At 46.7% G+C, this 144179-nt stretch overlaps 4 protein-coding genes across 13 annotated transcripts; 3 read left to right on the top strand and 1 right to left on the bottom strand.

Annotated features, from left to right (window-relative positions):
- The first annotated feature begins 16824 nt into the window (after positions 1-16824).
- On the top strand, positions 16825-44493 carry GCKR (glucokinase regulator). The gene is made up of 20 exons (XM_040426919.1): positions 16825-16894; positions 22927-23007; positions 23111-23266; positions 25024-25092; positions 25192-25260; positions 25881-25954; positions 26072-26138; positions 26818-26871; positions 27412-27506; positions 27839-27944; positions 28282-28397; positions 28564-28662; positions 34888-34985; positions 38867-38943; positions 39658-39754; positions 39906-40003; positions 40350-40433; positions 42335-42484; positions 42569-42697; positions 44219-44493. Exons 2-20 carry the CDS (start codon positions 22948-22950, stop codon positions 44384-44386), a joined length of 1866 nt encoding a protein of 621 aa, XP_040282853.1. The 5' UTR covers positions 16825-16894; positions 22927-22947; the 3' UTR covers positions 44387-44493.
- Positions 44494-70411: 25918 nt separating this feature from the next.
- Positions 70412-111209, top strand: LOC120999889 (tyrosine-protein kinase SRK2-like). Of its 10 annotated transcripts, XR_005778670.1 has the most exons (12): positions 70412-71069; positions 92033-92148; positions 93786-93949; positions 94453-94618; positions 96552-96716; positions 98934-98989; positions 99105-99258; positions 104255-104386; positions 108342-108945; positions 109006-109045; positions 109146-110005; positions 110038-110607. XR_005778670.1 is itself a non-coding variant. In XM_040430939.1 (9 exons), the coding sequence occupies exons 1-9, from the start codon at positions 70420-70422 to the stop codon at positions 108539-108541; spliced, it is 1803 nt and encodes a 600-aa protein (XP_040286873.1). In that variant the 5' UTR covers positions 70412-70419; the 3' UTR covers positions 108542-110607. The 10 variants fall into 10 exon arrangements, 1 of the variants encoding a protein (XP_040286873.1); XR_005778671.1 differs by adding an exon at positions 111106-111209 and having other exon boundaries at positions 108342-110005; positions 110038-110149; XR_005778667.1 differs by lacking the exon at positions 109006-109045 and having other exon boundaries at positions 108342-109005; positions 109046-110005.
- A 5904-nt stretch (positions 111210-117113) lies between these two features.
- CCDC166 (coiled-coil domain containing 166) lies at positions 117114-126574 on the top strand. Its single transcript, XM_040430938.1, has 2 exons — positions 117114-117228; positions 124559-126574. Exon 2 carries the CDS (start codon positions 124559-124561, stop codon positions 125423-125425), a length of 867 nt encoding a protein of 288 aa, XP_040286872.1. The 5' UTR covers positions 117114-117228; the 3' UTR covers positions 125426-126574.
- Positions 126575-126658: 84 nt separating this feature from the next.
- LOC120997742 (probable G-protein coupled receptor 139) lies at positions 126659-143762 on the bottom strand. The gene is made up of 2 exons (XM_040428008.1): positions 143632-143762; positions 126659-127653 (listed from the first exon to the last, which is right to left on the bottom strand). The coding sequence occupies exons 1-2, from the start codon at positions 143702-143704 to the stop codon at positions 126659-126661; spliced, it is 1068 nt and encodes a 355-aa protein (XP_040283942.1). The 5' UTR covers positions 143705-143762.
- Positions 143763-144179: the final 417 nt, after the last annotated feature.

Below are 144179 nucleotides of genomic sequence, written 5' to 3'. Positions count from 1 at the left end.
GAGAGGTGAGTGCCATACAACACACTATACCTACTGGCTCTCATCCTCCTATCAAGGAGAGGTACAGACCTTTACCGCCTACTTCATATCAGACTGTAAAGGAAATGATCCAAGAGATGAAAGACTCTAATGTAATCCGGGACAGCCGTAGTCCGTGGGCTGCACCCCTGGTCCTTGTAAAGAAGAAGGACGGTGGTATCCGTTTCTGTGTGGATTATAGGAAAATTAATCAAATAACCCACAAAGATGCATACCCACTGCCCCGCATTGAGGAGTCACTAACTGCTCTGGGCTCCTCTGCCTATTTCTCCACATTGGACTTGACCAGTGGCTACTGGCAAGTACCCATGGCCCCTGCAGATAGGGAAAAGACTGCCTTCACTACTCCCATGGGCCTGTTCGAATTCAATTGTATGCCGTTCGGGCTATGTAATGCCCCAGGAACTTTCCAGAGACTAATGGAGCGGTGTTTGGGTCACAAAAACTTCGAAACAGTGCTGCTGTATCTAGATGACGTCATTGTGTACTCAAAAACATATGAGGACCATCTGAAACATTTGGCAGAAGTATTTGAAATCCTTATCAAATATGGCTTGAAGGTAAAGCCATCCAAGTGTCACCTGCTCAAACCTGCAGTAAGATACCTGGGGCATATAGTAAGCGGAGAGGGAGTGCAACCTGACCCTGATAAATTAGCAGCTGTCCGTAATTGGCCGGTTCCTACTACTGTCAAAGAGGTGAGGAGTTTCCTGGGTTTTGCCGGCTACTATAGACGTTTTATCCCCCATTTTGCTCAAATAGCTGATCCTATCCAGGAGCTCTTGAGGGGGCAACCCAAAAAGAGTCCTAGAACTCCTGTGCCCATTGAGTGGAATGAGAAAAGAGAGATAGCGTTCCAATTGCTAAAAAAGAAACTGACCGAGCCTCCAGTGTTAGGTTATCCAGATTATAGCAAGCCCTTCCATCTCTATACTGATGCTAGCAAGCGAGGCCTGGGAGCTGTGTTAGCCCAGATCCGAGAGGGAAAAGAGAGAGTGATAGCATATGCAAGCCGCTCCCTGAAAGGAGCTGAGAAAAATGACCAGAATTATAGTTCCTTCAAACTAGAGTTCCTGGCATTAGTGTGGGCGGTGACAGAAAAATTCAAGGATTATCTAGCCGCCACCCCGTTCATTGCATTCACTGACAATAACCCTCTGGCACATCTAAATACAGCTAGATTGGGGGCCTTGGAGCAGAGATGGGCCTCTCGCCTTGCCAACTATAATTTCTCTGTAAAGTATCGTGCTGGACGTACTAATGATAACGCTGATGCTTTATCCAGGCTTCCCACAGAGACAGCTCCTGATGATGTGCGAGATGCTTGGGAAGATGTAGAGATGCCGGCTTTCTATAACAAAGTTGCTCAACAGGATCAGGCTCGAGCTACCAATAACAGAGCTGCAGTTCCTTCACCCTCCAGTAGGCCTGAACCTAAAGAAGAAAGGTGGGTGAAACTACAGTCTGAAAGTAGAGTGCTGGGTGAGTTGTTGGACTTCATTACTAGTGGCAGAGCCCCTGAGAGGATCCGGCGTAAGAGTGCAGATCCTGAGCTCATCAAACTGTGGAGACAGCGCCATCAACTCTTCATACAAAAGGGCCTATTGCTACGGAGAAGCCTAGACCCAGTGTCCAACGAGAGAGTGCACCAGATTCTCATACCCCGACGAGATGCAGGTATGGTGTTGGAGATGTACCACAATCAATCCGGTCACTTTGGGGTCCAAAAGACTGAAGCTACTATCCGCCAGCGGTTTTACTGGGTAGGCATGAGAGAAGACATGGAGAAGTGGTGTCGAGAGTGTGTAGCCTGTGCCTTCAAACGAAGTGAGCACCACGATCAGAGGGCACCACTAAGACCCATTGTAAGTACCCGTCCTCTTAAACTTGTCGCCATCGACCATGTAAAACTGGAGCCTAGTCGCTCAGGGTATGCTTATGCCATGACTATTATTGACCATTTCACAAAGTTTGTTGTAGCAGTGCCTGTGAGAGACCAGACAGCCAAGACTACAGCCGAAATGTTTTGGAAGCACTTCCTCCTGCCCTATGGATGTCCAGAAAAGATCCTCACCGATCAAGGACCTGCTTTTGAGTCCCATCTGTTCCATGAACTGTGCCGCTTACACAACTGTAAGAAGATCCGGACAACGGCCTACCATCCTCAAGGTAACGGATTATGTGAAAAAATCAATCAGACCTTGATAGAGATGCTGGGGGGCCGTGCCTCCTGAGAGCCGAGGAGATTGGCCCAGTCTGTTGCCACAGCTCATGTTCACATACAATCATACCATACATTGTTCCACCGGGTATACCCCTTTTTACTTGATGTTTGGGCGCCAAGGGACATTGCCTGCTGATCATTCATTGGACATACATGTACCTGATTGCATTAACCCATTACCTAACACCGACTGGGTTGCTGAGCACCAAAGGCGATTGGATGCAGCCAAAGCCATTGTTCAGGAACGTATGGACTTTGCTAGAGACCGGCAGCAGAGAGACTATGATCAGGCAGCCCATGCAGAACCCTTGACCATAGGGGCCGTGGTATGGTTAAAGAATAACCGTCGTACCAGCAAATTGGACAGTAAGTGGGAGCGAAGTCCTTATGTTGTCACTGCAATCCCAAATGTTGGAACTCACACTTATGAGATCACCCGGGAAGACAAGGGATCCCAAATTGTACACCGAAACCGGTTGAAACTCTGCCTGACACCAGAACCTAGTGCCGAGAGTTCTGGATCAGAATATCCTGTGTCAGAGTCAGCCATACAGCCTGAGGATCCTATGCAGGCTGTTAGTAATCTGAGGTATGATGCTGATCCCATGCATTGGCTTCTGACACCTTGGTTGAACTTGCTGGTGCCTGCTCCGGCACCTACTGTAGCTTCACCTCCAGCAGAGCCGGTTCAAGATGCTCCGGATCCAGTTCCCCCTCTCATGGATATTGTTGTTCCAGTTGTTCCTGTTGTTCCAGTTGTTCCTGACCAAGGTCTCACGGATGGAGACCCTCCTGTTGCTCCTCTCTCGTCTACCTCGTTGCTAAGGGGGGAGGAGACCCCTGTACTGAGAAGGTCTACCCGGATGACCAGGGGACGCCCGCCAGTCCGTTTAGGAGACTTTGATTATTCTGGTGGTGTCTCCTCCCAAACCGTTGCTACTGGGAATACCTTGTTGGACATTTGTGCGCAAGAATGGACTCCCCCACGTGAGCCCTTGCCTGTGCTACACCCACAGGAAACCCCTGGGTAGTTCCGTTATTATGCTGTCATTTTATTGTGCAACTTCATACTAAGGAAATGTGCCCACCGCATGAGAGCCTCTGTGATTTACTAAAAAAATAACCTGGGTACGGACTCATGTTTGTTCTTTGAGCCTCCAAGAACTTTTATACTGTTATTATACTGTTCTATCATGGACTTATTTATTGTCATGGACTATCCTGGTTCTAATGTTACGCTGTGCCAGGTCAGCGCCCCCGTTCCATTCATTATCCTGAGAGAAGAGAACGACGCCCCTTGTCACTGCCCTGCACCTTTGCCAATTGGACCTGATGTAAATGTAAATGCAGATTAATTACATGTATGTATGCCTGCATGTCTCTATTTTCTATTTCAGGTAGAGATTCCAGTTGGGAGACCCATGATGGAGTACGAGGTCGTACTCAGCTTAAAGCAGTGGGGTATGTAGTGTACGGGGACTGTAATACCCGTCACTACCAAAGTGTCACTTGGTGTGCTGTCGTCCCTCCTAATTATGGAGAAGTTGGTATCTGTCAGTTTTATAAAATGTCATGTAATGTATGTATTTTCCTGATACTGAAACTTGCATGTACAGGCCTGCTAGGGGTGTTATTTCAGCTTCTAGTCCTTAGAGGGAGCTAGGGAGCCCTAGTTTATATAAGGCCCAGACAAGGAAGTAAAAGTCAGTCTAGACCAGAGCTCAGAAGTTTCTAGAGCCTGAGGAAGCTGGGAGATACAGAGGCAAAGATCAGGAAAGCCAGAGGTACTCAGAAAGACAGAGGAGGTACTTATAAAAGCTATAGCCAAGGATATAAAGCCAGAAATAGGTTAATGGGCCTTGGTGAAGAATTGCTATATTCCAGGATCAGACAGAATTAGAGTGCAAGCTCCTGTGCTGCAAGTCCTGTGTTCAACACTCTGTAATTACCCTGCTGTAACTGAATTGCCTGCATCGACCGAATTGCAAAATCGACTGTATGCTGAGGAACTGCATTTCCATTATTGTCTCTGCTTGGAAAAACTACTAAAGTTGGAGTTCTGTTTTAATCCTACGTTTCCTCAATTTATTCCTGCATCCGCAAACGGCGTGCCACCGTTTACTTGGCACTGGCGTCACGAACTATTTCTACCTATACCTGCCCTTGCAGAGAGTCAGCTGTACCAGGTTAGTGTATATTGCACTACATCACCCAGAAACACCTAGTACACACAACTTGAGTACGCTGCAAATAGACCACCGAGCCTGCTCCAGCTCTGCCTCTCTACCTTCCTATCTAACTGCACGGCGGCCCGTGCAAGACTTTACCGCTGCGCCGGAGTTGGGAACACGCTGTCCCCTGTAACCCTACGATGAATGGCCGCGTGAGGAGCCGCATGTAGCTCCCTTGCCGATCATTCCGGTGCGGTGGTGCTCCCCCTCACCTTGGGGAACCGAAACACCGCCGGCCGGACTACGTGGACATGGCTGCTAGATGAGGCAGCATACTCACCTTTGACCGCAGACTCGTGAGCCAGGAACGCCGCCGTCACCTGCCTCCACGTGTGGTAGGTAGAAACGAGACGTTCATTGAGGGAGGGGCGTATGCCGATTATAAAGGCGGCTACACCCCTCCCACTGGGTAACACTGACATGGAAAAGGATCTAGGAATTTTAATAAAGAGCAAACTAAGCTGCAAAAACCAGTGTCAGGCAGCTGCTGCCAAGGCCAGTAAGATAATGGGTTGCATCAAAAGGGGCATAGATGCCCGTGATGAGAACATATTCCTACTACTTTACAAATCATTAGTCAGACCACACATGGAGTACTGTGTACAGTTCTGGGCTCCTGTGAACAAGGCAGACATAGCAGAGCTGGAGAGAGTTCAGAGGAGGGCAACTAAAGTAATAACGGGAATGTGGCAACTACAGTACCCTGAAAGATTATCAGCATTAGGATTATTCACTTTAGAAAAAAGACGACTGAGGGGAGATCTAATTACTATGTATAAATATATCAGGGGTCAGTACAGAGATCTCTCCCATCATCTATTTATCCCCAGGACTGTGACTGTGACGAGGGGACATCCTCTGCGTCTGGAGGAAAGAAGGTTTGTACACAAACACAGAAGAGGATTCTTTACGGTAAGAGCAGTGAGACTATGGAGCTCTCTGCCTGAGGAGGTGGTGATGGGGAGTACAATAAAGGAATTCAAGAGGGGCCTGGATGTATTTCTGGAGTGTAATAATATTACAGGCTATAGCTACTAGAGAGGGGTCGGGGATCCAGGGAGTTATTCTGATGCCTGATTGGAGTCGGGAAGGAATTTTTTATTCCCCTAAAGTGAGGAAAATTGGCTTCTACCTCACAGTTTTTGTTTTTTTTGCCTTCCTTTGGATCAACTTGCAGGATAACAGGCCGAACTGGATGGACAGATGTCTTTTTTCGGCCTTATGTACTATGTTACTATGTAGAACACTGTGCCTTTCAGTAACACGCATAGGTAGTGTGCTGTGATAGTGAAACAATACTGTAAGTCATGTGACACAGTATTGTGTCTGGCAAGGCAGGTATTTTCCTCCCAGCATGTGCAGCTGGGCTAGTTTCCAGCCAGGTGAGGTCAAATACCGGACCGGAGTTTAACCTCTTGGGGACACATGACGTACTGGTACGTCATGATGTCCCGGTACTTAAGGACACATGACGTACCGGTACGTCATGTGAAATTCCGATCACTGCCGCGCGGCGGGCGGTGATCGGAACTGGGTGCCTGCTGAAATCAATCAGCAGGTACCCTGGGACAATGTGCGCGGGGGTCCTCTGTGAATTCAGACCTGCTGTTTGCGGCGTTTACAGGTCGTTCCGGCAGGGATCGGCTGTGCCATCGGGTCCCCGTGCTGCTGTAATGGGGACCCGATGGCATGGAAGGCAGAGCGATGCCTTCCTGAGGCATCGGCACTGCCTTCCGGTGGAGAGCCTGTGAGATCCAGCCCCCTGGATCTCACAGGCCGGAAGCTGTATGAGTAATACACACTGTGAACAACGTAAAAATAAAATAAAAAAATGGCATTTTTTGTCACCTTACATCACACAAAGTGTAATAGCAAGCGATCAAAAAGTCATATACACCCCAAAATAGTGCCAATCAAACCTTCATCTCATCCCGCAAAAAATGAGATCCTACCTAAGATAATCGCCAAAAAAATGAAAAAACTATGACTCTCAGAATATGGAGAAACTAAAACATGATTTTTGTTTTGTTTCAAAAATGATGATATTGTCGGGGGCGAGCGTCATGACATGACGATGCATGGGCGTGCCGCGCCAAAAATCTGTGTTACATTCTGGGAAAGGTGTGAAGATAGGGGGGCACTGGAGAGTCAAGGGTGACAAGACAAGGGTGAGGAGCACCTGGAGCACACCTGTACATAGACAACTCCAGAGGTAAAGTTCATAGAAAGAAAGTTCTGTCCACACAGAAAGGAGGTCGGTGACAGAAGGATCGGCATCCAAAATTGAGAATTGAGCTCAAGAAGAGCGAGTGCTGAAGAGCTTCACTAAGTGATTTAGACAGTTACTAAAAATTCCTTATAAAGTTCTACCATGTTATGGGTCCATTCACACATCCGGCACACCGGCAAAGTGCATTCCACATTTTGCGGACCGCACATTGCCGGCACTAATAGAATATGCCTATTCTAGTCCGCAATTGCGGACAAGAATAGGACATGGTGAATTGTTTTCGGGAACTGAATTGCGGATCCGGAAATGTGGGTGCGCAATTCCGTATCCGGGCAGCACATTGTGCTGCCCCATAGAAATAAATGGGTCCGCAATTCCGTTCCACTAAATGAGGACGTGTGAATGGACCCTTAAACCTGGTGAGAAAGAAGGGGAATAACAAAGATGTCACAGCTGTTCAGAGTGAATTACATGACGCTTCTGAAGAAGACCAAGGAATTCCTGGAATGCAAGTCAAAATCTGTGTCCAGGAAAGATGTGTCACCACAAGTTGTCAGAGGTGATAGATCTTGTACGTGAACATCATTGGAAAATAGGATAAAATTCGATTGAAGGACTGCACATCATCCACATCCAGTTCTATCATAGACTTTATGTGAGTCAAATTTAAGATAAATAAGTGAAATTACAGAATCAAGACCATGACGAGACCAGAGGAAGATGATGAAGAGAGGAAGATGCCTAATAAGATAGTAGATTAGTTCTTAAATCTCTTCCATTGGTATTCAATCACAGCTTACCAGATGTTCAGCAAATATTATTATTGTGTTGTCAAATAAATAATTGATGGTCAATTAATTAATTTATAAAGAAGAATGAAGAGTCCAAGATAAGGGTAAAATTTGATGTTGTGGGTTTTCGAAAAGATTTATCTCACCCTCACGAGGGGGAAATGTTAAGTAGTATGTGATATAATATTAATTGGTATTTAATATAAAGTATGTATTACACTACACAGTGACACCATCTATAGTGATACACAAGGGTGATGGGAGGTCTGTATGAGGACGTCAAGACCTAGATTTGAAGTCTCCATATATGACAATGTATAAGCCCATACATTAGTAAAGACACGCCAAAGGGGTGGGGTGGCAGGAGCAGTACCAGCTCCATCAGCAGCAGCCTGAGTCATAGTGAAGAAACTACTCACCAGCAGCAGCAGGTAGACCTGGAGCAGGACCTGGAGCAGCAGGTGGTGGCATACTTGGACAGCACCCTGCCACCCCACATTTAAGATCCGCTGGACTACTGGGCTGCAAAAGGAGCTGTGCAGATCAGTACAGAAGGGCAGGAGCTGTGCAGATCAGTACAGAAGGACAGGAGCTGTGCAGATCAGTACAGAAGGACAGGAGCTGTGCAGATCAGTACAGAAGGGCAGGAGCTGTGCAGATCAGTACAGAAGGACAGGAGCTGTGCAGAACAGCACAGAAGGGCAGGAGCTGTGCAGATCAGTACAGAAGGACAGGAGCTGTGCAGATCAGCACAGAAGGACAGGAGCTGTGCAGATCAGTACAGAAGGACAGGAGCTGTGCAGATCAGTACAGAAGGGCAGGAGCTGTGCAGATCAGTACAGAAGGACAGGAGCTGTGCAGATCAGTACAGAAGGACAGGAGCTGTGCAGATCAGTACAGAAGGGCAGGAGCTGTGCAGATCAGTACAGAAGGGCAGGAGCTGTGCAGATCAGCACAGAAGGACAGGAGCTGTGCAGATCAGCACAGAAGGACAGGAGCTGTGCAGATCAGCACAGAAGGACAGGAGCTGTGCAGATCAGCACAGAAGGACAGGAGCTGTGCAGATCAGCACAGAAGGGCAGGAGCTGTGCAGATCCGTACAGAAGGGCAGGAGCTGTGCAGATCAGTACAGAAGGGCAGGAGCTGTGCAGATCAGTACAGAAGGACAGGAGCTGTGCAGATCAGCACAGAAGGGCAGGGGCTGTGCAGATCAGCACAGAAGGGCAGGAGCTGTGCAGATCAGTACAGAAGGACAGGAGCTGTGCAGATCAGTACAGAAGGACAGGAGCTGTGCAGAACAGTACAGAAGGGCAGGAGCTGTGCAGATCAGTACAGAAGGACAGGAGCTGTGCAGATCAGTACAGAAGGACAGGAGCTGTGCAGATCAGTACAGAAGGACAGGAGCTGTGCAGATCAGCACAGAAGGTCAGGAGCTGTGCAGATCAGCACAGAAGGACAGGAGCTGTGCAGATCAGTACAGAAGGACAGGAGCTGTGCAGATCAGTACAGAAGGACAGGAGCTGTGCAGCTCAGTACAGAAGGACAGGAGCTGTGCAGATCAGTACAGAAGGACAGGAGCTGTGCAGATCAGTACAGAAGGTCAGGAGCTGTGCAGATCAGTACAGAAGGACAGGAGCTGTGCAGATCAGCACAGAAGGGCAGGAGCTGTGCAGATCAGCACAGAAGGACAGGAGCTGTGCAGATCAGCACAGAAGGACAGGAGCTGTGCAGATCAGTACAGAAGGGCAGGAGCTGTGCAGAACAGTACAGAAGGACAGGAGCTGTGCAGATCAGGGCAGAAGGGCAGGAGCTGTGCAGATCAGTACAGAAGGGCAGGAGCTGTGCAGATCAGTACAGAAGGACAGGAGCTGTGCAGATCAGTACAGAAGGACAGGAGCTGTGCAGATCAGTACAGAAGGACAGGAGCTGTGCAGATCAGTACAGAAGGGCAGGAGCTGTGCAGATCAGTACAGAAGGGCAGGAGCTGTGCAGAACAGTACAGAAGGGCAGGAGCTGTGCAGATCAGTACAGAAGGGCAGGAGCTGTGCAGATCAGTACAGAAGGACAGGAGCTGTGCAGAACAGCACAGAAGGGCAGGAGCTGTGCACAATGTAGTACAGAAGGACAGGAGCTGTGCAGATCAGTACAGAAGGACAGGAGCTGTGCAGATCAGTACAGAAGGACAGGAGCTGTGCAGATCAGTACAGAAGGACAGGAGCTGTGCAGATCAGTACAGAAGGGCAGGAGCTGTGCAGATCAGTACAGAAGGGCAGGAGCTGTGCAGATCAGTACAGAAGGGCAGGAGCTGTGCAGATCAGTACAGAAGGACAGGAGCTGTGCAGATCAGCACAGAAGGGCAGGAGCTGTGCAGATCAGTACAGAAGGACAGGAGCTGTGCAGATCAGTACAGAAGGGCAGGAGCTGTGCAGATCAGCACAGAAGGGCAGGAGCTGTGCAGATCAGTACAGAAGGACAGGAGCTGTGCAGATCAGTACAGAAGGGCAGGAGCTGTGCAGATCAGTACAGAAGGGCAGGAGCTGTGCAGATCAGTACAGAAGGACAGGAGCTGTGCAGATCAGTACAGAAGGACAGGAGCTGTGCAGATCAGTACAGAAGGGCAGGAGCTGTGCAGATCAGTACAGAAGGACAGGAGCTGTGCAGATCAGTACAGAAGGGCAGGAGCTGTGCAGATCAGTACAGAAGGGCAGGAGCTGTGCAGATCAGTACAGAAGGGCAGGAGCTGTGCAGATCAGTACAGAAGGGCAGGAGCTGTGCAGATCAGCACAGAAGGGCAGGAGCTGTGCAGATCAGTACAGAAGGGCAGGAGCTGTGCAGATCAGCACAGAAGGGCAGGAGCTGTGCAGAACAGTACAGAAGGGCAGGAGCTGTGCAGATCAGCACAGAAGGGCAGGAGCTGTGCAGATTAGTACAGAAGGGCAGGAGCTGTGCAGATCAGCACAGAAGGACAGGAGCTGTGCAGATCAGCACAGAAGGGCAGGAGCTGTGCAGATCAGCACAGAAGGACAGGAACTGTGCAGATCAGCACAGAAGGGCAGGAGCTGTGCAGATCAGCACAGAAGGACAGGAGCTGTGCAGATCAGTACAGAAGGACAGGAGCTGTGCAGATCAGTACAGAAGGACAGGAGCTGTGCAGATCAGTACAGAAGGGCAGGAGCTGTGCAGATCAGTACAGAAGGACAGGAGCTGTGCAGAACAGTACAGAAGGACAGGAGCTGTGCAGAACAGTACAGAAGGACAGGAGCTGTGCAGAACAGCACAGAAGGGCAGGAGCTGTGCAGATCAGTACAGAAGGACAGGAGCTGTGCAGATCAGTACAGAAGGACAGGAGCTGTGCAGATCAGTACAGAAGGGCAGGAGCTGTGCAGATCAGTACAGAAGGACAGGAGCTGTGCAGATCAGTACAGAAGGGCAGGAGCTGTGCAGAACAGCACAGAAGGGCAGGAGCTGTGCAGATCAGTACAGAAGGACAGGAGCTGTGCAGAACAGCACAGAAGGGCAGGAGCTGTGCAGATCAGCACAGAAGGACAGGAGCTGTGCAGATCAGTACAGAAGGGCAGGAGCTGTGCAGAATAATACAGAAGGACAGGAGCTGTGCAGATCAGCACAGAAGGGCAGGAGCTGTGCAGATCAGTACAGAAGGACAGGAGCTGTGCAGATCAGTACAGAAGGACAGGAGCTGTGCAGATCAGCACAGAAGGGCAGGAGCTGTGCAGATCAGTACAGAAGGACAGGAGCTGTGCAGATCAGCACAGAAGGACAGGAGCTGTGCAGATCAGTACAGAAGGGCAGGAGCTGTGCAGAATAATACAGAAGGACAGGAGCTGTGCAGATCAGTACAGAAGGGCAGGAGCTGTGCAGATCAGCACAGAAGGGCAGGAGCTGTGCAGATCAGTACAGAAGGACAGGAGCTGTGCAGATCAGTACAGAAGGACAGGAGCTGTGCAGATCAGTACAGAAGGACAGGAGCTGTGCAGATCAGTACAGAAGGGCAGGAGCTGTGCAGATCAGTACAGAAGGGCAGGAGCTGTGCAGATCAGTACAGAAGGGCAGGAGCTGTGCAGATCAGTACAGAAGGGCAGGAGCTGTGCAGATCAGTACAGAAGGACAGGAGCTGTGCAGATCAGCACAGAAGGGCAGGAGCTGTGCAGATCAGTACAGAAGGACAGGAGCTGTGCAGATCAGTACAGAAGGGCAGGAGCTGTGCAGATCAGCACAGAAGGGCAGGAGCTGTGCAGATCAGTACAGAAGGACAGGAGCTGTGCAGATCAGTACAGAAGGGCAGGAGCTGTGCAGATCAGTACAGAAGGGCAGGAGCTGTGCAGATCAGTACAGAAGGACAGGAGCTGTGCAGATCAGTACAGAAGGACAGGAGCTGTGCAGATCAGTACAGAAGGGCAGGAGCTGTGCAGATCAGTACAGAAGGACAGGAGCTGTGCAGATCAGTACAGAAGGGCAGGAGCTGTGCAGATCAGTACAGAAGGGCAGGAGCTGTGCAGATCAGTACAGAAGGGCAGGAGCTGTGCAGATCAGTACAGAAGGGCAGGAGCTGTGCAGATCAGCACAGAAGGGCAGGAGCTGTGCAGATCAGTACAGAAGGGCAGGAGCTGTGCAGATCAGCACAGAAGGGCAGGAGCTGTGCAGAACAGTACAGAAGGGCAGGAGCTGTGCAGATCAGCACAGAAGGGCAGGAGCTGTGCAGATTAGTACAGAAGGGCAGGAGCTGTGCAGATCAGCACAGAAGGGCAGGAGCTGTGCAGATCAGCACAGAAGGACAGGAGCTGTGCAGATCAGCACAGAAGGGCAGGAGCTGTGCAGATCAGCACAGAAGGACAGGAACTGTGCAGATCAGCACAGAAGGGCAGGAGCTGTGCAGATCAGCACAGAAGGACAGGAGCTGTGCAGATCAGTACAGAAGGACAGGAGCTGTGCAGATCAGTACAGAAGGACAGGAGCTGTGCAGATCAGTACAGAAGGGCAGGAGCTGTGCAGATCAGTACAGAAGGACAGGAGCTGTGCAGAACAGTACAGAAGGACAGGAGCTGTGCAGAACAGTACAGAAGGACAGGAGCTGTGCAGAACAGCACAGAAGGGCAGGAGCTGTGCAGAACAGTACAGAAGGACAGGAGCTGTGCAGATCAGTACAGAAGGACAGGAGCTGTGCAGATCAGTACAGAAGGGCAGGAGCTGTGCAGATCAGTACAGAAGGACAGGAGCTGTGCAGATCAGTACAGAAGGGCAGGAGCTGTGCAGAACAGCACAGAAGGGCAGGAGCTGTGCAGATCAGTACAGAAGGACAGGAGCTGTGCAGAACAGCACAGAAGGGCAGGAGCTGTGCAGATCAGCACAGAAGGACAGGAGCTGTGCAGATCAGTACAGAAGGGCAGGAGCTGTGCAGAATAATACAGAAGGACAGGAGCTGTGCAGATCAGCACAGAAGGGCAGGAGCTGTGCAGATCAGTACAGAAGGACAGGAGCTGTGCAGATCAGTACAGAAGGACAGGAGCTGTGCAGATCAGCACAGAAGGGCAGGAGCTGTGCAGATCAGTACAGAAGGACAGGAGCTGTGCAGATCAGCACAGAAGGACAGGAGCTGTGCAGATCAGTACAGAAGGGCAGGAGCTGTGCAGAATAATACAGAAGGACAGGAGCTGTGCAGATCAGTACAGAAGGGCAGGAGCTGTGCAGATCAGCACAGAAGGGCAGGAGCTGTGCAGATCAGTACAGAAGGACAGGAGCTGTGCAGATCAGTACAGAAGGACAGGAGCTGTGCAGATCAGTACAGAAGGACAGGAGCTGTGCAGATCAGTACAGAAGGGCAGGAGCTGTGCAGATCAGTACAGAAGGACAGGAGCTGTGCAGATCAGTACAGAAGGGCAGGAGCTGTGCAGAACAGTACAGAAGGATAGGAGCTGTGCAGATCAGTACAGAAGGGCAGGAGCTGTGCAGAATAATACAGAAGGACAGGAGCTGTGCAGAATAATACAGAAGGGCAGGAGCTGTGCAGATCAGTACAGAAGGGCAGGAGCTGTGCAGATCAGTACAGAAGGACAGGAGCTGTGCAGATCAGTACAGAAGGGCAGGAGCTGTGCAGATCAGTACAGAAGGGCAGGAGCTGTGCAGATCAGCACAGAAGGACAGGAGCTGTGCAGATCAGCACAGAAGGACAGGAGCTGTGCAGATCAGTACAGAAGGGCAGGAGCTGTGCAGAACAGTACAGAAGGATAGGAGCTGTGCAGATCAGTACAGAAGGGCAGGAGCTGTGCAGAATAATACAGAAGGACAGGAGCTGTGCAGAATAATACAGAAGGGCAGGAGCTGTGCAGATCAGTACAGAAGGGCAGGAGCTGTGCAGATCAGTACAGAAGGACAGGAGCTGTGCAGATCAGTACAGAAGGGCAGGAGCTGTGCAGATCAGTACAGAAGGTCAGGAGCTGTGCAGATCAGCACAGAAGGACAGGAGCTGTGCAGATCAGCACAGAAGGACAGGAGCTGTGCAGATCAGTACAGAAGGACAGGAGCTGTGCAGATCAGTACAGAAGGACAGGAGCTGTGCAGATCAGTACAGAAGGACAGGAGCTGTGCAGATCAGTACAGAAGGGCAGGAGCTGTGCAGAACAGCACAGAAGGGCAGGAGCTGTGCAGATCAGCACAGAAGGGCAGGAGCTGTGCAGAACAGTACAGAAGGGCAGGAGCTGTGCAGATCAGCACAGAAGGGCAGGAGCTGTGCAGAACAGCACAGAAGGACAGGAGCTGTGCAGATCAGTACAGAAGGGCAGGAGCTGTGCAGATCAGCACAGAAGGGCAGGAGCTGTGCAGAATGCAGTAGTGCTGTCACAGTCATGCTGTTCATGTCCCTGGAGCGATGGCCGTGTTTGCAGGTCACATTTTTTTTGAGTTAGTATCTTATAGCAGAAAATATCTAACAATAATGGAGTCTGCTGATGGACACAAAACAGTGACCCCTCCCCCCACCCCACCTAAAATGCTGCACCATTATATGAAGGGGGGGCTGATATCTGATATTGGAGGGAATGTCAGCTGTAAATATTAGGTTGTCCTGTATTCACAGTTTCTCCAGACTTCAGTGACGTATGAGACAGAAATAACAGCAGATCTGCAGCCAGGTCCAGGGTCACAGGGACTCGTTGTGTCATGTGGATGACGCTGGAGGAAAGGTCATTGTCCTCGTGCAGCAGGAAAATAAGCGCATTCTGCTGAGCGACCGCTAGAGGGCAGTGACACACCCAGACTGCGATAGAGTGTCGGGACAGGCAGTCACCCACTGAGTCACGTATCTGTGTCATACATGACCCCTGATGGTACCGTCCGTCTGCATCACACATAAACCCTTTTAGGATATGAGAGGACCAACCAGTTTAGGTTTATTAATGACAGAAGACGTCCTAAATATGCAGCCACCTTCCTGACATCATGGAGCTCTCTACTGTGTGCGAATGGAGATGGAACCAGGTGAGAGGTGAGGCCACCATACGCCGGATTGAGGCGTGAGGCACCTGAGATCAGATCCTCCACATGAATAGGAGGCGGTGACCATCAGATGTATGAATGTCCTGCTTCTCAAAAAGTATTCACACCCCGGGACTTGCTCTGTTGTATAGCAGGATCCCCACAGACACGAATCCGAAAATAAATCTCAAAATCTGGTGGTCGCACCCGTTTGACCAAATATATATATAAATTAACGCTCCTCTTCTTCCCACAAAGCATTGGCGGCACAAGCTCCACAAGGAGAGACGCTACCGGGAGAGTTACAAAGAAAATAAATGTAAACAATTGTGAAAAAAAAATATAAAAAAACACATAAAACTTCAGAAAACATTTCCATGATGGAGATGTGCCTGACAACCGTACAATTCGCAGCACTTACAGAAAATTCACCATTTCCGCCAGTGTTGCGCGAATCAAAGTGGACTTCGATACGAATTTCAGGAAAAATTGGATTCATGGCATCTGAGGGGTTCAATGATGGGTGGGAGGCGCCATTCCCCGTCATTGTGCCCGCTATATACAAAGAAATGCGCTTGGTGACTTAAGTAATTTGCCGCGAAGCGAATTTCCTTGTGAAATCCGGCGAAGCAGCCGAATCACATTTTCCATAACTTCGCTCTAATTTGCCTTAATTCTCTAATTCCCGCCATGGCACAGTTACCAAACTCCACCAAAAAGTGGACGTAACAAAACTGCCACAGACGAAGCAACGGCCGTCCTAGAGCCCACAGCGTAGCACCCGCCGTATGTCACAAACCTCCATCAGGCGGTTACCGGCTACACGCATACTTACCGGCTACAGGTGGTTACCGGCTACACGCATACTTACCGGCTACAGGCAGTTACCGGCTACACGCATACTTACCGGCTACAGGCAGTTACCGGCTACACGCATACTTACCGGCTACAGGCGGTTACCGGCTACACGCATACTTACCGGCTACCGGCGGTTACCAGCTACACGCATACTTACCGGCTACAGGTGGTTACCGGCTACACGCATACTTACCGGCTACCGGCGGTTACCGGCTACACGCATACTTACCGGCTACCGGCGGTTACCGGCTACACGCATACTTACCGGCTACAGGCGGTTACCGGCTACACGCATACTTACCGGCTACAGGTGGTTACCGGCTACAGGCGGTTACCGGCTACACGCATACTTACCGGCTACAGGCGGTTACCGGCTACACGCATACTTACCGGCTACCGGCGGTTACCGGCTACACGCATACTTACCGGCTACAGGCGGTTACCGGCTACACGCATACTTACCGGCTACAGGCGGTTACCGGCTACACGCATACTTACCGGCTACAGGTGGTTACCGGCTACAGGCGGTTACCGGCTACACGCATACTTACCGGCTACAGGCGGTTACCGGCTACACGCATACTTACCGGCTACACGCATACTTTTGGACCACCCTATACAGTGTATGGCACGGTATAGATACCACGCGGTAGAGCATTATTTCGGCAGTGTTATATGGGCGCTATATGTTAGTGTTATTTGCATGCTGTATGGCGATATTTTTTTGCCGCGGTGCAGGGAAATCTTATATCTGCGTCTTTTTCAATTTTGAGAACTGTCTATAGAAGCAACCAAAAAAGAACCTGGTTCTGGTGGGGAATGAATGGTACATACACCGTGTGCCGTAGAGTGAGGAGGGGTGCACCACGTTCTGTCCTGTCCAGGAGGAGTTGTTTTTCACTCAGGACGCTTGAAGTTTAACCAAAAAGTTTAATCATTAAAATGCTGATCTGATAAGAAGAGAAAAACAAGACTTTGTGGGACTTCAGCCGAGACTGAGACCTGACAGAGCAAAGGACGGGCAGCACCTTGTGTGAGTATCTCCTCGACAGGCAGGACTCCACCGGACTCCAGGGGCAGCTATATGAATGAATTAATGACTGAGTGTGTGTTCTCTTGGTGGAAGGGTGATAACCTGGATTACTGGGTGCATGTTCTCTAGGAGAAAGAGGTAATATCCTGGATTACTGGGTGCATGTTCTCTTGGTGTAAGGGGTGATATCCTGAATTACTGGGTGCATGTTCTCTAGGAGGAAGGGGTAACATCCTGGATTACTGGGTGCATATTCTCTTGGTGGAAGGGGTAACATCCTGGATTACTGGTTGTATGTTCTCCTGGTAGAAGGGGTGACATCCTGGATTACTGGGTGCATATTCTCTTGGTGGAAGGGGTAAACTCCTGGATTACTGGGTGTATGTTCTCTAGGAGGAAGGGGTGATATCCTGGATTACTGGTTGTATGTTCTCCTGGTGGAAGGGGTGACATCCTGGATTACTGGGTGCATGTACTCTTGGAGAAAGGATGGATCATGGATTAATGGGTGCATGTTCTCTTGGAGGTAGGAATTATATCCTGGATTAATGGGGTGTATGTTCTCTAGGAGAAAGGGGTGACATCCTGGATTACTGGGTGCATGTTCTTTTGGAGAAAGGATGGATCCTGGATTACTGGGTGCATGTTCTCTTGGTGGAAGGGGTGATACCCTGGATTACTGGTTGTATGTTCTCCTGGTGGAAGGGGTGATATCCTGGATTACTGGGTCCATGTACTCTTGGAGAAAGGATGGATCATGGATTAATGGGTGCATGATCTCTTGGAGGTAGGAATTATATCCTGGATTAATGGGGTGTATGTTCTCTTGGTGGAAGGGGTGATATCCTGGATTACTGGGTGCATGTTCTCTAGGAGAAAGGGCTGATATCCTGGATTACTGGGTGCATGTTCTCTAGGAGAAAGGGGTGACATCCTGGATTACTGGGGTGCATGTTCTCTAGGAGAAAAGGGTAATATCCTGGATTACTGGGGTGCATTTTCTCTAGGAGGAAGTGGTAACATCCTGGATTACTGGATGCATATTCTCTTGGTGGAAGGGGTAACATCCTGGATTACTGGTTGTATGTTCTCCTGGTAGAAGGGGTGACATCCTGGATTACTGGGTGCATATTCTCTTGGTGGAAGGGGTAACATCCTGGATTACTGGTTGTATGTTCTCCTGGTAGAAGGGGTGACATCCTGGATTACTGGGTGCATATTCTCTTGGTGGAAGGGGTAACATCCTGGATTACTGGGTGTATGTTCTCTAGGAGGAAGGGGTGATATCCTGGATTACTGGTTGTATGTTCTCCTGGTGGAAGGGGTGATATCCTGGATTACTGGGTGCATGTACTCTTGGAGAAAGGATGGATCATGGATTAATGGGTGCATGTTCTCTTGGAGGTAGGAATTATATCCTGGATTAATGGGGTGTATGTTCTCTAGGAGAAAGGGGTGACATCCTGGATTACTGGGTGCATGTTCTTTTGGAGAAAGGATGGATCCTGGATTACTGGGTGCATGTTCTCTTAGTGGAAGGGGTGATATCCTGGATTACTGGGTGCATGTTCTCTAGGAGAAAGGGGTGATATCCTGGATTACTGGGTGCATGTTCTCTAGGAGAAAGGGGTGATATCCTGGATTACTGGGTGCATGTTCTCTAGGAGAAAGGGCTGATATCCTGGATTACAGGGGTGCATGTTCTCTAGGAGAAAGGGGTGACATCCTGGATTACTGGGGTGCATGTTCTCTAGGAGAAAAGGGTAATATCCTGGATTACTGGGGTGCATTTTCTCTAGGAGAAAGGGGTAATATCCTGGATTACTGGGTGTATGTTCTCTAGAAGGAAGGGGTAACATCCTGGATTACTGGGTGCATATTCTCTTGGTGGAAGGGGTAACATCCTGGATTACTGGTTGTATGTTCTCCTGGTAGAAGGGGTGACATCCTGGATTACTGGGTGCATATTCTCTTGGTGGAAGGGGTAACATCCTGGATTACTGGGTGTATGTTCTCTAGGAGGAAGGGGTGATATCCTGGATTACTGGTTGTATGTTCTCCTGGTGGAAGGGGTGATATCCTGGATTACTGGGTGTATGTTCTCTAGGAGGAAGGGGTGATATCCTGGATTACTGGTTGTATGTTCTCCTGGTGGAAGGGGTGATATCCTGGATTACTGGGTGCATGTACTCTTGCAGAAAGGATGGATCATGGATTAATGGGTGCATGTTCTCTTGGAGGTAGGAATTATATCCTGGATTAATGGGGTGTATGTTCTCTAGGAGAAAGGGGTGACATCCTGGATTACTGGGTGCATGTTCTTTTGGAGAAAGGATGGATCCTGGATTACTGGGTGCATGTTCTCTTGGTGAAAGGGGTGATATCCTGGATTACTGGGTGCATGTTCTCTAGGAGAAAGGTCTGATATCCTGGATTACTGGGTGCATGTTCTCTAGGAGAAAGGGGTGATATCCTGGATTACTGGGTGCATGTTCTCTAGGAGAAAGGGGTGATATCCTGGATTACAGGGGTGCATGTTCTCTAGGAGAAAGGGGTGACATCATGGATTACTGGGGTGCATGTTCTCTAGGAGAAAAGGGTAATATCCTGGATTACTGGGGTGCATGTTCTCTAGGAGAAAGGGGTAATATCCTGGATTACTGGGTGTATGTTCTCTAGGAGGAAGGGGTAACATCCTGGATTACTGGGTGTATGTTCTCTAGGAGGAAGGGGTAACATCCTGGATTACTGGGTGCATATTCTCTTGGTGGAAGGGGTAACATCCTGGATTACTTGTTGTATGTTCTCCTGGTAGAAGGGGTGACATCCTGGATTACTGGGTGCATATTCTCTTGGTGGAAGGGGTAACATCCTGGATTACTGGGTGTATGTTCTCTAGGAGGAAGGGGTGATATCCTGGATTACTGGTTGTATGTTCTCCTGGTGGAAGGGGTGATATCCTGGATTACTGGGTGCATGTACTCTTGGAGAAAGGATGGATGGATTAATGGGTGCATGTTCTCTTGGAGGTAGGAATTATATCCTGGATTAATGGGGTGTATGTTCTCTAGGAGAAAGGGGTGACATCCTGGATTACTGGGTGCATGTTCTTTTGGAGAAAGGATGGATCCTGGATTACTGGGTGCATGTTCTCTAGGAGAAAGGGGTGATATCCTGGATTACTGGGTGCATGTTCTCTAGGAGAAAGGGGTGATATCCTGGATTACTGGGTGCATGTTCTCTAGGAGAAAGGGCTGATATCCTGGATTACTGGGGTGCATGTTCTCTAGGAGAAAGGGGTGACATCCTGGATTACTGGGGTGCATGTTTTCTAGGAGAAAAGGGTAATATCCTGGATTACTGGGGTGCATTTTCTCTAGGAGAAAGGGGTAATATCCTGGATTACTGGGTGCATGTTCTCTAGGAGAAAGGGGTAATATCCTGGATTACTGGGTGTATGTTCTCTAGGAGGAAGGGGTAACATCCTGGATTACTGGGTGCATATTCTCTTGGTGGAAGGGGTAACATCCTGGATTACTGGTTGTATGTTCTCCTGGTAGAAGGGGTGACATCCTGGATTACTGGGTGCATATTCTCTTGGTGGAAGGGGTAAACTCCTGGATTACTGGGTGTATGTTCTCTAGGAGGAAGGGGTGATATCCTGGATTACTGGGTGCATGTACTCTTGGAGAAAGGATGGATCATGGATTAATGGGTGCATGTTCTCTTGGAGGTAGGAATTATATCCTGGATTAATGGGGTGTATGTTCTCTAGGAGAAAGGGGTGACATCCTGGATTACTGGGTGCATATTCTTTTGGAGAAAGGATGGATCCTGTATTACTGGGTGCATGTTCTCTTGGAGGAAGGGGTGATATCTTGGATTACTGGGGTACATGTTCTCTTGGAGTAGGGGGTGGCATCCTGGATTATTGGTGGACATGTTCTCTTGGAGAAAGGATGGATCCTGGATTACATGTTCTCTTGGAGGTAGGGGTGATATCTTGGATTACTGAGGTACATGTTTTCTTAGAGCAAGGCGTGATATCCTAGATTACTGGGGAGTATGTTCTCTTGGAGTAGGGGGTGGCATCCTGGATTATTGGTGGACATGTTCTCTTGGAGAAAGGATGGATCCTGGATTACATGTTCTCTTGGAGGTAGGGGTAATATCCTGGATAAATAGGGTACATGTTCTCTTGGAGGAAGGGGTGATATCATGGATTACTGGGGTACATGTTCTCTTGGAGGAAGGGGTGATATCCTGGATTACTGGGTGCATTCGCTTTTACGGAGCGTGGCCCCGATCTTCCGCAGCAATTGCGTACAATAATAGGCATTTCTATGGGGGTGCCGGCCGGGTGTATTGCGGATCCGCAATGCACTGCGGATGTCTGAATGGAGCCTTAGAGGAAGGGGTGATATCCTGGATTACTGGGTGTATGTTCTCTTAGAGGAAGAGGTGATATTCTGGATTACTGGGGTACATGTTCTCTTGGAGGAAGGGGTGACATCCTGGATTATTGGGGCACATGTACTCTTGGAGAAAGGATGGATCCTGGATTACTGGGTGCATGTTCACATGGAGGAAGGGGTGATATCCTGGATTACTGGGGTACATGTTCTCTTGTAGGAAGAGGTGATATCCTGGATTACTGGGTATATGTTCTCATGGAGGAAGGGATGACATCCTCCTGGATTACTGGGGTACATGTTGTCTTGGAGGAAGGGGTAATATTCTGGATTAATGGGTGCATGTTCTCTTGGTGGAAGGGGTGATATCCTGGATTACAGGGGTACATGTTCTCTTGGAGAAAGGATGGATCCTGGATTACTGGGTACATGTTCTCTTGGAGGAAGGGATGACATCCTGGATTACTGGGGTGCATGTTCTCTTGGAGGAAGGGATGACATCCTGGATTACTGGGGTGCATGTTCTCTTGGAGGAAGGGGTGATATCCTGGATTACTGGGGTACATGTTCTCTTGGAGGAAGGGATGATATCCTGGATTACTGGGGTACATGTTCTCTTGGAGGAAGGGGTGATATCCTGGATTACTGGGGTGCATGTTCTCTTGGAGGAAGGGATGATATCCTGGATTACTGGGGTACATGTTTCGTTGGAGGAAGGGGTGATATCCAGGATTACTGGGGTGCATGTTCTCTTGGAGGAAGGGATGACATCCTGGATTACTGGGGTACATGTTCTCTTGGAGGAAGGGATGATATCCTGGATTACTGGGGTGCATGTTCTCTTGGAGGGAGGGGTGATATCATGGATTACTGGGGTGCATGTTCTCTTGGAGGAAGGGATGATATCCTGGATTACTGGGGTACATGTTTCGTTGGAGGAAGGGGTGATATCCAGGATTACTGGGGTGCTTGTTCTCTTGGAGGAAGGGGTGATATCTTGGATTACCGAGGTACGTGTTCTTTTAGAGGAAGAGTAATATCCTGGATTACTGGGGTACATGTTCATCTGAATGGAACGTGAAGGGTAATATCCTGGATTTGTGAAGTACATGTTTTCTTGGAGTAAGGGTTAATATCCTAAATTGCTGAGAGTTATTTTGTCTTGCGAGTGCAAATACCACTCCACACTCCATGGACCATATTAGGAGACCATGTCCCCACTACCTGGCACAGTGGATACCTTACATAATTGACTCATTTGGACAGAATTTTCCTTCTTCTGATATCTTGTCTGCTTCTTCTAGTTTCCCATAGGTAGCTCTGTATAGTGATATAATACAAACAATGAGGGATGATGGAGGCTTCAGGAGAGGACAGTCTGCTCTGGGATGCTGTAACCGGTTCTTGGGGAAGGGGGATGTTAGGACAATAGTGGCTGTGAACAGCTGGGGTTGGAGACAGTTCTGTTTCTTCATTTTGGAAATTGTTTTCCCTGATAATTAAGGATTTCTGGTGGGGAAGGGGGGGGACATGATTTGGTTCAGACTATAATCATTATTAGTAAAGAATCTTCTAAGCTCCAGATTTTCTGTAACCCTGTTGCTTGGGTAATTTTTACAGAGACCCCATCAAATCACAGCCATGAGAGGGACCCGCAAATACAGGCACATCATTGACACTCCAGACCCTGGGAAATGGGAGGTAAATATATGAGCTGGAAAAATGTATATCATGTGCTATAAAGAAATCTGCAAGGAGGGAGGAGCTCATAGATGACATGTCTCCTGGTCATATTTCTATCTAGCTGGCTGGCTACGAGGAATCTCTGCCCATCAGTGAAAAGTCCAATCCTATTACCAGAGAAATGGACAAAGCTGACCCAAGCACACTGGTCCAGTTCCTCCGAGACTGCGATGCTGAGATCTTCCAGGAGGAAGATGAAACCATCATTAACTACCAGGTGGATACTGGGAAAGTAAAAGCATGAGATGAGGCCAAGAGAGGGAACTAAGGGACATAATAGATGGGAGACCAAAGGGATAAAAGATGAAAGAAGAATCAGGGGATAAGGCCTTAGAGAGAGAGAGAACCATTGTCATGAGAGATCGGGGGACCAAAGGGATGAGAGAAGAGTCAGGGTAGGAGGCCTTAGAGAAAGAACCATGGTCATGGGAGATGCTGGGACCAAAGAGAGGAGAATCACGGAATGAGGAGACAGAACCATGGTCATGAGAGATGGGGGGTCCAAAGAAATGAGATGAAAATTGGAGGGATAAGGCCTTTAAAGAGAGAACCATGGTCATGAGAGATGGAGGTACCTAACGGATGAGAGAAGAATCAGGTGAGGAGGCCTTAGAGAGAGAAGCATGGTTATGAGACATGGACAGACCAAAGGGATGCAGGATTAAAGAAGAATCAGGGGATGAGGCTTTAGAGAGAGAACAATTGCCATGATAGATGAGGGGACGAAAGGAATTAGAGAAGAATCAGGGGAGGAGGACTTTAGAGAGAGAAGCAAGATCATGAGAGATGGAAAGACCAATGGGATGAGAGATGAGAGGAGAATCAGAGGATGAGGCCTTAGAGAGAGAAGCGTGGTCATGAGAGATGAAGAAACCAAAGGGATGAGAGAAGAATCAGGGTAGAAGCCTTAGGTAGAGAAGCATGGTCATGAGAAATGCAGATACCAAAGGGATGAGGAGAATCAGGGGATGAGGCCTTTAGAGAGAGAAGCATGGTAATTAAAGATGTAAGGACCAAAGGGATGAAGGATGAGAGGGGAATCATGGGATGAGGTCTTAAAGAGAGATCTATGGCCATGAGAGATGGGGGGGGACCAATGGGATGAGAGGAGAATAAGAGGACAAGACCTTTATAAAGGAAACCATTGTCATGAGAGATAGGGGGACCAAAGGGATGAGAGGAAAATCAGGGCATGAGGCTGAGAGTGAATCATGGTCATGAGATGAGAATCAGGGGATGAGGCCTTTAGAGAGAGAGAACCATGGTCATGGGAGATAGGGGGTCAAAGAGAGGGATGAGAGGAGAATCAGGGGCTGAAGCCGAGAGAAATAAACATGGGCATGAGAGACGAGGGTTTCAAAGGGATGAGAAGAAAATCAGGGGCTGAGGCTGAGAGAGAACCATGGACAACAGATGGGGAGGCCAAGAGGATTAGGAATAAGAGGAGAACCAGGGTGAGATAGAGACAGCACTATTCACATAAGAGATGGGGAGTTCTAGTGGGTGAGGGAAGAGAGAAGAACTAAAGGATGAGGTAAAAGGGAGTACCAAGGGCATGAAAGATGGAATGGACAAGATGATGGGGGACGAGAAAAGAACCAGGAGGTCAGGGATGGGAGAGCATGCAAGTGGAGCACCAGGGGTGAAGAAACAGAGTTGAGAGAGAAGAAACAGGGTAAGGTGAAGCCCAAGAGAATTTCACAAAGGTGATGATGAATGACAAAGTAGAGAGGAGATAGGATAGGGAGAGGTAACATTGGGAAATGTATTTCTTCTGAGTAATGACACAGGAGATAAGAAAACCAGGAGACACACAAGATAAATATGTGCCTTGCTTCTGTTAGAAGCATAAGATAATTGTTTTAGTTAGTCGGAAAGATTTTACTCTTATAGAGATAAGTTGATCTAATAATCTACTGCGGCTACCACATATTTACCATATTGGAAGATTGACATTAACCCTGTGTTCCCCAGAGACTATACAGCGAGTCCATCCTGAAGACAGTGGCAGACATTGCTAAGAAGGTGCAGCAGATCATAGAGGTAATAATGGCTGGATAGAAGATGTCTTGTACATAGTATATACTGCTGTCCCAAGGGAAGTGATAGGGTCTGATAAGTCTCCTGTCCTACATCTTGCAGAATCCAGAAGACGGCCTCATAGTTCTTAGTGGATGCGGCACGTCTGGGCGGTTGGCGTTACTGCTAGCGGTGAGTCCCTGTCTTCTCATTCACCATCACATGTGGTGGACACCATGGCTCTTCATATCTAGTCATGCACACTGGTAGCCATGCCATTCTTCCCCGGGGAATCAGCTCAGTTCTCTGCCTGCATTTAGAGATGCTTGCTGGTGCCCCCCATGACACTTCCCCACCTGCTCCCATTGCCAACACCAAACAGTAGAGGTGGATGTCTCATTTAGCAACATTGTCTTTGGCCATGTACCAGTAATGTACTGGTATTTCCAGCACTGACAGAGCTTCCAGTTTCCATCTGAGCACCACGGTCCCATACAGGTTTCCTCTATGGCTTACCCTGGTGGTGGCAAGTTCTGGAGGGATTCTTATGGGTCTCTGTTCTCAATGGAGACACGCAACCTCAAATCTCAAGTACCATACATGATGGTGAAGATCATTGAGTCAATTATATTTAGGAGTTTTGGAGAAAATACAGGAGCATAGGGCACATACATATAGAAGACAAGATACAGACATTGTCCCTGGTCAGATATATGGTGGAACACTGACCAGTGAGCCCCCCCAATATCCTCTTATTCTTCATTCTTTACTGTCTTCTGGTCTCAGATGACTCCTTTTATCTGATTCTGCAGAATTCCTTCAACCGCCTGATGAAAGGACTCCACCAGATCCCGTGTTATACCTACATAATAGCAGGAGGGGACAGGTGGGTGCAGTTATACATCGATTTCCAGTCCTATCAGATAGGAAGGACGCGCTGACGTGGAATTCATTGTTTGTTCTGGCAGAGGTGAGACTTTTCAGTAACTTATTGTATCTGCAGATCTGTTGTGACAGCGCAGGAAGCACCTGAGGACAACCCTGCCCATGGACAGGAGGAACTGCAGAGAGTAAGTGACCACCAGGCTGCCAAATCCAGCAGCTGGGTATCATGTATAATGTGCAGGGTATTCATGGACCATCACCGACCTGCAGCTAGGGTGTTTAAGGTGGACATGCAGATCATTGGTCATTGAGACTTGGGTCACCTGCAGTTGGCAGTAGATTACCTACCACGGTCACTGTCAATGCTGCCCGTCTTGGCTTGGACAGTACAGAAGCATTATTAACTGTTTCACTACTGGTGAAAAATGTGATAATCTTGTGTTTTTGCAGCAGGCTGTAAGATTAGGTGGGTCTTTGAGTTGCTTTTTGGACTGACATCTAGTGGCCACAAACTGCAATATTTAATCATAATGAAACACTAATAGTGGTCATAAGTGTGAGACACGTGGAAACAGCATCCACGTGACACACGCGATCAGTCTGTCACCCTGTGCATTATATCACATCATACATAAGGGGAAGAAACATCAAATACCAGAGCAGTGAGGCTTGTTATAAATGACTTCAGGTCTTACTCCATCCTCATCCTGCGCGCTACCTCATATCATCACCCATTGTCCTCATGTCCTTTCCTCTACCTCTGCATCCTCTTGACCCTTGGTCTTGCTCAGTTTTCTGGTTTACATCCCGCTTGCCCCCCGTTGTTGCTTCCATCTCATCCTCCGAACATTCATGTGTTTCCAGGTGTGTGAAGGAAAGAAGAAGGTCGTGTTTATCGGGATCTCCTGCAGTCTGTCTGTGAGTATTCAGCCATCTCCATCCTCACGTTTAATGATGAATTACATCTCTGACCAGATCCAGATCCAGACCTGAGCGATGAATTCTAGGAATTATGGGGGTGCTCCTCCCAACATTCCCTCTGTTTACTGGATGCTCAGCGATGTTGAATAGGTTTGGTCATGGTTAATGTTGAACCCAACTCTTGAGTGAGCGGTTTATAGATGTAATGTTGAGCTGGTTTTTCCCTTCACTCAGAGTAAAAGTTCAGTTTACTACCCCACTTCTGTATCTAAGTACCCTGGCCAAAGCATTGCAGCTTGTTGTTACCCCCTGACAACCAGCGCACTTGGCCTCTGGCTATCACCAGCTACCCCATGATGTTGAGACCAATCGTACACCCTACGTGTCCACTATGGCTGACAGAAGAGTCCAAAAACAGGAGTCTTCCATTCTCCTGGAGTCCACCTAATAGCTGCTTTGAGGTGGTAGTTCTCATTATCTGGTGACCTGATGTGAGCTCTTGATGATCACTTCTTAGTCATGTCTGTATCTCTACAGGCTCCGTTCATCGCAGGTCAGCTGGACTTTTGCATGAAGAACCTGGATGTGTTCCTGCCAGTCCTTGTAGGGTTTAATCCAGTCTCCATGGCCAGGTGGGTGAAATGACAAGAATCAGGTGGGCGAAGTGACTAGTCTCAAGGGGATGAAGTGACCAGAGTCAAGTGGGTGCACTGGCCATTATCAAGCGGTGAAGTGACCAGGATTATGTGATTGAAGTGGCCAGGGTGAGGTGGCTGGGTCACATGGTTGCAGTGGCCAGGGTCAATTAGGTGACGTGAGCAGGGTTGGGTGAAACCACTCTTAGGTGGGTTTGTGACCAAGGTTGAGTTGGGTAAAGTGAATGGGCATAGTTTGGCTGAAGTGACCAGAGTCAAGTGGCCGCAGAAGATTTTTTTTGGTTCTCATCAGTAATATTACTACCCAGGAATGACAAGATTGAAGGCTGGAACTCCACATTCAGGCAGGTGGCAGAGCAGATGCAGAACCTCCAGGATTCCCAGAGGGCATTCATACTGAACCCGGCAGTGGGGGTAAGTGCACACAACCTACAGACTTTCACCTCCCAGTCTTCTGGTTCACGTCTGTCCATGCAGATGTGGCAGTCCACATTCTGTCCACAATGCCAGGGTCCACATAACAGCCTGATATCTGCAAGCCATCAGTGGTTCTCTTATTATAATACTCTCTCCTTGGCCTCTCCTTGGCTTTTACGTCAAGAAAATCCATATTGGACACCATAAAGTCTAGAAATATAGAGTAAATAGAGTAAATTTCATGATGCTAGCACTGTGTTTAGTGGCTCCAGCTAAATAAAATGTTGTCAGTCTCAAAACATACACTCATGAATTTCTTCTCTCTGTGTCTCAGCCTGAAGGTCTCTGTGGTTCCTCGCGCATGAAGGGTGGAAGTGCAACCAAGATCCTTCTGGAAACCCTGTTTCTGGTGTCGCACAAGGCCAGCTCTAAAGTAGAGGTGACAGAGAAGTGAGTGAGGGGAGTGCTCTTTCTGTATCGTGAGTGAGGCCTCCTGGATTGGTACAAGTGACTGTGCCCCAAAGTGATGTCACTTTACACAGCCAAATGTCAAGCTATTAGAGAGTAATGTCTACCAGCCTTCTAGAACGCCACAGCATCTTCTGTCTATGTGCAGGTGTCTGCTGGAAATTCTCAGGACGTACGAGAGAGCACACAAGGTGACCTACTCCCAAAGCAAGAAGATTGCTGCACTTGTCAAGCAATCAGCTACAAGGTAATGAGACACCTTATTGTAAAAATACTTGTGCAGTAATCAAAAGTGACAGCCAGATGGCAGAAGAGATGTCCCAGTGCCCACTAGTGTAACGATAGATGGTGGCAGCAGGGAGTCATAAACTATGAACCTTCTGTATTTATAATAAAGACCACCAGGTGGCAGCAGAGCATCATAAACTCTGTTCCTGCTGTAGTTATAGCACAGACCACCAGGTGGCAGCAGAGCACTATAAACGCTGTTCCTGTGTAGTTATAGCACAGACCACCAGGTGGCAGCAGAGCATCATAAACTCTGTTCCTGCTGTAGTTATAGCACAGACCACCAGGTGGCAGCAGAGCACTATAAACTCTGTTCCTGTGTAGTTATAGCACAGACCACCAGGTGGCAGCAGAGCATTATAAACTCTGTTCCTGTGTAGTTATATCACAGACCACCAGGTGGCACCAATAGTCACATTATTGGTCAGTAGTGTTGATCGAGCATCAAAGTGCTCTGGTGCTCGAGTAGAAAACTTTGGGATGCTTGGGTGCTCTACAGAGCACCCGAGCACAATGGAAGTCAATGGGAAAACCAGAGCATTAAACCAGGCACCCCCTGCTCTGAAGAGGGGAGGGTGTCTGGTTCGCTGCTGGGAACGATGGTGTCCGAGTAGTACGCCACTTTTCCAGACTGACAATAATATGCACCAACATTTTAGAGGAAACACATTGTTAGGAAACATTCTTTCCTGTATATTTACTTGTATATAAAGTACAAGTGCTGCCACAAATTACAAGGAGGAGGCACTCCGATACAACCTGTATATCACATAATGGAGGGCCTCATTCACATTGTGGTACAATTGTTCAGGTAGTGGGACTCCTACACTCATAAACCCTATTCACTAAGTGAAAGGGCTTCCAAAAATTACAAGGAACCGGCACTCCAATACCCCCTTTATTACACATAAATGAGGGCATCATACACACCCCTGAAAAATTATGATTGATGGCCTGCTGGTGACCCTCAAAAACATTTGGAGCAAGGGCCTGCTGCTGATCTGACCATCTAAAACCTTAGGAGCAAGGGCAGCCTAATAAGCATGTTGATATGATGGAGGAGGAGGAGGACGAGAAAAGAGAGATTGAACCATGTACCCTTTTTAGTGGTGGAAGGGTGCATGGGAATACAGAGTATTTAGTACATTATAAACAACACATGTAAAGTGCCTTCATGTTCAGCCGCTTTCCTCGGGTGGAGTGGAGAAGTCAGGGTCAATCCAGGCCTTGTTCATTTTTATAAGAGTCAACCTGTCAGCATTTTCAGTTAACAGTCGGATGCGCTTATCAGCAGCAGTAAATACCCGCTCAGACAAAACGCTGGTGGCGAGGCAGGCCAACACCTCCAAGGCGTAGAGCGCCAGTTCGTGCCACGTGTCCAGCTTGGACAACCAGTAGTTGTAAGGCACTGAGGGATCATTGAGGACGCTGACACGGTCTGCTATGTACTACTTCATTATCTTCCAAAACTTTTCCCTCCTTGTACCACTAGGCCGCGCTTCAGGGTGAGGGTGCTGGCGGGGTGTCATGAAACTGTCCCAGGCTTTGGAGAGTGTTGCCCTGCCTCTGTTGGAACTGCTGTGTGTTCCCCTCGTCTCCCCTCCTCGGTTGCCCAAGGAACTATGGACTCTGCCGCCAGCGTTGTCAGCTGGAAATATTTGGAGCAATTTTTCCACAAGGACCTTCTGGTATTGCACCATTTTACTCGTCCTCTCCACCACAGGAATGAGAGATGAGAAGTTCTCTTTGTAGCGGGGGTCGAGAAGGGTGATCAACCAGTAATCCGTGTTGTCCAAAATACGTCAAATGCGCGGGTCACGGGAAAGGCAGGCTAGCATGAAGTCAGCCATGTGTGCCAGAGTACCAACAGGCAAGACTTCACTGTCCTCATCAGGAGGAGGACTCTCAATCTCCTCATCCTCTTCCTCCTCTTCTACCCATCCACGCTGAACAGATGGAATAAACCTGCTGTGGGTACTATCCTCTGTAGCGGAGGCAACAATCTCCTGCTCCTCCATCTCCTCCTCCTCATCATTCAATTCACGCAGAGAAGACGAACTGAGGGTGTAATGTCTTCTTCCCCCATTTCCACCTCTTCCACATGCAAAGCATCCACCTTAATTGCGAGCAGCGAGCGTTTGAGTAGACACAGCAGTGGGATGGTTACACTGATAATAGCGTTATCGCCGCTCACCATCTGTGTTGATTCCTCAAAGTTGCGTAAAACCTCACAGAGGTCAGACATCCATGCCCACTCCTCGCTTGTGAAGAGCGGAAGCTGACTGGAAAGACGACGACCATTTTGCAGCTGGTATTCCACTACTGCCCTCTGCTGCTCACAAAGCCTGTCCAACATGTGGAACGTCGAGTTCCAGCGCTTGCTCACGTCGCACAACAGTTGGTGAGCTGGCAATTTCAAGCGCTGCTGCAGTGTTGCCAGACCGGCGGCAGCTGTAGGTGACTTTTGGAAATGGGCACAGACGTGGCGCACCTTCACTAGTAGCTCAGGCAAATTGGGGCAGGTTTTGAGAAACCACTGAACCACTAGGTTGAACACGTGGGCTAGGCATGGGATGTGTGTGAGCTTGTGGTTGTAGGTTGAGTGGCGAGAGCCACAGCTCAGTCCGGTCCCTTATCCCCTGCCACAGCTCTGCGGCGGTGTGCTGTTTGTCCCCTAAGCAGATCAGTTTAAGCGCGGCCTGTTGATGCTTCCCCACTGCAGTGCTACACTGCTTCCAGCTAGCGTCTGATGGCTGACTGCTGCTGGAGGTGGAACTGGAGGAGGAGGCAGCGGAGGAGAAGAAGTGGGGGTTGAAGCCAATAATGTAGGTGGTGGCGGAAACCCTGATGGAATTAGGGCCCACAATCCTTGGCGTGGGTAGCACCTGTGCCATCCCAGGGTATGACTCGCCCCCGGCCTCCACAACATTCACCCAGTGTGCAGTCAGGAAAATGTAGCGTCCCTGGCCGAAAGCACTTGTCCATGTGTCAGTCGATAAGTAGACCTTCCCAATAACTGCGTTGGTCAGGGCACGGGTGATGTTCTGGGACACATGCTGGTGTAAGGCAAGGATGGCACACCGGGAAAAATAGTGGCGGCTTGGGACTGAGTAACGAGGGATGGCCACCGACATCAGGCTGCGGAAGGCCTCAGTGTCCAACAAGCCTAAATTGCAACATTTCCAGGGCCAATAATTTTGAAAGCTGCGCATTTAGTGCTATGGCCTGTGGGTGGATGGGTGGGTATTTGCGCTGGGATATGGACATCTGTACGCTGCGCTGGATGTGGATGTGGTCGCTGATGGTGCTGCGAAGGTCCAGGTGCAGGGCGAGAGGCATCCGGGCCTGCGTCTTGGACAGGGAATTGGCCCGCACATAACACAGGGGAGGAGGAGGCGGTGGTGTGACCCACAGACACTGATTGTGTACCCAGGAGTTCGGCCCACCTATTAGGGTGCTGTGAAGAGTAATACAGAAACGCACATACATTGAATTTTAACACAGTTTAAACAGAGTAATGAAACTTGGGGACATTACATGAATGTTTCTTACATCATGCTGGTGGTGGTGAGGTTGCTAGTGTCCATCCCCTGCTCCTTTTTTGTACGGCACAGGTTGCAAATGACAATTCTTTTATTGTCCTCAAAAAAGCACCAAACTGCGGAACACCTAGCCCATGGCAAGGGAGATTGCCGCAAGAGGTGCTCCAGGGAACAGTTACGGGCCTGTTTGGTGTGGTCCGCCTTCTCCCTTTTTGCCACCCTACTGCATCTTCCAGCCTGTTGCGGTGCTGCAGATCTCTCCCCCTCTGTACTGCTGTCCTCGCTCGGCTTGCAACCTTCCCAGGTTGGGTCAGTGACTTCATCGTCCACCACCTCCTCTTCCACTTCCTCACTCTGCTCATCATCCTGACTTGTTGACCTGTTGACCTCACTTATTGACAACTGTGTCTCATCCTCATCATCAACCTCTTGAGACACTAATTGCGGTCGACTTATTGGCAACTGTGTCTTATCATCATCATCCACCTCGTGAAACACTAATATATGCTTACAAGAATGGCACACGTACAGTAGCGCAGGTTTTGTAAGTGTATGTGCAAATAAATTAACCACTTCCCATCTGGGCCATTTGCCCCCTTCCTGACCAGGCCTAATTTTGCAAAACTGACATATCTCACTTTATGTGGTAATAACTTTGGAACGCCTTTACTTATCCAAGTCATTCAGAGATTGCTTTCTCGTGACACATTGTACTTCATGATAGTCATAAATTTGAGTCAATATATTTCACCTTTATTTATAAAAAAAATCCCAAATTTACCAGAAATTTGAAAAATTCGCAATTTTCTAAATTTCAATTTCTCTGCTTTTAAAACAGAAAGTGATATCTCATAAAATATTTATTACTTAACATTCCCCATATGTCTACTTTATGTTGGCATCATTTTGGAAATGTCATTTTATTGTTTTAGGACGTTAGAAGGCTTAGAAGTTTAGAAGCAATTCTTCAAATTTTTAAGAAAATTGCCAAAACCCACTTTATAAGGACCAGTTCAGGTCTGAGGTCACTTTGTGGGGCCTACATAGTGGATACCCCCATAAATGACCCCATTGTAGAAACTACACCCCTCAAGGTATTCAAAACCGATTTTAAAAACTTTGTTAACCCTTTAGGCGTTCCACAAGAATTAAAGGAAAATGGAGATCAAATTTTTTTTAAATTTCACTTTTTGGGCAGATTTTCCATTTTAATCCAATTTTTTTAAAAAACATCGATGGTTAACAGCCAAACAAAACTCAATATTTATTACCCAGATTCTGCGGTTTACAGAAACACCCCACATGTGGTCGTAAACTGCTGTATGGGCACACGGCAGGGCGCAGAAGAAAAGGAACGCCACGTGGTTTTTAGATGCCATGTCCCATTTGAAGCCCCCCTGATGCACCCTTACAGTAGAAACTCCCAAGAAGTGACCCCATTTTGGAAACTAGGGGATAAGGTGCCAGTTTAATTGCTAATATTTTTGGGTACATATGATTTTTTGATCATTCATTATAACACTTTATGGGGCAAGGTGACCAAAAAATTGGTTGTTTTAGCAGTTTTTATTTATTTATTTTTACAGCGTTCACCTGAGGGGTTCGGTCAAGTGACATTTTTATAGAGCAGATTGTTACGGATGCGGCGATACCTAATATGTATACTTTTTCTTATTTATTAAAGTTTTACACAATAATACCATTTTTGAAACAAAAAAATTATGTTTTAATGTGTCCATGTTCTGAGAGCTATAGTTTTTTAATTTTTTTAGAGATTTTCTTATGTAGGGGCTCATTTTTTTCGGGATGAGGTGACGGTTTTATTGATACCATTTTGTGGGACATACGCCTTTTTGATCACTTGGTGTTGCACTTTTTGTGATGTAAGGTGACAAAAATTGCTTTTTTTGACAGTTATTTATTTTTATTTTTTATGGTGTTTATTGAACTGGGTCGATTATGTGATATATTTATAGAGCCGACCATCACTGACGCGGCAATACCAAATATGTCTATTTTATTTTATTTTTTCTATTTTTATCATTTTTTTTTATTCCTTACTTGGGGAATTTTTTTTTTTACATGTGAAACCTTTTTTTATTTTGTTTTTTTAACACTTTATTTTTTTATTTTTTATTTTACACTTTTCGTCCCCCATAAGGTCATACAAGACCTCTGGGGGACATTTACTTCACTTTTTCTTTTTTTTTGTTGATTATTGGCTGCATAGCGGGGAGGAGACTCGAGCACCGCGCTTCGAGCACACGCGGTATTCGGCCATACACAGCGATGTGCGGAGCATCGCAATGCTCGAGTCAAAATGGTGTTCGGCCGAGCATGCTCGCCCAACACTATTGGTCAGTAAAGTTGTGCCAGTTCTTGTGCCTAAATCATTCACTGTTTTCACTCTTTCTGCTTGCTGTCAGTGAATGTGAATGCCCATGATTTCCTCCATATAATGATAACCTCATGTGATACTCTGATACCTGAAGTGAACAGGACAGGTTATCAGATCAGCAGCCGAACAATGTAGACTCCATTCGGTGACAGCAAGCAGAGAGCTGACCAGAGTGATGTGTAGCCCCTGTGTCTCTGGGCTGGTGACCCCACTGACCCTCACTACTGACTATGTCCTGTTTCAGTCTCCAGAAGAAGGGGCACCTGTACCTCCTGGGCTGGGGGACGCTGGGACTGGTGGGGATCATGGACGCCGTGGAATGTGCTCCCTCCTATAATGCAGGTGAGATGGGGGGGCTGGGATCACAACATGTAATACGGTGTACACACGGTGCACTGCTACACATTACACGGACAGCACACGTGACGACCACTCACACTGCACATCGGTCATGGTTACCTTGTGTCTGTCACGGTTAGAGCCCCAGAGACCCACAAACAACGTGGCAGGTAATCTGTGGCTCTTACCCCTCAGAATTTCTATCTTGTACGGCCCCCAGTGGTGGTGTAGGGTATCTGTACTACCCCAGTGGTGGTGTAGGGTATCTGTACTACCCCCAGTGGTGGTGTAGGGTATCTGTACGTCATCCGGTGGTGGTGTAGGGTATCTGTACTACCCCAGTGGTGGTGTAGGGTATCTGTACTACCCCCAGTGGTGGTGTAGGGTATCTGTACGTCATCCGGTGGTGGTGTAGGGTATCTGTACTACCCCCAGTGGTGGTTGTGTAGGGTATTTGTACTACCCCCAGTGGTGGTGTAGGGTATCTGTACTACCCCCAGTGGTGGTTGTGTAGGGTATTTGTACTACCCCCAGTGGTGGTGTAGGGTATCTGTACTACCCCCAGTGGTGGTGTAGGGTATCTGTACGTCACCCGGTGGTTGTGTAGGGTATCTTTACTGCCCCCAGTGATGGTTTAGGGTATCTGTACTGCCCCTGGTGGTGGTTGTGTAGGGTATCTGTACTGCACCCGGTTGTGGTGTAGAGTATCTGTACTGCACCCAGTGGTGGTGTAGGTTATATGTACTGCCCCCAGTAGTGGTGTAGGTTATATGTACTGCCCCCGGTGGCGGTTGTGTAGTCTATCTGTACTGCCCCCAGTGGTGGTGTAGGGTATCTGTACTGCCCCCAGTGGTGGTGTAGGTTATATGTACTGCCCCCAGTAGTGGTGTAGGTTATATGTACTGCCCCCGGTGGCGGTTGTGTAGTCTATCTGTACTGCCCCCAGTGGTGGTGTAGGGTATCTGTACTGCCCCCAGTGGTGGTGTAGGGTATCTGTACTGCACCCGGTGGTGGTATAGAGTATCTGTACTGCCCCCAGTGGTGGTTTAGGTGATATGTACTGCCCCCGGTGGCGGTTGTGTAGTCTATCTGTACTGCCCCCAGTGGTGGTGTAGGGTATCTGTACTGCCCCAGTGGGGGTGTAGGGTATCTGTACTGCCCCAGTGGGGGTGTAGGGTATCTGTACTGCCCCCAGTGGTGGTGTAGGTTATATGTACTGCCCCCAGTAGTGGTGTAGGTTATATGTACTGCCCCCGGTGGCGGTTGTGTAGTCTATCTGTACTGCCCCCAGTGGTGGTGTAGGTTATATGTACTGCCCCCAGTGGTGGTGTAGGTTATATGTACTGCCCCCAGTGGTGGTGTAGGGTATCTGTACTGCACCCGGTGGTGGTATAGAGTATCTGTACTGCCCCCAGTGGTGGTTTAGGTGATATGTACTGCCCCCGGTGGCGGTTGTGTAGTCTATCTGTACTGCCCCCAGTGGTGGTGTAGGGTATCTGTACTGCCCCAGTGGGGGTGTAGGGTATCTGTACTGCCCCCAGTGGTGGTGTAGGGTATCTGTACTGCCCCCAGTGGTGGTGTAGGTTATATGTACTGCCCCCAGTAGTGGTGTAGGTTATATGTACTGCCCCCGGTGGCGGTTGTGTAGTCTATCTGTACTGCCCCAGTGGTGGTGTAGGGTATCTGAACTGCCCCCAGTGGTGGTGTAGGGTATCTGTACTGCCCCCAGTGGTGGTGTAGGTTATATGTACTGCCCCCAGTGGTGGTGTAGGGTATCTGTACTGCACCCGGTGGTGGTGTAGAGTATCTGTACTGCCCCCAGTGGTGGTGTAGGTTATATGTACTGCCCCCGGTGGCGGTTGTGTAGTCTATCTGTACTGCCCCCAGTGGTGGTGTAGGGTATCTGTACTGCCGCAGTGGGGGTGTAGGGTATCTGTTCTGCCCCCAGTGGTGGTGTAGGTTATATGTACTTCCCCCAGTAGTGGTGTAGGTTATATGTACTGCCCCCGGTGGCAGTTGTGTAGTCTATCTGTACTGCCCCCAGTGGGGGTGTAGGGTATCTGTACTGCCCCAGTGGGGGTGTAGGGTATCTGTACTGCCCCCAGTGGTGGTGTAGGTTATATGTACTGCCCCCAGTAGTGGCGTAGGTTATATGTACTGCCCCCGGTGGCGGTTGTGTAGTCTATCTGTACTGCCCCAGTGGTGGTGTAGGGTATCTGAACTGCCCCCAGTGGTGGTGTAGGGTATCTGTACTGCCCCCAGTGGTGGTGTAGGTTATATGTACTGCCCCCAGTGGTGGTGTAGGGTATCTGTACTGCCCCCAGTGGTGGTGTAGGTTATATGTACTGCCCCCAGTGGTGGTGTAGGTTATATGTACTGCCCCCAGTGGTCGTGTAGGTTATATGTACTGCCCCCGGTGGCGGTTGTGTAGTCTATCTGTACTGCCCCCAGTGGTGGTGTAGGTTATATGTACTGCCCCCAGTGGTGGTGTAGGTTATATGTACTGCCCCCAGTGGTGGTGTAGGTTATATGTACTGCCCCCGGTGGCGGTTGTGTAGTCTATCTGTACTGCCCCCAGTGGTGGTGTAGGGTATCTGTACTGCCCCAGTGGGGGTGTAGGGTATCTGTATTGCCCCCAGTGGTGGTGTAGGTTATATGTACTGCCCCCAGTGGTGGTGTAGGGTATCTGTACTGCACCCGGTGGTGGTGTAGAGTATCTGTACGGCCCAAGTGGTGGTGTAGGTTATATGTACTGCCCCCGGTGGCGGTTGTGTAGTCTATCTGTACTGCCCCCAGTGGTGGTGTAGGGTATCTGTACTGCCCCAGTGGGGGTGTAGGGTATCTGTACTGCCCCAGTGGGGGTGTAGGGTATCTGTACTGCCCCCAGTGGTGGTGTAGGTTATATGTACTGCCCCCAGTAGTGGTGTAGGTTATATGTACTGCCCCCGGTGGTGGTTGTGTAGTCTATCTGTACTGCCCCAGTGGTGGTGTAGGGTATCTGAACTGCCCCCAGTGGTGGTGTAGGGTATCTGTACTGCCCCCAGTGGTGGTGTAGGTTATATGTACTGCCCCCAGTGGTGGTGTAGGGTATCTGTACTGCACCCGGTGGTGGTGTAGGTTATATGTACTTCCCCCAGTAGTGGTGTAGGTTATATGTACTGCCCCCGGTGGCGGTTGTGTAGTCTATCTGTACTGCCCCCAGTGGTGGTGTAGGGTATCTGTACTGCCCCCAGTGGTGGTGTAGGGTATCTGTACTGCCCCCAGTGGTGGTGTAGGTTATATGTACTGACCCCAGTGGTGGCGTAGGGTATCTGTACTGCACCCGGTGGTGGTGTAGAGTATCTGTACTGCCCCCAGTGGTGGTGTAGGTTATATGTACTGCCCCCAGTGGTGGTGTAGGGTATCTGTACTGCCCCCAGTGGTGGTGTAGGTTATATGTACTGCCCCCAGTGGTGGTGTAGGTTATATGTACTGCCCCCAGTGGTGGTGTAGTTTATATGTACTGCCCCCGGTGGCGGTTGTGTAGTCTATCTGTACTGCCCCCAGTGGTGGTGTAGGGTATCTGTACTGCCCCCAGTGGTGGTGTAGGTTATATGTACTGCCCCCAGTGGTGGTGTAGGTTATATGTACTGCCCCCAGTGGTGGTGTAGGTTATATGTACTGCCCCCGGTGGCGGTTGTGTAGTCTATCTTTACTGCCCCCAGTGGTGGTGTAGGGTATCTGTACTGCCCCAGTGGGGGTGTAGGGTATCTGTATTGCCCCCAGTGGTGGTGTAGGTTATATGTACTGCACCCAGTGGTGGTGTAGGGTATCTGTACTGCACCCAGTGGTGGTGTAGGGTATTCATGTAGGGGATTATTGACCCTCCTTCTTCCTCTTCCTAGACTGGCGAGATGTGCGGGGCTTCATTAATGGAGGATACCACACTCTGGAGAACCAGGAGGGGGAGCTGACATCGCTGGTGAGTGAATTAGATATGGAAGACCTGCCGATGAGACCCTGAGGACCTCCTCGTGATAGGCAGATGTTTACACACTGGAGATCTCCTGGGAGTTCCCCTTAAGGCCTCTTTCACGGATCCGTTTTTTGTTTCCGTTGTGTTTATGTTTCTGTTCCGTTTTTCCGTATGGCATATACAGTAATTACATAGAAAAAATTGGGCTGGGCATAACATTTTCAATAGATGGTTCCGCAAAAACGGAACGGCTACGGAAGACATATGGATGCATTTCCGTATGTGTTCCGTTTTTTTTCTGCAGACTCATTGACTTGAATGGAGCCACGGAACGTGATTTGCAGGCAATAATAGGACATGTTCTATCTTTCAACGGAACGGAAAAATGGAAATACGGAAGCGGAATGCATACGGAGTACATTCCTTTTCTTTTGCGGAACCATTGAAATGAATGGTTCCGTATGTAGAACGCAAAAAACTGCCCATAAACGGGAAAAAAAAAAAACGGCCGTGTGAAAGAGGCCTAAGCCTGTGGAAGTGTTGGCGGGTAGCCACAGCCAGTGACAGCCAGCCTGCTGCCGCCTGTGGTCATCCTCAGAGCGTTGGCAGACAACACCTTGTAGCTATCTGCTAATGAGATCCTCCTGACTGACACTAACCAGGGACCATCAGCCCCCACGTTGTACCTCTCGTAGTCAGTGACCTTCTCGTTCATTCCAGGGCCCACAATTCACCATCTCACATGAAGATTTTGTGAAGAGCGTCCTCCCGTCAGTGTCGGAGACAGACACCATTGTCTTCCTGTTCACTATGGATGGTGAGTGAAGATCCCCGCTCTCCAGCTCTTGACCCAGGAGCTCACAGGATGTGGTGGGGATTGGTTTGCTGGGGGTCTCAGACCCACATTATGCCCAGCTCTGTATGGCGCTATTTCCCGTGAACATGCTAAGTTCTCTTTCTGTTTTCAGATGAAGTCACTGAGGTGGAGAAACTGGTGGAATTAGTGAAGGAGAAGACATCAAACATCCATGCCATATGCCACACCACCGCAGGACAGTACCTGCCGGTCAGTATGCCACGGATGTGCCACCTACATTATTACTGGTCAGTACCAGGTGACCCAGTGCCAGATATGATGACCATGTTGAGTTGGGTGACCTTAGGTTTAAACCCTCCCTCCACATGTTCAGCATCATTAACCATATCACGCCCTGTACTGCAGACTCCTATTACTTCCTGTTACTTAGCTGGTCCATGATTTTCACCTCTGCAGCCATTTTACAATGTGACTCCGCCCACAGATTATACTGTATTCTGTGTTATCAAAAATATCTTCAAAACGATTGAGAGGTTGTCACAGCCCAGCCCCCAGATACAGGGTCAGTGATGTCATTATGTATCTTCACTTATAGAACTCAACCAAGAAGATGATTCCGAACCCCCTCGTCATCACGTGGCCCATCCTCTTCCTGGAGTATGAGGGAGCCTTCATCCAGGTATAGTCCTCCAAGTCCACTGTCTGTACTAAAAGAGATAGGAGGAGACCAACTGGGTGGAGTGTTTGGTGAAGAAAGTTCTAGACCCTGAGGAAGGTGAACATATTAAAAGCACGTCAGAATATAGGCTGCGCTCCTCGTTATACTGCATGTCCATGTCAGTAGGTACAGTAGTCTGTTCCCAAGATCTTGTCAGAAGGTAGTCTGTGTTCCCAAGATCTTGTCAGTAGGTAGGCTGTTCTCCCTTACTCTTGTCAGTAGGTAGGCTGTTTTCCCAAGATCTTGTCAGTAGGTAGTCTGTTCTCCCTTACTCTTGTCAGTAGGTAGGCTGTTCTCCCTTACTCTTGTCAGTAGGTAGGCTGTTCTCCCTTACTCTTGTCAGTAGGTATCCTGTTCTTCCTTACTCTTGTCAGTAGGTAGTCTGTGTTCCCAAGATCTTGTCAGTAGGTAGGCTGTTCTCCCTTACTCTTGTCAGTAGGTAGGCTGTTCTCCCTTACTCTTGTCAGTAGGTAGGCTGTTCTCCCTTACTCTTGTCAGTAGAAAGGCTGTTCTCCCTTACTCTTGTCAGTAGAAAGGCTGTTCTCCCTTACTCTTGTCAGTAGAAAGGCTGTTCTCCCTTACTCTTGTCAGTAGGTAGGCTGTTCTCCCTTACTCTTGTCAGTAGGTAGGCTGTTCTCCCTTACTCTTGTCAGTAGGTAGGCTGTTCTCCATTTCTCTTGTCAGTAGGTAGGCTGTTCTCCCTTACTCTTGTCAGTAGGTAGGCTGTTCTCCCTTACTCTTGACAGTAAGCAGGCTGTTCTCCCAGGCTCTGGTCAGTAAGCAGGCTGTTCTCCCGGGCTCTGGTCAGTAAGCAGGCTGTTCTCCATTACTCTTGTCAGTAAGTAAGCTGCCCTCCATTACTGTTGTCAGTAAGCAGGCTGTTCTCCCTTACTCTTGTCAGTAGGTAGGCTGTTCTCCCTTACTCTTGTCAGTAGGTAGGCTGTTCTCCCTTACTCTTGTCAGTAGGTAGGCTGTTCTCCCTTACTCTTGTCAGAAGGTAGGCTGTTCTCCCTTACTCTTGTCAGTAGGTAGGCTCTTCTCCCATACTCTTGTCAGTAGGTAGGCTGTTCTCCCTTACTCTTGTCAGTAGGTAGGCTGTTCTCCCTTACTCTTGTCAGTAGGTAGGCTGTTCTCCCTTACTCTTGTCAGTAGGTAGGCTGTTATCCCTTACTCTTGTCAGTGGGTGGGCTTTTCTCCCTTACTCTTGTCAGTAGGTAGGCTTTTCTCCCTTACTCTTGTCAGTAGGTAGGCTGTTCTCCCTTACTCTTGTCAGTAGGTAGGCTGTTCTCCCTTACTCTTGTCAGTAGGTAGGCTGTTCTCCCTTACTCTTGTCAGTAGGTAGGCTGTTCTCCCTTACTCTTGTCAGTAGGTAGGCTGTTCTCCCTTACTCTTGTCAGTAGGTAGGCTGTTCTCCCTTACTCTTGTCAGTAGGTAGGCTGTTCTCCCTTACTCTTGTCAGTAGGTAGGCTGTTCTCCCTTACTCTTGTCAGTAGGTAGGCTGTTCTCCCTTACTCTTGTCAGTAGGTAGGCTGTTCTCCCTTACTCTTGTCAGTAGGTAGGCTGTTCTCCCTTACTCTTGTCAGTAGGTAGGCTGTTCTCCCTTACTCTTGTCAGTAGGTAGGCTGTTCTCCCTTACTCTTGTCAGTAGGTAGGCTGTTCTCCCTTACTCTTGTCAGAAGGTAGGCTGTTCTCCCTCACTCTAGTCAGTAACCAGGCTGTTCTTCCAGACTGTAGTCAATAAGCAGGCTGTTCTTCCAGGCTCTGGTCAGTAAGCAGGCTGTTCTCCATTACTGTTGTCAGTAAGTAAGCTGCCCTCCATTACTGTTGTCAGTAAGCAGGCTGTTCTCCCTTACTCTTGTCAGAAGTTCCAGCGGGAGCTGAGCAGTAAGTGGATCCTGGACACGGTGACCAGCGGAGCTCACGTTCTTAAAGGGAAGGTTTACCGAAACTATATTGTGGATTTCGGAATCTGCAATTCCAAGCACTTCCAAAGGGCGGTGTCGGTGCTGCAGGTGAGGCCTTCGGAGGTGACAACACAGCGGAGATACCTGCACCTAACACTCTGTATAATATATGTGTACCCCATTACCATACAGCGGCTGAGCGGGCACCCCCAGACCCGCTGCACAGAGACCCTGCTTCAGTCTATCTACGGGGAACAGACCGAGCAGATGAGGAACACAGAGATGTCACAGCACATCAGAGCCGCAACGTCCAGGGACATGGTGAGAGTCCTGGGCCACAAACTGGGGCCATTACTGGAGCCGTCCACCGTAACAGTGGAAAACATACTAGCCATCCGCAGTACGCTACAACAGTGCCAGCCTCCGTACCATCATAGCAGTATCAGACAGGATACTATACAGCAGTGCCAGTCCCAGTACCCGCATAGCAGTATCAGACAGGATACTATACAGCAGTGCCAGTCCCAGTACCCGCATAGCAGTATCAGACAGGATACTGTACAGCAGTGCCAGCCCCCATACCCGCATAGCAGTATCAGACAGGATACTATACAGCAGTGCCAGCCTCCGTACCATCATAGCAGTATCAGACAGGATACTATACAGCAGTGCCAGTCCCAGTACCCGCATAGCAGTATCAGACAGGATACTGTACAGCAGTGCCAGCCTCCGTACCATCATAGCAGTATCAGACAGGATACTATACAGCAGTGCCAGTCCCAGTACCCGCATAGCAGTATCAGACAGGATACTGTACAGCAGTGCCAGTCCCAGTACCCGCATAGTAGTATCAGACAGGATACTGTACAGCAGTGCCAGTCCCAGTACCCGCATAGCAGTATCAGACAGGATACTTTACAGCAGTGCCAGCCCCCGTACCTGCATAGCAGTATAAGACAGAGTACTGTATGCCAGTGCCAGTACCAGTACCCGCATAGCAGTATCAGAAAGAGTACTGTATAGCAGTTCCAGTCTGCAGCAGTAGCTTACATTAGATCCAGTCACAGTACCCTCATAGCACTATCAAAGTACTGTACAGCACTTCCAGCCAGCCACAGTACCCTACAGCAGTGTCAGCCCCAGTAGCCCCATAGCAGTATCAGCCACAGTACCAATGAACTGTGCCAAGCATACATAACAGTGCCAGCCAAGATACCACATAAACATCAGTAAACCCAAAACAGTTAGAGCAACAGTTCCCCACAACAGTATCTACCTGCTGCAGTATCTTACAGCGGTGCCAGTCAACCACAATAAACCTTAGCGCCTCGTAATTGTGACAATGATAGTACCTCCATAACAGTGCCACTTGCAGAATGCAGAATCCAAATCCCAATGCCAGCCTCTGTGCCCAGACCTCCTCCTCCTCCTCCTCCTCTCACAGCAGGGAACTCTCAGCAGTCTTCCTGTGCCAAAAATCTTAGGAGATAGATTATTAACAGCAGCTGGAAAGAAGGCACCAAAACCCTTCACCACCAGTCTGGAGATCCTCCTGGGTGGCACCAGCAGGCTGGCATATGGCACTATATAGAATGAGTGGTTACTAAGGATGGCGGACATCAGACGGAGCGTGAAGCTGCCATACACCGGAGGCTGCTGGGTGAATGTGTTCTGCCGCCTCCACCATAAACATACATGCTCAGCCTTGGCCTCATGGTTATCTCAATGGGAGAAGGGAATAGACAGCAGAATTGTGATTTCAGCTGTGAGTGCAAATTGAGTTCTCAATTACGATTGGTTGCTGGAAGGCAGCAGCAGTCACATGTTCACTCCTCTGTGCAGGTGCTGCCGGCAGCCATTGTGAGTTTGCTGCGCAACTGCCCGGTGGCGGAGGCCAGGACACGTCTCGAGTCATCCGAGAGTATCCGGGCGGCCATTGAATCTTCTCTCAATGTTCCGGGAAGGAAACGAGTGGCGGAGAGCACAGAGTCAGAAGGACGCAGCCGATAGGCATCCAAGATTCAGCGCTGATCCTTCCCGGGGTGGACAGGACGTCTCCGGAATAATTCTGTATATTTCCAGATTTTTGTATCTTTATTAAAACTGAAATTGTAAACGAATGCAAATTCAAACTTTATCTGTGACCAATCAGAGGGAAGGAATTCATCACATGATCTGACCAGGGATGTATCCAACAATGAGCTCAGCCCGTCCATGAGGGAGTAAGGGGACAGGGCATGAATGTCTGTTCACTGAGGGGCCCGGGCCCCTGGAAATAACCTTGTGTCTGCTTGTTCCACATCGAGCAGTAGATTATATGTTCATAAGTCTAAGTCACGGCTTCTCCGACCCATGTTCATGTGACAGCAGTGACATCACAGCTCACCGGATATATTATACAGCAGTGACATCACAGCTCACCGGATATATTATACAGCAGTGACATCACAGCTCACCGGATATATTATACAGCAGTGACATCACAGCTCACCAGATATATTATACAGCAGTGACATCACAGCTCACCGGATATATTATACAGCAGTGACATCACAGCTCACCGGATATATTATACAGCAGTGACATCACAGCTCACCAGATATATTATACAGCAGTGACATCACAGCTCACCAGATATATTATACAGCAGTGACATCACAGCTCACCGGATATATTATACAGCAGTGACATCACAGCTCACCGGATATATTATACAGCAGTGACATCACAGCTCACCGAATATATTATACAGCAGTGACATCACAGCTCACCGGATATATTATACAGCGGTGACATCACAGCTCACCGGATATATTATACAGCGGTGACATCACAGCTCACCGGATATATTATACAGCAGTGACATCACAGCTCACCAGATATATTATACAGCGGTGACATCACAGCTCACCGGATATATTATACAGCGGTGACATCACAGCTCACCGGATATATTATACAGCGGTGACATCACAGCTCACCGGATATATTATACAGCGGTGACATCACAGCTCACCAGATATATTATACAGCAGTGACATCACAGCTCACCGGATATATTATACAGCAGTGACATCACAGCTCACCAGATATATTATACAGCAGTGACATCACAGCTCACCAGATATATTATACAGCAGTGACATCACAGCTCACCAGATATATTATACAGCAGTGACATCACAGCTCACCGGATATATTATACAGCGGTGACATCACAGCTCACCGGATATATTATACAGCAGTGACATCACAGCTCACCGGATATATTATACAGCAGTGACATCACTGCTCACCGGATATATTATACAGCAGTGACATCACAGCTCACCGGATATATTATACAGCGGTGACATCACAGCTCACCGGATATATTATACAGCAGTGACATCACAGCTCACCAGATATATTATACAGCAGTGACATCACAGCTCACCGGATATATTATACAGCAGTGACATCACAGCTCACCGGATATATTATACAGCAGTGACATCACAGCTCACCGGATATATTATACAGCAGTGACATCACAGCTCACCGGATATATTATACAGCAGTGACATCACAGCTCACCAGATATATTATACAGCAGTGACATCCCAGCTCACCAGATATATTATACAGCAGTGACATCACAGCTCACCGGATATATTATACAGCAGTGACATCACAGCTCACCGGATATATTATATAGCAGTGACATCACAGCTCATCAGATATATTATACAGCAGTGACATCACAGCTCACCGGATATATTATACAGCAGTGACATCACAGCTCACCGGATATATTATACAGCAGTGACATCACAGCTCACCAGATATATTATACAGCAGTGACATCACAGCTCACCAGATATATTATACAGCAGTGACATCACAGCTCACCGGATATATTATACAGCAGTGACATCACAGCTCACCAGATATATTATACAGCAGTGACATCACAGCTCACCAGATATATTATACAGCAGTGACATCACAGCTCACCGGATATATTATACAGCAGTGACATCACAGCTCACCGGATATATTATACAGCAGTGACATCACAGCTCACCGGATATATTATACAGCAGTGACATCACAGCTCACCAGATATGTTATACAGCAGTGACATCACAGCTCACCAGATATATTATACAGCAGTGACATCACAGCTCACCAGATATATTATACAGCAGTGACATCACAGCTCACCAGATATATTATACAGCAGTGACATCACAGCTCACCGGATATATTATACAGCAGTGACATCACAGCTCACCAGATATATTATACAGCAGTGACATCACAGCTCACCAGATATATTATACAGCAGTGACATCACAGCTCACCGGATATATTATATAGCAGTGACATCACAGCTCATCAGATATATTATACAGCAGTGACATCACAGCTCACCGGATATATTATACAGCAGTGACATCACAGCTCACCGGATATATTATACAGCAGTGACATCACAGCTCACCGGATATATTATACAGCAGTGACATCACAGCTCACCGGATATATTATATAGCAGTGACATCACAGCTCACCAGATATATTATACAGCAGTGACATCACAGCTCACCAGATATATTATACAGCAGTGACATCACAGCTCACCAGATATATTATACAGCAGTGACATCACAGCTCACCGGATATATTATACAGCAGTGACATCACAGCTCACCAGATATATTATACAGCAGTGACATCCCAGCTCACCAGATATATTATACAGCAGTGACATCACAGCTCACCGGATATATTATACAGCAGTGACATCACAGCTCACCAGATATAAGTTGGTAAGGCTGATTAGTCAGCCTGCATTTGTGGGAGGGGCAGAGGCTCTTCATATACGAGCCACACCCTCACTCACAGGCGTGTCCTCTCAGGTGCACAGCTGCCGCTGGGAGTCATTAGCAAACTAGCTTCTCTGGTGGTAGGAGTCTTTCTTTGCAGCATGGAGCCAGAATAGAGCTTGTTGTTTTGCTCTCTGCTACCGTAGCATGCACGCGCCATACTACGTAAGTAGGTTGGGCCGGGGCCGTCTCTCCTGGCCGGTCGGAACCGACTTTGCTAGCAAACGGGAGGCTTCGCCTCAGAATCTGCTGCCTCAGGTTTGCTCGTTGGGGCTAAATACTTCTATTTCTTTTCAACTTGGTTTTGTGTCTCCCCTTCCCCCGCTACCACCATCCTGAAAGCGACGGAATGAGGCGCAGCCATAATGGAGTGCGAATTGACTTGGGGGGAAGACCGTAGGACAGTAAGGGGTTAATGTTGGTGGGGTAGGGGTTGGCCTAAGGGAGGAAGGGGAGGACGTGCAGTTTGGCGGGCAGTATATGTAGGCTGTAGGAGGGGCGTCAGTCAGTGGCTGGTATAGTGAAGCGCGTTTGCAGGGTCAAGATGTCGTCGCTGGAAGAGTTATTGGAGGCGGTTAGGGCGGCTGTACAGGTACATGGTGCGGCCCGTTTACAAGAAACCATGCAGTCGGTCCTGAACCCCCCGTCTGCGACTGTTGAGGCGGTGCGTTCCAGCCGGGCTAGGCGCTCTGTTCCCCCTGAACGCCTGAGCCCTGAGACGACTCTGAGATTGCGTAGGCGAATGCGGAGCCCTATCAGGAACCCTCCGCTGCAGCCTGCGATGCCTGTGGCTGACTTGGCTCGCAGACAAAGCGGGAGGACGGCGAGGAGAGATGGCAGGCCGGCGGGAGAGGGACGGTCTGGTGCGGGTCCCGTCTCCCGGCCTATGAGAGGAAGAAGGCAGGCGCGCGCGGCTGTCTCCCCGCGGGAGGCTGTGCGGGAGAGACGAGTCGGGTCTGACTTACCTGCAGGCGGCGGCGGTGTTGCTGCGGCCGGGTCGCTTCACGGCCTGGGCCTCTTGGATGACGGGGTGAGGAGTTTGCCTGCGTCGCGGTCAGTCTCTGCTGATCGGCGACGTCCTCAGGGAGGGCCTGAGGCGCAGAGCGATGGTGCTGGAAAGGGAAGCGCGTCGCGACCCCTGGCGGTGGGTCGGCAACATGGCGCCATATCAGGAGCTGCGGTGGTGGATGAGCCCCCTGAACTGCTGCATGAGACCGCGGCTCACAGTGCCGGTGCTGTGGAGCCAGCTTTACTGGGAGTCGCCGGGAGGAGAGGTGTGCGGCCAGGAGTGAGGGCCTCTTCTTCACAAGGGGCTGCGGACGTTGGCCCTTTGCAACAGGAGTCAGAAGAGGAGTCGTTCCAGTTGGAGGAAGGCGAAGTTGATCCGGGAGAAGAGTCTGCGGCTGGCGGTATGGACGACGCTGGGCCATCTGGAGGTGACGTCTCGTTCGTGGTATCAGAAGGGAGGTCTGCGGCTGCCGGCGACACCGTCCAGGGACGGCCAGGTGAGAGAGCGGCGTGTCAAATGCATGTTGGGGGGGGGTGGGAATTCAGGGTTACATAGTGGGGGGGGGTTCTGAAGCTTTGGTGAGGGATGTATTGTCGGGTATGCTCGCTTTGTTATCACGGTTGGGCCCGGGTGCTGTGGGGAATCCGGCGGCTGTGTGGTCTCCTGCGACGGATTTGGCGGTGGTTCCAGGGGCGGCGCAGGGTTTACTGAGAGAGAGTGGGGGTGCGGTGGCCGGTGGCCAGGCCTGTGGTTCTGGGCGGGTAGCTGGGGAAAAAGGTGATGTGGTTGACGGTGTTAGGTTGGCGGATTCAGCAAAAGGTGAGATTTACGTATGTTTCGAGGGGCCGCTGGGGGCTCATTTGAAGCAGGAGGTCAGGGAGAAGATATGGAAGGATGAATATGTGGAGATCTTCTCTTTGCTCCCTTTGGAAAAATTTAATTTGGATAGGGGTAAACTGGATGAGAGTAAGAAGGAGGAGGAAGAAAGGAGGAGGTTTAGGTTGATTCCGCGCACTTTTCAGAATTGGTTGCAGGCTTTTGCAATTTTGGCCAGCGTCATTGGGGAGAAGACGCCAGAGCACTGCTCGGCTCTTTTCTGCTATATGGATGCTATTGGGGAGGCTCATCGGACGTATGGGGGTGCGGCTTGGCTAAGGTACGACGAGCAGTTCCGGCAGCGGAAGGCGGTCAGGCCTAGCATTCGTTGGGACCATAAGGATATTGGTCTGTGGATGCGGTTGATGGCGGCACCTCGAGGTGGGGGGTCTCAGCCCTTTCGTGGAGCGGCCGGGGGTGCCTCGGCTGCAGAGTCTCAGGTTGGGGGGAAAAAAGGGTTATTGCTGGCAATTCAATGAAGGACATTGCCGGTTCTTGTCCGACTGCAGGTTTAAGCATGAGTGCTCCGGTTGCGGAGGTTCCCATAGCCTGTCCCGGTGTTTCCGGAGGGGGAAAGGTAAGGGATCCGAGGTTATGCAAAAGAGGGGTGACACCGGTGAGGGTGGAAGAGATGGAGCCATATTTAAGGATGTACCCAAATAGGGAGGCGGCTCGGTTGTTGTTGGAGGGGTTTACCGCGGGGTTTGTTATCCCGTGTAGTTTGGTTAGGACGCGGGTTGCTTCTCGGAATTTGATTTCAGCTTTGCGCTATCCTGATGTGGTGAGGGATAAAATTGTGAAGGAGGTTGCGGCTGGCAGAGTTGTAGGCCCCTTTGCAGAGTGTCCTTTGCCGGAGTTATGGGTATCTCCATTGGGTTTGGTTCCTAAGAAGGAGCCCAATAAGTTCAGGCTCATTCATCATTTGTCCTATCCGCTTGGTGGGTCGGTGAATGATGGGATAGCGGATGAGTTATGCTCAGTGTCATACACGTCTTTTGATGAGGCAGTGCGGTGGGTACGGCGTTTCGGGCAGGGCGCCCTGCTGGCTAAGACTGATATTTAGGCTGCTTTTCGATTGTTGCCCATTCACCCTGACAGTTTGCATTTGCTTGGTTTTCAGTGGGAGGGTTGTTTTTATGTTGATTGTTGTTTGCCGATGGGGTGCACGATCTCGTGCTCCTTGTTTGAGTCGTTTAGTTGTTTTTTAGAATGGGTGGTGAAACAGGAGGCGGGATGGAGCTCGGTTTTGCACTACCTGGATGATTTTTTTGTTTCTTGGTCCTGCTGGATCTAGGGTATGCGCAGTGCTGCTGCATACGATGGAGAGGGTTGCGGCGCATTTTGGAATACCGTTGGCTGCGGATAAGACGGAAGGCCCTGCCACGGTCATTAAGTTCTTAGGTATTGAGATTGACAGTTTGGCTATGGAGTGTCGTTTGCCTGAGGATAAGGTGCTTGATCTCTTGCAGGAGGTTGTGTTTTTGAGGAAGGCTAGGAAGGTGCAACTTAAGCGGGTTCAATCAGTTTTGGGAAAATTGAATTTTGCTTGTCGCATCTTGCCAATGGGGCGGGTTTTTAGCCGTCGCTTGGCGTTAGCCACTGCGGGCATTACTGTGACTTTTCATTATTTACGGTTGCCAGGGGCCGTGAAGGATGATTTGGTGGTGTGGGAGAATTTTTTTGTTGGATTATAATGGTAGGTCGGTGTGGATGGAAGCGGTGGTTAGTAATGTGGACTTGGAGTTGTTTTCGGATGCGTCTGGTTCTTGTGGATATGGTGTTTTTTGTAGGGGACAATGGAGTGCAGGGGGTTGGCCGGCGGAATGGAGGCAGGCTGGTTTCCTTTCAAACTTGGTGTTGTTGGAACTTTTTCGTATTGTTTTGGCCACTGAGTTGTGGGGGGACTGGCTTAGGAATCGGCGGGTGCGTTTTTACTGCGATAACATGGGAGTTGTGCAAGCAATTAATAGTCAGTCGGCTAATTCACCGCCTGTGTTGAATTTGCTGAGGTACTTGGTGCTGAGGGGTTTGCGATTGAATGCTTGTTTTGTGGCGGAGCATGTCCCAGGAGTGGATAACTCATTGGCCGATTCCCTTTCTCGTTTTCAGTGGGAGCGTTTCCGCAGCTTGGCGCCGGGTGCCGAAATTCGGGGGTTGCCCTGTCCTCAGTGGCTCTGGAGCGTGGCCTTGGGGTGTCAGCGGGCCTGATTAGGCGGTCACTTAGTAACGGTACGTGGGCTGCTTATTCTTCTGTGTGGTCTTTGTGGGAGGAATTGATTGAGCAAGTTGGGGGTTGTAGCTCACTGGAGGATTTTCGAACGTTATTGGTTTTTTGGTTAGGAACATTTTATGCGGCAGGTTTATCTTTTTCAGTGGCGTCAAAGAGGTTAGCGGCTGTCGCCTTTTGGTTGCGGTTGCGAGGTATGGCCGATGTGTCTAAGTGTTTTATGGTACGGCAGGCGTTGAAGGGATACCGCCGTTGCGGGGTACGGAGGGACAATCGCAGGCCGGTTTCATTTGCGGTGTTGCAGAAGTTATGGTCAGAGGCGGGATCGGTGTGTATGTCGGCATTTGAAGTGTGTTTGTTTAGGGAAGCTTTTTCTCTGGCATTTTTTGGAGCGTTTCGCATCTCAGAGTTGGTGGCAGCGAGTCGCACGAGCACTGGGGGGTTGTTATGGGAAGATGTTGGTTTGGTGGATGGTGTTTTGCGGTGTTGCATTCGCAGGTCAAAAACGGACCAGGAGGGTAAAGGGGTTGTTTTATGGTTGAGGCCGTTGGGAGGGTCGGTGCTTTGTCCTGTGCGTTGTGTGGAGGATTTCTTGGAGGTGCGGCCGAGCGGGAAGGGGACGTTGTTGATTCATCAGGATGGGTCGCGGTTGTCTCGTTTCCAATTTGTCGCTGTTTTCAGGAAGTGCTTAGTGGCTGCTGGTTTGCCCGCTATGGAATACGCTTCTCACTCTTTTCGGATAGGGGCCGCGACAGAGGCGGCTAGGTGGGGCCTAGGTGAGGAGGTCATTCGGCGTATAGGACGCTGGGAGTCGGATTGTTTTCGGTCATATATCCGGCCCCATTTGTTGTGAATGTCTGGTGAGGGCTCTGAGGGGTGGGATGTTGCTAAAGTATCTGACAGTCTTGGATGTGTTTTAATTGTGTTTGTTTTGTTGCAGGGTCGGCGCCTTGTTTGACTTGGATTTTTGGGCATTCATATGTTCATTGGGGGGCCTTGCGAGCGGACGTCAGGCGGAACGGACGCCAGTTGGGTTTTTCGGCGGAGGACATGCGGATTAGGTGGATTGGTTTGCGGGGGCTTCTTTGGGGGAGAGTTTTGCCGGAGATTTATTTGAATGTACAGTTGGATCGGCCGCCGGACGTGTTGGTTCTTCATGTCGGCGGAAATGATTTGGGGGTCCGTCGGTCCCGGGATTTGATCCGGGATATTAAGCTGGATGTGTTGCGTTTGCTGGCGGATTTTCCTGAGATTTTGCTGGTTTGGTCGGAGGTGGTGGCGAGAAGTAGTTGGAGGTTTGCCAGGTTGGTGGAGTGGATTAACAAGGCGCGGGCGAAATTGAATAAGGAGGTGGGGCGCTTTGTTCGCAGGCAAGGTGGTATAGTGGTGCGCCATCGGGAATTGGAGGCGGCGTCGCCTCAGTTTTTGAGAGCGGATGGTGTGCACCTTAATGATGTCGGTATTGACATGTGGGCTTTGAGCATTCAGGAGGGTTTGGAGACGGCCCTGAGGGTTTGGCGGGACGCCCACAGGTGAGGTGTCACCGGTGGTCTTCTCGTGGCTGATTGTTAGGGGATCCTGGGGGAGCGATTCAATGGTTAAGAGATGCGGGACATGTTGGAGCCTGCATCTCATGTGGTTTCTGAATGCCGAGGATGGGGGCTCCTGTTTGGGCTAAAAGGCCTACAGGAGGAGATACTTGGTTACTTCAAGCAGTTGGTGCTCTTGGGTCGGTGAGTGCGGCCGAGGGTAAGCTTGAAGTACAAGGTGAGACGGTTAAGGAAGATGGCGCTGGTTTTGGGTTGCCCTCCAGGATCCTTTTGTTACTGTGCAGTGGGTCATAACATTGAAGGTTGTGTTAATGTGTCGGTTGTTATTATTATTGTCATTATTGTTGTTATTATTTATTATTATTATATGTGGATAATAAAGTTCGGCCATCACGGTCAATTTCTCCAAACAAGACGGTGTCGGTGTGGTTTATTGAAGGGGCAGGTTAGTGGTACGGACGGAGGAGATTCTTCCATCCTATTAAGTCATTAGACTTCACCAGGGGCGTACATAGAAATCACTGGGCCCCATAGCAAGAATCTGAATTGGGGCCCCTAACCCCGCCCACTACCCACCCCTGGCCCGTCGCGAGTACAGCTGCAGTAAACTATTACCGTATTTTAGCAATCGAGTATTCTACCGATTAATCGAGTACTCTGATAAGAAAAACCTTCTTAAAATAACATATTGCTTTGTAAAAAAATATATTTTTATTTCTTACAGTGGCACAGCAAATAATCGTGACTTCCCCCCCCATCCTCCTGAATGTGACATAGGACAATGAACTGTAGTCAGGGCATTCTGGGAGTTGTAGTTTCAAAGCAGCTGGAGTCCTGGAGGTTTCAGATCCCTTCTCCCCCCCCCCCCCCATACATACTCAGGGCCCTGGGAAAGCTGGGTGCCTGCCTCTAGGAGCTGGATATTATATTTAGGACCCTAGGAAAGCTGGGTGCCTGCCTCTAGGAGCTGAATTTCCTACTCAAGACCCTAGGAAAGCTGGGTGCCTACCTGTAGGAGCTGGATCTTATACTCAATGGGACTAAGCCGAGAGCGGGACTGTGACATACCATTGAAATAGTAAAATGCATAACGTCACGTGCAGCTTCTGGGAGATGCGTCTAGCTCCCTATGGAGGCACAAGACATCACTGACCACCGCCGAGGTCTGCAGTCAGGGTGCCCTGTCAGACACATTCCTCCCCCTCTCCGGTCTCCGCACTCACCGGTCACCGATGGTGTCCTGTCCCCGACCACTCGCTCTCACGTCCGCTCCTCACTTTGAATCTAAACATCCGGCAGCCTCCAGCGTGCATGTTACTTAGGAAACGGGGCGGCTAGCCGGCCAATAGACGAGTGTGATATTTTTTCCCTTCTTTCAATAAACTTTATTGTACAGAACAATTGGGGGGGGCCCGAGGGAGAACAAAAGTGGGCGGCCACGGGCCGCCTCATTGCCGGCCCATATTAACTATGAATAAACTGTCTGTGCGGAATAGGAGAAGGGGGCGGGGCCTTCCATGCGCTCCGGGCCCCCCTGTGCCGCGGGCCCCATAGCAACGGCGTGGTCTGCCTATATTGGCAGTACGCCACTGGACTTCACGTATTTCACTGCTCCATATACTTAATAACCCTGCCGCACTTTTATGCTGTTCTCCTGAGCGGCATTTACACTTTCGGCTTTTATTTCATGTCTTATGCTGCATCTGCACGTCCTTACTGTCCAGCACTTTCCTACTCTTGGTTCGTATTCACTCAGATTGGTCCCACATTCAAGCTGCATTCACCTGTTGGCTGTTACATCTCATTCCGTCCCCAGCCGACAGCCGGATCCGTATTACACGCCTGTTATTACATGTTCTGTACTCGGCTTACAGCTGCTACTGCTACTCCGTTTTTATTCTCTAGACGCACCACCCTGGTGTTCACACCTTGCTCCACTCACAACCAGAGCTGCGTTCATGCGTCGACTGATATACCATGTTTGCTCTGCTCACTGTGAGAGCTGTGTTTACACGTCCGCTGTCACAACATGTTCATACTAGGCTTGTTTCGGAGCTGCATTCACTTTCACCGTTACATCATGTTTATGCTCCACTCACATTTAGAGCTTCTGTTCTACCAATTTCATTCTCTGCCACACCCAGAGGTGCATTCACACTACGCTGTCAAATCATTTTTTCACTCCACCCTCGACCAGAGTTGCATTCATCCGTCTATCGATATATCAGGTTTACTCTAGTCACACCCAGACCTGCGTTCACACGTCCTATGCTACTACAGGTTCTTTCCATGTCTGCTGTCACATCAAGTTAATATTCCGTTCACATCCAAAGCTGCGTCTGCATGTCTGCTTTTACATCTTGTCCTATACTCCATTCCCATACTCAGAGCTGCGCCCATACCATGTTTTTTAGGTACCACTCGCATCCAAAGCCCCATTTGTTGTTACATCATGTGTTGTACTCTGCTTCCACTCAAAGCTGCATTCTCCTGTTCATTGCTACGTCATGGTTTTACTCAATAATCTCGCCGGGGCAGTCTGCACCCACCGCTCTGGTACCTCTCTCCCGACAAACATAACGGCGTTCTTTTCAGGCTTACGTTCCTTTCCTCATGGTCTGTTACATTCCATAGGCCTACTTTTCTGTTCACCTCAGGGAGATTTTTATTTTATTTTTTGGTCTTCTTTAATCCTGGTTCATATTCACTCAGACTGGTCTCCTTTAAAAAAAAACTTGCTTTCACTACTGCAGTCCGAGTCGTCCGCCGCTTGTACACTGCCTGTACGCGTCTCCAGGACGGGTAAGCTCCTTCCCTCAGTCCATCCCCTCCACAGGGCTCCTCCGATCAGTGCTCATGTGTTTCCCTGCTTCCGGTCGCGGGGTCGGCGTGCGTTCCAGCGTAGGAACGCATGTTGAGAACCACTGCCGGACTTGTGTGTTTTGAATTACAGGTGGTGTCCTGGTCAGTACTGTGTCATTGCTGCCCAAACTTGCCGGTGCTCGCTCCTCCCGGTTCCTCTATGCTTCCTACAGCGGCATTTTGCAGATCAGGTTCACACACACTGACATCGCTCTTGATAGTGGCTTGCAGCTAAACCAGCTCCTCTATTCCTTGTTGTGGTTGCTAGGAGCTGGTCATACAATGCAAAATCCTCACGCTGGAGCGCATGCTGGGTTGTGTTTTACATGAATACGGCTCACCTGGGTTGGAAATACACAGCTTCTGCCTAGACACTATGCACAGTCCCTGCACGCTGACCATTTGCCTGCCGTCATCTGTACTGATATGTAGTGGTAGCAGGGCCGTTCTGTATGTGTATGTTCATTTATTCATATGCTATGTTGTAACGGATCCCCTTCCGTTAATGGACGCTTCCTAGCTTGCGCCGAGGACCACAAGCACCGCACTGGACACCACAACCACCACAGACTCCACAACCGCCGTAGCTTAACTGGAGCCGCGCCGTCTTCCTTCCACCCTGAATGAACCTCCAGCATTCAGGACCGTGTGGGAAAGATCTCTCCTCCAGGGAATATGCAGAGCATAGCAATCCCCAGCGTGACACAGCAATTCCCTCCAATAACGAGACAAGGCTGCGTTTTGAAGGGTTAGAAAAACATGAACTGAACTGAACTCTTTATTGAGGGCTACCTGCCCGTATTTATGCAGGTCCCCACAATGCATCATGGTCTCCTCCTCTCTGCCCTGGAGACACCCGAAGTGCAATTCAATTATCTCCCAGGACAAAGGGAGATCACCAATACACATGTGAGAACAACAGGAGAGGAGTCCCCACCCGAATACACAAAATCCTCCCTTCTGTCTGGGATATAATTATGGATTAACATAACTATCACAGACAGTAAAAATACAGTTTTTAAACATACACTGTAACTTTAAAACCATACATTCCATCTCCATAAAAATTACATATTTAAACTCTGCATACATCAAACATAAACACTTCCAAAAATCACACAAATCCCTCCAGCGGATCAAAAGTTTAGTGGAAGTCCTTTATGACCGACCGCAAACACAATTTCCTGCCCAAAACGGTTCCATAGATTTGGGCTGTGCGGTCGGTCAATTTCATGCAAAAAAACGACTAAGTCCCATCTTCGAACGGGACTTAGTCTCTGGAGCTGAAAGTTCAGTATGGAAGAAGGTAATATGTCCCGGGGCCATAGTCGTAGGGCAGGAGGCCAGCCATAAGTCCTCTACAATGCCCAGTGGCAAATGGCAGTTTGTCACACATCTCCCCTTTGGGGGGAAGACTAACCAGGCACCTGACCTTCTGTCGGTCAGTGCCTCCGTTACTCGATCCACCAACCCACAGTAACCAGATGCCCGAGTAGCCCACCCACAACAAACAGGTACAAGGGTGACCAAGAAACAGTTACTGCACCTGGGTATTTTGCTGTGGTGATGGGGCAACATGCTGTGGGGACTTGAGGGAGGGCAGAGGCCGACTGCACTCTGCCCAGCTGTCAGCTCTTCTGCTGGGGTGCTGAGACCATAGTCCGGCTCAGTAGCCAGAGGAACATGGGAGTCAACAGGGGTTAACATCGCCTCTGTTAACCCTGAGGCCACGTTAGGAGTTAACTGGGGAGTGGAATTTGTACTTACCCCCTCCTCCTGTTGTCCTGGTGAGGGTAGTGGGGGATCTGGACAAGCTGTCCAGCATCCCGGTAGGTCAGGCGCAGAGACCACGGTCCCATCTGCGCCGTCTGGGTGATTGGTGTCTCCCCTTGTTATGGTAAGCTGCCGCTGGGGAGAGAGGGTGCTTCGCTCCTCTCCCTGAAACACAGGCTGCCGCTGGGGAGGAAGGACGACACCTTCAGCTCCCTGGGGTACACACTGCCACTGGGGGGGAAGGAGGACACCTTCAGCTCCCTGGGGTTCACACTGCCGCTGGGGGGGAAGGACGACACCTTCGGCCCCCTGGGGTACACACTGCCGCTGGGGGGAAGGACGACACCTTCGGCCCCCTGGGGTACACACTGCCGCTGGGGGGGAAGGACGACACCTTCGGCCCCCTGGGGTACACACTGCCGCTGGGGGGGGGAAGGACGACACCTTCGGCCCCCTGGGGTACACACTGCCGCTGGGGGGGAGGGACGACACCTTCGGCCCCCTGGGGTACACACTGCCACTGGGGGGGGAAGGACGACACCTTCAGCCCCCTGGGGTACACACTGCCGCTGGGGGGGAAGGACGACACCTTCGGCCCCCTGGGGTACACAATGCCGCTGGGGGGGAAGGACGACACCTTCGGCTCCCTGGGGTTCACACTGCCGCTGGGGGGGAAGGACGACACCTTCGGCCCCCTGGGGTTCGGCCCCCTGGGGTACACACTGCCGCTGGGGGGGAGGGACGACACCTTCGGCCCCCTGGGGTTCACACTGCCGCTGGGGGGGAAGGACGACACCTTCGGCCCCCTGGGGTTCACACTGCCGCTGGGGGGGGAAGGACGACACCTTCGGCCCCCTGGGGTACACACTGCCACTGGGGGGGAAGGACGACACCTTCGGCCCCCTGGGGTACACACTGCCGCTGGGGGGGGAAGGACGACACCTTCGGCCCCCTGGGGTACACACTGCCGCTGGGGGGGGAAGGACGACACCTTCGGCCCCCTGGGGTACACACTGCCGCTGGGGGGGAGGGACGACACCTTCGGCTCCCTGGGGTTCACACTGCCGCTGGGGGGGAAGGACGACACCTTCGGCCCCCTGGGGTTCACACTGCCGCTGGGGGGGGAAGGACGACACCTTCGGCCCCCTGGGGTACACACTGCCGCTGGGGGGGAAGGACGACACCTTCGGCCCCCTGGGGTACACACTGCCGCTGGGGGGAAGGACGACACCTTCGGCCCCCTGGGGTACACACTGCCGCTGGGGGGGAAGGACGACACCTTCGGCCCCCTGGGGTACACACTGCCGCTGGGGGGGAAGGACGACACCTTCGGCCCCCTGGGGTACACACTGCCGCTGGGGGGGAAGGACGACACCTTCGGCCCCCTGGGGTACACACAGCCGCTGGGGGGGAAGGACGACACCTTCGGCCCCCTGGGGTACACACTGCCGCTGGGGGGGAAGGACGACACCTTCGGCCCCCTGGGGTACACACTGCCGCTGGGGGGGAAGGACGACACCTTCGGCCCCCTGGGGTACACACTGCCGCTGGGGGGGAAGGACGACACCTTCGGCCCCCTGTAACTCACGTTTTTGCTGGGGCGCAGGGACGGAATACTTTGCCATCTCTGCCCGATATTCTGCTTCCTGCTGCAGATACTCCGCCAGTTCTCTCCTCACTTCCGGTACCAGTTCCTCTGTTAGGTGGGGCCCGTAGATAGCCAACCGCCTCTTCAGCATAGCGTCAAACCGTACGTGGCTATACCAATACTCCAGCTCTGCTTGGTGTTCCCAGGATGCTGCTCCTCGCACTAGGGAAGCCATCCCACCGCTTGCCACCAATGTAACGGATCCCCTTCTGTTAATGGACGCTTCCTAGCTTGCGCCGAGGACCACAAGCACCGCACTGGACACCACAACCACAGACTCCACAACCGCCGTAGCTTAACTGGAGCCGCGCCGTCTTCCTTCCACCCTGAATGAATCTCCAGCATTCAGGACCGTGTGGGAAAGATCTCTCCTCCAGGGAATATGCAGAGCATAGCAATACCCAGCGTGACATAGCAATTCCCTCCAATAACGAGACAAGGCTGCGTTTTGAAGGGTTAGAAAAACATGAACTGAACTGAACTCTTTATTGAGGGCTACCCGCCCGTATTTATGCAGGTCCCCACAATGCATCATGGTTTCCTCCTCTCTGCCCTGGAGACACCCGAAGTGCAATTCAATTATCTCCTAGGACAAAGGGAGATCACCAATACACATGTGGGAACAATAGGAGAGGAATCCCCACCCGAATACACAAAATCCTCCCTTCTGTCTGGGATATAATTATGGATTAACATAACTATCACAGACAGTAAAAATACAGTTTTTAAACATACACTGTAACTTTAAAACCATACATTCCATCTCCATAAAAATTACATATTTAAACTCTGCATACATCAAACATAAACACTTCCAAAAATCACACAAATCCCTCCAGCGGATCAAAAGTTTAGTGGAAGTCCTTTATGACCGACCGCCAGCACAATTTCCTGCCCAAAACAGTTCCATAGATTTGGGCTGTGCGGTCGGTCAATCTCATGCAGAAAACGACTAAGTCCCATCTTCGAACGGGACTTAGTCTCTGGAGCTGAAAGTTCAGTATGGAAGAAGGTAATATGTCCCGGGGCCATAGTCGTAGGGCAGGAGGCTAGCCATAAGTCCTCTACAATGCCCAGTGGCAAATGGCAGTTTGTCACATATGTTTTTTCCTGTTTCCCACTGGATCGCCCAGGCTCGTACCTTCCTCTGTCTCCTGGATCGTCCAGGCTCATACCTACCTCTGTATCCTGGATCGTCCAGGCTCATACTACCTACCTCTGTCTGCTGGATCGTCCAGGCTCATACCTGCCTCTGTCTCCTGGATTGTCCAGGCTCATACTACCTACCTCTGTCTCCTGGATCGCCCAGGCTCGTACCTTCCTCTGTCTCCTGGATCGCCCAGGCTCGTACCTACCTCTGTCTGCTGGATCGTCCAGGCTCGTACCTACCTCTGTCTCCTGGATCGTCCAGGCTCATACTACCTACCTCTGTCTCCTGGATCGCCCAGGTTCATACCTTCCTCTGTCTCCTGGATCGCCCAGGCTCATACTACCTACCTCTGTCTCCTGGATCGCCCAGGCTCATACTACCTACCTCTGTCTCCTGGATCGCCTAGGCTCATACTACCTACCTCTGTCTCCTGGATCACCCAGGCTCATACTACCTACCTCTGTCTCCTGGATCGCCCAGGCTCATACTACCTACCTCTGTCTCCTGGATCGCCCAGGCTCATACTACCTACCTCTGTCTCCTGGATCGCCCAGGCTCATACTACCTACCTCTGTCTCCTGGATTGCCCAGGCTGTCATCTCCTCAGTTATTCCTCCTTCTGACTCGACTCGATTTTGTTCTGCTGGGAACGGGTACGTTCGGTTTATTTTTTTATGTATCATTACTCCGGGTCCGTCCAGGCCCTTTTCTTCTTTTTCTGCCTGGTACGTTCAGGTCTGGTCTCCCTGCATGTCTACTATTCCATGTTTTTTCCAGGGTCTCCCGCTGTCGGCGGATCCGTCCAGGCTTAGCCTCCTATCCATTACGATACTTCCCCATGATCCGCACAGGCCCACCTACTCTTTTACACTCGTCTCACCCATGCCTGTCCCTTCCTGGTTTACTTTTTCCTGGCACTGCCAGGTCGGTCCTTCACCGGGCTACGTGGTGCGGTATTTCTGGGTCACCCCCTTTTTTTCCAGGTGATGCCAGAAGCAGATCCCGCGGGGTCCCCTCTCCCAGCCTTCAATTCCCGGGTGATGGATTAGAGTTCCTCCTTTATCACGCCAGGAACCTGGTACAACATTCCCTCTCCTCCAACACGGCCAGGAATTATCAAGCCGGCAATAAAATATATAAAGAATTCTCAGCCCCATGGCTTCGGGGGCCCGGTGATGGCTTCGGGGGCCCGGTGATGGCTTCGGGGGCCCGATGACTGTTTTTAGTCCTGCTGGGCTGATTGCCTGGTTGGTTGTCCATCTGTGCATCTGGGCTGATTTGGCCCGTATGTATCACATACATACCTGCTTCCCTAATTACCTAATAATCCATGTTGATCACTCACTTTATGTTTTGACCGCAAACTGGTCCGGTTCGCCCTACAGCATCATTGTCATGTCTTACACAGATATTTCGTCTTGCTTTAATTGTTCATGCTTTCGTTCAGGTCCTGCCAGAGGAGGAACAAGTAGGGTAATTCCCTCTAGCATTTCAGTCTCTGATCGTAGTCGATCATATCTTGCCAACCAGGTCCCCGCGCAAAGTCTTTAACTTTTTACCACGACCAGGAATTCATTTTCGCCGGTAGCTTCATTGCAATTGCATTCCCTCACTCATGGGAGGTCATAGACAGAATCTTGTATATTATGGCTTCGTAGCTTCTTTCCGCACTAACCTCAGACTCCCTACAACCACGTTGAATCGAGTTTTAGACAAAGTTCAGCATTTCCTCATGGTAGAAGATTCAGATAGTAGGTCGGTCTTCTCGTCTCAAGCGTTAAAACAATTCTCAGGGGCACACAGTAGAACAACGTGCGGACCACAGCTAGCAGATAGCTGTTGTCTGGGGAACTATTCAAGGATTCTCTTCCTATCTACATAGTTCTTTTTGGCCCTCATTCCTGCATAGTCTAGGCAGTTAGGTTTCGGTCCCACGATCTCCTGAGGCTAGGGCATTGCCAGTACTCCATAGAACCAAAACTTTACAAGGTTCATTTGGTTTTCATGATCCATTTCACAACGTATTCCCGGTCCTCCATTCCGCTTTGGGGCAGTATCCGCAATATTGAGCATCATGTCTCTGGCCTTGTCATCCACAAGATGGGTTGTAGGTCTCCTTCTGGCCTTGCCTCATACACCCTGAATTTTTCGCTCTAGATCCCTGACGCCTTGCAGTTGACTTCGGGATTAGTTTGCACATGCCATTCGAGTTCCTTTTCTACCCTACTTGGCTTGGTTTTTGCCCACTTATAGGCCTACCCACGATCATGGCTTAGGGCACACAACAAGACATTTAGTCAGGTTAGCTAAGACACGCCTAGCTGGGTTAGGTTTTTCCCGTTGTTTCTCTCCCTAGGGTTCTTCAGATATCTCTTGGCCGTAGCCATGACCACAAGTTGGTAAGGCTGATTAGTCAGCCTGCATTTGTGGGAGGGGCGGAGGCTCTTCATATACGAGCCACACCCTCACTCACAGGCATGTGTTCTCAGGTGCCCCACCCTCCCTCCCTTATCTTCTCATTTCCACAGGGTATGCCCACTTATAGGCCTACCCACGATCATGGCTTAGGGCACACAACAAGCCATTTAGTCAGGTTAGCTAAGACACGCCTAGCTGGGTTAGGTTTTTCCCGTTGTTTCTCTCCCTAGGGTTCTTCGGATATCTCTTGGCCGTAGCCATGACCACAAGTTATATTATACAAAAGGTGACATCACAGCTCACCAGATATATTATACAGCAGTGACATCACAGCTCACCGGATATATTATACAGCAGTGACATCACAGCTCACCGGATATATTATACAGCAGTGACATCACAGCTCACCGGATATATTATACAGCAGTGACATCACAGCTCACCGGATATATTATACAGCAGTGACATCACAGCTCACCGGATATATTATACAGCAGTGACATCACAGCTCACCGGATATATTATACAGCAGTGACATCACAGCTCACCGGATATATTATACAGCAGTGACATCACAGCTCACCGGATATATTATACAGCAGTGACATCACAGCTCACCAGATATAAGTTATATTATACAAAAGGTGACATCACCACTCTCTCATTATAAAGTATAGTATAAATGAGGTGACATCACTACTCATTTAGATATTAAGAATTACACCCAGTATACAGGACAGGAGAAGTGGTACTGTGCAGTGTATATACACTCACCTAAAGAATTATTAGGAACACCATACTGCGTTTGTCTGTAATGACGCCGCCTGCCGTGCTGAATACACGTTCAGACAAAACGCTGGCCGCCGGGCAGGCCAGCACCTCCAAGGCATAAAAGGCTAGCTCTGGCCACGTGGACAATTTGGAGACCCAGAAGTTGAATGGGGCCGAGCCATCAGTCAGTACGTGGAGGGGTGTGCACAGGTACTGTTCCACCATGTTAGTGAAATGTTGCCTCCTGCTAACACGTTACGTATCAGGTGGTGGTGCAGTTAGCTGTGGCGTGGTGACAAAACTTTTCCACATCTCTGCCATGCTAACCCTGCCCTCAGAGGAGCTGGCCGTGACACAGCTGCGTTGGCGACCTCTTGCTCCTCCTCTGCCTTCGCCTTGGGCTTCCACTGGTTCCCCTGTGACATTTGGGAATGCCCTCAGTAGCGCGTCTACCAACGTGCGCTTGTACTCGCGCATCTTCCTATCACGCTCCAGTGCATGAAGTAAGATGGGCACATTGTCTTTGTACCGGGGATCCAGCAGGGTGGCAACCCAGTAGTCCGCACACGTTAAAATGTGGGCAACTCTGCTGTCGTTGCGCAGGCACTGCAGCATGTAGTCGCTCATGTGTGCCAGGCTGCCCAGAGGTAAGGACAAGCTGTCCTCTGTGGGAGGCGTATCGTCATCGTCCTGCGTTTCCCCCCAGCCACGCACCAGTGATGGGCCCGAGCTGCTTTGAGTGCCAGCCCGCTGTGAACATGCTTCATCCTCATCCTCCTCCACCTCCTCCTCATCCTCGTCCTCCTCGTCCTCCAGTAGTGGGCCCTGTCTGGCCACATTTGTACCTGGCCTCTGCTGTTGCAAAAAACCTCCCTCTGAGTCACTTCGAAGAGACTGGCCTGAAAGTGCTAAAAATGACCCCTCTTCCTCCTGGGCCACCTCCTCTTCCATCATCGCCCTAAGTGTTTTCTCAAGGAGACATAGAAGTGGTATTGTAACGCTGATAACGGCGTCATCGCCACTGGCCATGTTGGTGGAGTACTCGAAACAGCGGAACAGAGCACACAGGTCTCGCATGGAGGCCCAGTCATTGGTGGTGAAGTGGTGCTGTTCCGCAGTGCGACTGACCCGTGCGTGCTGCAGCTGAAACTCCACTATGGCCTGCTGCAGCTCGCACAGTCTGTCCAGCATGTGCAAGGTGGAGTTCCACCTGGTGGGCACGTCGCATATGAGGCGGTGAGCGGGAAGGCAGAAGTTACGCTGTAGCGCAGACAGGCGAGCAGCGGCAGGGTGTGAACGCCGGAAGCGCGAACAGACGGCCCGCACTTTATGCAGCAGCTCTGACATGTCGGGGTAGTTGCGAATGAACTTCTGCACCACCAAATTCAGCACATGCACCAGGCAAGGGATGTGCGTCAAACTGGCTAGTCCCAGAGCTGCAACGAGATTTCGCCCATTATCGCACACCACCAAGCCGGGCTTGAGGCTCACCGGCAGCAACCACTCGTCGGTCTGTTGTTCTATACCCCGCCACAACTCCTGTGCGGTGTGGGGCCTGTCCCCCAAACATATGAGTTTCAGAACGGCCTGCTGACGTTTACCCCGGGCTGTGCTGAAGTTGGTGGTGAAGGTGTGTGGCTGACTGGATGAGCAGGTGGAAGAAGAGGAGGAGGAAGCTGAGTAGGAGGAGGAGGAGACAGGAGGCAAAGAATGTTGCCCTGCGATCCTTGGCGGCGGAAGGACGTGCGCCAAACAGCTCTCCGCCTGGGGCCCAGCCGCCACTACATTTACCCAGTGTGCAGTTAGGGAGATATAGCGTCCCTGGCCGTGCTTACTGGTCCACGTATCTGTGGTTAGGTGGACCTTGCCACAGATGGCGTTGCGCAGTGCACACTTGATTTTATCGGACACTTGGTTGTGCAGGGAAGGCACGGCTCTCTTGGAGAAGTAGTGGCGGCTGGGAACAACATACTGTGGGACAGCAAGTGACATGAGCTGTTTGAAGCTGTGTGTGTCCACCAGCCTAAATGACAGCATTTCATAGGCCAGTAGTTTAGAAATGCTGGCATTCAGGGCCAGGGATCGAGGGTGGCTAGGTGGGAATTTACGCTTTCTCTCAAATGTTTGTGAGATGGAGAGCTGAACGCTGCCGTGTGACATGGTTGAGATGCTTGGTGACGCAGGTGGTAGTGTTGGTGGTACATCCCATGTTTGCTGGGCGGCAGGTGCCAACGTCCCTCCAGAGGCGGAGGAAGAGGCCGAGGCGGCAGCAGCAGAAGAGGCCGAGGCGGCAGAAGAGGTAGCAGGGGGAGCCTGAGTGAGTTCCTTGTTTTTAAGGTGTTTACTCCACTGCAGTTCATGCTTTGCATGCAGGTGCCTGGTCATGCAGGTTGTGCTAAGGTTCAGAACGTTAATGCCTCGCTTCAGGCTCTGATGGCACAGCGTGCAAACCACTCGGGTCTTGTCGTCAGCACATTGTTTGAAGAACTGCCATGCCAGGGAACTCCTTGAAGCTGCCTTTGGGGTGCTCGGTCCCAGATGGCGGCGGTCAGTAGCAGGCGGAGTCTCTTGGCGGCGGGTGTTCTGCTTTTGCCCACTGCTCCCTCTTTTGCTACGCTGTTGGCTCGGTCTCACCACTGCCTCTTCCTCCGAACTCTGAAAGTCAGTGGCACGACCTTCATTCCATGTGGGGTCTAGGACCTCATTGTCCCCTGCATCGTCTTCCACCCAGTCTTGATCCCTGACCTCCTGTTCAGTCTGCACACTGCATAAAGACGCAGCAGTTGGCACCTGTGTTTCGTCATCATCAGAGACGTGCTGAGGTGGTATTCCCATGTCCTCATCATCAGGAAACATAACTGGTTGTGCGTCAGTGCATTCTATGTCTTCCACCGCTGGGGAAGGGCTAGGTGGATGCCCTTGGGAAACCCTGGCAGCAGAGTCTTCAAACAGCATAAGAGACTGCTGCATAACTTGAGGCTCAGACAGTTTCCCTGATATGCATGGGGGTGATGTGACAGACTGATGGGCTTGGTTTTCATGCGCCATCTGTGCGCTTTCTGCAGAAGACTGGGTGGGAGATAATGTGAACGTGCTGGATGCACTGTCGGCCACCCAATTGACTAATGCCTGTACCTGCTCAGGCCTTACCATCCTTAGAACGGCATTGGGCCCCACCAAATATGGCTGTAAATTCTGGCGGCTACTGGGACCTGAGGTAGTTCGTACACTAGGACGTGTGGCTGTGGCAGAATGGCCACGTCCTCTCCCAGCACCAGAGGGTCCACTAACACCACCATGACCATGTCCACGTCCGCGTCCTTTACTAGATGTTTTCCTCATTGTTACCGTTCACCACAATAAGAAAAAAATTATTTGGCCCAATGTATTGAATTCAAATTCAGGCCTTTTTTTTTACAGGCACCTAACACTATCTGGCTATCTACTTAGGTACCGTATTACACTAATACAGGCACAGCAGTAACAACAGATTTAGCTAAATATAAATTGTAGGCCTAGTATTTAGGCGCTGGATGACAGGTATACGTTTACGGACAGAATTAGACTTGGAAATGCACGGTAGCGTGTGAAGTTATTGAGGATGACCCTATCTGCACCTTCAATCTAATATACCCTTTTATGGATAGATTTAAACTTGTCCTGATACAGCAAAAACCACTGATTTAGGGAATTGCTAATTTGGGAATTGTATTTCAACCCAGAAAAAAATATATCCTTTGCCAGACAGCAGACAGTATTACAATTGGCAAGCCACAGCTGAAACACCAGATTTAGGGTACTGCTATTTTGGCAATTGTATTTCACCCCTCAATAAAATAGCAAGCACAGCCAAGCCCCTGATATAGGATATAGCAAAAAAAAAAAAAAACACTATTGATAGTTAAATGGACTTGGTGGCAGCTTGTGCTGGCGCACCACAAGACACTAAATGGCCGCCGATCACCCCAGAAAAAAGTGACAGAAAAACGATCTGGGCAGCCTAAAAACAGTGAGCAATTAACTAGCAGAAGTTGAATGATTCACAGCTGTAGATCGATCACTTCAGTAAGTGTTTTTGATGAGTAAATCCCTGCCTAATCTCGCCCTAACAGCAGCAGCTGCATCCTATCCCTACACTGATCAGAGCAGAGTGACGTGCAGTGCTACGTGACCCAAGCTTATATAGAGGCTGGGTCACATGCTGCACTGGCCAATCACAGCCATGCCAATAGTAGGCATGGCTGTGATGGCCTCTTGGGGCAAGTAGTATGACGCTTGTTGATTGGCTGCTTTGCAGCCTTTCAAAAAGCGCCAAGAAAACACCGAACCCGGACCCGGACTTTTACGTAAATGTTCGGGTCCGTGTCACGAACACCCCAAAATTCGGTACGAACCCGAACTATACAGTTCGGGTTCGCTCATCCCTATCCATGACAGGTCCTGACTAATATGAACTCCCAAGAATCTGAAACTTTGAACTATCTCCACGTTTCCACCATTAATGCTAATGGCATTTTGTTTCTTCTTCCTAAAATCCAGAATCGGCTCCTTCGTTTTCTTGGTATTGAGTATGAGGTTGGTCCATGGAGGGGCAGATCTTGCTCTTCATGTGCCTGAGGACAAGTTGTTCGAAGCACTTCATGGCAATAGGAGTGAGAGCCACCGGGCGATAATCACTTAAGGTCTTCACCCCGGCCTGTTTTGGAATTGGGACAATTGTGGAGGACTTCAGGCAAGTGGGGACAATGGCCGGCTCTAGTGAGCTGGTAAACACTGTTTTCAGCCGTTTAGCACAGTTTTTTAGGACTTTTCCAGGAACTTCTTCAGGGCCAGCTGCTTTGTGGGGATTAATGTGGTTTAAGGCCCCTTCTACCTCATGTGCTCTCAGCGTCAGCGAACATGATGGAGCCTCTCGCTCGGCTAATCCGATGAACGGCAGCTCATTGTCTTTGTCAAATCGTGCAAAAAAATGATTTAGGTCATCAGGAGAGAAGGAATTTCCGGTGTTGATAGAACAGGTGCTGCTCTTATAATTCGTAATGGACTTGATACCGGCCACATGCGTCAGGAATCAGAGTTTGTAAAATGATGTTGTATCTTTGCTTCGCCTCCTTGATGCCCCTCGTCAGATCGGACCGGGCTGTTCTGTACTCCTCTGGGTCTCCCTTTCGGAAAGCAATGTCACGTGCCTTCAAAAGGTTTTGGACATTTCTGTTTATCCGTGATATTACACGTGGATGTCTGTATTACATGTGTGATATGACCCGGGGATGTCTGTATTGCATATCTGATATTACACGGTGATGTCTGCATTACATGTGTGATATTACACGGGGGCATCTGTGTTACATGTTTGGTACTGCATGGGGGCTATGTGACATTACATGTGTGATATTACACGGGGATGTCTGTATTACATATATGATATTACACGGGGGTGTCTGTATTACATGTGTGATATTACACGGGGGTGTCTGTATTGTGTGATATTACACGGGGGTGTCTGTATTACATGTGTGATATTACACGGGGATGTCTGTATTACATGTGTGATATTACACGGGGATGTCTGTATTACATGTGTGATATTACACGGGGGTGTCTGTATTACATGTGTGATATTACACGGGGATGTCTGTATTACATGTGATATTACACGGGGGCATCTGTGTTACATGTTTGGTACTGCATGGGGACTATGTGACATTACATGTCTGATATTACACGGGGATGTCTGTATTACATATATGATATTACACGGGGATGTCTATTACATGTGTGATATTAGACAGGGACGTCTGTATTACATGTGTGATATTACACGGGGACGTCTGTATTACATGTGTGATATTACACGGGGATGTCTGTATTACATGTGTGATATTACACGGGGATGTGTGTATTACATGTGTGATATTACACGGGGGCATCTGTAATACATATGTAATATTACACGGGGATGTGTGTATTACATGTGTGATATTACACGGGGACGTCTGTATTACATGTGTGATATTACACGGGGATGTGTGTATTACATGTGTGATATTACACGGGGATGTGTGTATTACATGTGTGATATTACACGGGGATGTGTGTATTACATGTGTGATATTACACGGGGATGTGTGTATTACATGTGTGATATTACACGGGGATGTGTGTATTACATATGTGATATTACACGGGGGCATCTGTGTTACATGTTTATTACGTGACATTACATGTGGTGTGTCAGTATTAGGCTATTTTCACACTGGCGTTTTGGCTTTCCGTTTGTGAGATCCGTTCAGGGCTCTCACAAGCGGTCCAAAACGGATCAGTTTGCCTCTGTTCTGTCTCCATTCCGCTCTGGAGGCGCCTGCAGCGTTTTGCTGTCCGCTTGGACAAAACTGAGCCAAACGGATCCATCCTGACACAATGTAAGTCAATGGGGATGGATCCGTTTTCTCTGACACAATAGAAAACGGATCCGTCTCCCATTGATTTTCAATGGAGTTCATGATGGATCCGTCTTGGCAATGTTACTGATCCGTTCACAACGGATGCATGCGGTTGTATTATTGTAACGGATCCATGTTTGCAGATCCATGAGGGATCTGCCCAAAACATGAGTGTGAAATTATTGCTCCCTGGGACACTCGGAGCCTGCTTCGTTCAGTTTGTGAACATTGTCTCCTGGTCAGACTGTGGACTTACTGAAACATTTCTCCTCTGGATTATCTGCCTTCTTTGACACATATCTCGGGGCAGAGAGATTGCTCTGGGTATGAGGAAGCAGATTGTCCTGTCACACTCCGGTCCGCCCTGCACATTCCAGTACTTCATATAGATCTTACTTCCTTGTAGACACAGTCATCTGCTGGAGGTGAAGCCACACAGGAAGGAATGGGGCAGACCTTCTGCAGAAAATGCTGTCCATGCTGTTCATGCTGTCCCTGCCACCAGGAACCACCTGTGCCGCAACCTTTCTCAAATCTGGACATCACAAATCCCCAAATCATGAAACCACCCGAGAGCACATTCCAATCATTTATCAAAACACACATAGAGGAGCCAACCAGAGGGGAACATGAACCCATCAGAACCCAACCACCCACCAAACAGGTCTTCGGCCTCAGAAAGGACAACATGCTGGACGGTGAGGATAACCGAGGATTTGTAGGGGGACCCAACATTTCTACTACTTCAAGAAACGAACCTTTTACTTATCTACCCCCAAGCATTATCAATGAAATAAGAACCCCTAAACCCAAGACCAACCCTGGGTATACGCAACCAGAAAAAACACAAACATCAAGTACCATGACATGGGACAGCAGTGGTGGCATCCTGAGCAGAACCAACAAGGTCTCAACCTACAACTATAAGCCACGCTCATCCCAAGACCTGGACATAAAGAAGGGGGTATATCTGGAAGTTATCGAAGAGCAAGGAGAGTGGGTGATTGCACGAACCCTCGATAGCAATGGAGAAAGCAAAACCGGGTACATCCCCAAAACCTTTCTGGCCAACGAGGGAAGTCTTGAGGCAGAGGAGTAAGTAGTAACAAATATCTATTATCAGCACTGCTAGAAAGATGCTTCCTCTGTGTCATGTCACTTGTATCTAGAGAAGACTACATTGCGTATGGTCCATTGTAAACAAAATCATAAAAATTTTGTTGTCCCTAAAATTGCCTACCCATGGAGTGATTTTCCAAACCACCAACCATTTATTGAGCATCTGGGGGTCATATCCATCAGGACAAGCCTTGTGCATGGAGGAGGGGGCACTACTGTATTGGGGTGACCTTGTTTTGTGGTAGATTATAAGCCTGATTTCTTAATGGGGCGTTAATTATAGCACAGATGGGGAATGAAAATACAGACGACCTAGAAGAAGACAGGAATTGTCATCTGGCTTTGAAGCCAATCTCATCTGCTTCGGTAAGCATGGGCAGAGCCAGGGGTCCACCTAGGAGAGGGCTAGTAGGGTATGTACCCTGGGTTCTGGATGACAGAGTGGACACCAACAAGCCCCCTTTGACTAGAATATTTACATATAGGGTTAGGGCAACCAACTGAATACTTTCTGGGTGAGAGAAAGCCTGGAACTCAGGGAGGAGAGGGAACAACACATTGACATCATGACAGCTGAACAGCGCCGTGGAATTTCTGTTATGTGAAAACTGTTGAGCCAAAAGTAAAATCACATCATTGATTCAACTAACACCCAAAATAACATAGTATATAAGGCCGAAAAATAACATCTGTCCATCCAGTTCGGCCTGTTATCCTGCAAGTTGATCCAGAGGAAGGCAAAAAAAAAACTGAGGTAGAAGCCAATTTTCCCCACTTAAGGGGGAAAAAATTCCTTCCCGACTCCAATCAGGCATCAGAATAACTCCCTGGACCAACGACCCCTCTCTAGTAGCCATAGCCTGTAATATTATTACCCTCCAGAAATACATCCAGGCCCCTCCTGAATTCCTTTATTGTACTCACCATCACCACCTCCTCAGGCAGAGAGCTCCATAGTCTCACTGCTCTTACCGTAAAGAATCCTCTTCTATGTTTGTGTACAAACCTTCTTTCCTCCAGACGCAGAGGATGTCCCCTCGTCACAGTCACAGTCCTGGGGATAAATAGATGATGGGATAGATCTCTGTACTGCCCCCTGATATATTTATACATAGTAATTAGATCTCCCCTCAGTCGTCTTTTTACTGAAGTGAATAACCCTAATGTTGATAATCTTTAAGGGTCCTGTAGTCCCCCCATTCCAGTTATTACTTTAGTTGCCCTCCTCTGGACCCTCTCCAGCTCTGCTATGTCTGCCTTGTTCACTGGAGCCCAGAACTGTACACAGTACTCCATGTGTGGTCTGACTAGCGATTTGTAAAGTGGTAGGACTATGTTCTTATCACCGGCATCTATGCCCCTTTTAATGCAACCCATTATCTTATTGGCCTTGGCAGCAGCTGCCTGACACTGGTTTTTGCAGCTTAGTTTGCTGTTTATTAAAATTCCTAGATCCTTTTCCATGTCAGTGTTACCGAGTGTTTTACCATTTAGTATGTACGGGTGACTTGCATTATTCCTTCCCATGTGCATAACCTTACATTTGTCAGTGTTAAACCTCATCTGCCACTTATCTGCCCAAGCCTCCAATTTATCCAGATCCCTCTGTAGTAGTATACTGTCCTCTGTAGTATATATACAGTATACTGTCCTCTGTAGTGTATATATATACAGTATACTGTCCTCTGTAGTATATATATACAGTATACTGTCCTCTGTAGTATATATATACAGTATACTGTCCTCTGTAGTATATATACAGTATACTGTCCTCTGTAGTATATATACAGTATACTGTCCTCTGTAGTATATATATACAGTATACTGTCCTCTGTAGTGTATATATACAGTACACTGTCCTCTGTAGTATATATACAGTATACTGTCCTCTGTAGTATATATACAGTATACTGTCCTCTGTAGTATATATACAGTATACTGTCCTCTGTAGTAGTATACTGTCCTCTGTAGTATATATACAGTATACTGTCCTCTGTAGTATATATATACAGTATACTGTCCTCTGTAGTGTATATATATACAGTACACTGTCCTCTGTAGTATATATACAGTATACTGTCCTCTGTAGTATATATACAGTACACTGTCCTCTGTAGTATATATACAGTATACTGTCCTCTGTAGTATATATACAGTATACTGTCCTCTGTAGTAGTATACTGTCCTCTGTAGTATATATACAGTATACTGTCCTCTGCAGTATATATATACAGTATACTGTCCTCTGTAGTATATATACAGTATACTGTCCTCTGCAGTATATATACAGTATACTGTCCTCTGTAGTATATATACAGTATACTGTCCTCTGCAGTATATATATACAGTATACTGTCCTCTGAAGTATATATACAGTATACTGTCCTCTGCAGTATATATACAGTATACTGTCCTCTGTAGTATATATATACAGTATACTGTCCTCTGTAGTATATATACAGTATACTGTCCTCTGCAGTGTATATACAGTATACTGTCCTCTGTAGTGTATATATACAGTATACTGTCCTCTGTAGTATATATACAGTATACTGTCCTCTGTAGTATATATATACAGTATACTGTCCTCTGCAGTATATATATACAGTATACTGTCCTCTGTAGTATATATACAGTATACTGTCCTCTGCAGTATATATATACAGTATACTGTCCTCTGTAGTATATATACAGTATACTGTCCTCTTCAGTGTTAATTCTTCAGTGTTAATTACTTTACACAGTTTAGTGTCATCTGCGAAAATTGATACTTTACTATGCAAGCCTTCTACAAGATCATTAATAAATATATTGAAGAGAATAGGGCCCAATACTGACCCCTGAGGTACTCCACTAGTGACAGTGACGCGATCTGAGTGTGTACCGTTAATAACCACCCTCTGTTTTCTATCATTGAGCCAGTTACTTACCCACTTACAGACGTTTTCTCCCGGTCCAATCATTCTCATTTTATACACTAACCTTTTTATGAGGTACAGTGTCAGATGCTTTGGAGAAGTCCAGATATACGACCTCCATTGATTCTCCGCTGTCAAGTCTATAACTTGCCCCCTCATATAAACTGATTAAATTAGTTTGACATGACCGATCCCTCATGAAGCCATGCTGATATGGCGTTATTTCCTTATTTCCGTTGAGATGCTCTAACATAGCATCTCTCAGAAAACCTTCAAACAGTTTACCCACAACAGATGTTAAACTTACCGGCCTATAGTTTCCAGGCTCTGTTTTTGGACCCTTTTTGAATATTGGCACCACATTTATCAGTATAGAGTCCTTAAATATCAGAAATAAGGGTCTGGCTATGACATTACTTAATTCCTTTAGGATACGGGGGTGTATGCCATCTGGCCCTGGCGATTTGTCTATTTTAATCTTTTTAAGTCGCTGATGTACTTCTTCCTCGGTCAGACAGGACACTTTTAATAGGGAATTTATTTTTACATTCTGCATTTCATCTGACAGTTTATTTTCCTCAGTGAATACATTGGAGAAAAAAATATTTAACAGCTTTGCTTTCTCCTCGTCGCTCTCTGCGACTCCCCCCTCATTACATTGTATAGGGCCGACACCTTCGGATTTATACATTTTACCATTTATATAAGTGAAGATCATTTTATGGTTAGTTTTTCTCTCTTTGGAAATGAATCTCTCGGTCTTTAGTTTGGCCGCTTTTATTAGTTTTTTTACATATTCTAATTATTTCCTTATAGTTTTTCAGTGTTTCCTCATTCCCTTCATGTTTTAGTGATTTAAATGGTTTCTTTTTGTCATTTATTGCTTTCTTTACAGTTCTATTTATCCACATAGTTTTTTTCTTGTTCCTTAATCTTTTATTCCCATAAGGGTACTTTCACACTAGCAGTGGAGACTCTAGGAACAATATATAGGGGGGGGGGGCACATAAGATATCACAGTCAAAAATGGGGGCGCACTAATAATTTTCACCACTTAATCATACTACTGAAAAAAATTAAATAAGTATTGTGACATAGCAAGGGGTTTTGTTTGGGATGGCAGGTATTTTCCTCCCAACATGGGCGGCTGGGCTGATTTCCAGCCAGGTAAGATCAAATACCGGACCGGAGTTTAAGTGCCGGTCCGGGTTTTGGCAGCACCTGGCTGTCCTTTAAATAGGCAGCTGGGCTCAGAATCTGGGTCTCTGTTTTGGGACCTGAAGCATGGTGCTGTGCTGGAAGGCTGAGAGCCGCATGATGGCTGCACGCTGGGAAACAGGCCCCTAAAGCCTGCTGTGAACTGCCGGGGATAAAACGGCTAGCAAGTAGTGTTGAATAATCACAAATATTCTAATTGCGAATTTTTATCGCGAATATAGGTACTTCGAAAATTCACAAATATTTAGAATATAGTGATATACACTCACCTAAAGAATTATTAGGAACACCTGTTCTATTTCTCATTAATGCAATTATCTAGTCAACCAATCACATGGCAGTTGCTTCGATGCATTTAGCGGTGTGGTCCTGGTCAAGACAATCTCCTGAACTCCAAACTGAATGTCAGAATGGGAAAGAAAGGTGATTTAAGCAATTTTGAGCGTGGCATGGTTGTTGGTGCCAGACGGGCCGGTCTGAGTATTTCACAATCTGCTCAGTTACTGGGATTTTCACGCACAACCATTTCTAGGGTTTACAAAGAATGGTGTGAAAAGGGAAAAACATCCAGTATGCGGCAGTCCTGTGGGCGAAAATGCCTTGTGGATGCTAGAGGTCAGGGGAGAATGGGCCGACTGATTCAAGCTGATAGAAGAGCAACGTTGACTGAAATAACCACTCGTTACAACCAAGATATGCAGCAAAGCATTTGTGAAGCCACAACACGCACAACCTTGAGGCGGATGGGCTACAACAGCAGAAGACCCCACCGGGTACCACTCATCTCCACTACAAATAGGAAAAAGAGGCTACAATTTGCACGAGCTCACCAAAATTGGACTGTTGAAGACTGGAAAAATGTTGCCTGGTCTGATGAGTCTCGATTTCTGTTGAGACATTCAAATGGTAGAGTCCGAATTTGGCGTAAACAGAATGAGAACATGTATCCATCCTCTGATGGCTACTTCCAGCAGGATAATGCACCATGTCACAAAGCTCCAATCATTTCACATTGGTTTCTTGAACATGACAATGAGTTCACTGGACTAAAATGGCCCCACAGTCACCAGATCTCAACCCAATAGAGCATCTTTGGGATGTGGTGGAGCTTCGTGCCCTGGATGTGCATCCCTCAAATCTCCATCAACTGCAAGATGCTATCCTATCAATATGGGCCAACATTTCTAAAGAATGCTATCAGCACCTTGTGGAATCAATGCCACGTAGAATTAAGGCCGTTCTGAAGGCAAAAGGGGGTCCAACACCGTATTAGTATGGGGGCACTAATAATTCTTTAGGTGAGTGTATATTCATAATTTCGAATATAGGAGAGTTTTTTATAATCAGTACACATGATCCCTCCCTGCTTCTAGCTTGTGGGCCAATGAGAAGGCTGCACTATCTTTGACTTCAGGAGTAGTGTTGTTGACTGCGAATTTTTGTAATGCAAATTTTTCAATTGCCGAGTAAAAACATGATTCCTCCCTGCTTCTTGCTTGTGGGCCAATGACTCATTGGCCCACAAGCAAGAAGCAGGGAGGAATCATAATTTTAGATGGGAAAAATTATGAATATTCTAAAAAACAAATATATAGCATTGAATATATTTGTTTTTCGAATATTCTTAATATTCTAAAACAAGAATATATAGCGAATATTCGGAAAAAAATAACAAATATAGAGCAATTTAGCTAATATAGTGCTATAATCTGCTTTGTCTAATAGTTGTAATTTTTTTCTCATCTGAAGTTCAGATTGGAAAAAAATTACAACTATTAAAAAAAAAGATTATAGCACTATAATAGCTAAATTGCTCTATATTTGTTTGTTTTTTTTCGAATATTCGCTATATTGCTATATATTCTTGTTTTAGAATATTACAAATATTTGAAAAAATGAATATATTCGATATATAGTGCTATGACTCATTGGCCCACAAGCAAGAAGCAGGGAGGAATCATGTTTTTCACAATAAAAATTCGCATTACGAAAATTTGCATATTATGTGATCATTACCTTGCCGATTTTTCGAGTAAAAAAATCGTAAAATATAACGAATATTCAACGAATATTCTACAAAATATTCGCAAAATATTGCGAATTCGAATATGACCGAAGGTGACGTGTCTGTTCTATGGACTTTTCATTGTGTGAATTAACAGCAAGACTTGTAATAAGTCGTTTTTCTTTTGCCTTTTGTGTGAATAAACACTGACATTTTGATTTACGAACTTGTTTTGCCTCTGTACTGCGTCCGCTAACCCTGCCTACCAGAGCAAATCCTCACAATATATATAAATAGGATTACAAAGTACGAGAGTAATGCAGTATGCAGGTGGATGCAGGGATAACCCCTACATTCAGGGTAATACTGCGCCCCATACCTCTTACATCCAGGGTAATACAGCGCCTCATACCTCTTACATCCAGGGTAATACAGCGCCCCATACCTCTTACATACAGGGTAATACAGCGCCCCATACCTCTTACATCCAGGGTAATACAGTGCCCCATACCTCTTACATACAGGGTAATACAGCGCCCCATACCTCTTACATCCAGGGTAATACAGCGCCTCATACCTCTTACATCCAGGGTAATACAGCGCCCCATACCTCTTACATCCAGGGTAATACAGTGCCCCATACCTCTTACATCCAGGGTAATACAGCGCCCCATACCTCTTACATCCAGGGTAATACAGCGCCTCATACCTCTTACATCCAGGGTAATACAGCGCCCCATACCTCTTACATCCAGTGTAATACAGCGCCTCATACCTCTTACATCCAGGGTAATACAGCGCCCCCATACCTCTTACATCCAGGGTAATACATCACCCCATACCTCTTACATCCAGGGTAATACAGCGCCCCATACCTCTTACATCCAGGGTAATACATCGCCCCATACCTCTTACATCCAGTGTAATACAGCGCCTCATACCTCTTACATCCAGGGTAATACAGCGCCCCATACCTCTTACATCCAGGGTAATACATCGCCCCATACCTCTTACATCCAGGGTAATACAGCGCCCCATACCTCTTACATACAGGGTAATACAGCGCCCCATACCTCTTACATCCAGGGTAATACATCGCCCCATACCTCTTACATCCAGGGTAATACAGCGCCCCATACCTCTTACATCCAGGGTAATACATCGCCCCATACCTCTTACATCCAGGGTAATACAGCGCCCCATACCTCTTACATCCAGGGTAATACAGCGCCCCCTACCTCTTACATCCAGGGTAATACATCGCCCCATACCTCTTACATCCAGGGTAATACAGCGCCCCATACCTCTTACATCCAGGGTAATACAGCGCCCCATACCTCTTACATCCAGGGTAATACAGCGCCCCATACCTCTTACATCCAGTGTAATACAGCGCCCCATACCTCTTACATCCAGGGTAATACATTGCCCCATACCTCTTACATACAGGGTAATACATCGCCCCATATCTCTTACATCCAGGGTAATACAGTGCCTCATACCTCTTACATCCAGGGTAATACAGCGCCCCATACCTCTTACATACAGGATAATACAGCGCCTCATACCTCTTACATCCAGTGTAATACAGCGCCCCATACCTCTTACATCCAGTGTAATACATCGCCCCATACCTCTTACATCCAGTGTAATACAGCGCCCCATACCTCTTACATACAGGGTAATACATCGCCCCATACCTCTTACTTCCATGGTAATACAGCACCCCATATCTCTTACATACAGGGTAATACATCGCCCCATACCTCTTACATCCAGTGTAATACAGCGCCCCATACCTCTTACATACAGGGTAATACATCGCCCCATACCTCTTACTTCCATGGTAATACAGCACCCCATATCTCTTACATCCAGGGTAATACATCGCCCCATACCTCTTACTTCCATGGTAATACAGCACCCCATATCTCTTACATCCAGGGTAATACAGCGCCCCATACCTCTTACATCCAGGGTAATACAGCGCCCCATACCTCTTACATACAGGGTAATACATCGCCCCATACCTCTTACTTCCATGGTAATACAGCACCCCATATCTCTTACATCCAGGGTAATACAGCGCCCCATACCTGTTACATCCAGGATAATACAGCGCCTCATACCTCTTACATCCAGGGTAATACAGCGCCTCATACCTCGTACATACAGGGTAATACAGTGCCTCATACCTCTTACATCCAGGGTAATACAGTGCCTCATACCTCTTACATACAGGGTAATACAGCGCCCCATACCTCTTACATCCAGTGTAATACAGCGCCCCATACCTCTTACATCCAGGGTAATACAGCGCCTCATACCTCTTACATCCAGGGTAATACAGCGCCTCATACCTGTTACATCCAGTGTAATACAGCGCCTCATACCTCTTACATCCAGTGACGTCTCTTTGATGTAGATGTTCTCTTTCCTCATCTTCTCCTTTCAGACCTTCAGACCAGACACCATTTTTCAGCCATTTCTCGTCTCTGCAGTTTACTACTTTTCCATCATCCTCCCGTCTTCTGGAGAAATCATCCTACCACCCCCAACACTGTGCCGCTGTGCTCCCCAATACAATACTGCAGAAACAGATAAACCCCCTGATAATAGTAGTACCATGCAGATAGTGCCCTTCAATAATTATTGGCACACAGTGTCCTAAAATAACTGCGCCCTGCAAATAGTGCCCCTGACACTAATCGTGTAAACATAATGTCCCCCAAAAATAATTGTGATAAGCTGATACTGCGCCAAGGTGCCCCCACAGTAATAGTGCTCCCAAAAGTCCCACCAATAGGAATTATTCTCTGCTAGAGCAGTGTTTCCCAACCAGTGTTCCTCCAGCTGTTGCAAAACTACAACTCTCAGCATGCCCGCACAGCCTTTGGCTGTGCGGGTATGCTGGGAGTTGTAGTTTTGCAACAGCTGGAGGCACACTGGTTGGGAAACACTGTGCTAGAGCACACGTGGTAGTAATAGTGCTCCTACAGTGCCCCCAACATGTCCCCACTGTGCCCAAGAAGAAGTAATAATGCTCCCATAGTGCCCATACTAGTAATCATGTTCCCCATAGAACACCAGTAGTAATTAAGCCCATCATAATGCCCCCCAGTAGTAATAATTCTCCTTATAATGTGCCAGTTCAAAAAATACTCCCTTTTAATGCCCCCGGTTGAGCTAATGTCCCCATAATGTGCCAGTATAAAATACCACTATATAGTGCCCCCAGTAAATGCCCCCATAGTGCTCCTCTCCTCCCTTCTTTCTAGTGCCCCCATAATGTACCAGTATAAAATGCCCCATATATAGTGCCCCAGTAGATGCCCTCAGTGTCCCCCATAATTTGCAAGTATAAAATACTAATAATAGTAGTCCTCCTCTCTCACCTTCCCCATAGTACCCACCATAATGTGCCCCAGTATAAAATGGCCCTATACAGAGCCCCCATATAAAATACCCCTTCTTTGTGGCCTCAGTAGATGCCCCCATAGTGCCACCAATAATGTGCCAGTAAAAAGTGCCACCAATAATGTGCCAGTAAAAAGTGCCACCAATAATGTGCCAGTAAGAAGTGCCCTCATAGATGCTCCCACAGTGCCACCCAATAATATGCCAGTAAGATGTGCCCCCATAGATGCCCCCCCAATCATGTGCCAGTAACAGGTGTCCCCATAGATGCCCCCCCAATCATGTGCCAGTAACAGGTGTCCCCATAGATGCCCCCCAATCATGTGCCAGTAAGTAGTACCATATAAAAAAAATTAAACACTAAGTCTACATGCACACAAACGTATTTTGTTTCTGTGTCCGTTCCCTTTTTTTTGCGGATAGGATGCGGACCCATTCATTTCAATGGGTCCGCAAAAAACGCGGACAGCACACCAGGTCTGGAAGTCTTCTTTAGGCCCTCTGCTGACATGGAAACCCATCAGAGACCCGTGATCACTTTTGCAAGGCACTGATGGATTGACAGAACAAAGGTCCTCCAACTGTCCGACCACCTAGATGTTGCTTTTGACATCGCACATGGTGGCAGCATCAGTGCAGTGACTGGCACAGGGTGGTGGCATCAGTGTAATGAGTGGCACAGGGTGGTGGCATCAGTGTAAGGACTGGCACAGGGTGGAGGCATCAGTGCAGTCAGTGGCACATGGTGGAAGCATCAGAGTAGCGTTTAGACAGATAGATGAGTCTGGTGAGGGGGAGACCAATTAGTTATGAGTTACAGTAATCTACATGGGAATGGATCAGGATGCAGTCTTCACCAGTCCTTCTTGTCAACCTCAACTGCAGTCTTCATCAGTTCTTCTTCTTGTCACCCTAAGCTGTTGTCTTTATCAGCCCTTTTCTTTGTCACTCTCATCCACAGTATCCATCAATCCTACTTCTTATTGCCCAAAGCCGCCATCTTCATTAGTCCTTCTTGCTGCCCTCAGCCACAGTCGTCATCAGTCCTTCTTATTGTTGCTCTCAGTAACAGTCCTCATCAGTCCTTCTTCTTGTCACCCTCAGCCACAGTCCTCATCAGACCTTCTTCTGGTCACCCTCAGCCACAGTCCTCATCAGTCCTTCTTCTTGTCACCCTCAGCCACAGTCCTCATCAGACCTTATTCTTGTCTCCCTCAACCACAGTCTTAATCAGACCTTCTTGTCGCCTTCAGCTGCTGTCATGAGTCCTTCTTCTTGTTGGCCTCAGTCACAGTCTTCACAAGTCCTTCTTGTGATCGTAAGCTGCAGTCTTCATCAGTCTTTCTTCTTATCACTCTAAGGCTACATGCACACGAACGTTGTTTGTTTCCGTGTCCGTTCCGTTTTTTTGCGAATAGGATGCAGACCCATTCATTTCAATCAGTCCTTATTCTTGTCACCATCAGCCGCAGTCTTCATCAGTCCTTCTTCTTGCCTTCAGCCACAGTCTCCATCAGTCCTCCTTCTTGTTGTCCAAAGACACCATCTTCATTAGTCCTTCTTGCTGCCCTCAGCCGCAGTCTTCGTCAGTCCTTCTTCTTGTCACCCTCAGCCGCAATCTTCGTCAGTCCTTCTTTTTGTCTCCCTCAGCCACAGTTTCCATCAGTCCAAAGACATACTGATAGGGTACTTAGATTGTGAGCCCGACTGGGGACAGCTTGATGCTAATGTCTGTAAAGCACTGCAGAATATAGCAGCGCTATATAATTGTATATAACAATAATCAGTCCTTCTTCCTGTCGGTGGTCCTTATCTTTTTTTTTATCTCTTATGAACATAAAATCAGTATGAAGAGCCAAAGGTATTTGTTCTGGCCCAACCATCACACCTATATGAGCATGATAGGAATCATATGTCTGTTTTTGGCTTAAACAGCTCCCTCTCTTCAGGGAAGGCTTCCCACTAGACTTTGGGGTGTCAAAGTAATTTGCACCACATTTGTGAGGTCAGGCCTTGATGAGTTGGGATCGCAATTGCCGTTTCAGTTCAGCCCTAAAGAGTCTGATGGGGTTGAGGTCTAGACTCTGTTCAGACCCTCGAGTTCCGCCATACTAAAGTCAGGTGGAACGGTGGAAGCAGCAGATGTGTAAAATGTCTGTACGTGGAAGAATTAACCCTTCACTGGATCACTGGAGATAAGGGGCCGAACACTCAAAAACAGCCCCAGATCATTACCCACAAATCCATCATGTCTTATGGAAGGCACCATGCCTTCCAGTATATCATGTTCATCATCCATCTTCAGACAGCACATTTGCACTACTCTACACCACTCCAGCAGACACTTGGCATTGTGCATGTTGATCATAGGCTTGTGTGCATCTGCTCCAGAGCCCAGTGATGATGTGCTTTACATCACTCCAGAAGATGTTTGGCATTGAGCATACTGACCTTAGGAATGTGTGCTTCTGCTCCAGAGCCCAGTGATAATGTGCTTTACACCACGCCAGCAGACACTTGGCATTGTGCATGTTGATCATAGGCTTGTGTGCATCTTCTCCAGAGCCCAGTGATGATGTGCTTTACATCACTCCAGAAGATGTTTGGCATTGAGCATACTGACCTTAGGATTGTGTGCTTCTGCTCCAGAGCCCAGTGATAATGTGCTTTACACCACGCCAGCAGACACTTGGCATTGTGAATGCTGATCATAGGCTTCTGTGTGGTTATTCCATGGCTGAGCTGCTGTTTCTTCTTGGCAATTTCTTTTCTCCATAGTAATCATAACAAGTGACCAGGGCAGATCAGAAATTTATTGACCTAACTTGTGGTAAAAGGCACACATACTTTTGGGCATTTCTTTCATTCTTTTTCCATAAAGTGTGTAGGATACAATAAAAAGTAAGAAACTAAACCTGATGTGGTCTGTGATGTGGGTCTGCCCCCCACAAGGATTGCAGATGACAACTCTGATGTTCCTTATACTAATGACTCCAGGCCAGTCTCTCAGATTCTTACAATGAATGACCTAAATAGTCTTCTCCACCTTCAGCCTCAGGAAACTGCTTTCATGCTCTGAAATGTAAGTCACTTGGTTAGTTCTACAGTCAATCAAGTTGGAGATCTGCAGAAGTAGAAACGTCCCAGAGATTTTATAAAAGGTCCAGGGCTATATCACAGCACAATCCTGAACAGAGTGAGCAGGATGGTGAATGTCTCATATGCTTCCCTGGCCTCTCTGCAGCTTCTTGTCTGCTTGGCCGTAGACAATGACCTCTGGATTGGACACAAGAATAGACACCGTGTCTTCCATCATTGGCAGATGACAATACTTGGCTGAAGGTTTAACAAATGTTTACACACCCACAAATGGGCTGTAGTAATGACATAATACTCTTATAAAAGGGTTACCCGTTCAAGGGACAGTTATCTATGGATGGAATCTAGCTGGAGACATATGGTGGGTCCTTATACATCCAGCAACTTGATCACATTACAGATCAGGAATCCAGATGTCTGCTGTAGAACAGAAGAGCTGCATGACAGACAGACACAACAGTGAAATGTGTAGTGATTGGTGGAGCCATTTGTGACATCAAGGGATGGAAACTCTTTATATGTATATTTCCTGTGGGTCTACAAGAGTGGCCGCTCACAGCCTCCTCTGTGCAAGAATCCATATATTTTAGATAATGTGTCCTTCCACCCATGGTGACTCCTGTCCTGTTCATGGACCATCTGCCTTTTCAAAAAAATAACTCAAGGCCCAAACTGAGGCTCCTTTATCCTCATCTTGAACTTGACCTACAAGCTTATGTTCAATCAACATGCATAGCTGGATGACCTGACCATCTACAGTTATGTCTAGACAACCAGGAGCAGGGCAGATGGAAAGTGTGGTCCATGAATAGTCCTTATGGGTCCTTGTTGACGATCCCCCTCTTCCCTAATTCTTCATTCCAAATTAATTTCATCTTTTCATAAAATGTCTGAGATAAAATTGAACATCAGTCTAAAACTGAAGACTGATTTGGCCTGACCCTCAGCAAGAGCGGGCTGAATGCTCCTTGTATTGAGGACTTCAGACCTTTCTCTCTGAATCTTCCATTGTATGTCCTCAAAAGTAATGCCAGACAAAACTCTGCACCTGGAACTTCGTTATATCGAGGCGAAGTAATGTGTTCCTTTTGGTTTTATGTCTGTTCTGAAATGTAGGTCCCCTAGTTATTTCTATAGTCAATCAAGTTGGAGATTTATCTACAAGTTTCTTCCATGAGTTCTCCCATCCATACCATCGATTCGGGCCACTGAGGCAGCATCCATACTGATTTTAATCTTATGTCATGGATTAATCTTATTATTTATGGTCACTTTTTCCTGTTTTCACACAATCACCTGTTCTGCAGTTCACCATTATCTCATGAGGACCTATAGCTTTTATATATATATACAGTACAGATCAAAAGTTTGGACACACCTTCTCATTCAAAGAGTTTTCTTTATTTTCATGACTATGAAGGCATCAAAACTATGAATTAACACATGTGGAATTATATACATAACAAACAAGTGTGAAACAACTGAAAATATGTAATATTCTAGGTTCTTCAAAGTAGCCACCTTTTGCTTTGATTACTGCTTTGCACACTCTTGGCATTCTCTTGATGAGCTTCAAGAGGTAGTCCCCTGAAATGGTCTTCCAACAGTCTTGAAGGAGTTCCCAGAGATGCTTAGCACTTGTTGGCCCTTTTGCCTTCACTCTGCGGTCCAGGTCACCCCAAACCATCTCAATTGGGTTCAGGTCCGGTGACTGTGGAGGCCAGGTCATCTGGCGCAGCACCCCATCACTCTCCTTCATGGTCAAATAGCCCTTACTTTCAAAGTTTTCCCAATTTTTCGGCTGACTGACTGACCTTCATTTCTTAAAGTAATGATGGCCACTCGTTTTTCTTTACTTAGCTGCTTTTTTCTTGCCATAATACCAATTCTAACAGTCTATTCAGTAGGACTATCAGCTGTGTATCCACCTGACTTCTCCTCAACGCAACTGATGGTCCCAACCCCATTTATAAGGCAAGAAATCCCACTTATTAAACCTGACAGGGCACACCTGTGAAGTGAAAACCATTTCAGGGGACTACCTCTTGGAGCTCATCAAGAGAATGCCAAGAGTGTGCAAAGCAGTAATCAAAGCAAAAGGTGGCTACTTTGAAGAACCTAGAATATGACATATTTTCAGTTGTTTCACACTTCTTTGTTATGTATATAATTCCACATGTGTTAATTCATAGTTTTGATGCCTTCAGTGTGAATCTACAATTTTCATAGTCATGAAAATAAAGAAAACTCTTTGAATGAGAAGGTGTGTCCAAACTTTTGGTCTGTACTGTGTATATATATATATATATATATATATATATATATATATATATATATATATTATACCTATAGTTCATCTTGAGCTTCCTGGTTCACTGGTTCACAGAGAAATAAAGACTTAACAACATTGTATATTGCTCAGGGTTAAAAGTGTAAAAATAATAATGAGACTAACAGTGTCAATGTCCCAGAGATTATAAAACAATTCCAGCACCATGTCCCATTGCAATCATTAATAGAGCAGGCGAAACCCTGAGCTTCTCTCGTGCTGATTCTTGCCTGTTTGTCATCTTACTTCTTCTGGTATAGACGATCCCCAATAATATGGTGGAAATTTCATGATATTGGTGGGGTAGGAGAGGGAGGGGGTGATCTTAGCGGAGAGATTTGTTGTAGAAATGTGGCAGATCAGGAAGTTTGGGTGGAGGGTTTGTGGGTTGGGTTACGATGTGTCTCCTAGGATGGAGGGGGAAGGGGGCTGGGACTGTGATTATTCTAATACAATCGGGAATTCGGTGGCAGATTTGATGACAGCTAGAATCCTAACTTGGAATGTTCTGGATCTTGGTGATAAGATAAAAAGACAGGCGGTCTTTGACTTGGTTCAAAAACATTTACCAGCGATTGTTTGTTTGGTGGAGACTCACTTCACCGAGTAGTCGGCCCCGCGATTCGGTTGGGGAGGGGCAGCGCAGACTTATCACTCCACTTTTACTAGTTATTCCAGAGGAGTTACAGTTTTAATTCATAGAGTGATTGATTTTGTCTGCGAGGCATCCTCTATTGATAAGCAGGGGAGATTTGTTTTTTTATATGGAAAGCTTTTTGGGAGATTAATTTTTTTGGATTTTATTTATATTCCTCCCCCCCCCCCCTTTTCTTCATCTGTACTTAATTGTTTATTAACGTTCATGGATCGCTAGTAAATGGGTACTTTAATAGTGTTATTAACCCAGAGATGGATAGAATTTCTATGGGGGGAGATATGCATATCCCCGCCCAAGGGTCCCGTTAGCACGTTTTTGCCACAAATCGGGTTTTGTGGATATATGGGTGTAACGGAACGCCCAGCACCCCGACCGGGTACCTCCGTCGATAGAGGCTCCTAGTGCTTCCCGAGGACTCCAAGCACTCCACTTGACACCGTAAGCACACAGACCCCATGAACTGCCGAAGCTTGGTGGAGGTCTCGCCGTCTCCTACCCACCCTGGACCTACGACAAGGCTCCAGTGGATGAACCCTCCTAAATCCAGAGACAGGAACCAGGAACAAGCTCTTACAAGAGCTTATACTCCGGGGAGTATTATGATATAGTAATCCCCAAGAGTGTAGTTATCCCATGCCCCAAACATGAGCCAAGACTTCATAAAGGGGTAAAGCAGGAACTCTTTAATGGGTTATTTTTCAGCCTTTTATGCAGGGCTCCTAGCAAGGGACACTCCCCCTGGGGCCCTTGTAAAAGACTGTGACAGTTTATATTTTAGCCAATCACATGCATTTACAGTATTGAAACCCTCCCAGCAATTGTACACAAAATCCCCTTCCCTCTGTCTGTAACGCAATCAACAAAATACAATGAGCATTGTCTGAGACGCAATTAACTAACGCACTGGCATTGTCTGAGACGCAATCCACAAAATACACTTACCAAACGTAATGGGCGAACTTAATCACTACCAGACAGAAAACACACATTTTTCCCAACACACAGAAAACACCTCAAAACCCCACACATCTCCATAATGTATACATCCATGGATAGCTCTGATCTGGGTGAACAATATATCCAAAAATCACCCAGATCCGAGCAGGGGTTCCCGAATTCCATGGAAGTTACATTTGGCAGGCCGCAAGCATGGCTTTCCTGCCCAAAACAGTTCCACAGATTTAAGCTGTGCGGCCGGTCTGTCTTCTCCTTCAAAGTTAGTATGGGCCATAATCCTGGGGCAGGAGGCTGGCAAACAGCCCCCTCCAAAACACCGTGGCGGGGTTGGTTTCGCCACAATTAGGACCTTTGGGAAAAAGGAAAAGAGCCTATACTTGTATAAGTAAGTCCGCAAAATCCATGTCTAGGATAGATTTGGCCTTGATAAATGAAATCTATTTGAAATATATAAAACGGATGAAATATGAGGCCAGGTCTTTATCTGTCGGGGATATAAAGACCAAATGCTTTATATAAAAAAAATAACTAATGGATCTAAATAAATTTTTGATCCGTGAGATGGACATAAACATCTCCAAGAGTTCGATCGAGAACTTAATTATTTTGTATCGGACCATGTACCTTTCTCCCTAGAATTTTAGCTATGAGAGATAACAATTATAGGGAAAGAGCTCCATTTAGATTGAACCCCCATTGGATCTCTATCCTGGATAATCATGATTCGGTGAAACAGAAGATGCTGTGGTTTTGGGATAAAAATTATAAATCTGTGAAAATTCAACTGGTTTGGGATAAATTCAAGGCCTTCATGAGGGGAGTATTTTTAGTAACATTTCTAATTTAAGAAGGGGTTAAGGTAGGAAATAGAGATTTAAAAGAAGCAGCTTTAGCTGGTATGAATGAATTTTCCAGGAATAAAACAATAGTAAATAGGGAAATTATGCAGAACGCAAGTAAGTCGTACTCTGATTTTCTCTTGGAAATACCCAGCAGAGGATTTTTTTCAAGGGACAAAAATATTTTTCCGATTCGGGTAGACCAGGGAAACTTCTGGCGAGGGTGATCTCTAATCAAGAACCAAAAAAAGAGATAGTATTCGCTCATCCGAGGGTATAATTACTGAGGATCAAGACCGCATACATTTTTTTGAAGCATTTTTCGGGATTATATCATTCAGATAAGGTCATTTTAGATGAAGAGATGGATTCATACTTCGATTCTATCTCTCTTCCGGTTCTTACACATATCCAAAGAGAATTCCTCGATGCAGACCTTTCCCTAGAGGAGTTAGAGGCAGCTTTGAAGGCATGTTCTGGAAACTTCTCCCCTGGGTCTGATGGATTCCCGTATGAATTCTATCATAAATATAGGGAGGTGATTTTTCATTGGCTCCTGGAGGTGTTCACCGGATCATTGGAGGAGGGTAGGTTTCCAGAATCAATGACAGAGGCTGTGATAATATTAATATTGAAAAAGGGTAAGGACCCCTTAGATATGGGGTCATATAGGCCAATCTCCCTATTGAACATAGACATGAAGCTTTTCTCAAGGATTCTGACTACAAGGCATCTGTTGTATGCGAATATACAGTCTTCCGGGGGCGGGGGGGTCTCTCACTCCATCCTGTCTTTAAAAGCCTCTAAGGCGTTTGACAGGGTGGAGTGGGAATTCCTCTGGAAAGTTTTAGGGAAAATTGGATTTGGTACTAGATATATAAATATGATTTAGCTCATTTATAAGTCTCCTACGGCTAGATTGAGTATTAATGGGAGTTTGACAAGGAGTTTTCCTTTGAGTAGAGGTACCCGACAGGGATGTCCACTCTCTCCATTATTATTTAATATTTATATCGAACCTCTTGCTGCTAGGGTTAGGCAAGACTCTAGGATTGAGGGGTTTGGGATATTAGGAGTAGAGGACCGTATTTCCTTATATGCAGATGATGTACTGTTTTTTATAAACCATACTAATACTGTACTTCCAGAACTTATTCGAATGGTTAATTTCTTTGGTGCAGTCTCAGGCCTTGATATTAACTGGTCAAAGACAACTTTTATGCCACTAGATAGAACTGAATATTCCATTGAAGGGCCTTTGAGTATGTTAAAGATGGCATATTCCTTTAAATATTTGGGTATGATGATATCCCCTATTTTTTACAGCTCAATTTGATCCCATTGATTAGTAAATTGAGGTCAAAAGTTACGGTATGGCTTTGACTTCCTTTATCTAGAGCCGATAGAATATCCCTAGTTAAAAAAATGGTGATATTACCTTAACTCCTCTACGTCCCTAGGAACTCTCCAATATGAATTGACGATAAGTTTTTTAACTAATTGAAAGAATTACTAATGACTTACTTTGGGGAAGAAAGTGGGCAAGGTTAAAGTTGGAGTACCTTTATAAACCGATAGAACAGGGAGGGCTGAATCTTCCATATTTTAAGGGCTATTTTATAGCTTTTTTTGCCAATGGGAGAAAAGTTAGTTAAAAAAGATATGGCACTCATATATCCGGAAGACTGCTCAAACATTAGATTTTATTATATTCAAATATTCTGCAGGATATTTGAATATAATAAAATCAAATGTTTGAGCAGTCTTCCGGATATATGAGTGCCATATCTTTCTTAACTATCTTTTTGTATTAATCTTTTGGTGTGTGGAGTTCACACTGAGATATTGAGCACCATTCCATCCCCATTGATTAGTAGAGCCACCTCATTCTGCCAATGGGAGAAAAGTTCACTCTGTCGGATCTTGGTTAGTAGTTCTTTATATAATAATATGTTCACGCTACTAGAGTCCGGGCGATTATCTAGTACCCAACAGGACTATAAAGAGTTTAGGAACATATTGTTAATTTATCTTGGTTTAGGTATTTTCAATTACGTTCGGCACTTTTTAGTCTACAGGGAAAGCATTGCTTGAGGTAGATACTTCTACACCCTAGAATGATTTGATAGGAAACATGGGGCAGAAGGTCAAGATTCCCCAATTGTATAAATTGTTACTGGAAGCACTATTTAAGGATTTACGCTCCCCCGGACAAAGGTCTTTGGGAGTGGATTGTGCAATGATTCAAGTAGGTGAGTGGGAAAATATATTATCTAATTTAAGATTAGTGTCTCATAATTTTAATCACGTGGTGGTTCAATTCAATATTTTACATAGAATATATGTTACACCGACATGGCTTAACAAATGTGGTTTGAGAAACGCTATTGTCCACGGTGTGATTCACCTGCTGCTGATTATTTCCATATGTTCTGGTCCTGTAGAGAATTAACTTAATATTGGAAGGCAATTAAGAACTGCGCTACCCAAAAACTGAAAGTAACGATTCCGTTTACGGAACAATGCTGGATACTTGGCAATCTTTCCCAGGTTAATTGTCATAAGTATAAAAAGACCTTGTTAATTAAATTAATGTTTTTGGCCAGACTCTTGATTATATACAAGGGTCTGGTTTTCATAAAATATACCTATTGTACCTATATGGCTAAACTTGGTTAACAAGATCAAGAGTTATGAAAAAATTCTATGTAAGCAAAGAAACATTGAGGAGAAATGGAATAGGATATGGGGGAGTTGGAAGCCCTAACATTCCCTGCCTCCACCTCATCGGTATGTGGATAGGAGACGCATCGCAATGGGGAGGGAGGGTCGGGGTTAGGGGGGTTAAGGTTGAATTGGGGGGAAAAAGAAGAAAAGCAATAATGTTGATGATTAATTTTTGTATGGTAATAGCTGTTTTTTGTTTTTTCTCACAATAAAAAAAATTTGCAAAAGAAATAAAGACTTAACAACATTGTATATTGCTCAGGGTTTAAAGTGTAAAAATAATAATGAGACTAACAGTGTCAATGTCCCAGAGATTATAAAACAATTCCAGCGCCATATCCTATTGAAATCATTAACAGAGCAGGCGAAACCCTGAGCTTCTCTCGTGCTGATTCTTGCCTGTTTGTCATCTTACTTCTTCTGGTATAGACAATCCCCAGTATTATGGTGGAAATTTCCTTTAAGTCTTTCATGTAAATTGTCAGAGCCGGTTCTGCTCTTTGCTGAATGCTTAGGATTGTCCATCCAAAAACATACAGGGAAGCCACTCAGGACTGCATTGAAAAAAGGTCTTCTAGGGGGATGGTCTTCCCAAACATGTCAAGTGTGCATCATATATGGAGGAAAATCTGGTCTAGATAAGGGGTTAGTACTAGAGGGCTTCTTGATGACACCACCCTATCAGTATAGGGTTAACTTCAAGGTACATGTGTGTGTCTTACTGTGCAGCATGAACTCAATGGTCATTAAGTCTTTCTCTTCTAATTTACAGCTGGTATTTTGGATCCTTGACAAAGCTAGATGCCAAGCGTTACCTCATGCAAGAAGATAACCGCACCGGCTCATTCCTCTTGTGGCAGAAGGTGGGAGACTGCTATTACATTTCAGGTAAGTACACATCCATCTGTCCAATAATTACTCTCCCAAGAAGACGCTGTCACCCCCAGCATCTACTTCACTCCATAATGAGGGCAACTGCTGGGGCATCTATCGGGTGAAGACAATGTATTACAGTACAGTGACCGTTTTTGGGTTGAGATGCTTTGTGACTAAGGAGATCAGCAGAAATCAGTCAGAGACAATTCAAAAACACCAGACCACATAGAGTACATCCTCTACATAGCACAGGAAAATTATGGTGAGCTGCAGAGATGGACTGAACAATGCCAGGAACTTGTACAATATGGATAAAGCAGAACAGACAGCAGTGGGTCAGACGCCAATTCTTGTAGGGTAGAATATCTCCATGCCGGCAGCACACAACAGAGCCGACATGGCAAGGACTGCACTGCTGTCACGGTAGGTGAGGGAAGGGAAGCAAACCAAATACAACAAAAGCAACAAAACTCCAGGCTAGGCCCCAAAGCTAGGGAACAGGGAAATCTGACAATCCCTGAGCCTTTTCCTGACTGCTGACAACATGAGCAAATCCTTAAGGTGGAAGTGCTTATGCGCTGGAACCTAAGCCTAGCTGAAACTGAAACAAACCCTCAGCTAGGGAGCTGGAGATAAGACGACCGGTTCCTAGCGCAAGGTGCAGGAACCAGCGTCTTCCTGAGGCCTAGCCAGAACACACAACAAAAGGAAGGAGTAGGACTTAGCTTAAGATGGATGGGGAGCAGGAGATCCACCAAACACCAGCTGAGAACTCCAGAAACAAATATAAACCGCAAGGACCATAGTGAGAGGCGGGTATAAATAGCACCACTAAATAGCTAATGAGCAGAACCTGTGGGGAGGTGGGATCCTGCCCAAAACCACAACAAAGAGAAACAGAACAATCTGTCAGATAGACTCACGTTCAGCAAGTCTGTCAGATCTTCTCAGGCCTCTCACAGGACAGGGCGTGATAACTGCTGTACAGGTTTCATACAAAGGACTCTGCCATGTGCACAAGCCCAACAAAGATGATTCTCATAGGTAACCTTGGTTTTCTCCATAGCCCCCTTTCACTGAACATGATCCCACCACTCTTCTCTGAGTGATATGATCTTGGGGATATCTGCTGAACAAAACTCCCTATTGAACAGTCCATGACCAGCTCTAGCTGACATTTATATGGACCAGGCCATGTTCATCCAGTAAGAGCGTAGAACCAGTATTTCCACTTGATCTGTAAAATTCCACTGTCTGTGACAGATTCTTCGAGACCCGTCCTCGAGACATAACAGTGGAATAACAAAAAAGAGCATAACACAGTCCTGGAGCATGATGTAGACTAACCACTATCTTTTCACTACCCCTATCCTCCTGAACCCTCAACACCACATCAGCATCCACTGACATTTGGAGGAGGGTGATTTTCCAGCAGGCCTCCATATTAGCGGCAGGAGCCTATAACTGGTGTAGCACCGCATAACAGAAGGAAGGTGTGTTGATCAAATTTCTATCCTAAGCAGGAAACCTTCTCACTCCTGATGCAGAAGTTGCTCCTTGGTTATAATAAGATTATTACAGTCATGATTATAATATGACCCGACCTGAACTTCAGTCAACCGACATGATATTGCCATGTTTCCTTGTAGTGCGCCTGGATCAGTTGGTGAGACATTACAGAGTCCATCAGTCTATCGACGGCCTTTTCTATCTAGTTGAAAGAGCTTCATTTCCCAGTCTTAAGGATCTAATCCAATATTATCTTGAACAATATGACGGACTGTGCACCAAACTGGAGACACCGTGTGTCAAGGTAAGATATCCCAAAAATTTGTAGAGATTATTTACCTGCCCACTAATACCACACACTCTGCAAATCATCACCTTCGATCATAAAGTACAGAAAACTGATTAACATGTAATCATACATCTACAGCTGGTTTAGTATTCTGCAACCATTTATAGTCAAAACTTTGGTAGAAAACCTCATGGACAATGAAGGAACGTCAGAATGTTCCAATAAAGTCTGAAAGATTTTGAAGGATGTAAGGCTGCCCATACTCATTCAATACCTGTCAGACAAACAATAGTTCAGGGTAAGAAAAAAGCAGGGCCCGATGGTGGTGGACATATTGTAAGATTGCCATCATAAGGTCCACTAAGGAGAATTGGACTAAGGAGAATAAGTCCTTGGTTGGAAATTAGATGAGGTCTAAATCTACATCAAAGACATTTCTTTATTAGAATTATCCTGATACCATCCAAAATGGACGCTTCTAATATGCACTAAAGCTTTTCTTAATTTTCTCTCTAAAGTTGGATCTTCCTTCAGTGGACAGCATTTCCCACACTACTGTAGACCAACTGGAAATTGATCCCAGCTCCATACAGAAGGTCAGGAGGCTGGGCAGCGGCAAGTTTGGCACAGTGTGGCTGGGATTGTGGAACAAAACCACAGAAGTAGCGGTCAAGGAACTACATGGTAAGACTCAAGGTCCATCCTTCTTCTTAGACACAAGAACCAGACTTCTACAGCCCAAGAATATGCCCTTGACTAAGGGTAACCATACTAGCTAACATCCATGATTTCTGTGTAGAAAGAAGAGGGAAAGTTCCTTCCAAAAACCTCTGTCCCCTCCTCCAGACCTCTCAGGTGGCAGCAGCTAATCTTCACTGTGAAAAAAGGATTGGGCATGTTAAAAAAGTTGAGACAGTAACATGCCGAGTAAATTCAGAAATCCACCCATAAGCTTGTTGACCTCTGACTATGGTATTCATGATTTATGTCTCTGTTCTGGTATCCTCGTGATTTCTGTGGCTGTCTCCATCCATCTTGTTACAGTTCTCTTCCTCTTAGTCACATTTGTCTTCTTGGGTTCTTCTCATAACAACTCTATATAGTAACATCAAAAAACTATGGTTCCCATACAACATGTCTGATACTTATGTCCCCCGATATAAGCCAGCAGGAGGCCACCATACACATTAGATGCTTGGCCAAACCTGTTAATTTACAGCTCATGCGTACGGCCATCTTAAGATAGAAGTATCTCTTGTGACACAAGCCCAGGAGTTGTGGAGCAGAGAATGGAAGTCGTAGTTGCACTGGCTGCAACAGCTATTTGCATGAATCCCAGTGGCGGTCCTCACACTGATGCTCCCTAAGGCAGTGACAGGAGGGCACACCCTTGCTTCCCTCGGGGCACACCATGATGTTGATGCAGGTGCTGTGGTCAGCGAATAGTGCTGGGATCCGTGACCAGGCCAGTTGTAAAAAATAAACAAGTGTCTGTTTTTCTAAAGTGTACAATGGGAGTTGTAGTACATCCAACGGTATCACAGAAATCTCCATTAGCAATATGGATATGAGGAATGATGGGGTTGTAGTACTCCTATCCTTCCAAAGTCTCTCTCTGTAGAATCTATGGGCTGGCAATATTATTCTTGCTCTAGTGGCTGTAATTCCCTGAGCTGAGGGATACAGGATTAAGATATGGTTGGTCAGGACCGTGCCCAAGTGTTAAGGGAGATTCTCCTCACAGCAGTAAAGTCTATCAGCTTCAAACAGCATTAAGATATGGTTGGCCAGGACCGTGCCCAAGTGTGAAGGGAGATTCTCCTCACAGCAGTAAAGTCTATCAGCTTCAAACAGCATTAAGATATGGTTGGCCAGGACCGTGCCCAAGTGTTAAGGGAGATTCTCCTCACAGCAGTAAAGTCTATCAGCTTCAAACAGCATTAAGATATGGTTGGCCAGGACCGTGCCCAAGTGTGAAGGGAGATTCTCCTCACAGCAGTAAAGTCTATCAGCTTCAAACAGCATTAAGATATGGTTGGCCAGGACCGTGCCCAAGTGTGAAGGGAGATTCTCCTCACAGCAGTAAAGTCTATCAGCTTCAAACAGCATTAAGATATGGTTGGCCAGGACCGTGCCCAAGTGTGAAGGGAGATTCTCCTCACAGCAGTAAAGTCTATCAGCTTCAAACAGCAAATACCTAACTGACTGACTCCAATGCTCGGCCATGCAGATTCTGGGCTTTCTAGTTCTTTCTTTTCTCTCCGGAGTACTGTGAAGTAGAGATGGATGCAAATATCTCAGAGACAGTGTTTCTCTGGGATTCAGGCCTAGTTTCTCCAAGATGTGAGCACATGTAGCTTCTCTCTCTTCCTCAGCTAACACTAGCCACCACACTATATTTAGGGGTGGACCTAGATGTAACTCCTAGCCTCCTACAGGGTAAAGTCAGGATGTTAACCCTGACCTATCCATACAAGACTATACAGGTACAATACAATACATGAAAATGTTACATGGAACAAAAAAAAATTAAACATCAATAAACAATTTTGCTATTACACTATTCTGGGGTACTGCACATGTTATTACGCTCCATGTCCTCTTATTATAATCACAGTCACAGCTGAGTCCCTGCAGCAAACACTGTATGGCGAAGCAGAGACAATGTGGAAACTGAGCCATGACAAGCTGCTGAAGTTATATGCGGTGTGTCTGCAGACCAAGCCTGTCTTCATAGTCACCGAGTACATGCCACAAGGAAACCTCAAAAAATATCTGCAAGGTGAGTCATGTAAGACACGCGCACCAGATCATGAGAACCATGGCTAAACATCCAACCATGTAGATCAACTGCAAGCCGAGGAATCAGTGCCGCCATATACAATACTACCACTACCGCCATACACAGTCCTGCACGTATCATACAGGGAGTGCAGAATTATTAGGCAAGTTGTATTTTTGAGGATTAATTTTATTATTGAACAACAACCATGTTCTCAATGAACCCAAAAAACTCATTAATATCAAAGCTGAATATTTTTGGAAGTAGTTTTTAGTTTGTTTTTAGTTTTAGCTATTTTAGGGGGATATCTGTGTGTGCAGGTGACTATTACTGTGCATAATTATTAGGCAACTTAACAAAAAACAAATATATACCCATTTCAATTATTTATTTTTACCAGTGAAACCAATATAACATCTCAACATTCACAAATATACATTTCTGACATTCAAAAACAAAACAAAAACAAATCAGTGACCAATATAGCCACCTTTCTTTGCAAGGACACTCAAAAGCCTGCCATCCATGGATTCTGTCAGTGTTTTGATCTGTTCACCATCAACATTGCGTGCAGCAGCAACCACAGCCTCCCAGACGCTGTTCAGAGAGGTGTACTGTTTTCCCTCCTTGTAAATCTCACATTTGATGATGGACCACAGGTTCTCAATGGGGTTCAGATCAGGTGAACAAGGAGGCCATGTCATTAGATTTTCTTCTTTTATACCCTTTCTTGCCAGCCACGCTGTGGAGTACTTGGACGAGTGTGATGGAGCATTGTCCTGCATGAAAATCATGTTTTTCTTGAAGGATGCAGACTTCTTCCTGTACCACTGCTTGAAGAAGGTGTCTTCCAGAAACTGGCAGTAGGACTGGGAGTTGAGCTTGACTCCATCCTCAACCCGAAAAGGCCCCACAAGCTCATCTTTGATGATACCAGCCCAAACCAGTACTCCACCTCCACCTTGCTGGCGTCTGAGTCGGACTGGAGCTCTCTGCCCTTTACCAATCCAGCCACGGGCCCATCCATCTGGCCCATCAAGACTCACTCTCATTTCATCAGTCCATAAAACCTTAGAAAAATCAGTCTTGAGATATTTCTTGGCCCAGTCTTGACGTTTCAGCTTGTGTGTCTTGTTCAGTGGTGGTCGTCTTTCAGCCTTTCTTACCTTGGCCATGTCTCTGAGTATTGCACACCTTGTGCTTTTGGGCACTCCAGTGATGTTGCAGCTCTGAAATATGGCCAAACTGGTGGCAAGTGGCATCTTGGCAGCTGCACGCTTGACTTTTCTCAGTTCATGGGCAGTTATTTTGTGCCTTGGTTTTTCCACACGCTTCTTGCGACCCTGTTGACTATTTTGAATGAAACGCTTGATTGTTCGATGATCACGCTTCAGAAGCTTTGCAATTTTAAGAGTGCTGCATCCCTCTGCAAGATATCTCACTATTTTTGACTTTTCTGAGCCTGTCAAGTCCTTCTTTTGACCCATTTTGCCAAAGGAAAGGAAGTTGCCTAATAATTATGCACACCTGATATAGGGTGTTGATGTCATTAGACCACACCCCTTCTCATTACAGAGATGCACATCACCTAATATGCTTAATTGGTAGTAGGCTTTCGAGCCTATACAGCTTGGAGTAAGACAACATGCATAAAGAGGATGATGTGGTCAAAATACTCATTTGCCTAATAATTCTGCACGCAGTGTACTATCAATATTGCCATATACCATACTATCGCTATACAGAGTCCTCCACGTATCATATTATCACTACCATCATACAGAATCCTGCACGTATCATACTACCAATACCACCATAAAGAGTCCTGCAAGCATCATACTATCAATATTGCCATATGCCATACTATCGCTATATAGAATCCTGCATGTATCATACCATCACTACCACCATACGGAATCCTGCACATATCATACTACCAATACCGCCATAAAGATGCAAGTATCATACTATTATAACCACCATACAGAGAGTCCTGCACATATCATACCATGTTGGTCTCTGGGTCTTGTTGTACGTGTCATGTTGGTCTCTGGGTCACATTGCATGTGCCATGTTGGTCTAGTTTTTCGTGTCATGTTGATCTGTGGGTCGTATTGCATGTGTCATGTTTGTCCCTGGGTCTTGTTGTATGTGTTATCTTGGTCTTGTTATTTGCCATGTTCTTACCTTTCCAATATTTTGTGTCTTCGCTCTCAGATCACCAGAAGGAGAAGGACTTGCCCTTTCCCCAGCTGGTGGACTTTGCTGTCCAGGTTAGTACATTTCACTACTCCTCTCCTTTAAGTTACACATGTCTTACACGTGTGAAATAAGGATGTCTGTGTAAACCCAAGAATGACTTATGATGAAAGGTTCTCATTTCCTCAGATTTGTCAAGGAATGGACTACATGGAGCGAAAGGGCTGTGTCCACCGAGACCTACGTGGTGAGAACATCTTCTTGTCAGCCATGATGTCCTGCAAGATCGGAGACTTTGGCCTGGCACGTTTCCTTAACAACTCCTCCAACGCTGTCTCTGCAGGTGAATGAGCTATGTCCTTAAAGGGGTCCACAGGATGGAGGATCTGATTTGTGGGGATCCAATGCTGGGATCCCAATGATCTTGAAAATGAAGGTCCCGTGGGCCCATATTAATGGAGTGGCAAGTCAAGCGTGCACAATGGGATTACCAGAGATAGATGAGAACAGCACTCACCTTTCTTTAAAGTCCCTAGAAAATGAATGAAGAGGCAGCGTTCATGCTCGGCAGGCTGCTTCATTTGGGGAGACAGAACCTCTGTTTTGACATCTTTGGGGGTCAAAACATCAGACCCCCACCAATCAGATGCATAGCCCCTATCCTGTGGATTGTGAATAAGCTTCTATCTTGGCACATTTCCACTAACCCCTTTGAGCACCTTGATGGAGATCTACATCACAGGTGCCGGATGAGTGTTTGGAGAAGGCTCAGGTGCTGAGCCCGTTCCATAAGTGGGTGGAACCGGATGTGTCACAAGTTGACATCTTCCGGGAGTGGATCAGAGACAACTTCAATCCGAGCCATTAAGGAGAACAGAGTGAGCCCCCCCCCCTTCCTTCTGTCCCCTAATGGTCTTCCTCCCTTGCATGATGCAGTCGCGGGGTGCAGAGAAGTTGTCATGGTAGACGGGGAGCTGGTGAACATAAGATGATGGTAAACTCATGCTGCAATACTGAAGTGATCTGTTAGAAGTGATCACAGGTTCAAGTCCCCAGGGGAACATAAAAAATATTAACCTGCGGCCTTCCAGCTGTTGCAAAACTACAACTCCCAACATACCCTAATAGCTGAAGGCTGTCAAGGCATGATGGAAGTTGTAGTTGAGAAACAGCTTGAGAGCTGTCAGTTGACATCCCTGACTTGAAAAACCTGTTCGCATTTATCACATACAAAAACTATACAAAAACCACAAATGTTAAAGATATCAGACTAACACCTTATTCATCCAGCACAGTAAACACACCCATCCCTCCCCAAAAAAAGGCATAAAAAAGATTTAAAAACAAAATGTACCCCAACACAATACCAACAAGAACTACAGCTCACCCAGCAAAAACACAGCTCCATCAAAAAATAAGAGTTATGGGTGCCAGAATGTGGCAACACAAAGAAAAAATGTTTTATGCTGTAAAAGAGATTGCGTTTTTTGAAAGTAGTAATACAACAAAGTCTATACAAATTCAGGATCGTTTTAATACTACTGACCCGCAGAATACAACTGATCAGAAGGGTCACATCCTTTTTACTGCACAGGGACTGCCATAAAAACCCAAAGACAAAGGTAAAATTGAATTTTTTACTATTCCTCCCCAAAAATATTTTTTGTAAACTTTGGTGCAATTAGAAAAGGAAAATCGACACACAAAAACAAAGCACCCATACAGCAGTGTCGATGGTAAAATAAAAAGTTAGTCTTGGAAGATTGGGAGAAAAAAACTAAGACATTTGTTTACAAAATTGGCTTGGTCCAGCAAGAATTAGGGGTAATAGAGCACAAGTAGGAGTTGGTGGTCCATAGTGTCAGACCCCGAAGGGATCCAGAAGAACCAGTGGAAAGTAGCAGACTTCAGATTTATCCATCAGATCACACTAGATTGTAAGGGGTCGAGAAGAGAGTTACCACATTTTTGGACTATAAGACGCACTTATAGTCAAGAAAAAACGTTGCTAAAAGTGCCTGCGTCTTATAGTTCACAGTCAGGGTGGTCCAGCAGTGCCAGACATCCCTGACTGCTTCCTTAATGATCCTACCTGCACAGAGGCTCTTCTCCGAGCCACGCACATCTTCCGAGGGAGGAGCTATGATTCCGTGTGTACCATCTTCTGAGGGAGGAGCTAGGATTCCGTGTGTACCATCTTCCAAGGGAGGAGCTATGATTCCGTGTGTACCAACCTCCGAGGGAGGAGCTATGTTTCAGTGTGTACCATCTTCCGAAGGAGGAGCTATGATTCCGTGTGTAACATCCTCCGAGGGAGGAGCTATGATTTTGTGTGTACCATCTTCCGAGGGAGGAGCTAGGATTCTGTGTGTACCAACCTCAGAGGGAGGAGCTATGATTCCGTGTGTACCAACCTCAGAGGGAGGAGCTATGATTCCGTGTGTACCAACCTCAGAGGGAGGAGCTAGGATTCTGTGTGTACCAACCTCAGAGGGAGGAGCTATGATTCCGTGTGTACCAACCTCAGAGGGAGGAGCTAGGATTCCGTGTGTACCAACCTCAGAGGGAGGAGCTAGGATTCTGTGTGTACCAACCTCAGAGGGAGGAGCTACGATTCCGTGTGTACCAACCTCAGAGGGAGGAGCTAGGATTCTGTGTGTACCAACCTCAGAGGGAGGAGCTATGATTCCGTGTGTACCAACCTCCGAGGGAGGAGCTATGTTTCAGTGTGTACCATCTTCCGAAGGAGGAGCTATGATTCCGTGTGTAACATCCTCCGAGGGAGGAGCTATGATTTTGTGTGTACCATCTTCCGAGGGAGGAGCTAGGATTCTGTGTGTACCAACCTCAGAGGGAGGAGCTATGATTCCGTGTGTACCAACCTCAGAGGGAGGAGCTATGATTCCGTGTGTACCAACCTCAGAGGGAGGAGCTAGGATTCCGTGTGTACCAACCTCAGAGGGAGGAGCTATGATTCCGTGTGTACCATCTTCTTATGATTCCGTGTGTACCAACCTCAGAGGGAGGAGCTATGATTCCATGTGTACCAACCTCAGAGGGAGGAGCTACGATTCCGTGTGTACCAACCTCAGAGGGAGGAGCTAGGATTCTGTGTGTACCAACCTCAGAGGGAGGAGCTATGATTCCGTGTGTACCAACCTCAGAGGGAGGAGCTAGGATTCCGTGTGTACCAACCTCAGAGGGAGGAGCTATGATTCCGTGTGTACCAACCTCAGAGGGAGGAGCTATGATTCCGTGTGTACCAACCTCAGAGGGAGGAGCTAGGATTCTGTGTGTACCAACCTCAGAGGGAGGAGCTATGATTCCGTGTGTACCAACCTCAGAGGGAGGAGCTAGGATTCCGTGTGTACCAACCTCAGAGGGAGGAGCTACGATTCCATGTGTACCAACCTCAGAGGGAGGAGCTACGATTCTGTGTGTACCAACCTCAGAGGGAGGAGCTATGATTCCGTGTGTACCAACCTCAGAGGGAGGAGCTATGATTCCGTGTGTACCATCTTCTTATGATTCCGTGTGTACCATCTGCCGAGGGAGGAGCTATGACTCCATGTGTACTTGCAGTGGGCCTCCCCCCAGGGCTTTTTAAGAGGAAAAAAGTAACTTGTTTTCATGGCGTTCAACCCTAGGCGTTGGCTCAGCAGCAAATGAAGAGGAGCTTTGTTGATAAGGGGATGATTAAATAAACTGAGTCCAGACCTTACCTGTATGATGAAGTTGATACCAGCTTTACTTTGCATAAACGTTTCTCTAAACAGTTTCAGGCTTTGTCGTGGTTTCCAGCAGGCTTTGGTATTAACTGTGGCAGGCAAACTCTGCTACGTCTGTCGCTCTCTGGCTCTGCTATGCTGACAGGATAGCTATATAACTTAGCTTTAGCTGTAGGCTGTAACTTCCGTCTGTCTCTAAACTGTCCAGGGAAAACTTTACTCCTGGCTTCAGAGGCTTCCAGCTGTGCTGAAGGTGCTCCAGCTGGCCTGGGCAAGGCCCCGTCCAACAGAGGCTTGCACCTGCTACACACCCTCCCTTGGCAGGGGGTAAACTAAAACTGACTCTAAACTGAACTCCTCCCTCCCTGCAGTAAGTGAGACACGCCCACCACACCATAGAGGGGGGTGTTAGAATGGAAGGGAAGGTTCCACTCTATCTAGGATAGCTCTGCCATGTTTGCTGACACCTGCTGGTGAACCAGGCATATTACACTTAAACATAACAGTGGCAAAATGTGAAATGCACATTATACAGGATCTGGAAACAAATGCATAGATGACGCTAGGTTAACCATAGGAGATCGTAACAAGGTGCAAAGGTGGTAATGCCACTCTGGGGCGTTACATACTCACAAATGCGCTCTAGCTTGGAATGGAAGCTTGGTGCTGTGGCCCCGGCCAAGGCCCACTTCAGGTTCCTTACTTTGGACAAATAGAAGATGCTGACCACGGACGAGATTTAAGGGGTTAACAGATCTCCTAATGGGCGAAGCCAATACTTTCCATTGGCGGATCTCTCTGCCAGGATTTTTGAAATTCTCGCTCAACTGCTGAGCGTTTCTCTCGCTCATCTTTTCCCACTTCATCCGCCTGATGGTCTGGAAGTGCCGGTTCTCGAGCGCTCTCCCGATATACAGCAAGGTCCATTTTGGTCATGTAACCATCAACCTGAAGCTGAGTGGGGCAGGAAAAGTGAGTGACACCTGTGTTGCAGGCAATGCACTAAAGTCTGCTCTTCCTGTATTATAGTGAACGCAGTCAATGCACCATAGCCGGCTCCATCTGCCTCTGCTTTATTGTAGTGAACAGACACAGAGTTTTCCTCTACGGTATTACAGAGAACATATGTGGCCAATGCACTAGGCAGGTTTAATAAGTAGCAAAAAAAAAAAATCATATTTTTTTTTTTTCTCCAAACCTGGGTTACATATAGGAAACGGATGGAGCGGCTGCCGGGCCTTGTCTGAGAGAGATATCTTGAATAGCCACAGGACTGAGGGCTGCACAGGAGAAAGGGGTTGCTGGGGGGGGGGGGGGGGGGGGGGAAGTATTAAAAAATTTGCTGTCAGTTCTAGTTAAGCCACTGGTCAAGTGTGTCTTATAGTCCGAAAAATACTGTATTTGAAAGATATTTCAGACCAGACATTCCAGGAGGTTAGAGATGAAGAGGAGATTAGAGTTGGGTCGGTAGTTAGTAGCGAAGGACGAGTGTGGAGATGGTTTTCAGTAATCTGGTTATGACAACATGAGGAGGGAAAGATGACACATATTGTAGTTTACTTACCATAAGTCCATGATCTGATTAACACTTACAACCTCGGTTTTCTCCAGATGCACAGCTTCCGATTAGGTGGACAGCTCCAGAGGTTTTCCAGATGCAGAAATACACCACCAAGTCTGACATATGGTCCTATGGGGTTTTGCTGGTGGAGATCATCACCTACGGAAAAATACCCTTCCCAAGTGAGTAACTCATGAGAACAGTCTGATGAATTCAAGAAGTAGACAGGAATTCAGTCATGAAAAAAGTGGAAGGAGAAAGACGCTCATCATCGGTGTTACCTCTCCAGTCATCCATCACTTCATCCACCAGTCTGAACCGCTGACAGTTAACCTCCTCGCATATATCTGTCTCCCTCCAGACTCCTCTTTCACCTCCAGATAAGTCTGTTCTCTCCAGACTCCTCTGGCACCTCCATTCCCTCGAGACCACTTTATCCCCTCCGGACTCCTCTTGCATCTCCAGGCCACTCTGTTTCCTGCAGACTCCTCTGTCTCGCTCCATTTCCTCTAGACCCATCTGTGCCCTCCAAACTCCTCTCCTTCTTTCAAATCCCTCTATCCTTTTCCAGGCCCCACTGTCCTCTCTATACCATTGAGACTCAGTATGCCTCTGCCATCCCTCAGACGCCTCTATCCTTTCCAAACCCTCCTGTCTCCTCCAGACACCTCTGGCAGAGGCTTATGTCCCTTTGTAACAGTGCATCAGACAAGGTGAAATCCAACATGGCCGATCCTTCTTTTCCCTGATATCTGCATATGGTTACATTCTGGTAGTCGTTGTGGGACAACCAACATATTTAGTTGATCTTGCTGAAATCTGGGGGTTTGGCCGATTTTTAATTCATGTACATGGCCAATTTATGACCATAGTCCAAGATATCAGAGATTAGGAGAAGGTGAAGAGCAAGAGACAGGTAAGGAAAATGGAGACTGAAGAGAAGAGTAAAAAAAGATGAGAACTTTATTGGGCAGACTAGATGGGCCAAATGGTTCTTATCTGCCGACACATTCCATGTTTCTATGAGAAAGAAGGTGAGGAAGATAAATAGGGTGATGAGGAGGAAGATGAATGAAGGTGAAGGCAAGGAAGGGAGTCAGGGAGATGACCAGGGTATAAACTAGAAGGAGGGTGAGGAAGATCAGGAGCCTGTAGAAGAGGAGGTGGTGAAGAAAATGAAGAACATGAGGACAGTTAAGAGGATGGGGAAGGTGAAAATGATGAGGAGAAGTACGAAGATGAAAAGGAGGAAGAGGATAAAGAGAGTGAAGAAGACTAAGAAGAGGAAAAGGGTGAGAGGGCAGAGGAGGAGAATGAGAATGATAAAATGAATGAGGACAGCGAATAAGAGAAGGGTGAAGAGGATCAGGATAGTGAGGAAGATGAGAAGAGTAAGGAAGACAAGGAGTCAAAGAGGAGAATGAATAAGGTAAAGAAGATGAGAAGGGTAAAAAGAAGAGACAGATTAGAATAAGGAGGAGGTAGAAGACCAGGAGCAAAGTGAAGACAATGAGCATGAAGAAGGTAAGGAGCATGAGAAGGGTGAAGTATGAGAACAGTCAAGGTGGCCATATACTGTAGATTAGACTACAGTTGATCAAAGCTCAGAGTACCAAAAATAATAACAAAATTAATATTTTATTAAATCAAGAACATGATAAAAAAGACACATATACAGTTGATGCCAAAGACAGGGAGGGGGGAGCAGGGAAAGGAGAAAACAAGCGCCACCCTGGATGAACACACAGGTCACAAGATACATAAATAATAATAATAATAGAATCATGAGAGAGAATGCATAAGGTACAATGACCAGCTCATGAACCGTATACAGAAAATATATAAATAATGGTATAAGGTAAGGTAGAGATCAAATGAAAGAACCAACCACGGCAGTAGTGCATAGTGTGCTGACCAAAATAAAAATATGAGAGTAGTATAAAGCCAGCAAGACAATAGGAACGCCAAGTGAGAAGTCTCAACATCGGCGGCACATAAGCCGTGGGAGGGAGACAATGATCAAATGCTTACCTAAAAGTAGACCTAGTGTGGACACAGAAAACCAGGATGGCGCTTCCCCAACGCGCGTTTCGGCGTGCCTTCTCACTTGGCGTTCCTATTGTCTTGCTGGCTTTATACTACTCTCATATTTTTATGCATTCTCTCTCATGATTCTATTATTATTATTATTTATGTATCTTGTGACCTGTGTGTTCATCCAGGGTGGCGCTTGTTTTCTCCTTTCCCTGCTCCCCCCTCCCTGTCTTTGGCATCAACTGTATATGTGTCTTTTTTATCATGTTCTTGATTTAATAAAATATTAATTTTGTTATTATTTTTGGTACTCTGAGCTTCCTTTCTCTCGTTTTCTGCCATTGTACTCGGAGCTTGTACCGAGTTACCTCTTTTTCGGATGTCCCATTACATCTATATTGAGTAGGCACTGTCCCTCACTTGTTTCTGGTACATCCGGGGTCTCTCCCCCCCCCCCTTTTTTCTACAGTTGATCAAAGTAGACAATTTCAACCAAAACGAATGTTTGTAGGAAGAAATTTAACAACGAATGATGATTTTAGCAGACAGATGATAGACGATTATCGTTTGAAAAGAAGTCAGCCATGTTTAATATTTTCGTCTGATAGTCGGAAGAAAAAAGTTCCCAGAAAGCTCTTTCAATCATTGCCCGATTTCATTGAACGTGTATGTGCAGTTTGAGCTGTAATGGCCAATATGGACTAATGTGTATATGGTTGTGTCGGCAAAATGAACAGTCACCAGATGATTGTTCATTCAACTGGTGTTCAGCCATCAACATGTGTTCATGTTGTATGACCAGCTTAAGAAACATGAAGAGTGTGAAGAGAGTGAGGAGAGCAAGGAGCATGAACAGGATGAGGAGCATCAGTAGGGTGAGAAACATGAAGGGGGTGATCAGGATGGTGAGGAGAATGAGGAGGGTGAAAAACATGAGGAGGGTGAAAAAGTTAGGAAAGTAAAGAAGATGAGAAGCATGAGGAGGGTGAGTGACATAAGGGAGCTAAAAATATCGGGAGGTTGAGGGACATAAGGAGGCTAAAGAACATAAGAAGGGTGAGGAACAAGAAGATAGTAAAGGACATGAGAAGTATGAAGAGGGTGAAGAATATGAGAAGCATGAAGAAAATGAGGAACATGAGAAAGGTGAAGAGGATTAGGAGAGTAAGGAAGATGAGTAGGGTGAAGAAAGAGGTTGAGTAGGGTGAATAGCATGAGGAGGATCAAGAGGATGAATAGAGGGGACTTTAATGCACAATTTCACATTCTTCACCAAAGACTAAGTATGGTCTGGGCTTCTGGGGATTCCTTCAGAAGTTCTTTGACTATTATACGAGGAGACACTTGACTTCTTTCCATTTCTTGGAGGTGTAATATACTGTAAGTGATGGGCTGGTTTGAAGCTACTTTCACACATCTCACAGGATAATTCTCCATATGAGGCCTTGTGTACTTTTATGAACAGTGATTCCATACAACTCGGAGGTCGTACACGTCGATGGGACTGTACAGTACCGCCATATGGTATTCTTCCCTAGAAACAGTGACCTTCCACATACCTCTGGACAGGCTCCGCACACTGCCCTGAGCATGATGCTGAATACCGAGGAGCTTCATAAAGACTTTGTCCATCTCCTTCTGAGTTAAACTCCATTCGCACATGAAGATGTCATCTACCAGTTGAGCTGTGAGTGTGTCATGCAGTCATGTGAGCTTCCGCAGGGTTTACACCCGCAGCTCTGGACGCTTACTCAGCCTTATTATAGCACAGCGCATCTCAGGCGACCCTGATTATCTGGCGCATGCACCGTTACTGTGAGTAGCAGCACACGCGAGGATGATCTGTGTACGAATCGTCATGAACGAATTTGCATGCGCCGCTAAACAAATTTTGCTGATTGGTATTTGCAGGTCACTGACAGTAATGGCGCATGCACAGCCCTGTCAATGGTCGAAAACAGCTCCTCGCACAGTGAGAAATTGTTCAGATACAGAAATCGATTCGCTCATCTCTACTCTGGATGTAAAGTCACAACAGTGATATACGTTTCAGGGGATGTGGCTCAGGTCGTGTAACCACCATTTTATTTCTATCGTCCTCAGATAAGACCAACCTGCTGTATTGCCAGGATATAAAGAACAGAAAAGCTCTGCATCCTCCTGCTGAGAGCCCCGACAACCTCTCCTACATCATGGGGATGTGCTGGAGATATCAGCCTGAATCCCGACCCTCCTTCTGTGAGATTGAGCAATTCCTCTTGGATCTTCTTAATCCCGCACTGGACGATGATGTGGTGGAGTGAGTGCACATGGATATCCTGCTGATGTGCAGCTCATATTACAGACTAAGGACTCCACTGGTGGCCATTTCATATATCAACTTATGGCTGGTCCATACAGGCTTGATGGCACACACTTAAGACCACTATTTATATGAAATATATATTATCATATCATATACCTCCGCACAGTGGGGTGGATTGATTAGTATTGAGACAGATGGGGGAACTGATCAGTGGATTGATGAGCTGTGGGGTGGATAAATGAGTGTGGTGGATCGATGAGCAGTGTAGTGAACTGATGAGCGGAGGGTTGGATAGGTGAGCATGGTGGTAGATCAATGAGTGGTGGGATGGATCAATGAGTAATAGTGTGGATTCATGAGTGGTGGACTGATAAGTGGTGAGATAGATCGATGAGTGGTGAGGTGGACTAATGAGTAGTGAGGTGGATTGACAAGCGATAGTGTGGACTGATGAGTGGTAAGGTAGTTTGATGAGTGGTGAGCTAGTTTGATATGTAGTGAGGTTGATTGATGAGTGGTGAAGTAGTTTGATGAGTGGTGAGGTAGTTTGATGAGTGGTGAGGTGGATTGATGAGTGGTGAGGTGGATTGATATGTAGTGAGGTTGATTGATGAGTGTCAGGATAGATTGATGAGTGTTGAGGTGGATCAATGAGAGATGAAGTGGATTGATGGGTGATAAGGTGGATTAATGAGTGATGAGGTGCATCAATAAGTGGTGAGGTGGATAGTTGAGTGGTGAGGTGGACTTATGAGTGTTGCAGTGGATTGACGAGTGGTGAGGTATATTGATGACTGTTGAGGTGGATCAATGAGTGTTGAGGTGGATCGATGAGTGGTGGGACTCTCTGATGAGTGATGAGGTGGATCGATGAGAGGTGGGACTGTCTAATGAGTGATGAGGTGGATTATTGAGTGGTGAGCTGGATTGATGAGTGGTGAGGTGCATCAATAAGTGTTAAGGTGGATCGATGAATGATAGGGTGGATTGATGAGTAGTAAGGAGGACTGATGAGTAGTGAGGTTGATTGATGAGCAGTGACATGCATTGATGAGTGTTGAGGTGGATCGATGAGTGGTGAACTGGGCTGATGATTGGTAAGGTGGATCGATAAGTTGTGAGGTAGATCGATAAGTGGTGAGGTGGATCGATAAGTGGTGAGGCAGACCGATAAGTGGTGAGGCAGACCGATAAGTGGTGAGGTAGATCAATAAGTGGTGAGGTAGATCGATAAGTGGTAAGGTGGATCGATAAGTGGTGAGGTAAATCGATAAGTGGTGAGGCAGATCAATAAGTGGTGAGGTAGATCGATAAGTGGTGAGGTAGATCGATAAGTGGTGAGGTGGATCAATAAGTGGTGAGGTAGATCGATAAGTGGTGAGGTGGATCGATAGATGGTGAAGTGGTTCAATAAGTGGGGATGTTGACCTAAGAGTGGTGTGGAGCATCAATAAGTGGTGAGGTGAACTGATGAGTGGATTGATGAGTGGTGAGGTGGACTGATGAGTGGATTGATGAGTGGTGAGGTGGATTGATGAGCAGTGACATGCATTGATGAGTGGTGAGGTGGATCGATGAGTGGTGAACTGGACTGATGATTGGTGAGGTGGATCGATAAGTGGGGATGTTGACCTATGAGTGGTGCGGAGCATCAATGAGTGGTGAGGTGGACTGATGAGTGCATTGATGAGTGGTGAAATGGATCTATGAATGGTGAGGTGGATCAGTGAGGTAGTAAAGTGTGAAGATGTGGTTTGTGATCATTTGAATTTCATTTTGTATCTGTTCATTTAAATTTCATTTCATGACCTGTGAATGCAGGTGCAGGGAGTAAGGCTTTGTCTGCATATTTTCTTGAAGTTGTTTTGGGATTCTGATTCACTGCAGACCTGGGAACTGCCGCTCCGAGGTCTGGGGTGATAGCAGATGAACAACACGTACTGTACACAGTGACAATTATGGAGCGCATGCGCTGGCTATGTTCCACTAGGGAATGGAACTTTTTGTTTAATCTGTATAAAGCTGTAACCCTTCAGGAAAGAAGTCAGAAGCTCATCCTACGAGGGGAGGGACTAGTGTTGAGCAAACTTGTGGTTTCAAGTTCAGCGTACAAGGTTCGGGTTATCTAAGAATTCCATTATGGATTCCGCTACCACGGACTATAACTTATGGTCCGTGGTAGTGGAATCCATAATGGAATTCTTAGATAACCCGAACCTTGTACGCCGGACTTGAAACCACAAGTTTGCTCAACACTTGTAGGGACCTAATCAGTGTTTTCGAGACTCTGCTTTCACTGAAATGTCTTCCCAGCTGATGTCACTGTCAGATTATGTGAACTCCATCTGTGATGTAAGTACCTTCATTCTGGATGTAGATAGGACTTCAGCTGAAGTGTTGATGTAATTGTGTATTATGTATAGACATTATATCGCTATATGTATTATTATATTTAATAAAATCATATTATAAACCTTCCATTGAAGTGGAGCTGTAGTTCAGTTAAAAGTCTCTCTTTAAAGAGTATCCGAACCTGAAGTCTTGCTCTTATAAGCAAAACAGGTGGATCGATGAGTGGTGAGGTGGACGGATGAGTGGTGAGGTGGACTGATGAGTGGTGAGGTGGACTGATGAGTGGTGAGGTGGACTGATGAGTGGTGAGGTGGACTGATGAGTGGTGAGGTGGACTAATTAGTGGTGGGATGGATCGATAAGTGGTGAGGTGGACTGGTAAGTGGTGGGGTGGACTGATGAGTGGTGAGATGGACTGGTAAGTGGTGGGGTGGACGGATGTGTGGTGAGGTGGACTGATGAGTGGAGAGGTGGATCGATAAGTGGTGAGGTGGACTGATGAGTAGTGAGATGGACGGATGAGTGGTGAGGTGGACTGATGAGTGGAGAGGTGGATCGATAAGTGGTGAGGTGGACTGATGAGTAGTGAGGTGGACGGATGAGTGGTGAGATGGACTGGTGAGTGGTGAGATGGACTGGTGAGTAGTGAGATGGACTGATGAGTGGTGAGATGGACTGGTGAGTGGTGAGATGGACTGATGAGTGATGTGATGGACTGATGAGTGGTGAGATGGACTGGTGAGTGGTGAGATGGACTGATGAGTGGTGAGATGGACTGGTGAGTGGTGAGATGGACTGGTGAGTGGTGATAAGCGGCAGGTCCCATATTCGAATTTGCGATATTTTGCGAATATGTGGTAGAATATTCATCACATATTCCCGAATATTCGTATTCGAGATTATTTCGCGATTGCGAAAAATCTGCAATGTAAAAATCGCGTAATGAAAGTGGGTCTAAAACGAATATATAACACTATAGAATGTAGTGCTATATATTAGTTTTTTCGAATATTCGTAATTTTTTTCCATCTGAAGTCATGAATCCTCCGTGCTTAAGTTCCTTGTGGGACAATGACTGTTCACTTAAGATGGAAAAAAATTACAAATATTCTAAAAAACAAATATATAGCACTATATTTAAAATATTTGCAAATTCTCAAAGTTGCGATATTCGAGATAAATATTCGTAATTCGAATATTCACGCTCACACTACTGATGAGTGGTGAGGTGGACTGATGAGTGATGAGATGGACTAGTGAGTGGTGGGGTGGACTGATGAGTGATGAGATGGACTGATGAGTGGTGAGGTGGACTGATGAGTGATGAGATGGACTGATGAGTGATGAGATGGACTGATGAGTGATGAGGTTGAGTGGTGAGATGGACTGATGAGTGGTGAGGTGGACTGATGAGTGATGAGATGGACTGATGAGTGATGATATGGACTAGTGAGTGGTGGGGTGGAGTGATGTGATGGACTGATGAGTGATGAGGTGGACTGATGAGTGGTGAGGTGGACTGATGAGTGGTGGGGTGGACTGATGAGTGATGCGATGGACTGATGAGTGATGAGATGGACTGATGAGTGATGAGATGGACTGATGAGTGATGAGATGGACTGATGAGTGATGAGATGGACTGATGAGTGATGAGATGGACTGATGAGTGATGAGATGGACTGATGAGTGATGAGATGGACTGATGAGTGATGAGGTGGACTGATGAGTGATGAGGTGGACTGATGAGTGGTGAGGTGGACTGGTGAGTGGTGGGGTGGACTGATGAGTGATGAGGTGGACTGGTGAGTGATGAGATGGACTGGACTGATGAGTGATGTGATGGACTGATGAGGTGGACTAGTGAGTGGTGGGGTGGACTGATGAGTGATGAGATGGACTGATGAGTGATGAGATGGACTGATGAGTGATGTGATGGACTGATGAGTGGTGGGGTGGGGTGGACTGATGAGTGGTGAGATGGACTGATGAGTGATGAGATGGACTGATGAGTGATGTGATGGACTGATGAGTGGTGGGGTGGACTGATGAGTGGTGAGGTGGACTGATGAGTGGTGAGGTGGACTGATGAGTGGTGAGGTGGACTGATGAGTGGTGAGGTGGACTGATGAGTGGTGAGATGGACTGATGAGTGATGTGATGGACTGATGAGTGGTGGGGTGGACTGATGAGTGGTGAGATGGACTGATGAGTGATGAGATGGACTGATGAGTGATGAGATGGACTGATGAGTGATGAGATGGACTAGTGAGTGGTGGGGTGGACTGATGAGTGATGAGATGGACTGATGAGTGATGAGATGGACTGATGAGTGGTGGGGTGGACTGATGAGTGATGAGATGGACTGATGAGTGATGTGATGGACTGATGAGGTGGACTAGTGAGTGGTGGGGTGGACTGATGAGTGATGAGATGGACTGATGAGTGATGAGATGGACTGATGAGTGATGTGATGGACTGATGAGTGGTGGGGTGGGGTGGACTGATGAGTGGTGAGATGGACTGATGAGTGATGAGATGGACTGATGAGTGATGTGATGGACTGATGAGTGGTGGGGTGGACTGATGAGTGGTGAGGTGGACTGATGAGTGGTGAGGTGGACTGATGAGTGGTGAGGTGGACTGATGAGTGGTGAGGTGGACTGATGAGTGGTGAGATGGACTGATGAGTGATGTGATGGACTGATGAGTGGTGGGGTGGACTGATGAGTGGTGAGATGGACTGATGAGTGATGAGATGGACTGATGAGTGATGAGATGGACTGATGAGTGATGAGATGGACTAGTGAGTGGTGGGGTGGACTGATGAGTGATGAGATGGACTGATGAGTGATGAGATGGACTGATGAGTGGTGGGGTGGACTGATGAGTGATGAGATGGACTGATGAGTGATGTGATGGACTGATGAGTGGTGGGGTGGACTGATGAGTGGTGAGATGGACTGATGAGTGGTGAGATGGACTGATGAGTGATGAGGTGGACTGATGAGTGATGAGATGGACTGATGAGTGATGTGATGGACTGATGAGTGGTGGGGTGGACTGATGAGTGGTGAGATGGACTGATGAGTGGTGAGATGGACTGATGAGTGATGAGGTGGACTGATGAGTGGTGAGGTGGACTGATGAGTGATGAGATGGACTGATGAGTGATGAGATGGACTAGTGAGTGGTGGGGTGGAGTGATGAGATGGACTGATGAGTGATGAGATGGACTGATGAGTGATGAGGTGGACTGATGAGTGGTGGGGTGGACTGATGAGTGATGTGATGGACTGATGAGTGGTGGGGTGGACTGATGAGTGGTGGGGTGGACTGATGAGTGGTGAGATGGACTGATGAGTGATGTGATGGACTGATGAGTGGTGGGGTGGACTGATGAGTGGTGGGGTGGACTGATGAGTGGTGGGGTGGACTGATGAGTGGTGAGATGGACTGATGAGTGATGTGATGGACTGATGAGTGGTGGGGTGGACTGATGAGTGGTGAGGTGGACTGATGAGTGGTGAGGTGGACTGATGAGTGATGAGGTGGACTGATGAGATGGACTGATGAGTGATGTGATGGACTGATGAGTGATGTGATGGACTGATGAGTGGTGAGGTGGACTGATGAGTGATGAGATGGACTGATGAGTGATGAGGTGGACTGATGAGTGATGTGATGGACTGATGAGTGATGGGATGGACTGATGAGTGATGTGATGGACTGATGAGTGGTGAGATGGACTGATGAGTGGTGGGGTGGATCTATGGTGAGGTGAATAAGTGGTGGAGTGGACTAGTGGCTTGTGTAAGGGGTGTGCTTTAATAATTGGGAGCATGGTATACCATATCAGACTCCTAACACCTCCGTACACTGACCGTATAATTGTCAATAGTCCTGTGATTGGCAGATTCTCCCGTCCTGTGATCGGTAGATTCTCCGGTCCTGTGATTGGCAGATTCTCCCGTCCTGTGTTTGGCAGATTCTCCGGTCCTGTGATCGGTAGATTCTCCTGTCCTGTGATTGGTAGATTCTCCGGTCCTGTGATCGGTAGATTCTCCCGTCCTGTGATTGGTAGATTCTCCGGTCCTGTGATTGGCAGAATCTCCCGTCCTGTGATTGGCAGATTCTCCCGTCCTGTGATTGGCAGATTCTCCCGTCCTGTGATTGGCAGAATCTCCCGTCCTGTGATTGGCAGATTCTCCCGTCCTGTGATTGGCAGAATCTCCCGTCCTGTGATTGGCAGATTCTCCCGTCCTGTGATTGGCAGATTCTCCCGTCCTGTGATTGGCAGATTCTCCCGTCCTGTGATTGGTAGATTCTCCCGTCCTGTGATCGGTAGATTCTCCCGTCCTGTGATTGGCAGATTCTCCCGTCCTGTGATTGGCAGAATCTCCCGTCCTGTGATTGGCAGATTCTCCCGTCCTGTGATTGGCAGATTCTCCCGTCCTGTGATTGGCAGATTCTCCCGTCCTGTGATTGGCAGATTCTCCCGTCCTGTGATTGGCAGATTCTCCCGTCCTGTGATTGGCAGATTCTCCGGTCCTGTGATTGGCAGATTCTCCCGTCCTGTGATTGGCAGATTCTCCCGTCCTGTGATTGGCAGATTCTCCCGTCCTGTGATCGGTAGATTCTCCGGTCCTGTGATTGGCAGATTCTCCCGTCCTGTGTTTGGCAGATTCTCCGGTCCTGTGATCGGTAGATTCTCCTGTCCTGTGATTGGTAGATTCTCCGGTCCTGTGATCGGTAGATTCTCCCGTCCTGTGATTGGTAGATTCTCCGGTCCTGTGATTGGCAGAATCTCCCGTCCTGTGATTGGCAGATTCTCCCGTCCTGTGATTGGCAGATTCTCCCGTCCTGTGATTGGCAGAATCTCCCGTCCTGTGATTGGCAGATTCTCCCGTCCTGTGATTGGCAGAATCTCCCGTCCTGTGATTGGCAGATTCTCCCGTCCTGTGATTGGCAGATTCTCCCGTCCTGTGATTGGCAGATTCTCCCGTCCTGTGATTGGTAGATTCTCCCGTCCTGTGATCGGTAGATTCTCCCGTCCTGTGATTGGCAGATTCTCCCGTCCTGTGATTGGCAGAATCTCCCGTCCTGTGATTGGCAGATTCTCCCGTCCTGTGATTGGCAGATTCTCCCGTCCTGTGATTGGCAGATTCTCCCGTCCTGTGATTGGCAGATTCTCCCGTCCTGTGATTGGCAGATTCTCCCGTCCTGTGATTGGCAGATTCTCCGGTCCTGTGATTGGCAGATTCTCCGGTCCTGTGATCGGCAGATTCTCCCGTCCTGTGATTGGCAGATTCTCCGGTCCTGTGATCGGTAGATTCTCCCGTCCTCTAATAGGCAGATTCTACGGTCCTGTGATCAGTAGATTCTCCGGTCCTGTGATCGGTAGATTCTCCCGTCCTGTGATCGGTAGATTCTCTGGTCCTGTGATCGGTAGATTCTCCGGTCCTGTGATTGGCAGATTCTCCGGTCCTGTGATCGGTAGATTCTCCGGTCCTGTGATCGGTAGATTCTCCGGTCCTGTGATCGGTAGATTCTCCGGTCCTGTGATCGGTAGATTCTCCGGTCCTGTGATCGGTAGATTCTACGGTCCTGTGATTGGCAGATTCTCCGGTCCTGTGTGATCGGTAGATTCTCCTGTCCTGTGATCGGTAGATTCTCCGGTCCTGTGATCGGTAGATTCTCCGGTCCTGTGATCGGTAGATTCTCCCGTCCTGTGATTGGCAGATTCTCCGGTCCTGTGATCGGTAGATTCTCCGGTCCTGTGATCGGCAGATTCTCCCGTCCTGTGATCGGTAGATTCTCCTGTCCTGTGATCGGTAGATTCTCCTGTCCTGTGATCGGTAGATTCTCCTGTCCTGTGATCGGTAGATTCTCCTGTCCTGTGATTGGCAGATTCTCCGGTCCTGTGATTGGCAGATTCTCCGGTCCTGTGATCGGTAGATTCTCCGGTCCTGTGATCGGTAGATTCTCCGGTCCTGTGATTGGCAGATTATTCGGTCCTTTGATTACAAGAGTAAATAAGACGAATCTTTTTCTGACCACGTGACCACCGGCGAACCGAAAACTGCAGAAAATACCGACCACTGCCTAATAAAGCGGCTGCTGTTCCTCCGCCCGCCACTAGAGGTCTCCGCTCCACAGCCAGAGTGCGGCCAGTGTGTACAGTTACCATGGAGACGGCAAATCGTGGAGAAGGCAGAGAGCGACCGGAGCCAGAGCAGAGTAGTCGAGCACCGAGCACCGACAGCCGTGTACTGATCCTGAGCTCTAGTATCCGTTATACTCCAGTCACTGCCACAGCCGCAAACTGTACTGCAGGTATTTCATGTCTATACTCCAGTCACTTCCAGAGCTGCAGTCTCGATCATATCTGCACATTGTGTCTATACTCCAGTCACTACCAGAGCTGCAGTCACTGTAATACATTTACATTGTGTCTATACTCCAGTCACTACCAGAGCTGCAGTCACTGTAATACATTTACATTGTGTCTATACTCCAGTCACTACCAGAGCTGCAGTCACTGTAATACATTTACATTGTGTCTATACTCCAGTCACTTCCAGAGCTGCAGTCACTGTAATACATTTACATTGTGTCTATACTCCAGTCACTTCCAGAGCTGCAGTTTCTATCATACAGTTACATCGTGTCTATACTCCAATCACTACCAGAGCTGCAGTCTCTATCATACATTTACATCGTGACTATACTCCAGTCACTACCAGAGCTGCAATCTCTATCATACATTTACATTGTGTCTATACTCCAGTCACTACCAGAGCTGCAGTCTCTATCATACATTTACATCGTGTCTATACTCCAATCACTACCAGAGCTGCAGTCTCTATCATACATTTACATCGTGACTATACTCCAGTCACTACCAGAGCTGCAATCTCTATCATACATTTACATTGTGTCTATACTCCAGTCACTACCAGAGCTGCAGTCACTATAATACATTTACATTGTGTCTATACTCCAGTCACTACCAGAGCTGCAGTCTCTATCATACATTTTCTTCGTGTCTATACTCCAGTCACTTCCAGAGCTGCAGTCACTATAATACTTTTACATCATGTCTATACTCCAGTCACTACCAGAGCTGCAGTCACTATAATACATTTACATCGTGTCTATACTCCAGTCACTACCAGAGCTGCAGTCACTATAATACATTTACATCGTGTCTATACTCCAATCACTACCAGAGCTGCAGTCTCTATCATACATTTACATCGTGTCTATACTCCAGTCACTACCAGAGCTGCAGTCACTATCATACATTTACATTGTGTCTATACTCCAATCACTACCAGAGCTGCAGTCTCTATCATACATTTACATCGTGACTATACTCCAGTCACTACCAGAGCTGCAGTCACTATCATACATTTACATTGTGTCTATACTCCAATCACTACCAGAGCTGCAGTCACTATCATACATTTACATCATGTCTATACTCCAGTCACTACCAGAGCTGCAGTCACTATCATACATTTACATTGTGTCTATACTCCAATCACTACCAGAGCTGCAGTCACTATCATACATTTACATCGTGACTATACTCCAGTCACTACCAGAGCTGCAGTCACTATCATACATTTACATCATGTCTATACTCCAGTCACTACCAGAGCTGCAGTCACTATAATACTTTTACATCATGTCTATACTCCAGTCACTACCAGAGCTGCAGTCACTATAATACATTTACATCGTGTCTATACTCCAGTCACTACCAGAGCTGCAGTCACTATGATACATTTACATTGTGTCTATACTCCAATCACTACCAGAGCTGCAGTCTCTATCATACATTTACATCGTGTCTATACTCCAGTCACTACCAGAGCTGCAGTCACTATCATACATTTACATCGTGACTATACTCCAGTCACTACCAGAGCTGCAGTCACTATCATACATTTACATCGTGTCTATACTCCAGTCACTTCCAGAGCTGCAGTCACTGTAATACTTTTACATTGTGTCTATACTCCAGTCACTTCCAGAGCTGCAGTCACTATAATACTTTTACATCATGTCTATACTCCAGTCACTACCAGAGCTGCAGTCACTATAATACATTTACATCGTGTCTATACTCCAGTCACTACCAGAGCTGCAGTCACTATGATACATTTACATTGTGTCTATACTCCAATCACTACCAGAGCTGCAGTCTCTATCATACATTTACATCGTGTCTATACTCCAGTCACTACCAGAGCTGCAGTCACTATCATACATTTACATCGTGACTATACTCCAGTCACTACCAGAGCTGCAGTCACTATCATACATTTACATCGTGTCTATACTCCAGTCACTTCCAGAGCTGCAGTCACTGTAATACTTTTACATTGTGTCTATACTCCAGTCACTTCCAGAGCTGCAGTCACTATCATACATTTACATCGTGTCTATACTCCAGTCACCTCCAGAGCTGCAGTCACTGTAATACTTTTACATTGTGTCTATACTCCAGTCACTTCCAGAGCTGCAGTCACTATAATACTTTTACATCATGTCTATACTCCAGTCACTACCAGAGCTGCAGTCACTATAATACATTTACATCGTGTCTATACTCCAGTCACTACCAGAGCTGCAGTCACTATGATACATTTACATTGTGTCTATACTCCAATCACTACCAGAGCTGCAGTCACTATCATACATTTACATCATGTCTATACTCCAGTCACTACCAGAGCTGCAGTCACTATCATACATTTACATTGTGTCTATACTCCAATCACTACCAGAGCTGCAGTCACTATAATACTTTTACATCGTGTCTATACTCCAGTCACCTCCAGAGCTGCAGTCACTATAATACATTTACATCGTGTCTATACTCCAGTCACTTCCACAGCTGCAGTCTCTATCATACATTTACATCGTGTCTATACTCCAGTCACCTCCAGAGCTGCAGTCACTATAATACTTTTACATCGTGTCTATACTCCAATCACTACCAGAGCTGCAGTCTCTATCATACATTTACATCGTGACTATACTCCAGTCACTACCAGAGCTGCAGTCACTATAATACATTTACATCGTGTCTATACTCCAGTCACTACCAGAGCTGCAGTCACTATCATACATTTACATCGTGACTATACTCCAGTCACTACCAGAGCTGCAGTCACTATCATACATTTACATCGTGACTATACTCCAGTCACTACCAGAGCTGCAGTCACTATAATACGTTTACATCGTGTCTATACTCCAATCACTACCAGAGCTGCAGTCACTATAATACATTTACATCGTGTCTATACTCCAGTCACTACCAGAGCTGCAGTCTCTATCATACATTTACATCGTGTCTATACTCCAGTCACTTCCACAGCTGCAGTCACTATCATACATTTACATTGTGTCTATACTCCAGTCACCTCCAGAGCTGCAGTCACTATAATACTTTTACATCGTGTCTATACTCCAATCACTACCAGAGCTGCAGTCTCTATCATACATTTACATCGTGACTATACTCCAGTCACTACCAGAGCTGCAGTCACTATGATACATTTACATCATGTCTATACTCCAGTCACTTCCAGAGCTGCAGTCACTATAATACATTTACATCGTGTCTATACTCCAATCACTACCAGAGCTGCAGTCACTATCATACATTTACATCGTGACTATACTCCAGTCACTACCAGAGCTGCAGTCACTATAATACGTTTACATCGTGTCTATACTCCAATCACTACCAGAGCTGCAGTCACTATAATACATTTACATCGTGTCTATACTCCAGTCACTACCAGAGCTGCAGTCTCTATCATACATTTACATCGTGTCTATACTCCAGTCACTTCCACAGCTGCAGTCTCTATCATACATTTACATCGTGTCTATACTCCAGTCACCTCCAGAGCTGCAGTCACTATAATACTTTTACATCGTGTCTATACTCCAATCACTACCAGAGCTGCAGTCTCTATCATACATTTACATCGTGACTATACTCCAGTCACTACCAGAGCTGCAGTCACTATAATACATTTACATCGTGACTATACTCCAGTCACTACCAGAGCTGCAGTCACTATAATACATTTACATCGTGTCTATACTCCAGTCACTACCAGAGCTGCAGTCACTATCATACATTTACATCGTGACTATACTCCAGTCACTACCAGAGCTGCAGTCACTATCATACATTTACATCGTGACTATACTCCAGTCACTACCAGAGCTGCAGTCACTATAATACGTTTACATCGTGTCTATACTCCAATCACTACCAGAGCTGCAGTCACTATAATACATTTACATCGTGTCTATACTCCAGTCACTACCAGAGCTGCAGTCTCTATCATACATTTACATCGTGTCTATACTCCAGTCACTTCCACAGCTGCAGTCACTATCATACATTTACATTGTGTCTATACTCCAGTCACCTCCAGAGCTGCAGTCACTATAATACTTTTACATCGTGTCTATACTCCAATCACTACCAGAGCTGCAGTCTCTATCATACATTTACATCGTGACTATACTCCAGTCACTACCAGAGCTGCAGTCACTATGATACATTTACATCATGTCTATACTCCAGTCACTTCCAGAGCTGCAGTCACTATAATACATTTACATCGTGTCTATACTCCAATCACTACCAGAGCTGCAGTCACTATCATACATTTACATCGTGACTATACTCCAGTCACTACCAGAGCTGCAGTCACTATCATACATTTACATCGTGACTATACTCCAGTCACTACCAGAGCTGCAGTCACTATAATACGTTTACATCGTGTCTATACTCCAATCACTACCAGAGCTGCAGTCACTATAATACATTTACATCGTGTCTATACTCCAGTCACTACCAGAGCTGCAGTCTCTATCATACATTTACATCGTGTCTATACTCCAGTCACTTCCACAGCTGCAGTCTCTATCATACATTTACATCGTGTCTATACTCCAGTCACCTCCAGAGCTGCAGTCACTATAATACTTTTACATCGTGTCTATACTCCAATCACTACCAGAGCTGCAGTCTCTATCATACATTTACATCGTGACTATACTCCAGTCACTACCAGAGCTGCAGTCACTATAATACATTTACATCGTGTCTATACTCCAGTCACTACCAGAGCTGCAGTCACTATCATACATTTACATCGTGACTATACTCCAGTCACTACCAGAGCTGCAGTCACTATCATACATTTACATCGTGACTATACTCCAGTCACTACCAGAGCTGCAGTCACTATAATACGTTTACATCGTGTCTATACTCCAATCACTACCAGAGCTGCAGTCACTATAATACATTTACATCGTGTCTATACTCCAGTCACTACCAGAGCTGCAGTCTCTATCATACATTTACATCGTGTCTATACTCCAGTCACTTCCACAGCTGCAGTCACTATCATACATTTACATTGTGTCTATACTCCAGTCACCTCCAGAGCTGCAGTCACTATAATACTTTTACATCGTGTCTATACTCCAGTCACTACCAGAGCTGCAGTCTCTATCATACATTTACATCGTGACTATACTCCAGTCACTACCAGAGCTGCAGTCACTATGATACATTTACATCGTGTCTATACTCCAGTCACTACCAGAGCTGCAGTCTCTATCATACATTTACATCATGTCTATACTCCAGTCACTACCAGAGCTGCAGTCACTATAATACATTTACATCATGTCTATACTCCAATCACTACCAGAGCTGCAGTCACTATCATACAGTTACATCGTGTCTATACTCCAGTCACTTCCAGAGCTGCAGTCACTGTAATACTTTTACATCGTGTCTATACTCCAGTCACTTCCAGAGCTGCAGTCACTGTAATACATTTACATCGTGTCTATACTCCAGTCACGTCCAGAGCTGCAGTCACTATCATACATTTACATCGTGTCTATACTCCAGTCACTTCCAGAGCTGCAGTCACTATCATACATTTACATTGTGTCTATACTCCAGTCACGTCCAGAGCTGCAGTCACTATCATACATTTACATCGTGTCTATACTCCAGTCACTTCCAGAGCTGCAGTCACTGTAATACTTTTACATCGTGTCTATACTCCAGTCACTACCAGAGCTGCAGTCTCTATCATACATTTACATTGTGTCTATACTCCAGTCACTACCAGAGCTGCAGTCACTATCATACATTTACATCATGTCTATACTCCAGTCACTTCCAGAGCTGCAGTTTCTATCATACATTTACATTGTGTCTATACTCCAGTCACTTCCAGAGCTGCAGTCACTGTAATACTTTTACATCGTGTCTATACTCCAGTCACTATCAGAGCTGCAGTCACTATCATACATTTACATCATGTCTAAACTCCAATCACTACCAGAGCTGCAGTCACTATCATACATTTACATCGTGACTATACTCCATTCACTACCAGAGCTGCAGTCACTATCATACAGTTACATTGTGTCTATACTCCAGTCACTTCCAGAGCTGCAGTCACTGTAATACTTTTACATCGTGTCTATACTCCAGTCACTTCCAGAGCTGCAGTCACTGTAATACTTTTACATCGTGTCTATACTCCAGTCACTTCCAGAGCTGCAGTCACTGTAATACTTTTACATCGTGTCTATACTCCAGTCACTTCCAGAGCTGCAGTCTCTATCATACATTTACATTGTGTCTATACTCCAGTCACGTCCAGAGCTGCAGTCACTATCATACATTTACATTGTGTCTATACTCCAATCACTACCAGAGCTGCAGTCTCTATCATACATTTACATCGTGACTATACTCCAGTCACTTCCAGAGCTGCAGTCTCTATCATACATTTTCATCGTGTCTATACTCCAGTCACCTCCAGAGCTGCCGTCACTATCATACATTTACATCGTGTCTATACTCCAATCACTACCAGAGCTGCAGTCACTATCATACAGTTACATTGTGTCTATACTCCAGTCACTTCCAGAGCTGCAGTCACTGTAATACTTTTACATCGTGTCTATACTCCAGTCACTTCCAGAGCTGCAGTCACTGTAATACTTTTACATCGTGTCTATACTCCAGTCACTTCCAGAGCTGCAGTCACTGTAATACTTTTACATCGTGTCTATACTCCAATCACTACCAGAGCTGCTGTCACTATCATACAGTTACATCGTGTCTATACTCCATTCACTACCAGAGCTGCAGTCTCTATCATACATTTACATCGTGTCTATACTCCAGTCACTACCAGAGCTGCAATCTCTATCATACTTTTACATCGTGTCTATACTCCAGTCACTACCAGAGCTGCAGTCTCTATCATACATTTACATTGTGTCTATACTCCAGTCACTACCACAGCTGCAGTCTCTATCATACATTTACATCGTGTCTATACTCTAGTCACTACCAGAGCTGCAGTCACTATAATACTTTTACATCGTGTCCATACTCCAGTCACTACCACAGCTGCAGTCTCTATCATACATTTACATTGTGTCTATACTCCAGTCACGATCATACATTTACATCGTGTTTATACTCCAGTCACTTCCAGAGCTGCAGTTATTATATCAGGATGATGGCACGGTTGTAGGTGCTGATATCTCACCTCAGTCCTGTCTTTCATCTTTACAGATGCCACCTAAGAAGAAGTCTCCAGGAACGGTGCCCCGCTCGCCCGGAGGTGCGGCCTCGGTGCAGGCTGAGGAGGGATCTGAGGAGAAGGAGGTGGTGGTGAGCGAACAGGAGGCCCAGCTGCAGGATGAACACAACCAGCTGGTGGCCGAGCAGGAGGGACTGAGACTACGGCTGGAGCAGCTACGGAGGGAGAATGAGTTCCTTCAAGAAGAGTCGGAGAGGGTGCGGGTGGAGAGCCAGGAGTACCTGCTGTACATGAGCAAGAGGAGCCAGCGACGCCAGGACGTCATCATTAGCCTGAACGACCAGAACCAGCGCGAGCTGCAGAACATCCAGCACCAGAAACAAGAACTCGAGTCCAAATTCTCTGCTGAAGAAAAGAATCTGAGGGACCTCCTTCTCCGGAGAGAAGCCGAACTCGCCAACCTGAGGAAGAAGCTGGAAGAACTGGAACCCACTAGAGATCTTCAGAAGGAGCAGGTCTCCCTCATCAAACGTCTGGAGGATGAAGTCATGGCCCAACGGGGGAAGCACGCCGAGGCCATGCTGAGGGTGAAGAGCGCCTTCCTGCGTGAAAAGACCCAGTGTCAACAGAACTCTAAGGAGCAGCTCAGCCAACTGAGCCAGAAGGCCCAGGAGGAGGCCAAGAAGGCTCTTCAGGAGGTAAGCACCAAGGTCAAGGAGGAAAACCAGAGCCTGAGACAAGAGCTGCTTGATCTCATCCATCAATACCGACTCCTGCAAGTCCAGAAGAATAGGCTTGAAGAAAAGAACAAGGAGTTGCTGAGGGAGCAGCAATGCCGAGACGAGGTGGGGAACATTCAGAGAAAGCTAAAGATGGCGGCCATCCTCCCAACTCCTTGAAAACTTTCATGAAGTGAGAGGATTTGCTTCCCTGACTACCAGTCTAGAATATCTACATGAGGAACACCTCCTAGATACATCGTATCATGAGGATTCCCACCAGCCATATTGGTTCATTTGGCCAGGAACTTGGTCATCAGTAGAAAAGTCTCTGTATGTATCTAATCACATGAGGCTCATTGTCAACCCTCCCTTGGTTAGTCCTCCACAGTCACTGCACTCACCCCTCTCCCTGTGTGGAGATATACTTGAGGGAACCTATGTCTGTAGGTGCAGAGTTCAGGGCTGCGTACTGTCTACGGTCAACTGTGCCATAACCAGGAATGCCCATGTCATAATCATCTCATGAACACATATACAGGCCTCATAGAGGACTATTCACTCGTGTGTTGACTCAAACCACCGGACCCTTCGTTGCAATCATCTTAGTGACCCACTACGAAAATCAGGAGGAGCAAATCTCCATGGACAGGAGAAACTCTGCTCCGGCCATGATGTGACTACTTATGGGACTGGACGCAACGATCACCGAGGTCGCTGACAATCATCAGCAACTGTTGGTCGCATGTGACTGTAGGACTACCACAACCTCAGTGCTTTCCTATGAGGTCCATCCTGTGACCAGCTCATATCTCCAGGTGTTGACACCTGAGGAACATTTTTAACACTCAAACCCTCAATGGCCACATCTCCAAACTAACTCCATCCTCATATGAGTGGCTGATGGCTAAACCTGTCAGGTGATAAGAGATGAAAAGTGTCACGCAGCGCCCCTTGTGGTTATAATTCAGTGAAAAATCAATAGTCAGACCCTCGAGAGCAGAGGACATGTTTATTTAGCAAAATACACTTCACAGGTCACTTACACGGTCTTCATCTCTGTGTCCTTGATGCCCCAGTGTACCACATGTCTCAGCACATGGCTGCTTCTACCAGAGGACAATACTGTATATGCTTTATACGGTCACCACCCAGAGACTCATCACCGCCCACTGTGTCCGCTCGTCCCACACATCCATACACGTTCGTGTTGTGGCGGCAGATCCCACCCACCAGTTGTGCTTTGTCCATGTTTCATCTGTAATTATCTTTCCCCCACCTCTACACTGTAACCCCCAGATTTGTCAAATTGAAATAAAGGTTCTTCTGATGGTCTTCAGCTATGAGCGTTGTCGGCTCGGCTCTACTGTATCCTGTGTCTCACCACTTGGACAGAGTCAGTAGAGATGGCTCTCACTGGTGTTCCATGGCGGATGTCAGCTGCGTAGTATCTTGGACTGTGAATATTTCTGTAGGTTTGGATGCAGAGAAGGTTGAGGGAGAATGGAGGCAGAGGAATCTGAGGATAAACTTGACTCCTTTGAACAGTTCCTCCCTGAATTTAGTGATGGTGAGGGAGTAGATACAGACATTACTGAACGAGCTGAAGACAATCAGCATGTTACACACCATCCTCACCACGTTGACAGGATGGTAGAAGTCATAGCGGTTTACCGGTGGATACGTGAACCGTTCCAAAATTTTGACAACCATTTTAGGCAGCCAGTGGACCAGAAATGAAATAGAAATCATTGCAAGGAGAGTCACAGACTTTCTCCTCCTTGCCACCTCCTGATCTTCTGACTGCTTTCCAGTGGATGACCCCTTGAGGCCTTGTCGAAGTCTGGTGGCCATATTGATGTGCCAGACAGTCAAGCCATTGGTTAGCAGTAACGATACAAGTGGAAAGACTATCCAAACGGTGGTCTGGATGTGGTCATAGACCGACAAGAAGGGTATCGAACTCAGGTTGCGATTTAAAGAACAAATGTGAAAGAGAGCCCCATCTGGTGTGGTGGTCCGGACTGGTACATACATCCAGAAGGTCGGCATGGCCACAAAGAATGCACATACACATACAAAAAGGATGACCCACCGAGTAACTGAGGGCTTACAGAACCTGAGCTTTAGCTTCATACAACATATGATGATATAACGGTCAACAGAGAAGGCCACAGTGAGCCACGTGAGGGAGTACACACAAGTGAAGTAGATCCAATTACTGACACCACAGGAGGGCTCAGGCCACCAAAGGGTGATGTCCACATAGAAGTAGAAGATATCCCGGAAGACAGTCACCACAAGGATGAGTAGGAAATTAGCCACAGCTAAGGCCACCAAATAGTAGACAATGGATTTGGACATGTCCAGGTTTCCCTTCCACAGTACGGCCATGGTCACCAGGCTGGCTGCAACAAGAGAAACTCAAATCAGCCGAATAAAGAACTAAATAAATAACATTCTAAACTTAAAGATCAGACTGCTATATGTGGTCAAAGTGGCGCCTGTAATATATAGTGCAGGCGCCATTTTGTGCTGCAAAAATACAGCGCTCTAGATTTTTTAAAATTGAAGCGCAATTTCTGTAACTTACCCCTAAGTCACTTATACGTTTTGTCACATTTTTAAGTTGAGAATTTTGTATGGCCCCCGAACGATGTTACAAATATCAACTGGCCCTTAGCAGCAAAAAAAAAGGTTTCCCACCCACGCTTTACAAGGTCGTCTAAAGACCTGAGAGATCTCCATGACTCCAAACATCTGCTCATCCTTGTGCCCCTGATCAATGATCAACGTTGTTCTCTTGAAGTATCATGTCCAAAGAAGTCTCATAACTCCCATCATGGTATGTTCTACACAGTCCACCAAGCAATGTGACCTGTAGAGTTCAAAAACCGGGTGTGCAATAAACAGGATAATAAAAGTGGAGACAAAGGTGGGGACATCAAGCTGGAGAAGAAGAAGAAGAAGAAGAAGAAGAAGTGAAGGTGGAGAGGTGAAGCTTGGATAGGTGAGGGAGAAAAGATGAAGATGGAGGGGTAAAGGGAGGGAGATAGCGGCGGAGACGTGAAGTGGGGGAGATGAAGATGGAGAAGTGAATGTGAGAAATGAAGGCTACATGTGAGAGGTGAAGGTGGAAAAGTGAATATGACTTGGGTATTCTGGTTGTGTACTGCTGGTTAGCTTGCTTCTAATGTCAGGCAGCAGCTGCAAAAGCAAGTAGGATTTTAGGATAAAAAAATAAAAAACCTAAAAACCTGTGATCCCAATGTATTATCACCCCTTTATAAATCCCTTGTGAAGCCACACGTGGTCAGTACAAAGAACGGGGACATAATGTGTCCATTCCAAGGACTTCACAAAGGATCAGGGACATTCATTATGTGAGGAGACATCAGTATGGGAAAGGATTCTTTACAGGTAGAGCAGTCACACTATGGAATGTCCGGCCTCAAGAGGTACTGATGGTGGACACTATGTCAGCATTAAACAGGGCCGGACCCTTATCTAATGACAAACAGCATTAGGGTTATAATTGCGCTGATAATTGATCTGAGAAAGATTGAAGTATTTTCAACCTGTGTAACTATGTAATGTGAGAAGTGAAGGTGTAGAGGTCAGTGTGGAGAGGTGAAGGCGTAGAGGTCAGTGTGGAGAGGTGAAGAGGTAGAGGTCAGTGTGGAGAGGTCAGTGTGGAGAGGTGAAGGTGTAGAGGTCAGTGTGGAGAGGTGAAGGCGTAGAGGTCAGTGTGGAGAGGTGAAGGCGTAGAGGTCAGTGTGGAGAGGTGAAGGCGTAGAGGTCAGTGTGGAGAGGTGAAGGCGTAGAGGTCAGTGTGGAGAGGTGAAGGCGTAGAGGTCAGTGTGGAGAGGTGAAGGCGTAGAGGTCAGTGTGGAGAGGTGAAGGCGTAGAGGTCAGTGTGGAGAGGTGAAGGCGTAGAGGTCAGTGTGGAGAGGTGAAGGCGTAGAGGTCAGTGTGGAGAGGTGAAGGCGTAGAGGTCAGTGTGGAGAGGTGAAGGCGTAGAGGTCAGTGTGGAGAGGTGAAGGCGTAGAGGTCAGTGTGGAGAGGTGAAGGCGTAGAGGTCAGTGTGGAGAGGTGAAGGCGTAGAGGTCAGTGTGGAGAGGTGAAGGCGTAGAGGTCAGTGTGGAGAGGTGAAGGCGTAGAGGTCAGTGTGGAGAGGTGAAGGCGTAGAGGTCAGTGTGGAGAGGTGAAGGCGTAGAGGTCAGTGTGGAGAGGTGAAGGCGTAGAGGTCAGTGTGGAGAGGTGAAGGCGTAGAGGCCAATGTGGAGAGGTGAAGGCGTAGAGGTCAGTGTGGAGAGGTGAAGGCGTAGAGGTCAGTGTGGAGAGGTGAAGGCGTAGAGGTCAGTGTGGAGAGGTGAAGGCGTAGAGGTCAGTGTGGAGAGGTGAAGGCGTAGAGGCTAATGTGGAGAGGTGAAGGTGTAGAGGTCAGTGTGGAGAGGTGAAGGTGTAGAGGTCAGTGTGGAGAGGTGAAGGCGTAGAGGTCAGTGTGGAGAGGTGAAGGCGTAGAGATCAGTGTGGAGAGGTGAAGGCGTAGAGGTCAGTGTGGAGAGGTGAAGGCGTAGAGGTCAGTGTGGAGAGGTGAAGGCGTAGAGGCTAATGTGGAGAGGTGAAGGCGTAGAGGCTAATGTGGAGAGGTGAAGGCGTAGAGGCTAATGTGGAGAGGTGAAGGCGTAGAGGCTAATGTGGAGAGGTGAAGGCGTAGAGGCTAATGTGGAGAGGTGAAGGCGTAGAGGCTAATGTGGAGAGGTGAAGGCGTAGAGGCTAATGTGGAGAGGTGAAGGCGTGGAGGCCAATGTGGAGAGGTGAAGGCGTAGAGGCCAATGTGGAGAGGTGAAGGCGTAGAGGCCAATGTGGAGAGGTGAAGGCGTAGAGGCCAATGTGGAGAGGTGAAGGCGTAGAGGCTAATGTGGAGAGGTGAAGGCGTAGAGGCTAATGTGGAGAGGTGAAGGCGTAGAGGCTAATGTGGAGAGGTGAAGGCGTAGAGGCTAATGTGGAGAGGTGAAGGCGTGGAGGCCAATGTGGAGAGGTGAAGGCGTGGAGGCCAATGTGGAGAGGTGAAGGCGTAGAGGCCAATGTGGAGAGGTGAAGACGTAGAGGCCAATGTGGAGAGGTGAAGGCGTAGAGGCCAATGTGGAGAGGTGAAGGCGTAGAGGCTAATGTGGAGAGGTGAAGGCGTAGAGGCTAATGTGGAGAGGTGAAGGCGTAGAGGGTAATGTGGAGAGGTGAAGGTGTAGAGGCTAATGTGGAGAGGTGAAGGCGTAGAGGTTGGATTCCTTGGGCTCCCCACCACTGATCTGCTTTCTTATACAGCTGAGGCAGGGATCGGCGACCTCCGACACTGAATCGGTTCTGAAACTACAACTCCCAGAATTCTCCTTTCACTTCAGTTACAAGAACAGCCGAACAAGTGTGCATGCTGGGAGTTGTAGTTTCACAGCAGCTGGAGTGTGGAAGGTTGCTGACAGCAGTAAGATATCAAGCCCTGGCTGAGACTTCCACGGCTGCAGCCCCCGTGTTGAGGTCCTAGTGCCCCCGATTCCCATCAGTAACTGACACTCCGCAGTCAGACAAGACTGTTCTTGTACAGTAATTGTGTCGGTGCCTCCAGCGGGGGCTCTGTGCACTGCTGTAATGGAGGCATCACACGAGGGTCCTCCAGGTAATTCTACACATCTGCCTAACATCCGCTCACCAGGGAGCAAGCTGCACACTGTTACCAGGAACATGGGCGTCCCCAGAAGAGTCCGTGCTAGGGGGAGGGGGGCCTGCTGAAACTTGTAGTACCCTACATACACCTTTCATGCTCGTAAGGAGATACTGGTGAACACTTTCCTCTGGACTTGACAAATCAATCTTAACGTTCATGAAAATTTAAATAAAAGTTGTATCTGCTGCTCTAGTCATAACAGAAGACACGGAAAGACCTCGTCAGCTGCACTCTCTGAATCCACTTCTGGCTTGGTCTTCAAAAACTGCACAAAACAACCTGAGACTCGATAACCGGATCTGACAACAGAGTAAAGTCTTGAGGGACAGAGGAGAAAAGTCTGTAGTCAGAACATTAGAGCATTGGTCACCAAACTGCTTCATTATTCTCAGCTGCACGTCCTCTAATAATAATAATATGTATTTATATAGCGCCACCATAATCCGCAGCGCTTTACAAATTCATACGGTTCATGTACAAAACAAAAGTAACTGGCTAACATACAACTGAAGCACTAGGAGTCAAGGCCCTGCTCGCAAGAGCTTACAATCTATGAGGAATTAGGAGTGACACATAAGGTAGTTGGTTGCGATAAGTAGGATTCGAGACATTATTGAACTGACAGGAGCGGTGCTGGACGATCTGCTTTGGGTTTGGGACTACTAGAGGATCGAGTTCAGGCCAGAGGAGTTGGTGGGGGAGAGGCTTAGTCGGGGAAAAGTCATTTTAGGTAGTTTGGTAGGTAAGTGGAGAAGTTGTGAATTGACCTAATATTCCGGGGAAGAGTATTCCAGAGAGTAGGTGCAGCTCAAGAGAAGTCTTGAAGACGGGAGTGAGAGGTACGAATTATGGAGGTTATTAATCTTAGGTCGCTAACAGAACGGAGAGCACGAGTAGGGTGGTAGATGGAGGTGAGGAGGAGATGTATGGAGGTGCAGCACTGTGGAGAGCAGGAGTAGGGTGGTAGATGGAGATGAGGGAGGAGATGTATGAAGATGCAGCACTGTGAAGAGCAGGAGTAGGGTGGTAGATGGAGATGAGGGAGGAGATGTATGGAGGTGAAGCACTGTGGAGAGCACGAGTAGGGTGGTAGATGGAGATGAGGGAGGAAATGTATGAAGGTGCAGCACTGTGAAGAGCAGGAGTAGGGTGGTAGATGGAGATGAGATGTATGGAGGTGCAGCACTGTGGAGAGCACGAGTAGGGTGGTAGATGGAGATGAGGGAGGAGATGTATGAAGGTGCAGCACTGTGGACAGCACGAGTAGGGTGGTAGATGGAGATGAGGGAGGAGATGTATGAAGGTGCAGCACTGTGGAGAGCACGAGTAGGGTGGTAGATGGAGATGAGGGAGGAAATGTATGAAGGTGCAGCACTGTGAAGAGCAGGAGTAGGGTGGTAGATGGAGATGAGATGTATGGAGGTGCAGCACTGTGGAGAGCACAAGTAGGGTGGTAGATGGAGATGAGGGAGGAGATGTATGGAGGTGCAGCACTGTGGAGAGCACAAGTAGGGTGGTAGATGGAGATGAGGGAGGAGATGTATGAAGGTGCAGCACTGTGGAGAGCACAAGTAGGGTGGTAGATGGAGATGAGGGAGGAGATGTATGGAGGTGCAGCACTGTGGAGAGCACAAGTAGGGTGGTAGATGGAGATGAGGGAGGAGATGTATGAAGGTGCAGCACTGTGGAGAGCAGGAGTAGGGTGGTAGATGGAGATGAGATGTATGGAGGTGCAGCACTGTGGAGAGCACGAGTAGTGTGGTAGATGGAGATGAGGAGGAGATGTATGGAGGTGCAGCACTGTGGAGAGCAGGAGTAGGGTGGTAGATGGAGATGAGGGAGGAGATGTATGGAGGTGCAGCACTGTGGAGAGCACGAGTAGGGTGGTAGATGGAGATGAGGGAGCAGATGTATGAAGGTGCAGCACTGTGGAGAGCAGGAGTAGGGTGGTAGATGGAGATGAGGGAGGAAATGTATGGAGGTGCAGCACTGTGGAGAGCTTTGTGGGGGAGAAGTTTGAACTGTATTCTGTGGTGGATGGGCATCCAGTGAAGTGACTGGCACATGGCTGGATGATAGCTATGACATAGTGGGAATAACTGAGACACGGCTGGATGATAGCTATGACAGTGGGAATAACTGAGACACGGCTGGAGGATAGCTATGACAGTGGGAATAACTGAGACATGGCTGGATGATAGCTATGACAGTGGGAATAACTGAGACATGGCTGGATGATAGTTATGACAGTGGGAATAACTGAGACATGGCTGGATGATAGTTATGACAGTGGGAATAACTGAGACATGGCTGGATGATAACTATGACAGTGGGAATAACTGAGACATGGCTGGATGATAGTTATGACAGTGGGAATAACTGAGACACGGCTGGAGGATAGCTATGACAGTGGGAATAACTGAGACATGGCTGGATGATAGCTATGACAGTGGGAATAACTGAGACATGGCTGGATGATAGCTATGACAGTGGGAATAACTGAGACATGGCTGGATGATAACTATGACAGTGGGAATAACTGAGACACGGCTGGATGATAGCTATGACAGTGGGAATAACTGAGACATGGCTGGATGATAGCTATGACAGTGGGAATAACTGAGACACGGCTGGATGATAGCTATGACAGTGGGAATAACTGAGACACGGCTGGATGATAGCTATGACAGTGGGAATAACTGAGACATGGCTGGATGATAGCTATGACAGTGGGAATAACTGAGACATGGCTGGATGATAGCTATGACAGTGGGAATAACTGAGACATGGCTGGATGATAGCTATGACAGTGGGAATAACTGAGACATGGCTGGATGATAGCTATGACAGTGGGAATAACTGAGACATGGCTGGATGATAGTTATGACAGTGGGAATAACTGAGACACGGCTGGATGATAGCTATGACAGTGGGAATAACTGAGACACGGCTGGATGATAGCTATGACAGTGGGAATAACTGAGACATGGCTGGATGATAACTATGACAGTGGGAATAACTGAGACATGGCTGGATGATAGCTATGACAGTGGGAATAACTGAGACATGGCTGGATGATAGCTATGACAGTGGGAATAACTGAGACATGGCTGGATGATAGCTATGACTGGGCAGTTAATGTACAAGGTTACAGTCTGTTTAGAAAGGATCGTCAAAACCGGAGAGGGGGAGGGGTTCTCCTTTATGTAAAGTCTTGTCTAAAGCCCACACAACGGGAAGATATAAGTGAGGGACATGAACATGTGGAGTCACTGTGGGGAGAGATACATGGAGCTAAAAACAACAATAAATTACTAATAGGAGTTTACTATAAACCACCTAATATACCGGAGTCCACAGAAAATCTACTACTAAACGAGATAGACGAGGCGGCAAATCATAATGAGGTGGTTATTATGGGCGACTTCAACTACCCAGATATAGACTGGGAAACTGAAACTTGTACATCTCATAAGGGAAACAGGATCTTGGCAATAACCAAAGACAATTACCTCTCCCAACTGGTTCAGGACCCGACTAGAGGGACGGCCATACTGGACTTAGTATTAACCAATAGACCTGACAGAACAACAGACGTGCAGGTCGGGGGACACCTGGGAAATAGTGACCATAAAGTAATAACCTTCCAATTATCATTCAAAGGAGCGTTTCTACAGGGAGGAACAAAAATACCAAACTTCAAAAAGCTACATTTAGCCAAGAGAGGCCATAGGCCAAACTAACTGGGACAAAGTCCTCAAAAATAAAAATACAGCCACAAAATGGGATATCTTTAAAAGCATCATAAAATCTCATTGTGAGAGGTACATACAGTATGGGAATAAAGGGTTAAGGAACAAAAAGAAACCAATGTGGATATATAGAACTGTAAAGAAAGCAATAAATGACAAAAAGAAAGCATATAAATCACTAAAACAGGAGGGTAGCACGGAAGCACTGAACAACTATAAGGAAAAAAACAGAACATGTAAAAAACAAATAAAAGCGGCCAAACTAGAGACCGAGAGATTAATTGCCAAAGAGAGTAAAACTAACCCTAAAATGTTCTTCAATTATATAAATGTTAAAAAGTATAAATCTGAAGGTGTCGGCCCTTTAAAGAGTAATGAGGGGGGAGTCGCAGAGAGCGACGAGGAGAAAGCAAAGCTGTTAAATATTTTTTTCTCCAATGTATTCACTGAGGAATATAAACTGTAAAAATAAATTCCCCATTAAAAGTGTCCTGTCTGACCCAGGAAGAAGTACAACAGCGACTTAAAAAGATTAAAATAGACAAATCACCAGGACCAGATGGCATACACCACCGTATCCTAAGGGAATTAAGTAATGTCATAGCCAGACCCTTATTTCTGATATTTAAGGACTCTATACTGATAAATGTGGTGCCAATATTCAAAAAGGGGCCAAAAACAGAGCCTGGAAACTATAGGCCGGTAAGTTTAACATCTGTTGTGGGTAAACTGTTTGAAGGTTTTCTGAGAGATGCTATCTTGGAGGATCTCAACGGAAATAAGGAAATAACGCCATATCAGCATGGCTTCGTGAGGGATCGGTCATGTCAAACTAATTTAATCAGTTTCTATGAGGAGGTAAGTTCTAGACTTGACAGCGGCGAATCAATGGATAACGTATATCTGGACTTCTCCAAAGCATTTGACACTGTACCACATAAAAGGTTAGTATATAAAATGAGAATGCTCGGACTGGGAGAAAACGTCTGTATGTGGGTAAGTAACTGGCTCAGTGATAGAAAACAGAGGGTGGTTATTAACGGTACATACTCAGATCGGGTCACTGTCACTAGTGGAGTACCTCAGGGGTCAGTATTGGGCCCTATTCTCTTCAATATATTTATTAATGATCTTGTAGAAGGCTTGCATAGTAAAGTATCAATTTTCACAGATGACACTAAACTGTGTAAAGTAATTAACACTGAAGAGGACAGTATACTGTATATATACTACAGAGGACATCATACTGTATATATATACTACAGAGGACAGTATACTGTATATATACTACAGAGGACAGTATACTGTATATACACTACAGAGGACAGTATACTGTATATATATACTACAGAGGACAGTATACTGTATATATACTACAGAGGACAGTATACTGTATATACACTACAGAGGACAGTATACTGTATATACACTACAGAGGACAGTATACTGTATATATATACTACAGAGGACAGTATACTGTATATATATACTACAGAGGACAGTATACTGTATATACACTACAGAGGACAGTATACCATATATATACTACAGAGGACAGTATACTGTATATATACTACAGAGGACAGTATACTGTATATATATACTACAGAGGACAGTATACTGTATATATACTACAGAGGACAGTGTACTGTATATATACACTACAGAGGACAGTATACTGTATATATATACTACAGAGGACAGTATACTGTATATATACTACAGAGGACAGTATACTGTATATATACTACAGAGGACAGTATACTGTATATATACTACAGAGGACAGTATACTGTATATATATACACTACAGAGGACAGTATACTGTATATATACTACAGAGGACAGTATACTGTATATATATACTACAGAGGACAGTATACTGTATATATATACTACAGAGGACAGTATACCATATATACTACAGAGGACAGTATACTGTATATATACTACAGAGGACAGTATACCATATATACTACAGAGGACAGTATACTGTATATATACTACAGAGGACAGTATACTGTATATATATACTACAGAGGACAGTATACTGTATATATATACTACAGAGGACAGTATACTGTATATATACTACAGAGGACAGTATACTGTATATATACTACAGAGGACAGTATACTGTATATATATACTACAGAGGACAGTATACTGTATATATATACTACAGAGGACAGTATACCATATATACTACAGAGGACAGTATACTGTATATATATACTACAGAGGACAGTATACTGTATATATACTACAGAGGACAGTATACTGTATATATACTACAGAGGACAGTATACTGTATACATACACTACAGAGGACAGTATACTGTATATATATACTACAGAGGACAGTATACTGTATATATATACTACAGAGGACAGTATACTGTATATATACTACAGAGGACAGTATACTGTATATATACTACAGAGGACAGTATACTGTATATATACTACAGAGGACAGTATACTGTATATATACTACAGAGGACAGTATACTGTATATATACTACAGAGGACAGTATACTGTATATATACTACAGAGGACAGTATACTGTATATATATACTACAGAGGACAGTATACTGTATATATATACTACAGAGGACAGTATACTGTATATATATACTACAGAGGACAGTATACTGTATATATACTACAGAGGACAGTATACTGTATATATATACTACAGAGGACAGTATACTGTATATATATACTACAGAGGACAGTATACTGTATATATATACTACAGAGGACAGTATACTGTATATATACTACAGAGGACAGTATACTGTATATATATACTACAGAGGACAGTATACTGTATATATATACTACAGAGGACAGTATACTGTATATATACTACAGAGGACAGTATACCATATATACTACAGAGGACAGTACACTGTATATATATATATATATATATATATACTACAGAGGACAGTATACTATATATATATATATATATATATACTACAGAGGACAGTATACCGTATATATACACTACAGAGGACAGTATACTGTATATATACTACAGAGGACAGTACACTGTATATATACTACAGAGGACAGTATACTATATACTACAGAGGACAGTATACTGTATATATATACTACAGAGGACAGTACACTGTATATATACTACAGGACAGTATACCATATATACTACAGAGGACAGTATACTGTATATATATATACTACAGAGGACAGTATACTGTATATATATATATATATACTACAGAGGACAGTATACCGTATATATACTACAGAGGACAGTATACTGTATATATATATACTACAGAGGACAGTATACTGTATATATATATACACTACAGAGGACAGTATACTGTATATATATATATATACTACAGAGGACAGTATACCGTATATATACACACTACAGAGGACAGTATACCATATATATACTACAGAGGACAGTACACTGTATATATATTACAGAGGACAGTACACTGTATATATATTACAGAGGACAGTATACCATATATACTACAGAGGACAGTATACTGTATATATACTACAGAGGACAGTATACCGTATATATACACTACAGAGGACAGTATACTGTATATACACTACAGAGGACAGTATAATGTATATATACTACAGAGGACAGTATACTGTATATACACTACAGAGGACAGTATACTGTATATATACACTACAGAGGACAGTATACTGTATATACACTACAGAGGACAGTATAATGTATATATACTACAGAGGACAGTATACTGTATATATACTACAGAGGACAGTATACTGTATATATACTACAGAGGAGAGTATACTGTATATATACTACAGAGGACAGTATACTGTATATATACACTACAGAGGACAGTATACTGTCTATATACTACAGAGGACAGTATACTGTATATATACTACAGAGGACAGTATACTGTGTATATATACACTACAGAGGACAGTATACTGTATATATACTACAGAGGACAGTATACTGTATATATACTACAGAGGACAGTATACTGTATATATATACTACAGAGGACAGTATACTGTATATATACTACAGAGGACAGTATACTGTATATATACTACAGAGGACAGTATACTGTATATATACTACAGAGGACAGTATACTGTATATATATACTACAGAGGACAGTATACTGTATATATACTACAGAGGACAGTATACTGTATATATACACTACAGAGGACAGTATACTGTATATATATACTACAGAGGACAGTATACTGTATATATACTACAGAGGACAGTATACTGTATATATACTACAGAGGACAGTATACTGTATATATACTACAGAGGACAGTATACTATATACTACAGAGGACAGTATACTGTATATTTACTACAGAGGACAATATACTGTATATATATATACTACAGAGGACAGTATACTGTATATATACTACAGAGGACAGTATACTGTATATATACACTACAGAGGACAGTATAATGTATATATACTACAGAGGACAGTATACTGTATATATACTACAGAGGACAGTATACTGTATATATACTACAGAGGACAGTATACTATATACTACAGAGGACAGTATACTGTATATATACTACAGAGGACAGTATACTGTATATATACTACAGAGGACAGTATACTGTATATATACTACAGAGGACAGTATACTATATACTACAGAGGACAGTATACTACTACAGAGGGATCTGGATAGATTGCAGGCTTGGGCAGATAAGGTTTAACACTGACAGATGTAAGGTTATGCACATGGGAAGGAATAATGCAAGTCACCCGTACATACTAAATGGTAAAACACTCGGTAACACTGACATGGAAAAGGACCTAGGAATTTTAATAAACAGCAAACTAAGGCCTCTTTCACACTTGCGTTGTCCGGATCCGGCGTGTACTCCATTTGCCGGAATTACACGCCGGATCCGGAAAAACGCAAGTGTACTGAAAGCATTTGAAGACGGATCCGTCTTCAAAATGCGTTCAGTGTTACTATGGCAGCCAGGACGCTATTAAAGTCCTGGTTGCCATAGTAGGAGCGGGGGAGCAGTATACTTACAGTCCGTGCGGCTCCCGGGCGCTCCAGAATGACGTCAGAGCGCCCCATGTGCATGGATGATGTGATCCATGCGAGCACGTGATCCATGCGCTTGGGGCGCCCTGACGTCACTCTGGAGCGCCCCGGGAGCCGCACAGACGGTAAGTATACTGCTCCCCCGCTCCCCACTACACTTTACCATGGCAAACAGGACTTTAGCGTCCCGGCAGCCATGGTAACCATTCAGAAAAAGCTAAATGTCGGCTCCGGCAATGCGCCGAAACGACGTTTAGCTTAAGGCCGGATCCGGATCAATGCCTTTCAATGGGCATTAATTCCGGATCCGGCCTTGCGGCAAGTGTTCAGGATTTTTGGCCGGAGCAAAAAGCGCAGCATGCTGCAGTATTTTCTCCGGCCAAAAAACGTTCCGGTCCTGAACTGAAGACATCCTGATGCATCCTGAACGGATTTCTCTCCATTCAGAATGCATTAGGATAAAACTGATCAGGATTCCTACGGCATAGAGCACCGACGACGGAACTCTATGCCGGAAGACAAGAACGCAGGTGTGAAAGAGCCCTAAGGCTACTTTCACACTAGCGTTTTTCTTTTCCGGCACTGAGTTCCGTCACAGGGGCTCTATACCGTAAAAGAACTGATCAGGCATATCCCCATGCATTCTGAATGGAGAGAAATCCGTTCAGGATGCATCAGGATGTCTTCAGTTCAGTCATTTTGACTGATCAGGCAAAAGAGAAAAAAAGTCTTATCTCCGGCGAAAAATTTTTTAAGACTTGCCAGAATGATCCGGCATTTTTCCCCATAGGAATGTATTAGTGCAGGAACCAGCATTCAAAATACCGTATCCGTCCTTCCGGCCTGCGCATGCGCAGACCGGTAAAAATGTGAAAAAAAGATACCAGACGGATCCGTGTGTCCGCATGACAAGCGGAGAGACGGATCCGTCCTTGCAATGCATTTGTGAGACGGATCCGCATCCGGATGCGTCTCACAAATTATTTAGGTCACATCCAGATCGGCGGATTTTTTTTTTTTTTTTATAAATAAAGGTGAAATATATCGAGTCAAATTTACCACTGCCGTGAAGTACAATGTCGCAGAACGGCTTGGATAAATAAAAGCGTTCCAAAGTTATTAGCACATAATGCCGCCTGGGCAGGAGGGTGAAAACTGGCCCAGGGTAGAAGGGGTTAATCACATCTGCACTTTTTGGGGTTGTTTTTGATCGATTTGTTTTTATTCAAAATTGATATTCAGAGTTACGTTTTATGGGCTAGATTGTTGGACATGACCCTACTCCATGTTATCGGAGGTGCACTCACCAAGAGGCATTAACCCCTGCAAGGCAGACAAGACCACACACACACAGCAAGTTTAGAAGCAATTCTTAAAATTTTTAAGAAAATTTCCAAAACCCACTTTTTAAGGACCAGTTCAGGTCTAAAGTCACTTTGCGAGGCTTACACAGTGGAAACCCCCCATAAATGACCCCATTGTAGAAACGACACCCCTCAAGTTACTCAAAACTGATTTTACAAACTTTGTTAACCCTTTAGGTGTTCCACAAGAATTAAAGGAAAATGGAGATTAAATTTCAAAATTTCACTTTTTTGGCAGGTTTTCCAATTGAATAATTTTTTTTCTTTAACACATCGAGGGTTAACAGCCAAACAAAACTCAATATTTATTACCCAGATTCTGCGGTTTACAGAAACACCCCACATGTGGTCATAAACTGCTGTATGGGCACACGGCAGGGCGCAGAAGAAAAGGAACGCCACGTGGTTTTTAGACACCATGTCCCATTTGAAGCCCCCTGATGCACCCTTACAGTAGAAACTCCCAAGAAGTGACCCCATTTTGGAAACTAGGGGATAAGGTGCCAGTTTTATTAGTACTATTTTGGGGTACATATGATTTTGAATTGCTCTATATTGAGTTTTTTGTGAGGCAAGGTAACCCAAAAATGTTTTGGCACAGTTTTTTATAACATTCATCTGACAGGGTAGATCATGTGCTATTTGTCTACTTTCTTTGTTTATTTCAGTTTTACATAATAAAGCATTTTTGAAAAAAAAAAATTATGGTTTTTATGTCTCCATTTTCTGAACGCCATATTTTTTTGCCAATTGTCTTGTGTAGGGGCTCATTTTTGCAGGAAGAGTTGACGTTTTATTGGTACCATTTTTGGGTGCATATGATTTTTTCGATCATTTATTATTAGACTTTATGGGGCAAGGTGACCAAAAAATTGGTTGTTTTAGCACAGTTTTTATTTATTTATTTTTACAGTGTTCACCTGAGGGGTTAGGTCATGTGATTTTTATACAGCAGGTCGTTACGGACACGGCAATACCTAATATGTATACTTTTTCTTATTTATTTAAGTTTTACACCAGAATACCATTTTTGAAACCAAAAAAATGATGTTTTATACGCACCAAACGCGAGTGTGAAAGTAGCCTTCGTTAGGGTCTCATTTTTTGCGGGATGAGGTGACGGTTTGATTGGTATTATTTTGGGGGGCATACGCCTTTTCGATTGCTTGGTGTTGCACTTTAGGTGATGTTAAGTGACAAAAAGATGGCTTTTTGGCACAGTTTTTATTTTATTTTTATTACGGTGTTCATGTGAGTGGTTAAGTCATGTGATAGTTTTATAGAGCTGGTTGTTACGGACGCGGCGATACCTAATTGGTCTACTTTTTTAAAAAATTTATTTCATTTTACCACAATAATAGCATTTTTGAAACAAAAAATTATGTTTTAATGCCTCCATGTTCTGAAAGCTCTAGTTTTGTTGTTTTTTTTAGCCATTTTCTCATGTAGGGGCTCATTTTATGTGGGATGAGGTGACGGTTTTATTGGTACCATTTTGTGGGACATATGCCTTTTTGATCAAATTTTTTTAAGGCTACTTTCACACTCACGTTTTGGGCAGATCCGTCATGGATCTGTAAAAACAGATCAGTTACAATAATATGACCACACGCATCCTTCATGAACGGATCCGTTTGTATTATCTGTAACATAGCCAAGACAGATCCGTCATGATCTCTATTGAAAGTCAATGGGAGACGGCAGATGCACGAGTCCATTCAGAGATAAACATCCACCCATAGGACGTTTATATGGGCGGTCAGGAAGTGGTTAAGTAGGAAAAGTTCATATTCACTAAGACTTGTCTCATTGGTTTGTGCATTAAAAAATTGCTGGACAAAAGTCGGATCTCCGTCTCTTTCAATGGAAAAAATTGCACAAGTTCGCCTCAAAATCAGACGGGAAAAATCCGCCTGGTCAGGAGTGGAGTAGAAATACTACCGTTTGTGCGCCTAAGGCCTCATGCACACGACTATGTATTTGGCGGTCCGCAAAAAATATGGATGACGTATTTTGCGGAATGAAGCAGCCGGCCCCTAATAGAACAGTCCTATCCTTGTCCGTAATGCGGACAATAATAGGACATGTTCTATTTTTTTGCGCAACGGAAATACGGACAAGCGGAAACGGAATGCCAACCGAGTAACTTCCGTTTTTTTTTGTGGACCTATTGAAATGAACGGTTCTGCATACAGTCCACAAAAAAACAAAAACGGAATGGATGCGGAAAGAAAATATGTTCATGTGCATGAGGCCTAATTCTGGCACAAAAAAAAAAAAACCCACCTACATAAACAGGTCATAAAAAAGTCTGAAAACCGTCTAAATTTGTCTAAAAACTCAAAATAGGCACAAAATCAGTTGTAATGAGACTTAAAAATGAGACTGTAAAACAGGCGAAGAGGCTACGGAAAATGAGCGCCGCCTCCGTCACATCACCCCAGGAACTCACCTGGCATCCCAAACACACACATGATGGGGTAGAAGAGCCTCTGCACCGTCCGGATCCAGGGCTCGTCCAGCATCTCGCTTCTTCCCCTCTCTATCAGCAGCAAAACTCCTATCCTCCGCGACTACTCCCCCTCCTGAGATAAGGTGGGCTGTGGTCTACTGCCCCTCACCCAGAACTGACCCCCTCCAGACACTATTAACCCCCTAATTCCTGCCCCTCTTACACTCTGCCTCCAGTTATTGCCCCCTGCACTGGAGGAGTATATGCTATGCTCATGGCTCCCTGGCAGCCCCCCACGCCTGACCCGGGTCTTTATAGATGCTCCTCATACCCCCCTGCACTGATTGGCGGCTGCACTGTGCGGTAAGTGTCCGCTGGGTAAAGTACTTATGTTCCATCACTTGGTGCGAGGACGCCTCCCCGGGGGTCTCATCCGCATACTGACAGTCATCGCACATCCCAGCACACAGCGTCATTATATCAGACACCTGACGCCATGTCACAGTCTAATCAGCGGAGACCCCCCCGGGACGCCCCCACCTGCGCTC

Source organism: Bufo bufo, chromosome 4 (assembly GCF_905171765.1).
Source record: "Bufo bufo chromosome 4, aBufBuf1.1, whole genome shotgun sequence".
In the NCBI taxonomy this organism is placed as follows: domain Eukaryota; kingdom Metazoa; phylum Chordata; class Amphibia; order Anura; family Bufonidae; genus Bufo; species Bufo bufo.
The sequence above is the reverse complement of the archived record's forward strand: the minus strand, read 5'-3'. Positions and strand labels throughout refer to the sequence as shown.

What these genes read in the sequence shown, in the direction of transcription:
- LOC120999889 (XM_040430939.1), top strand. Translation starts at nt 70,420, where the DNA reads ATGGGGCAGACCTTCTGCAGAAAATGCTGTCCATGCTGTTCATGCTGT. An exon ending in AGACTGCTATTACATTTCAG is followed by an intron (nt 92,149 to 93,785) that starts GTAAGTACACAT and finishes GTTTCCTTGTAG; the next exon opens with TGCGCCTGGATCAGTTGGTG. An exon ending in AGCGGTCAAGGAACTACATG is followed by an intron (nt 94,619 to 96,551) that starts GTAAGACTCAAG and finishes TTATAATCACAG; the next exon opens with TCACAGCTGAGTCCCTGCAG.
- CCDC166 (XM_040430938.1), top strand. Translation starts at nt 124,559, where the DNA reads ATGCCACCTAAGAAGAAGTCTCCAGGAACGGTGCCCCGCTCGCCCGGA.
- GCKR (XM_040426919.1), top strand. Translation starts at nt 22,948, where the DNA reads ATGAGAGGGACCCGCAAATACAGGCACATCATTGACACTCCAGACCCT. An exon ending in ATAATAGCAGGAGGGGACAG is followed by an intron (nt 25,955 to 26,071) that starts GTGGGTGCAGTT and finishes TTGTATCTGCAG; the next exon opens with ATCTGTTGTGACAGCGCAGG. An exon ending in CCGCAACGTCCAGGGACATG is followed by an intron (nt 42,698 to 44,218) that starts GTGAGAGTCCTG and finishes TCCTCTGTGCAG; the next exon opens with GTGCTGCCGGCAGCCATTGT.
- LOC120997742 (XM_040428008.1), bottom strand. Translation starts at nt 143,704, where the DNA reads ATGCTGGACGAGCCCTGGATCCGGACGGTGCAGAGGCTCTTCTACCCC. An exon ending in GTGTGTGTTTGGGATGCCAG is followed by an intron (nt 127,654 to 143,631) that starts GTGAGTTCCTGG and finishes CTCTTGTTGCAG; the next exon opens with CCAGCCTGGTGACCATGGCC.